The 141678-nt window shown below is 50.8% G+C and overlaps 1 protein-coding gene across 2 annotated transcripts; it reads left to right on the top strand.

Annotated features, from left to right (window-relative positions):
* The first annotated feature begins 46043 nt into the window (after positions 1-46043).
* Positions 46044-136524, top strand: AFAP1 (actin filament associated protein 1). 2 transcript variants are annotated; one of them, XM_068975457.1, is made up of 17 exons: positions 46044-46170; positions 50827-50924; positions 64197-64305; positions 73688-73899; positions 76542-76721; positions 92306-92401; positions 93789-93870; positions 100119-100268; positions 108941-109152; positions 113913-114058; positions 120716-120833; positions 123765-124031; positions 126612-126726; positions 131086-131250; positions 132871-133061; positions 134319-134483; positions 136498-136524. In XM_068975457.1, the coding sequence occupies exons 1-17, from the start codon at positions 46044-46046 to the stop codon at positions 136522-136524; spliced, it is 2460 nt and encodes an 819-aa protein (XP_068831558.1). The 2 variants fall into 2 exon arrangements, with proteins under 2 accessions (XP_068831558.1, XP_068831559.1); XM_068975458.1 differs by lacking the exon at positions 123765-124031.
* Positions 136525-141678: the final 5154 nt, after the last annotated feature.

Below are 141678 nucleotides of genomic sequence, written 5' to 3'. Positions count from 1 at the left end.
GCATGTTCAGCAGAAGCTTTCTAGGAAGTGACTTTTTTTGGAAAGCTTCTAAGGAGATGGCCACCCACTCCAATACTCTTGCCTGGAGAATCCCGTGGACGGAGGAGCTTGGCGGGTTTCAGCCCACGGGGTCGTGGAGCCGGACAGGACTGAGCGACTGACACACGTAATGGTGGGACGTTTTACTCTCGTGTCTGATGGACAGTTTGGCTGAGTGTAGAATCCTGGGTTAGAAATCATTTTCCTGCCGAGTTGGGAAGATGATGTTCAGTTGACTTTCAATGTCCAGGTGGCAGTTGATGTGCCCAGAGCCTTTCCTTTGATAGTGACCTGTGTCTTCCTCTGTGTGAATTCCACAGGGCCGTGCCGAGACGTGGACTTTGTGTTGTCCACTGTGCTGGGAACCAGGTGGACCTCTTCTGTCTGTGGACCCCTGTCCTCCAGCCTGAATCTCCTTCAGGACTTCTGTTTCCCCGTTCCTTTGTCTTTTTGTTTTCCCACTGGGGAGATTTCTCCAACTTCTCCAAAGCCTTCTTTGAATTTTGTGTTGCCATGATTATTTCAATTTCAAGAGCTCCTTCAAAGTCCCTGAAAAAAAAAAAAAAAATACCGTCTTTCCTTGTTTCAAGGATGGTGGTCAGAGGTTTTATTACACCCTGCATCCTGGAGGAAAGGTTTAGCTTTTCATGGCTTTTCAGCTTGATTGTCTAATGAAACCCAAAGGATCTGAGAGTAGTTTCATCACACTGCCGTAGTTTGAAGAGAGATTTTTCCGTTTGGCCCATTGTTTATTGTATAATATGGAGAAAAGACTTAGCTTTTGGTCCTTGGTGCTATTAGATTTTTTTTTTTTTTTGCCACACTCTGAGTCATATGGGATTACTTCCCCACCAGGGATCGAACTTACAGCTCCTTCAGTGGAATGCAAAATCCTAACCATTGGACCACCAGGGAAGTCCCTAGAAGATGGCTTTTGTGTCTTCAGATACCTCTGTTGAAAACATTTCTTTTCCACCAATGCCCAGGCTGTAGCTGACACTGCCATCTGCTTTGTGCACTTAAGCTTGTCCATTCTGTGTCCTGTGAGGAGCTGCCATCAGTGGGTTCAGAGTTTGGAATCCTGTTTCTTTTCTTTTTTTTTTTTTCAAATTTTTATTTTCACTTTATTTTACTTTACAATACTGTATTGGTTTTGCCATACATTGACATGAATCCAGCACGGGTGTATATGCGTTCCCAAACATGAACCCCCCTCCCACCTCCCTCCCCATAACATCTCTCTGGGTCATCCCCATGCACCAGCCCCAAGCATGCTGTATCCTGCATCGGACATAGACTGGTGATTCGATTCTTACATGATAGTATACATGTTACAATGCCATTCTCCCAAATCATCCCACCCTCTCCCTCTCCCTCAGAGTCCAAAAGTCCGTTATACACATCTGTGTCTTTTTTGCTGTCTTGCATACAAGGTCGTCATTGACATCTTTCTAAATTCCATATATATGTGTTAGTATACTGTATTGGTGTTTTTCTTTCTGGCTTACTTCACTCTGTATAATCGGCTCCAGTTTCATCCATCTCATCAGAACTGATTCAAATGTATTCTTTTTAACGGCTGAGTAATATTCCATTGTGTACATGTACCACAGCTTTCTTATCCATTCATCTGCTGATGGACATCTAGGTTGTTTCCATGTCCTGGCTATTATAAACAGTGCTGCGATGAACATTGGGGTACATGTGTCTCTTTCAATTCTGGTTTCCTCGGTGTGTATGCCCAGCAGTGGGATTGCTGGGTCATAAGGTAGTTCTATTTGCAATTTTTTAAGGAATCTCCACACTGTTCTCCAAAGTGGCTGTACTAGTTTGCATTCCCACCAACAGTGTAGGAGGGTTCCCTTTTCTCCACACCCTCTCCAGCATTTATTGCTTGCAGACTTTTGGATTGCAGACATTCTGACTGGTGTGAAGTGGTACCTCATTGTGGTTTTGATTTGCATTTCTCTAATAATGAGTGATGTTGAGCATCTTTTCATGTGTTTGTTAGCCATCCATATGTCTTCTTTGGAGAAATGTCTATTTAGTTCTTTGGCCCATTTTTTGATTGGGTCGTTTATTTTTCTGGAATTGAGCTGCATAAGTTGCTTGTATATTTTTGAGATTAGTTGTTTGTCAGTTGCTTCATTTGCTATTATTTTCTCCCATTCAGAAGGCTGCTTTTTCACCTTGCTCATATTTTCCTTTGTTGTGCAGAAGCTTTTAATTTTCATTAGATCCCATTTGTTTATTTTTGCTTTTATTTCCAGAATTCTGGGAGGTGGATCATAGAGGATCCTGCTGTGATTTATGTCGGAGAGTGTTTTGCCTATATTCTCCTCTAGGAGTTTTATAGTTTCTGGTCTTACATTTAGATCTTTAATCCATTTTGAGTTTATTTTTGTGTGTGGTGTTAGAAAGTGATCTAGTTTCATTCTTATACAAGTGGTTGACCAGTTTTCCCAGCACCACTTGTTAAAGAGATTGTCTTTACTCCATTGTATATTCTTGCCTCCTTTGTCAAAGATAAGGTGTCCATATGTGTGTGGATTTATCTCTGGGCTTTCTATTTTGTTCCATTGATCTATATGTCTGTCTTTGTGCCAGTACCATACTGTCTTGATGACTGTGGCTTTGTAGTAGAGCCTGAAGTCAGGCAAGTTGATTCCTCCAGTTCCATTCTTCTTTCTCAAGATTGCTTTGGCTATTCGAGGTTTTTTGTATTTCCATACAAATCTTGAAATTATTTGTTCTAGTTCTGTGAAAAATATGGCTGGTAGCTTGATAGGGATTGCATTGAATTTGTAAATTGCTTTGGGTAGTATACTCGTTTTCACTATATTGATCCTTCCAATCCATGAACATGGTATATTTCTCCATCTATTAGTGTCCTCTTTGATTTCTTTCATCAGTGTTTTATAATTTTCTATATATAGGTCTTTAGTTTCTTTAGGTAGATATATTCCTAAGTATTTTATTCTTTTCATTGCAATGGTGAATGGAATTGTTTCCTTAATTTCTTTTTCTACTTTCTCATTATTAGTGTATAGGAATGCAAGGGATTTCTGTGTGTTGATTTTATATCCTGCAACTTTACTATATTCATTGATTAGCTCTAGTAATTTTCTGGTGGAGTCTTCAGGGTTTTCTATGTAGAGGATCATGTCATCTGCAAACAGTGAGAGTTTTACTTCTTCCTTTCCAATTTGGTGGAATCCTGTTTCCTTTTACTTGACCCTAGTGCTCAAGGCATATGCAGTCTCTGTGGGCAGTGGCATTGAGGAGCTTCCTTTTTTGGGTTGTATTAATACTTTACTTATAAGTTTATCAAGAAAAGGAGTAAGAAGTAGTAATAATGGCAGATTCTTGCTTTGGACATTAAATTACGGTGTGACTGATGAGGGTTTTTTTGTTTTTTTCTTTTGGCCATGCTGTATGGTTTGTGGGATCTTATTTCCCCAGCAGCAGTGAAAGCTCAGAGTCCTAACCACTAAGCAGCCAGGGAATTCCCAAATGAGGGGAATTTTTAACCATGGTAGGTAGACTTCCCTGGTGGCTCAGATGGTAAAGCGTCTGCAATGACTCAGGAGACCCGGGTTCAATCCCTGGGTCGGGAAGATCTCCTGGAGAAGAAAATGGCAACTCACTCCAGTATTCTTGCCTGGACTATCCCATGGATGGAGGAGCCTGGTAGGCTACAGTCCATGGGATCACAAAGAGTTGGACACAACTGAGTGACCTCACTTTCATGTAGAGTTAGGTTTGGGGTTGTCATCTATTGTGGACCTTTCTGTCAGGAAGTTATAGAAGTGACTTCTTGGGAACAGGACAGGGTCCCTTCTAGGGGACGTTTGATGAACAGCTTTGTGGCAGATGTCCAAGAGAAAGACTACATCTGAAAGTCGTTTTGGAGCCCTACTTTTTGAATGACTTTTGAAATCCATAAAGGATTTGCCTAAACATTTGCAGCATGTGATTCTGAATTAATTTAACCATGAGTGGCAGGAGCAGTTCTTGGGGGCATGGGGCATGTTGCTTTCTTTTAAAATCCTGTCTTCCCAATGAATACAAATTTGTGTGTTGGGCGGTTGTAAATGACTTGAGTTTTTTTTCTCCAGATGGGTTAATCATTTGAGTTTTCCTGTGCTTAAAGTGTGACCCACTGTCTTAGTTTGTTCAGGTTGCCATAACAGAACACGTAGGCTGGGGGCTTTCTGAACAAGAGGAATTTCCTTCTCAGCATCTGGAGGCTTGGAGTCTGAGCTCAAGGTGCAGGCAGATTCTGTGTCCAGTGAGGACCCACGTCCTGGCTTGCAGACAGCATCTCTGGCTGTGTCCGCATATGCTGGAGGGACACGGGCGCTGACTGGGGTCTCTTTTCTAAGGGAACTAATCCCCTCCAGGGATACTCTACTCTCATGACCTGATCACCTCCCAGAGGCCCCACTCCTCTAATGCTGAGACATTGGGAGCTAGGTTTCAACATATCAAGTCTGTTGGACCCTCTGAGAAGCTCAGACATGCTGTGTCTTCGTGATGTGTGCTAAGTCACTTCAGTCGTGTCCGACTCTTTGCGACCCCATGGACTGTGGCCCTCCAGGCTCCTCTGTCCATGGGATTCTCCAGGCAGGAATACTGCAGTGGGTTGCCATGCCCTCCTCCAGGGGATCCTCCCGACCCGGGGATCAAACCGCAGTCTCCTGCAGCTCCTGCACTGCACATGGACTCTTTACCACTGGGCCACCGGGGAAGCACAAGCCTTCATAGTGAGCGAGACTAAGTGGTCCAGAAAGGCCAACATTGCCGTTTGGAGTCTGAGACACCACCCCCATCACGGCTGGCACTGTGTACTGAGAGCTTACTATGTCTGAGGCACAGGGCCAGACACTTTCCACCTGTATCGCTTTTAACCTTTTCAGCAGCTCTTGGGGAGGTAAAGTCCTCGTTTTGCAGTTGACAAAATGAGATGAAGACTCCCAGAGGCTAGAGGTAACAGTACTGTAGTGTACGTTTAAAAGTTGCTGAGAGAGTAGATCGTAAGCGTTTCCATCACAAGAAAAAAAATTGTAACTGTGCGAGGTGATTGATGCTCAGGAGACTTACTGTGGTCCTTTCGCAGCGCACGCACGTGTCAAGTAGTTAGGTTGTCAGCCTGAAATAACAGTGCTGGTAGTTACTTCGAGGTAAAACAATGAGGTGAAGAGACAGAGAGGAACTCTGAAGGTCACGAAGGAGGTGGGATTCCAATGCCAACGCCAGAGCCGTGATGAGCGTGCAGCCTGGCCTCTTCGTTTGTTACGACGTTCTGGTGGCCCACACCCAGGTGACCGGTGTGCCCAAGAGCTGCTCTTAGGCAGCCCCTCAGGACACAGCAGTGGGCAGAGCCAGCCCCGACGGGCAGCCCAGCCGCTGTTGCCGCTGTCAACCCACCCGGCCCGTCTTCGGTGTGTGTGCCCCTGCCTCCCTTCCCTCCCCTGTTCAGTGGCTCAGAGGGTCTGTGTGCAGGGGTCCCCACCCCGGCGGCTCCCGCAGCCACACACATCGGGAGGGGCCGTGTACAGAGATTGACTGTAGAGGCGAGACAGATGCCGTTAGGGAGGGCCGCACAAGATGCTGGGGTTTCGGAAAGTGGGCGAAGGGACCACCGTGGGGTGGTCCTGTGGGGGACCTTGCAGGGGGCATTGGCTTTCCACAGCGGAACTAAAGATTGCAGCCACCCCATCTCGCTCGGATGTCTCTTCCTGGAATCTCTGTTTCTTAGTGCAGGAAAAGGCATCGTCTTTGCACCACTTAGTTCTGCGAGTCCAGTTTCGGACGCTCAGCAGGTTGGAGGCGCCTGGGCTGGACAGAGGAGTCTGCATCTCCCACCTGTTGGGACAGCTGGCGGGTGTGGTGCAGAGGTGTGTCCACGCGGCCTGGGTCCAGTCCTCCAGCTGCACAAAGACGGCCGCCACCGGGGCCCAGAGACGGTTCCCTGGAAGAGACAAGGCACAGAGTAGTCAGCGTGTCCCCGGGACGACAGAGGGTGGACAGATGGCCTCCCGGACAGAAGGGCTGCTGTGACTGACTCCCACGCTGCCTGCTGTCTGGACTGAGCCATCCTCTGTACCACAGTGGAAGGCGCTTCCAAGGCCCCTGACGTCCTGGCGGTCTGTCCGCATCGCCTGAGCCTCAGGGAGGGCGGCCAGGTGTGACGGCCACACCGCAGGCCCCCAGACTGACTCTGAAGAGGATTTCAGAGTTAATCAAGTCTACTGGGAATACAAGCATAGGGTGGTGCAGAAAAACCACTTTTGTATCACGGCTCACATAGCATGAGTTAGAAGCGCCTCGTACCCAGGTGAAAAATGGAAACAAATCCTGTCTTTGGGTTGCGCTGGATACCACTGCGACTTGTATGAATAAAAGGTTTCAGGTGTGGGGACCACCAGCCTGCTGTTGGGGCATCTTGTGTTTCCCCCTGTGGGGGAAGGTGGCCCAGGAGGAGGGGCCCCACCCTTGCTGAGCACCCAGTACTCGCCAGCTGTCTTACAGAAGTGTCGCCTATAATATAATTTTAGAAGTAAGTATTTTTGATGAAGATGAAGATGGAGGCATAGAGATGTTAAAGTTGCTCAAGGTCACATAATTACAAGTGGAGAAAATGAAATGCTTGATGAACTCAGGGGTTTGACCTCAAAAGCCCTTGATCTTTCCCGGACATTTGGTTACTTCCCTGGATAGCAGGGTCGTGACTCAAAGCTCAGGAAAGTGAGGTTTTGTGGAAAGAGGGCCCCGGGGGCATGAGGTCTCTCTGGACTTGGAATCTGCCACACTGGGCTCCTAAATTAGGGACTGACCATCTGGAGCGAAGCCCCTGGTTTAAGACTTTCTTTGCGGAAGTAGACGGAGACCAACCACATGGAAGAGGCAAAGGCTATTTATTCAGAGCTGGCTTATACAAAGGGGTTGGCCTCCATCACTTGCGCTTGGCAGAGGCTCAGTGGAGGGGGCGAGGTTCCTAGTGGAGAAAAGGGGGCTCAGGGTGCCTGATGGAACTGGGGCACTGCAGGGTCTCTAGAGGAGTGTCCAGGTGACTGTTCAGGGGACAGGTAGGTTGGTCCTGAGTTGGAAGCAGGACAAAGATTAGGAAGGCCGTTAGATATTGGTCTGGTCCTGGCTGACTGTCATGGGGGTTGCTGTCTGGCTTCCTGGGTTGTCACTGGAGACAGCAGTCTGTCCTCCTGAAGGTCTGACTCAGAGCAGGCTGGCTGTCTGGGCTGGCAGCTGCAGGCTGAGGGTCAGAGCTCTGCTTTTGCACGGTCTGGCCATTGTCTTGTATACTGCCTTTCATCTTTCTCTTCTTGTTAGAAATATTAAGAAATTAGAGGACTTCCCCAGTCGTCCAGTGGTTAAGATCTGCCTGCCAAAGCAGGGGACACAGGTTCAATCCCTGGCCCAAGAAGACCCCACATGCTGCAGAGCAGGTAAGCCCATGGGCCGTGACTGCTGAGCCTGTGCTCAGTGAAACTGAAGCAGAGAACAGCTAAGTTGCTTGCTCAAGCTCTTGGCGTTATTTCTGAGAGAGATAGCACCCTGCTAGTTTCAGGAAGTGTTTATTGAGTATGTCCTCTGTAAGAGGTGCTGTCCTGAAATTGCATTTAGGGACGGAGTACAGGGCAAGAGTCCTGAGTTTGATCCCTGGATCGGGATGATCCCTGGAGGAGGGCATGGCAACCTACTCCAGTATTCTTGCCTGGAGAATGCCATGGACAGAGGAGCCTGGTGGGCTGCAGTCCACGGGGTCACCAAGGGTTGGACGTGACAGAGCAGCTGACACTCACTTTCACACAGGGGAGACAGTCCACGGCCACCTGACCTGCTCGTGGAAGGAGGGAGCGGTCCTGTGGGGAGCAGAGGGAGCGAGTCTCTGGACAAAGCACGCAACTCTGATTTTCCTGCAGCCTGGTCCGAGGCCCAGTTCTTGTAGAGACGCTTCCCAGAGACTTGATTTTGATTTTGGGTTACCTGAGACTGAAAGTGAGAGTCGCTCAGTCGTGTCCGACTCTTTGTGACCCCGTGGACTGTGCAGTCCGTGTAATTCTCCAGGCCAGAATTCTGGAATGGGTAGCCTTTCCCTTCTCCAGGAGATCTTCCCAACCCAGGGATCGAACCCAGGTCTCCCACATTGCAGGTGGGTTCTTTACCAGCTGAGCCACCAGGGAAGCCCAAGAAACCTGAGCCTGAGTGGCCTTTAGTGTAAACCAGCCTGAGTCCCGGCCTTGAAGGTTAGAGCTGCTGCCCCTCTAGCTGGCCTGCCGTCACCCCCTAACTCCTGTGGGGGGCATCACAGGGACTGGAGTGCTGTGCCTGCGAGCGGCTCAGTGGGCATCTCGTAGCGCATGGACTTGATGCTGGTGGTGAAGGATCAGACTCGCGCTCTTTCCCACCTTGACGGTTTTCCCGTGTGTTGGGTTTTGCTACGAGGCCACAGGGCAGGGCCTGGCACTTTGCTGGGTGACACATGTGTTGCGTGCTCAGTTGCTCAGCCACGTCCGACTCTGCGACCCCGTGGACTGCAGCCCGCCAGCCTCCTCTGTCCACGGGGTTCTCCAGGGAAGAATACTGGAGTGGGCAGCCATTTCCTCCTCCAGGGGATCTTCCGGACCAGGGGTTGAACCTGGGTCCCCCTTATTGCAGGCGGATTCTTTACTGCTGAGCCACCAGGGGAGCCCGGTTGCGTGCGTGTAAGCAGAGAGCTTTGTACAGTGCCGCGTGCCGTGGGGTCATTGGTTGTAAACATTCCTGCAATAGTGGCATCAGCCTGACAGAGCGGCGGGGCCTTCTGCTCTGTGCTTCCCCTGCTCTCTGGCAAGTTTTGTTTGGGTGTCTCCTGTATAGAAGGCGCGGCTTCAGCTTTTGTTACCAGGTAGTTACAGCAGCTGGTGCCTCCTCTGTGGGTCACTTTGTGTGCTTTGGTTTCTTTAAGGCAATTGTAACTCTCCTGCCCAAATCACCTGCCTGATTCAAGGCGTTCTGATTTCTGAGCCCCTCGGGAGGTGTGTTCTCGGTGGGGGGGAAGTACTCCTGTCTGTTTGCTGGTCTCTAGTGACAGTCCAGGTCGACAGGGTCTGTAATGTGTTGTCTGAAACCCCTGCCCACCCTCTGCCTCCCCTTCCTTCTCCTCCTCCTCCCTGCTTTCTTTTCTTTCTTTTTAAAAATATTTCTTATTAAAAATTGAGCAAGTATTTTGGTTTCCTTCATTTGCTCTTCTTTGCTAATTGCATGTTGAGTGAGCCTGAGGAAATGAGCAAGATTTTACTTCCATTCAATGATGATAACAGCTACTCTTAACTGAGTGCCGGCCATTGAGAAGTGGCTTTTAATCCTCACACTCAGCCAGCTGGGATAGATGGTGCTCATCCCCAGTTAATTGGGAGGGGAATTAGCTCAGAAAGCTTGAGGCACCCTCCCAAAGTCACACAGCCAGGAAGTGGCAAAGCAGAATCAAACACAGGTTGTCTGTGTCGACAGATAGTCTGATTCCAAAATGGGCTTATAACTCCTGGAGGCTATAGAGCTGAACTTGGATCAGAATGGCCCTGACGTAGCTGCCTTTGTGTATCTTTATTATTGACAGATATTTACTTAGAGTAAACTTCTTTGCCTTCAATAAATATGGAATATTTGAAAGCTTATATTTCAGTCTTGCATTTTACACTTTAGGTTTGCCATTGATATACATATTTATTATTCAGTCACAGGGCTTTTTAGTGATGACCTTTTCCCCGACATCTGCTAAGTCACTTCAGTCATGTCCAACTCTGAGCAATCCTATGGACTGTAGCCCACCAGGGTCCTCTGTCCATGGGATTCTCTAGGCAAGAATCCTGGAGTGGGTTGCCATTTCCTCCTCCAAGGGGTATTCCAGACCCAGAGATCAAACCCACATCTCATATCTCCTGCATTGGGAGGCAAGCTCTTTACCTCTGGCGTAGCACCACCTGCGAAGCCCAGTGGTAAATGAATCCCTAGTTAATAGACACACATGCTCATTGTTTTAATTGTTACACATTTTTAGCTGTTGCTTAGGCTTTGCTTGTGATACTCATGTCAACAGGATCTGCTGTCATAGGTAGAAATCAGAATATTAAGGAAAGAATACTTATGGTTTCCAAACTTTCAAACTGGACATTGTTCAGTATATAATTAGAATGAAAGCTTTACAAAACAGTACGTACTGTAATATAGATGATGAACCAGCATGATCTTTAATTTCATTTAACATGGAGCTGGTTGCCTGGAGCAATTAGACATCCACAGGCCAGAAAAAAAAAAATGAGCTTTGATCTTAGCCTCACGCCTTATACAAACATTAGCTCAAAATGGACCACAGACTTAAACGTAAAATGTAAAACTATTAAACTCTGAGGAAAAAAGAAACAAAATAAAATCTTTAAGGTCTGTGCTTGCTCGCTCAGTCGCGTCCGACTCTCTGTGACTCCATGGACTGTAGCCCACTAGGCTTCTCTGTCCATGGGATTTCCCAGGCAATAATCCTGAAGGAAATCAGCCTTGAATATTTGCTGGAAGGAGCTGAAGCTCCAATACATTAGCCACCTGATGTGAAGAACTGACTCATTGGAAAAGACACTGATGCTGGGAAAGATTGAAGGCAGGAGAAGGGGATGACAGAGGATGAGATGGTTGGATGGCACCACCAACTTGATGGACATGTGTTTGAGCAAGCTCTGGGAGACAGTGAAGGACAGGGAAGCCTGGCATGCTGCAGTCCATGGGGTTGAAAAGAGCTGGACACGACTGAGTGACTGAACTGAACTGAATATTGGAGTGGGTTGCCGTTTTCTCCTCCCGGGGATCTTGCCAGCCCAAGGATCGAACCCAAGTTTCCTGCGTCTCCTGCATTGGCAGGTGGGTTCTCTACCACTGTGCCACCTGGGAAGCCCTGTAAGGTTTAGGGCTAAGCAAAACATTCTTATCTGGACTTGACCCTGAAAGCACAACCCAGAAAAGGAAAACCTGATACATTGGACTTCATCAGGATTGAAACTTTTGCTCTGCTGAAGATTTTACCAGTGGGAAAAGAGAAGGGTATGGGGAGAGAAAAGGTTAAGAGTGGGAGCTGAGAGGTACACACTACTCTTAGATAAAAAAAGTTACAAGATAAGCTACAAGGATATATTTTATAGCACAGAGAATACAGCCAGTATTTTGTGATAGCTTTAAACAGAGCATAATTATAAAACATTGAATCACTATGTTGTATATCTGAAAACTAATTTAATACTGTAAATCAAGTATCCTTTAATAAAAATAAACCAGTTAATCAAACATGTCATCTTCCTGTGTAGAGGGAAAAACAAAAGACTGTGTTAAGAGGTTGAAAAGACAAGCTACAGACCAGGAGAAAATATTTACAAACCACGTATGTGATAAAGGACTAGTATTTAGAATATATATATTAAAAAAAGAACTCTCAAAGTTCAGCAGGAACATAAACAAGCTAAATAGAAAAGAAGTAAAAGACGTGAAGAGACATTTCATTAAAGGGGACGCATGGATGAGAAGGAAGCACCTGAAAATACCTTGAATATCCTTAACCATTGGGGAAAGGCTGGTTAAGACTGCAGTGAGGTGTTACTGCACACCTCCAGGAACTGGCTAAAATAAAAAATTGTGACCCCACCAAATGCTGGTGAGGATTCAGGAAAACTGGGTCATCCATGGCTGATAGGAATGTAAGATAGTGTAACCAGTCTGGAGAACAGTTGGGCAGTTTCTTTAAAAAAAAAAAAACACATGTCAGATAGTTAGGGAGTTTGGATGGACAGGTACACAGTGCTATATGTAACATGGATAACCAACAGGGACCTACTATATAATACAGGCAGCTCTGCTCAATATTGTGTAACAACGTAAATGGAAAAATAATTGGAGAAAGAAATTGGAAACGAGTAGACACATGTATGTGTAAGTGAATCGCTGTACTGTGTACCTGAAACCAACACAGCATTGTTAACCAACTATCCTCTAATACTGAAAAAAATACTAGAAACTAAACGTGTAACTACCACAGGACTCAGCACTTACACTTTGGGGCCAGTTTATCCAGAGAGACAAGGACTTAGGTTCACACAAAAACCTGAGCGTGAATGTTCACGGCAACTTTGTTCATAATACCCAGAAACTGGAGACAACCCAGATGTTTTCAGGGGCTGAGTAGGTTTAAGGGATATGGTACATCCAATCCCATGGAACATAACTCTGCAGTGAAAAGAAATGAATTAATATATTCAACAACCTGTGTGAATCTCCAGAGAATTATTTTTTGCTCAGTTGCTAAGTCGTGTCTGACTCTTTGCGACCCCATGGACGGTAGCACACCAGGCTCCTCTGTCCTCCACTGTCTTCTGGAGTTTGCTCAAACTCATGTCCATTCAGTCGGTAAGGCTATCCAACTATCTCAACCTCTGCCACCCGCTTCTTTTGCCTTCAGTCTTTCCCAGCATCGGGGTCTGTCCCGTGAGTCAGCTCTTCACATCAGGTGGCCAAAGTATTGGAGCTTCAGCTTTAGCAACAGTCCTTCCAGTGAATATTTAGGGTTGATTTCCTTTAGGATTGACTGGTTTGATCTCCTTGCTGTCCAGAGAATTATACTGAGTGAAAAAGAAAGTCAACTCCCAAAGTTTGCACAGTGTATGAGTCCATTTATATAGCATTCTTGAAATTACAGAATTGTATAAATGGTGAGCAAATTAGTGGGCTAGAGGTTAAAAGGGGGGAGGGGGCGGCAGGGGGGGGAGTGATTCTAAAAGGGTGATGTGAGGAATCTTGTGGCGCTGGAAGTGGCCTGTATTTTAACTGTTTTCATGCCTGCATCCTGGTGTGAGATTGTACTATGGTTTTGTAAGATGTTACCACTGGGAGAAATTAGGTAAAGCATATATGGAATTAGGGACTTCCCTGGTGGCTCAGATGGTAAAGAATCTGCCTGCAATGCAGGAGACCTAGGTTTGATTCCCTGGAGTAGGGAATGGCAACTCATTCCAGTATTCTTGCCGGGAGATTTCCATGGACAGAGGAGCCTGGCAGGCTACAGTCCACGGGGTTGCAAAAGTCAGACACGACTTAGCAACTAACACTTTATACGAGATTAGGGATTTCCCTATTGGTCCAGTGGTTAAGACTCTGTATTCCCAGTGTAGGGGGCCTGGGTTCGATCCCTGACTGGGGAGCTAGATCCCACAGGCCACAGCTCAGATCTCATGGGCCACAACTAGGACCCGATGCAGCCAAATAAATATTTTTTAAAGATCGTCTGGGATTATATATGTCTGTTTAACTGAATCGCTTTGCTGTACACATGAAACTGACACATGAATATTATGAGTCAACCGTGCTCCAATATAAAATAAAGATTAGAAAAGAGTGTATGGGATTTCTTCTTTCTTATAATTGCATGTAAGGCTACAGTTATTTCAAAGTAAGAAAGTTTAATAAAAATATGCTGGTTGCTAAGCATTCAGTTGATTATGTTATTTGCTGGAGAACTCTTCTAGAGGAATTTAAGACCTTCTGGCTTTTCGAGAATATTTATGGTTCTTCTGAGATTTTGCATGCCCATTGTAGAGAAGTCAAACAATGCAGAAAAGTGCACATGTGAATGTTTTTTTTTAAAAAAAACTCACCCTAATCCCATCCTCCGAAGATCACCATTGACTTGAAGGTGGAAGTCGCTCAGTCGTGTCCGACTCTTTAGGACCCCTGGACCATACAGTCCATGGAATTCTCCAGGCAGTATACTAAAGTGGATAGCTGTTCCCTTCTCCAGGGGATCTTCCCAACCCCGGAATTGAACCCAGGTTTCCCACACTGCAGGTGGATTCTTTACCAGCTGAGCCACAAGGGAAGCCCAAGAATTCTGGAGTGGGTAGCCTATCCCTTCTCCAGGGTATCTTTCCAACCCACTGCCATGACAGTCTTCAGGAGGAAACACTACAAGTATTTCCTTCACCACACATTCAGTTTGCTTTCCTTCTGAAGACTGCCGCGGCAGTGCATACCCTCATTTTGATGTCAGGAAGCCAAAGATCAGAGAATTTGGGTGACTTGATCACGGGCGCACACTGAGTTAAGGGCAGAGTTGGCTCCTCAGTGTTAAGATCCTTCCTAATACCATGCCTGCGCCAGCCCTGCCCTTTCTTCTCCTTGTCCCTTGGAGCAGCGGTTCTCCAAGAGTGGTGGTCCTCCAGCCAGCACACCTCTGTCACTTGGGAGCTTGTTACAAATGCAAATTATCATGCCCCCACCTCTGGAATCAGCGTTTTTCTTTTTTTGCCTTGCTGTGCGGCCTGTGGGATCTTAGTTCCCCGATGAGGGATCGAAGCTGCAGCCCCTGCATTGGAAGCTTGGCGTCTTAACCACTAGACCACCAGGGCAGTCCCTTGAAATCAGAATTTTTGTTTTGCTGAGGCCTCTGAATGGTTCTGAGGATACTCTGCAGGGCTGAAGGTGCTTTGCTTTGACGGTGGTGTTTGAACAGCAGATTGGTGCGCATTGAAAACCAGACGTGTGAATGGCCTCTCACCACGGCTTCTGCTGCCCCTTCACCACACTCCCTTCTGCTGTGATTCACGCATCGTCTGGCCATTTGTCTCCCCCATTCAGTTCTGAGCTCCCTGCTGTGTGAGCTCCCGGGCTCTGCAGGGCTCTCCAGCTCCTATGTCCAGGCACTCAGCGTCACTGACTAAATTAAAGAGCTGGTGAACTTGACATTGGGTTGATCGCTCAGTTTCTGTCCCAGCCCCTGGTGTCTGGATGGTCGCTTCTGCTGAGTTCACTCCTTGCTTTTCTTCCCTCGCTCCCTTCCACAGTTTCAGGGGTCTAGTCTGCTGTGTGATGGACTTTGCAAATGAAAAATGATCGAGTGGGTTGCTATATTTAAAATGCATAACCAACAAGGACCTACTGTACACCACACGGAACTCTGCTCAGTGTTACGTGGCAGCCTGGGTGGGCAGGGGATCTGGGGGAGAATGGACACGTATGCATATATGGCTGAGTCCCTTCGCTGTTCACCTGAACTGTCACAACATTTGTTTCTTAATTGGCTTACACCCCACCACAAGATTAAAAAAAAAGGTTGAATGTTAAAAAATGACCATGTCCCTCAACTGGAGTTGCTTCTGCAGCTCAAGTCCAACCTCTTCCCCCTCTCTCTTCCAGATCCAACTTCCCTGCCCAGTTTGTTTTTTCTGAGTTAATGCATCCTTACTCATTAGTCGCTCAGACTAGACCCCTCCATGGTTCTTACTCTCCTTTCACCTCTGGGTGTAATTAGACCTCATTGTATGTTTCTTGCACATGTATTTTTTTCCTCGCTCTAGTCTCCCCGTTTCAGCTCTGGGCTAGAACCTCGTGTTGCATTTGAATCATTGTAATAAACATTGACTACTTTCTGTACTGCATTTTCCACATCGCCCCTAGGATGATCTTTCCAAAACACAAATGAATTCTGTTCGCCTGTGCAACCAGCTCAGCAAGGGTGCACGTTTTGTTAGAAATGTTATTCCCTATCTTTGGGCATCCCAAGGACTCTACGGAGACACACCTGCTCATCTGTAAGACCAGGGGAGGATCCTGGGAGGGACCACGTGGGATGCTGGCAGCGCTGCTGATGCTAGCTAGCGTCAGGAGGCCTCTCGTCGCGGTTCTGATACTCGCTGGATGTCGCTGGAGAAGCTCCTCCTCCATGTCTGTGCATTTTCGTTTCATTCTCCCAAGAGAGGGTTGTGATGAAACGTCCTGGCTGATCACACACAAGGCTGCAGGGAGGAGCAGATGAGATGCGTGGAGGCAAAGCTCTGCAGTCTGTTAAGGCGTTTACATGCTGTGGGGGTGACGTGGTGTAAACAGTGTTTCTGTAATAATTTAAAGCCCGGTCGTAGGTCTGCCTTAGGGCACCAGCGGGTCCTTGTGTGTGGTGGTACCTGTGACACGGGGCACCCCCCACCGCCACCCAGCACAGCACTAGGGTCTCTTTATAGTGGAGTTACAGCTACCCGAGGACGCCCCTCCCCCACCCACAGCCTGGAAAGGAGACTCTTTCCTGCCTATATTTGTTGGCACCAGCTCAGCGCCTTAGGGACCGAAGGCGCAGGGAGAGCCGTGGAGAAGAGAGCTCACCGCCCACTCGCCAGTCCGCCTGCGGCCCACAGTGCAGGTGGGGGAAGGACCGGGGGAACCGGGTGGGCAGTCACTTCATGGGAACTTGCCAAAGCCTTTCTCAACCCATCTGCTCACAGAAGTGACCCGCATGAAAAGTAAAAGATCTGCTGGAGACAGATGGACTGGATTAGTCCGGTACGTTTATGGCTTTTGCGGCCTCAGAACAGCCCATGACAGAGCTGCCAGGATCGGATAGCTTTCTGGGGAATGCTGGGTCAGCCAAGGGGCTGGAGGCGGGGTGGGGGGTGTCCACGCCCTGCCGCTCTGGCCTGGCCCTGGTCCCTGGAAAACGACGCCTGGGAGGGGTCTCTCAAGTCCATTTCTTAACGTCCTTAGGCTGTGGTGACTTTCGTCTGTAACAGCCACCCACAGCAAAGGGCTCCTCTGAGGATTGGATGAGGCAGCGTGGTGACATGTGAACGTGGGGAAGGCCTGCAGGAGACGGGCTGGAGCTGGGGGCAGTGAGGAGCGTTAGGCATGTGGAAGGCGCGCCAGGTGTTTGAGGGACTGATGAATGACTGAGTGCATGGATAATAACCCCTCTGCTCTTGGGTCAGGACTCAGAGCACGTGCGTCCCGCTGACCCCGGCCACTAAGTAGCCTGGTTGCTTAGTTCTCTGCTTTCACTTGTGACGGCTTAAGAATGGGCAAAGTCCTTTGGTTATTTTTCTGGTCGGTGGCAGAAATTCCTTTTTATCACTCCTAGGCTCTGGAGGTGACACCTGCCTTTTCATACTTGACCCTCTCATTCTGCTGGTGGCCACCCTGAGACCAGAGAGGACAATGGACCTCCCTAAGGTGATGCTGCTTATTGGCCCCGGGGCCAGGACTAGGGCTTAGACATCCCCGATAGCTCAGCTGATGCTGGGGAATATTGAGGGCAGGAGGAGAAGGGGACAACGGAGGATGAGATGGTTGGATGGTATCACCGACTCGATGGGCGTGAGTATGAGCAAGCTCCGGGAGTTGGTGATGGACAGGGAGGCCTGGCGTGCTGCAGTCCATGGGGTCACAGAGTTGGATATGACTGAGCAACTGAACTGAACTGATAGCTCAGTTGGTAAAGAATCTGCCTGCAATGCAGGAGATTCTTGGGTTGGGAAGATCTGCTGGAGAAGGGATAGGCTATCTACTCCAGTATTCTTGGGCTTCCCTTGTAGCTCAGCTGGTAAAGGAAGACCTGGGTTCGATCCCTGGGTTGGGAAGATCCCCTGGAGAAGGGAAAGGCTACCCACTCCAGTATTCTGGTCTGGAGAAGTCCATGGACTGTATAGTCCATGGGGTCGCAAAGAGTTGGACACGACTGAGTGACTTTCACTCACTAGGACTGGAGTCCTCAGTTCCTTGAGCCCCAGCAGCTCTCTTTTCTATATTGTGTGAGTTTTCTGTTTCCATCCTTGACAGTGCGATAAATCTAAGATGCCCTGTGCTCTTTAGAGGGGAGGGTGCACTTCCAGGATGGAAAATGGCCCAGACTTGAATTTTTCTTTCATGCAGCTTTCTCGTGGCTCATAGTTGATCCCTGGCTACTGACGGGGAATGTAAAGGAAGTTGTTTTGTGTGTAAACTTTCACCAGAGTCTTTTTTCACCTGGGAGTTTATTTGGTTTGGACTGGAATAAATCTCTGGCATTGGTTTCTTTATTCCAGAGGCACAGAGAACTGTACACTCTTTTCTAGGGCATTGAGCCAGACTTGTCTCACTCTGCCTTGTTTCCTTGTGCCTAGAGTTTCAGTGAGTGTTGGTGAACTGGTGGAAGTGTGCGAGGGCTGGGCTGTGGGTTGCACCCCTTCTCCTCCACTGGAGGATGTGTGTTCTCTGCACACCTGCTGGAATAGAATCCCCGGGAATGGAGCTTTGGCGTCTAGAGGCCCTGCAAGAGGCCAGGTGATTATGGTAGACGGTAAGGTTGAGCGCCAGTGTCCGAGGTGAGGGGAGTCCCAGGTAACGCGAGCGCCTTCTGCTTTCAGCAGCATAGAAGGGTTTGCGGTGCTGTTGGGGTGACTAAGAACATTGTGCAAATGGATGTGGAAATTACATAAATGCTGCTTCCTGATGGCTCAGATGGCTCAGAATCCTCTTGCAGTGCGGAGACCCAGGTTTCATCCCCAGGTTGGGAAGATCCCATGGAGAAGGAAATGGCTGCCCACTCCAATATTTTTGACTGGAGAATCCCATGGATGGAGGAGCCTGGCGGGCTATAGCCCATGGGATCACAAAGAGTCGGACACGGCTGAGCAACTAACACTTTCCCTGTTTTCACTGTTCACATCCTGTTAGTATTTACCGTGAGTATGTCCGTCAGCCCCTCAGTTTATGCTGGGGGTCATCTACCGATTCTTCTTTCTGTTCGTGGAATAATGTGATGACAGCTGGTTATGCAGAGCCAGAGCAAGTCTAGTCTGATTGGCCTCGAAGGACTTGGGGTGTCTAGAGCCGTGTGGGTATTCGTTGCCCTCCTGTCTGCTCTAGCTCTGTGCCCAGCAGCTGATAAACGTTACCTCTGAGCAAGGCCTGTAGAGTCAGGCTGCCTGGCTCTTGCTGACGAGCCATGATATCTGGGGGAAGTTGTAAGACTTGTCTACAGCTCACTTCCAGACAGGGGCCACTGTCATCTGACAGGAGGGTTTGAGGTTCAAGTGCAAACACAGATATAAAGTGCACAGTTTATCGCCTCTGCCAGCATGCAGCAAGTGTTCAGGAACTTTGCCAGCAACTGATCGCATCATGGAGTTTTTCTTTCTTATTAGTTTTTTTTTTTGTAATCATTTAGATTTTCAGTGTACGTATTCAGAGCTAATACTTTTGTCAGAGATAGTTCATTCTTAGCCTTAGAACCAAAGGTTTCTTTAGCTTTAACTTGTGGAGGGTGCTTAGGTATCAGCCCCATGAGCACCTTGTTTCCAGTGAGTGTAGCCAAGGGATTTCACAACAGGAGCCCTCCTCTGAAAGCTGATTTTAATCTGCTTGAAGGGTCCTGGAGCTCCATTTGCTTCTTTGGTTTCTTCCTGGACACTCCTCTGCGGTGATTCCAGCACCCAGGGGTGGTTTCACTGCGGCCTCGTTAGTAGCCTTAGGGGATGTGAGCTTACGCCAGAGCGAGCGCTGAGGTGCTGTTATTCATGGGTTAGGTGCTTCCTGTGGCCCCCTGTGCCTTTCCTTCTTAGCTGTCTCACATCAAACGGATAATGTTTTCACCTGTTCTTCATCTGTGTTCAGTCACTCAGTCCTGTCTCACTCTTTGCAACCCCACGGACTGTAGCCCCCCGGCTCCTCTGTCCATGGGATTTTCTGTGCAAGAATACTGGAGCGGGCCGCCATTTCCTCCTTCAGGGGATCTTCCCCACCCAGGGATTCGTCTCCCGTGTTTCCTGCCTTGGCGGGCGGATTCTTTACCGCTGAGCCACCGGGGCGTCCCCACCCTGGCCCCATTAGACTCGAAGTTCTGTCTGAACCAGGACTCTGATTGTTGCTGTCAATGCCACATCCTCCTTGCTTAGCAATATCTAGCACCTCGGAAGTGCTCACTAAGTGTTTACGAATGATAATACAGCAGAGCGCAGGCTAAGTCCACACGGTGGCATTAAGCTACGTGGTATGAAATCTGCATCGACTCAATCCACTCCATCAGTCTTGTTGATGCCAGTGGAAAATGTTTTAGTAGCTGACGTAGTTAGTTCAGTGACCATTTATTGAGTGTTATATGGGCACTGGGGCTCGAAGGACAGTATCTGATCCCTGCTATCGTGGACAGCAGCCTGGTGGGGTGGATGGACACACGGCCTTGATAGAAGATGGTCAGTGTTAAATAATGGGGCGTACGCCGTGTGCCCTTGGAACAGAGGGTAGCTGCTGCTGCTGCTAAGTCGCTTCAGTCATGTCTGACTCTGTGCGACCCCATAGACGGCAGCCCACCAGGCTCCACTGTCTACAGGATTCTCCAGGCAAGAATACTGGAGTGGGTTGCCCTTTCCTTCTCCAAACAGAGGGTAGAGTTTGTGCTTTATTAACACAGGTTAAGAAGTCCAAAGTCGTTACATATTCGTGCTTGTGTATGTGATAGGAAGCGCCTCCCTGGAGTCTGTGCTAAATAAGCTCTCACATGGCTGTAGTATGGGTCGCATGGCCTTTGCCCAGGCCTCATTTTCCTTTCCTTCATTAGGGAGAAAAGCTCCACAGGCTGGCGTTGCTGCAGGAGCTTGGCCCAGAGGCTCGGCGAGGAGGTCTTGGTTCCGGCTCTGTCACTAACCCAGACTATTTGCTTGCTTTTCCTGGGTGCCACATCCCACAGCCGAACCAGGAGGGTCGGGCCAGGTGCTGTCGCGGGCTCTTTGAGTTCTGACTCAGGGGCTGACCATTTCAATCCGTCTTCCTCGGGAGCGGAGAAAGAACAAAGCAGTTTGGGAATCATTTGCCCGTGTCCCTGGGACTTTGCAGCCTGATTTTGGGGGAAGGCGGCTGGCGGTGAGCTCAGGGAGAGGCGTCAGCCAATCGTCTGCTCAGTGCTCTGCGAGGGGCCCGCAATGTGTGTTAACTTCCCCTGGCGTGAGTGGAGGCAGCTGCGAGGAGGGAGCACCCCGAGTGCCGAAGGTGGTGCTGAGCGCGGTGACGGGGAACCCCGGGCGTGTCTTCCGAGGGCCCGTCTTCAGGATCCCACCCTGCATGGCGACTCTGCTTTCAGCACAGGGGTGGAGGGTCGTCACTTGACATCCGGCCGCTCTCTCACCTTCGCTCCAGGAGTGAGCAGATGATAGCCGTCGAGTCTAGCGGCGGCAGTTTCCTTCCCTGCTCAGCCCTGCTCTAAGTTTGGGTGACTTGAGACCCTTGGAGGAGATGAAACTTGGTCTTGCATATCCGCTTGCTTCTCTCTTGGAGAACTCGGAGGGAATGACGCAGTGTGCGCTGTGGGCGTCCGGGCCCGAGCCCCCAGCTGTAGGCCGTGTTGCTTTCGGTCGGGGGCGAAGATGGGAGGAAAAGGCTGCTATCCTCTAACTCGATTTTACATGGTTGCTTTTAACGGTAATCATGGTTCCTTAAGTTTATGTTTTGCTTCATAGTTCACTAGGAATTTTTAAATCCATTAGCTCATTTTATCCCCTTGGCTGTTCTGTGAAAAAGGCAAGTTCGTGCCTTCTGTTTTCCGATGACTTCACTGTGGCTTGCGGAAGCTGAGCGCCTTGAGCAAGGTCATGGGTTGAACTAGCAGCTGGCTGGGAGTAGATCTCGGGCCTCTGGTGACCCGGTTCCTCCCTTGCTGACATGGTGGTGCTCGGGATACGTTCGGGGTAGCCTTCTCTGGACCCCTTACATCTGGGGAATTTCAGTTCATTTCGAAGCCGTGAGATGGCCTGTCCTCTGCCTCCTTTCTCCCTGAGGCGTGGGCATTCCTGAAACCCTAGGCTGACCTTGTGTGTGTGTTTGGGGTGGTTTTGAACCTTCTGAATGGACTGTCCTCCAGGAGGGACCCCTGTACCTGATCTCCCACTCGTTCAACCCGAAGGATGACCTGCCAAGAAACAGACTCAGAGCTTTTCGGCTCTGGGAACTGGGTTTGGGTTCCCGCTCTACTGCCCGAGGGAGAGAGTCACTTTTTGAGCTGAAAAATGACACGTGTCTTCATCCTGCTCCTTTCTCGTTGCTGTTTCACGTCCCTAGGTCGGCATCTGTTCTCGCTTTTAGGCGCTGAGTGCACTGTGTGCACAGTGAGGAGTCAGGTGTCCTGGGTAACCTGCCGCCGGAGCCTGTCTTCCCCCACCCAGCTCGTGGACTTTGGATAAGTCACCCGGAGTCTTGGGGCAACCTTCCTTTTCTGTTATGCTTCCCTCGAAGGGTTTTGCGAGAGCTGATGAGGTAACCCCTGTGAAAGTGCTTTGTCCTTTTTTTTAAAAAAAATTGAAGTATCGGATGATATATCAGTTTCAGATGTGCAGCGTCGTGATTCAGTCTGTTTATAGATGACACTTCACGAAAACTTATTACAAGATACTGGCTCCAATTCCCTGTGCTGTGTGCTTCTCCGTTTTGGAAGCTCTCAAGCCTGTGTGTTACTGAAGCAGATGGAGTTGGCTGGGCTCTGGGAACGTGGGTCTCAGGCCAGCCCTCCATCTGGCTGGCTGCAGTGCCCTCCTGGGCCCTGGCCGGGGTGCAGATGGCACGTGCTGTGTGCTGCGGTCAGTCGTGGCCGACTCTCTGCAACCCCATGGACTGTACCTGGCAGGCTCCTCTGTCCACGGGGCTCTCCAGGCAAGGATATGCAGTGGGCTGCTGTGCCCTCCTCCAGGGGATCTTCCCGACCCAGGGATCCAAGCCACATCTCCTGTGCTGGCAGGCGGATGCTTTACCACTGAGCCAGCAGGGAAGCCCTAAGCACCTGCTTTCCTTCTGGGGGCCCGGGTGTGATGTGCCAGGCAGAGCAGGCCTGTGTGTCAGCCCCCAGTCAGACCCCTGGCACTGGGTCTCCGCGGGCTTCCTGGGGTCGAGGGGCGAGCGTCACGTGTGTTGTTGCTGTGTGGCTCCATGAGGGGGTTGGCTCCTGGGAGCTCGCGCCTGGTCTCCCCTGGGTCTCGCCCTTTGCGCCCTGTGGCTTGCCCACGCTGCCTTGTACCTTCCTGCTGTGATAAACCACAGCTCTGGAGGACGCCCCTGGTGGAGCAGTGACTGATTCTCAACGCTTCCATGGGAAGGGGGCACCGGTTCGATCCCCGGTTGGAGAACTAAGGCCCCACATGCTGCACAGCGGGACCGATTTAAAAGAGAACAAAACAGAAACCCCCCAGCTCTTGAGTGTGTCTGTCTGCTGTCCTGTGAGTCCTCCTAGCTGGCCATCGGGCCTGGGGGTGTTTGTGGGGACCCCTGACAAGAGGTCCTTTTCTTTTCTGAGCTTTAGTAAGTAAAATGGATATTGTATATTTTTGAGATCTCTTTTATTCAACAAATACCAGTGAGCATTTTTATCATATCACTAAAACATTCTTTCAGGAGGTGATTTATAACTGTCTCAAATTGTGACTTAAAGGTTTATGCAACGTTAGAAATGTGAAGTTTACAATTCACAGTGCCGTTATAGGTCATGAAAATGCTTGTTTGTAGAACTGGGTGTGCATCTCTGATTATTTTCCTGGAACACGGTTCTGGGAGTGAGAAGATGACAGGACATGACCGCACGTGTGGTCTGATCACCAAGCCACACCGTTCATCGCAAAGGTGGTCTCTGCCCACATCCTCATGAGCAGCGCACAGGGGAGGCCCTCTTCCTGTGTCCTCACTGATACTGTCTGATCATTTGAAGCTGTGGCTTGTCGATCTGACACGTAAGACAGTGTGTTTTACTTTGTGTTTTTGAGCGGCAGCGAAGCTGAGTGGTTCGTCATGTGTTTGTGGCTCCTTTTTCTGACTTGTCTGTGTGGACCTTTTGGATGGAGAGTGGTGGGCTCTTCCACCTTCTGCTCAGATGTTTTCTGACTCTTAGTCTGGGCTGTGGCGGGGATCTCCGAGACGGAAGGCCCCGCACCCGCCCTCTACTGTGTCTGCTGCAGGCCTGCAGACCGCGGCTGGTGCTGAGAATGTGGGCTCTGGTTATGATAGAAGGCACGGCACCTTCAGCAACCGATGTGAGCGCCGTCCGAGCTGATGGAGCAAGGACACGCAGGAAGCAGGGTGTACCCCAGGACAAAGTGCAGGCTGTGGGTGCCTCGAGCCGCTGCCTCCTGTTCCCCACGTGTCCCGGAGAGATGGGGCCTTCTCATGCCGTCTGTCTGACAGCCCTCTGATTTGCCTGTTGGCGTTTGCTGTCATCACGGCAGCAGTGGCTAAAAGCACAGCTTGGCTTAATCTGCACGTTTGGGTGTTTGTGCTATTTATAAACAATTAGAACAGTCGTGGAAGCCTCTTTACCGCAAGCTGGCAAATGCAGCAAAACCCGGACCGTCTGTTAGCCCCGTCTGCGTGGTGCAGGCACAAAGCAGTCACACAAACAAACACATTTACCCATATTTACATGTTTCTCATTAGAAAAAAAAAGGCATTCAGCCATTGGCCATATGGCTTAGAGACTTTGCCTTGAAATGCACAGCTTGGGCTATAAGACACCTGAAATCCGAAGCCGTCTTACAACCTTGCCCTAATGTGATGGGTCCCGTCCCTGCTCAGCAGACACACACTTTTCCCACCGTTTTGAGGAGGGAAGGGTGGAGGGGAGGAGAGTGTCACCTTGCAGAGGCTTTGGTTTCAGTCCGTCTGTCCCTCCCCCGTGCCTGTTCCCTATGTACATTTCATGACGCGAGCCTTCCTGTGCGGTGGACACGTCCCTTCTCCTCTTTCCTGCTGCACTTCTTTTTCTAGAGAATTTCTCACTTTCTCAGGTGTCATTTGGTTTGTCTGTCTCCTCCTCCTCACCTCCCCCAAGGCTGAGATGGCTCCTCGCTCTGTTACCAGGGCCCAGCAGGTGGATTAATCAATACTTGTTGAATGGATGGGCTGAAAAACCTGTTCTTCTTCCTTCTGCCACATCGTGAAAAATGCTTTTGGGCAAATGTCTGAGGGAACGGGGAAGAGTGTCAGCAGTTCTGGTTGTGCGGGTGGCTGCCAATAGCTTTTCATCCCAGCTCTGTCACCTGGAGGAAGGTGTGGGGCTGGAGCGCAGTCGCGGAGATGGGCCCTGTAGGAAATCAGCCGCGTGCCCCAGCTTCTCACGGAGGGATGTGGCGCTGCCGTGTGTGTTATGTGAAGAGCTGCTGGAGCCTAGAATCCCAGGCTGAGAAATTCCTGGGCAGCTGAGAGCAAAGCTCAGGGCACAAGAATGTGATTTGCTCAAGGTCACTCAGGTAGCAACATCCGGGCCGTCCCATGTGGCGCAGCGGTAAAGAATCTGCCTGCCAATGCATGAGATGGCAGAGATGTGGGTTCCATCCCTGGGTCGGGAAGATTCCCCCGGAGAAGGAAATGGCAACCCACTCCAGTATTCTTGCCTGGAGAATCCCATGGACAGAGGAGCCTCGTGGGCTACAGTCCATGGGGTGCAGAGAGTCGGACACGACTGAGCACGCACGCACACACCCCCAGGTAGAGCTGGGATCAGTACTTCTGCCTGTCTTCCCAGAGCCTGTTTAACTGCTCACCACACACCCTGTTTGCTGCTGAAGCCATCTGCCTTGACTCTGAATATGTAACAGCAAGGGGGAGACCATTCTCTGGCGTCCCAGGCGCAGGGGAGAACAAATTACCCAGCAGATTAAAATGCTGTTCACAAGTCCTGTGTCCCAAGAGTGTGGCCATTTTCCACAGTGCTTGTATATTTCACAGTGCTTGCCATTTTCTCCTGAATTTTGTAAACCAAGTAAGGCCAGAGAAGACGTTGGAAGAACAGTAACTTTAGAAAAAGGAAAAAAAAAAAAAAAGTCAATCAAACCAGAGAGTTACAGTTTCTCTTTTGTATTCTCCATCCAGAACTTCAGGCTCCTGTGTCAGGTACGGCCCCCGGCTGGTGAGGAGCTGCTCTGTGTGGCCGGGCGTTATACAGCATTTTAGGATAACAGAGGCAGTGGCAGCCCTGCCCTCTAACAGCGGGCTTATTAGTTTTGAACTTGAATGACGGGGGAGCAGATGGTGAGGTGGGTGTGGATTTAGGCGTTTGGCCATCTACAGCGTTTACTTGCTCACATTGCACTGGGGGCTGAGACTGGCTGCACCCCCTCCCCCGCCAACAGCTGAGCTCTGTCTCGTCTTCTCCTGGGTCCAGAGGGCTTGCTCCTGTAGCAGTTGGTAAGGTCAGGTTGCTGATTGTTTTGGAAGCATCAGAGTTTATTTGCACCACCCAGATTCTGAAGCCGAGCTGTCGAAAGGCTGTCTTCTCTGTTGCCCTTCAAATCTGGGTGATGTTTTTGTTTAATTACAGAAGCAGACACAAGCGGTCTTTTGTCATCCATCGTGTCTATTGATGTGAATGAGAGGTGCATTCACCCTGCTGCAGAGGCCCTGGGACTTTGTTTACACGGAAGCGTGACACTTCCAGCATAGATTGGATTTTTCTAAATGATTACCCAGGCACGACCCTGCACACCAGAGACGATCATTTATTAAAGAGATCTCCTTCTGTTTCGTCTTGAGTTAAGCGTTTATTTCAGTGTGAACCGCAGCTACACCATTCAACCTGAAGGAGCGTGCACGTTCCCTGCCTCTCTCCCGAGGTTGGACGGCTGTCATTGGAGGCCCTCTCCTGCCTGCCCAGCTGTCCTGCCCGCCTTCCCTTCCCTCCGCCTTCCCCCTTTGCTCTCCCATCAGGGTGACGGCCCCGAGGCCCAGCAGGACTGCAGCCTGAGGTGTGTTGCTGGGGCTCCTGCTGACCCAGCAGAGGTCAGCTTTGCCGCTGCCACGGTGTGGCCCTCCTGTAGCCTGGGAATTGTATCATTCCGCAAAAGGAGAGATGAAGGTGGTGGAAACAGGGACCTCTTTGTCCCTTGTGCTGGGTATTTTAATCGTGGAGGAAAGCCTTGGAAAAGTCGGTGATGCCTGAAACTGGATGTCGGAAGGAAGTCAGGGATGTGCATGAGAACAGAGAAGGTTCCACTGTAACAGGTGCATCAGCTGCACTACCCGAGCCCCTCTTCCACCTCCCACGAGGCAGACTCGGACAGATGGCTCCCTCTCACATCTCGCCTGTGAATTTGCCTCGAAAGCATATAGCGTTGCATGGCTGTGTTTGTGCTTGTAGAGTAGGCATCAGACTGCATTTAACACAGACGTTTGCTCTTGCTACAAAGGAGATGCTTCTGTGGACCAGCTGGGAGGTGAGTACTGAAACCTGGGCCAGTAGCTGGGATGGTGGAGCTAGATAGCACAGAGGTCACCGCGTCCAGCCTCTCCCGTCTGGATGAGGCAGAGACAGCGCCAGAGGGGCGAGTTTGCCTTTGACCCTGATGCCTGCTCAGGGTAGCGCTGGAGCCAAGCTGCGTCTGGAGCCGTCGCTCTGCCCCGTGATGGGCGCCTCCTCCCATACCTGCATGCCGTTATCCCGCCATTCAGTCTTTTGTTCTGAGGAATTAGTGCGTCCTTGCCAGGTAACAGCAGGCCCGAGTTGAGTGTGGCAGTGTGTACACAGTTATGGAGGCTTGTGCAGTTTTAAAAGTTGTGCTTGCAGTTTCTTTCTTTTTTAAAAAGCACGTTTATTTATTTATTTGGCTGTGTTAGTTGTGGTGTGTGGGCCCCCTGCCTAGGGAGCGCAAAGTCTTAGCCGCTGGACCACCGGTGACGTCCTTGCCTACCGTTTCTTGCTGGCTGCCAGGCATTCTTTCAGAAGGGAGTTCTGTGTGGTATATTTATATTTCTTTTCAAAGGCAACTTTGGTTAGAACCTGCTCAGAGGGAGTGGGGGCGGGTGGCCCTTGGTGACAGCTGCCCGCCTCGTGGGCAGACGTGAAGTCATCGCTCCCTGGGGGGGATCTGTTTTCCCGTCCTCGTAGCACCCCGCACTTGACTCAGTCTGTGTTGGTTTCCTAGTCTCGGGCCATTTCTGGCCAAGTCTGGGTCTCCTTCCTTCCTTATTTTAGCACACGCTTTCAGGGGCCGGGAAACGATGGCCAGTTCGCCCAGACGTCCACGTGAAGGAGTTTGCTGAGAAAGCTGGAACGGAGGCGTTGATTCCGAGTGCCAGCGCTCTGATTCTCTGACAGGCAGGCTGGGAAGCGTTTGGACACGTGTTCTTTCACGGTTCCTCCTCCTTGCAGCGTTCCAGGTTTTTGGAGCCATCCTTGTAATTGTCACGAATGTCATTCTCGAAGGTCTAGGAAGTCAGGATTTATTCAGTGTTAACCTGATATTGAGAGCTCCTGCCTGGCCACATGTGTCAATTAGCTGTCCCCCTGGCAGCCTTGTGGGAGGTGTTTGCTATGGCTTAGACGTAAGGGAGTTTGAAGGCAATTTATGCCGTGAATAACTGAGACACAGCCAGGTACTTTTTGGCTGTGTCATTTACTAATCACTGTTAGGCTTCTTGATCAGGCCTGTTGAATTCTTGAGCCCTCCTGCACTCTAAACACACACACACACACACACACGCACGCACGCACGCACGCTGCACACTTTTTTTTAGAAGACCATAGCCCCTGTGGTGGCCACTGTCAGTCAGGCCCCTGTTTGCTGTCTTTGGTTCAGAAGCATCCCAAGCCCAGGGCTCCTTCTGTTTCTCTCTCCCTTCCCTGGCATCACCAGTCAGCCTGCCTCTGCCCTGGGGATGGGATGGGCGGAAGGGGGGATTCCATCAGAGCTTGGGGCTCATTCAGGGCATATTCGGTTTTTTAATGATGAGATTTATTCTGTGCCAGGAACTCACAAGTGTGCTGAGTAGAGTGGGGCATATTTCGACTTCTGCCCTTCTTAGGGAGGGGGTGCTTGTGAACCCTTGCTTCCAACAAGAAAAACACGGCTTGCGTATCTGCGCGTTTCGTATTCCCTCCCTGCACGTTGACTGACAGCCGTTCTTGCCCTCATTACTCGCTCAGCCACTGCTTCTTGAACCGCACACACGTTCCTGTCCTAGGTGGTCTGTGAGGCTCTAGGACCAACCCTTAGGAGACGGCTGGTCGGAACCGATCCGCATGCTGGTCGGAGCTTGGCGAGTGCTGTGCCGGGAGCGCCCTCAGGTGCAAGGCAGCTCGTGGGGCACTTCCAGGAGGCTCCGCGTCTGTCAGCCCGACTCCGGAGCTCTGCTCTCCCTGTAAGATGCTCATCACGTTGCTTAAAAATTCTCTGCTGGGTGTATCTCCTTTCCATTCAGTTGAGAACTGTGTAAGGATAGACTGTTGGCTATGAATACTTTTTTTTTTTTAATATTCCCACTCCCAAGCACAGAAAGAAAGTCAAGGGCTCACTAATGTTTCATGAAAAAATGGATGGACTTAATGGGGGTTGTCCCCAGGTTGGCTGGGGGGAGACCGGATGGGTCCACAGAGGGAGAGACTGGGTGTTGGTTTTTCTTTTATACCTCTTTTATTTGAAATAAGTCAGACTTACGGGAAAGTTGCAAAAACAGTGCAAAGAATTCTTGTATGCTCTTCGCCCAGATTCTCCAAACATTTTATGACATTTGCTCCTTCTCTGTGTTTTCGTCAAATGTTTGAGGGTGGAGGACAGATTACAGGGGTGGGGGGCAGAGCTGGAAGAGACGAGGTGAGCTGCGAGCCTTTCTGGGCTGAGAAGGGGGCCTGGTGGGAGTTCCGTGTCCTCAGGTCAGTTGTTTATCCTTCCTGAGAGTTTTCTGTGTATGAAATGACAGTGTCAATCATGCAGATTACGTTGTTGTTAATATTTCCGAATGACATGTTTGGAAGAGCAGTTCCCATTAGGTTTATTGGTGTTTCGCAGAGGATACGAGGGAGAATAGACTCAGTTTCTCTGGAGGAGGATCTGTGGTTTATTGAGAGCTTACTGTGTGCTGTGAATGCTCTGTACTGGAAAGTTCCCTGTTATCTTGGTTGAATTCTTACAACGCCCTTTAAGGTGGCTGCTGTTGCTGCTAAGTCGCTTCAGTCGTGTCCGACTCTGTACAACCCCATATACGGCAGCCCACCAGGCTCCGCTGTCCCTGGGATTCTCCAGGCAAGAACACTGGAGCGGGTTGCCGTTTCCTTCTCCAATGCATGAAAGTGAAAAGTGAAAGTGATGTCGCTCAGTCGTGTCCGACTCTTAGCGACCCCATGGACTGCAGCCTACCAGGCTCCTCTGCCCATGGGATTTTCCAGGCAAGAGCACTGGAGTGGGGTGCCATTGCCTTCTCCAGTTTCCTTGACTGATGGTCTGCAATTTCAGCACAGCTGGCCGGGGTCAAGGGAGAGGCTTAAGATGCGCTGTGGTTGCAGAGCTTTAGAAGGGCCGAGAAGGAAAGCCAGCATGCTGAGGCGTCACCGTCTGTCACTGGGACAGTTCTGGAGACAAGTAGGCTGTTGAGCTTGCCCACTGGGAAGGTCTAAAGTCTTAGAGGTTCTGTTAGCCTCCGGGAAGCCTCTGCCTCCGCCAGATCCAAGGGTCTATTTTCACATGACTTAATTAAGTCAAGCTTTTTAAATTCACATCAAATGGTGGCTGGAGAGGTGCAGCTAATCTAGTGGGAAGTGTGAGCCAGTGGCATCTCATGGGACATAGCTCTCGTCTCCGTTGTGGCAAGCATGGTGTCTTGCAGCTGGCAGCGTGGCCTGGTGACCCTGGGCCTCCCTACTCCGCCCCCTTCAGGGAGTGAGCGGCTTTCTCACCCTGGGCTCTTGCTGCTTCCTCCTCCTGGGGCCTGCTGTCCCCGCGGTCACTCTGGACATCTGCGGAGCCTTAGTGTTCCAACTGGGCAGCTCACGGCCGCAGCATGGGCTGGCAGGGAGGGCAGGCTTTCATTCCTCGTTGAGAGGCCTCCGTGTCTTTTGAGAAATGGAGTGTTCCTGCCTTAGCAGTAAACAAGGCTGTCACAGTCCTCAGCGATTCTGGCCCTCAGAATGTAAATTTCGGGGTCCTAAGGGTGCTCTGGTCCCATCACTTCATGGGAAATAGGTGGGGAAACAGTAGAAACAGTGTCAGACTTTATTTTGGGGGCTCCAAAATCACTGCAGATGGTGACTGAAGCCATGAAATTAAAAGACGCTTACTCCTTGGAAGAAAAGTTAGGACCAACCTAGATAGTATATTCAAAAGCAGAGACATTGCTTTGCCGACTAAGGTCCATCTAGTCAAGGCTATGGTTTTTCCTGTGGTCATGTATGGATGTGCGAGTTGGACTGTGAAGAAGGCTGAGCACCGTAGAATTGATGCTTTTGAACTGTGGTGTTAGAGAAGACTCCTGAGAGTCCCTTGGACTGCAAAGAGATCCAACCAGTCCATTCTGAAGGAGATCAGCCCTGGGATTTCTTTGGAAGGAATGATGCTAAAGCTGAAACTCCAGTACTTTGGCCACCTCATGCGAAGAGTTGACTCATTGGAAAAGACTTTGATGCTGGGAGGGATTGAGGGCAGGAGGAGAAGGGGACGACCGAGGATGAGATGGCTGGATGGCATCACGGACTTGATGGATGTGAGTCTGAGTGAACTCTGGGAGTTGGTGATGGACAGGGAGGCCTGGTGTGCTGCGATTCATGAGGTCGCAAAGAGTCGGACACGACTGAGCGACTGAACTGAACTGAACTGAACTGAAGGGCACTCAGGAAGGAGATGGATCCCTGCCATCAGGCAGCAGAGAGTACTGAGGATCGCAGGGTGTGAAAATCACAGGATACTGGCCCAGACTGCTGAGACATGGACATGGAAGGAGTGGCTTCAGTGAGCCCATACTCTTGCGTCGTCCCACACACAGAAAAACGCTAAATTCCTCAACTTGGGATACCTGGTTTTCTTTAATTAACCGTAATCTTTTGATGTCCAGACTACTTGCCCTTTGTTGTAAGACTTCTGTATAACCTGGCTCCTCCCCTCGCCTCCTCAGAGCAGTTCTCTCAGCATCACTTGAGAAGTGCTGTCTCCCGGACTTGAAGTCCTAAGAATTCCCACCGAATAAAACACATAACTCTCAGCTTTTAGGTTGTGACTGGTAAGTCAGCACTCTCTAGGTGATGCTTCCCCATTTGGGGATGGTGCCAGGACCCCTTTTGTGCCCAGTGGCCTGAATTGGCACCGTCTCCAAGGGCTTTAAGGCAGGGTGGTGTCACAGGAAGCACCCAGACATACGTGTGCCATCAGCTGGACTCGAGCCTGGAAGTCCCTGTTCGTTCCAGGGCTTCCAAGGCAACATCTGTGACCCCAGAGCTGTAGGGGAGAAGCACTTGGGTGAGAATTCCACCAGGAGGGTGACCGGCGTGTTCACGAACGCTTCAGCCCCTCTCTGCCTTGGTGTGACGCTGGCCTCAGAGGGATGCTGACGGAGGGTGCCGGCCTGGGGGCTGGGACTGGCTCCTCCCCTTCGCCCCCGGCCTGGTCTTCCTTCCTCAGCGGGGTCTTTGGGAGCCGGGGCAGCACGTGGCCTCCCCCCATGCCTGGTGGAGAGGGTCCGTGAACTCCTGTACCAGACGTCTCCCTCTGACCTTGCCCGCTGTAGGGGCTCTGCCACCTCTGGGAGGAGCCAGAGCTGGTTGGGGCGCTCCTTCCTCCCGGGCGTGCGGGCTGAGCTCATCCACCTCACCGGTGACATGCGGAGAAAGCCTGTGGTGGTTTCAGCGAGGCCACGCTGTCGGTTCAGTCTTCCTTTCTTCCCCCTTTGTTGTCATCCCCTCCTCTGGTTAGAAGGGAAGGTCGTTCAGGCATAAAGGCGCAGTGCAGCGTTACGGTCGGGAGGAGACCTGAGTTCCTTAGAGCTTTCCGAGTCTTTGCCTGAGACTGAACCTTGCTTTCATCCTTGCAGAAGCAGAGTTAGCTGTCTATGCTAGACCCGTCCAGTGTTCCCACTCCTGTCTCTTGCTGCTGGGTGGCAGAATCTTTTCTTAAAATTCCATTTACCTGGATTTTCTTAAAAGTTCACGTATCCAAGTGTGATCAGATAAAATACGCACAGCGTCTTCTCTCTAATTTTACTTCACCTTGACTAGTTAGGGATTTTTTTTTTTTTTCCTCTCTCTGATTCTTAATTCTCCACCTCTAACTCTTCAGCCCAGCGTCCCAGGCTATGAAGACAGGGTAACAGGTGCATCAGCTGCTCAGACCAAGGCAGCCGCTGCTTTCTGTTACCGCAGATTAGTTTTTCTGGTTCTAGAATTTCCTAAAAATGGGATCATGCGAGTCTGCCTACTTGTGTGTCACTTTGTTCACTTAGGCCCTTCTTTTAGATGGGACCGTGCAAGTCAGCCTCTGTGTCTAGCTCCGTTCTCTTACGTCCTTTGAGATTCGTCTGAGTTATGCAAGTGGGCAGTCCGTTTCTGTTTTTGCTAAGAAATACTCCATTGTCTGAGTCCTTTGTTATTTGTGACCCGTACGTTTGTTGCTGGCTGTTATTTGTTACCCACATGTTTCTTATTGGTTATTTAGCTTGTGTGCAGTTATTGGTTATTATGAGTAGAGCTGCTGTTTTTGTGTAGACACGTGTGCTAATTTCTTCTGGGTAGATACCTTCCAGGGGAATTCCTGGGTCAAACAGTAAATGTCTGTTCAGTTTTCTAAGAAACTGCCAGCTATTCTGTGACGTTGTACCACACGGACTCCCTGCAGGAAAGCTAGGGTTCCGTTGCCAAGGCTTGCTATGAGCCTTCTTCTGAATTCTGGTCATTCTGGTAGACATATAAGGGCATCTTGCTGTGATTTAAATTGCATTAACCCGACGATTAATGAGTGTATACGCAGATGCATATGAAATAAACGATTTCAGTGAGGATTTATGACCCTGTCTCTCTGATCTGCCCAGACCCAATACCGCACGGGCTGGTTATCGTAGGTTGAACTGAGCCTTGACACTAGGTGACCTGGGGTCTCCAAACTGCTTTTTTCTCTCCAGTGTTTGGATATTCTAATCTGTTTAATTTTCATGCATTTTACAGTCAGCCCTGCAATACAGTTTTTCTAAAAAAAAGCTGCTGGGATTGTGTTGAGTCTGTAGATTAATTTGGGGGAGAACCTCTCCGATGGATGATTATACTGTCTCTCCTTTTGCTTAGATCTTCACCGAGTTTTCTCAGCAGCACTTCACAGTTGTCAGTTTATAGGTTGCACCCATGTTTTGTTAAGTTCATCCTTAAGTATTTCTGGTATTTCACTGCTCTTTGAATAGTTCTGGTTTTTCTTTCAATTTTCAGTTGTTCCTTGCCTAGTGAGGAGTTTTCCTGTTTTATAGAGAAGCTGACAAATAAGTAGACAGGTGAGGGGCGTTCCCTCTCCACGGAGTCGGTTTGGGGAAGGCTTTGCGGTGGAGGTGACGTTTGGTTGCACCTACAGAAATCTCGGTTGGAGGAGAAGGTGAGTGCCAGGGACAAGAGTGTTTCAGAAAGCAGCGCTGCTGAGGGCGGGCAGGGGCACAGGGAAAGCTCTGAGAATGAGAGAGGGAGCTGGATCAGGCCACACCAAAGCGTGAGAGGTGGAGTGTGGCAGGTGATGAGCTTATAAGGACACTGGGGCCAGATTCACAGGGGTTTACTGCTGGACAAGCTTAGCACTTTATTCAGTGAGCACTTGGGAGTCCTTGTGTGTTTATGAGCTTGGAAAATGAGCTATTTTTTTTCATTTTTGTATTAAAAGTCGTGGTAAAATATATATAACATAGAAGGTGCCGTTCTAGCCATTTTGAAGTTTGTAGTTTGGGGGTGCTAACTGCATTCGCTTTGCTGTGCAGCCATCTCCGCCACCATCTCCAAGACTTTCCCGTTTTCTCAAACTGAAACTCCACATCCGTTGAACACTAACTTTCCACCCCCTTCCCCCAGCTCCTGGCAACCACCATCCTACTTATTGTCTCTAGGAGTTTGGCTCCTCTGGGGGCCTCATCTGAGTGGAATCCTAGGTGTTTGTCCTTTCGTGACTGGCTAATTAACTTAGCTTGGTGCCCTCAAGGTTCACCCCTGTGTAACATGTGTCAGAAGTCCCCCTTTTTTTTGAGGGCTGCATGGTGCATGGATTTTAGTTCCCGAACTAGGGATCGAACCTGTAACCCTTGCAGTGGTGCTCGGAATCTTAACAACTGGGCCACTGGGAAAGTCCAGAAACTCCTCCCTTTTAAAGGCGGAATCCTGTTTCATTGTGCGGATAGGTCGCTTTTCATTTCATCCATCGGTGGACGCTTGTGTTGTTTCCACCATTTTGCTGTTGTTAGAAAGCGGAGGACCCCAGAGAGCAGGGATTAGGAGCAAGAAACTGTGACCTAAAATTCTCTGTGGAAGCTTTCTTCATAGTACCCACCATAATTTCTGGCTGTTTTTATTTATTTGCATACTGTTTTTCTCTCCAACGTGAATGTTAAGATTGTGTTTGTTTCGCTTATCATTGCATACCCTATAATTAGGTCCTCAAGTATTTTGGTGAGTTGTTTTAGTAAATATTTTTTAAAAATCTTATAATAAGTAGAGCATTTTTTAGAATCTTTTAATTATAATCTTATGTAGAGCAAATTTAATAATTTGCATTTTTCTCATCCATCCTTTTGCTGTCGTTCTTCGTGTTCTCTTGGTTGACAACATCTCTCCCTGCCCCAGCCTCTCACTGTGCCATCTCATCCTCAGCGCCACTACCAGACGGGGAAGGCAATGGCACCCCACCCCAGTACTCTTGCCTGGAAAATCCAATGGACAGAGGAGCCTGGTGGGCTGCAGTCCACGGGGTCGCTAAGAGTCGGACACGACTGAGTGACTTCACTTTCACTTTCATGCATTGGAGAAGGAAATGGCAACCCACTCTAGTGTTCTTGCCTGGAGAATCCCAGGGATGGGGGAGCCCAGTGGGCTGCCGTCTGTGGGGTCGCACAGACTCGGACACGACTGAAGTGACTTAGCAGCAGCAGCAGCAGCCACTACCAGAACAGATTGCCTTTCCAAAGGTGGGGTTCAATCAGTGGCACTTTTCCTGACAACGCGGGACTCTCATGAGTCCAGGTGTTTATCTGCTGCTCTAGATCGCGGTCCCTTGGATGTCAGAGACTTGCCTTTGAAGACATCAAGTATTGTGTCTTAAACAAGGTCACGTTTAACAACTTATTACTGAATTAAATTGAACTGATTTAAGTGGAATGAAAATATACACTCTTGATATCGTGTTTAAAACTCTTCTCAGCAACCAGCTTATTTTTTGTCAAGTCTCATACCAACTTAGGAATCAGGCCTCACGAATCAGGAAATCTGGTTCCTACGATGTCATCAGGGTACACACATTATCATGATTAATAAAAAAAACAGATCTAGGGTTTGTCTTTCGCTTTCTTCAAATAATAGCAGGATATTTTTATTAGGGCTTTCATCATCCATCCCTGTATTAATCTGACCCTTAAGAATCATGCTAATTTCTGGAAAGAATGTATCCTGTGGATTTTTATACTGATTCCTTAGGGGGCTTCTTGCCAGCTGTGTATAATCCAGAAGGGAAGAGTCTTAGGACTCTTACATACACGCATACACGCGCATACTCTCATACATACACGTACCTCCTCCTTTAAAGACACAGACTTTGCTCTGGGATATTGATAAATCTTTTAAAGATTCAGAATCTGTGCTGAAACCAAGCCCTCGCTGCCCTGAGTCCAGTTCAGCCACTGTGACAAATAGAGTTAGGGACCTTATTTGTTGACTGTCTCTTTGCAGACTCAGATTAAACTAGTACCCTCGATTGGATGTCCCTGAACTCAGAGGCCTTCCTTTATTCACAGCAGCTTCTGGAATCTCCACTGTGGTCTTGCCAAACAGCCCAGGACTGTTATTATCCCCACGTTCTAGACGAGGGCACCGGGAGTCACAGAAGCTTAGTGGTCTATGCTCAGAGTCACCAGGTTACTCAAACAGCGGTCAGCTGGAGTTTGAGGGAATTTTAGACGTGGTCTGGCCGGGGGAAACTTTCCAGCCAGACAGCATCTGAAGCGGTGCTGCTTTTCTGAGGTTTCTCAGCTCAACCTTTGGGCAGCCCATTTAGATTATCTGCAGAGGCTGTGGAAATATTTGGAAGAGTCTGCATGAAGAGTCTCAACTGCAGCCCTATAAGGGAAAATATGCAAGTGCTTTGCTGAGCGCTGGCCCCGCGGCTGTGGTGGCACCCGTTCTGTCCCCGCCGAGTCCCCCGCCTGTTCTCCTGTGGTGTCAGTGCAGCCTCAGCAGAGCAGACCCTGACCAGGTGATGACGAGACTGCCTGGGAAGATCAATCGTCCTTGCCCTGCTCTCAATGTGCTTGTTCTAAGTCCATAGGAGGTGTCGTCACTGACTGCGAGAAGGCAATCCGTGGTATTTTTCTCTGCAACTTTCTCTTCAAATCTTAGGAGTTTTGTCTGTTATGGAGATCGCGAAATGAGCAAGTGAATTAATCCACCAAACACATATTGAGGGTCTTGCGTTGTTCTAGCTCCCATGTCAGGCGTGTGCTCAGCATTCTAGGTACAGAGAGAGGTAACACATGGTCCCTGACTTCAGCCTGCCTCGTGCCGGGTGAAGACAGAGACGGATTAACCGTGGTTATAGCGTCAGGTGGGGAGAGCTTGCAGTGCAGGTGGGCTGGGGTCTCCAAGGGTAGATAGGTAAGAGGTGGCTGGGAGAAGGGTGTGTAGGGGAGGAGACAGGGACACCCAGGGTTCAGGCGCAGCGCAGCAGTGTGAGCCGAGGTCCAGGGCAAAAGCAAGCCTGGTTTATGTGGGAAGTGAGTCATTCAGAAGAGCTGTGGGTGGGGAGTGGGGAGAGCTGAGTCTGGAAAAATCAGCAGGGGCTAGTTCAGATTCTGCTACAAGATCAGGAGGAGTCATTGAAAAGAAGAATGTAGGGGGGCGTTTTCCGAGGCGCCTCCGGTGTCGCCCAGTGGTCCTTAGTGAGAGGGGTGAGATGGGCCTTTGTGAAACCAGTGCTCCAGGGTCCTGACCGTGGACCCAGCCCCTGGAGACAGTCTCCATAAAGGGCAGGTGCACCGCTGGCCAGCAATTCTCAGCTGCACCCCCTCCCCACCCAGGAGTTTATGGGATGCACCGTCTGTCTGAGTTCTGTGCAGGGCAGGTAGAGATACGGTCCCTACCCTGGGGGCTCCGACTTTTATTTTCTTACAGGCTCATCAGTCGGTCTGTTTTTCTACATCTGATTTTGAGTCATAGTTAGAAAATTTTTTCCCACACCAAGGTTATAAAGGAATTCACTTGCCATTTTTTCTGGGACTTGAGTGGTTTCATTTTTCATAGTTAGATTCTGAAGTATCTTTAGCCTTTTTTCTTATGTCTGATGTAAGTATTTAATTTTATCTTTTTTTTTTTTTCCCCCAAATGGCTACTAGTTGTCCTGGCACCAATTTTTAAGAGGTCCGTCTTTCCCCACTGATTTGAGATACTGTCTTTATCACAGGCTGTATGTCTAAGTAGCCTGTGATACATGGGTTATCCTATGTTCCCCACTGACTTGAGATACTGTCTTTATCACAGGCTGTATGTCTAAGTAGCCTATGATACATGGGTTATCCTATGGGTCTGTTCCTGGACCTTCTGTTCCACACTATGGATCTTATTGGGAATTTGTGTATCAGTATAAAGTGAAAGTGAAGTCGCTCAGTCGTGTCCGACTCTTTGCGACCCCATGGGCTGTAGCCTACCAGGCTCCTCTGTCCATGGGATTTTCCAGGCAATAGTCCTGGAGTGGATTGCCATTTCCTTCTCCAGCGGATCTTCCCAACCCAGGGATCGAACCCGGGTCTCCCACATTGTAGACAGATGCTTTACCGTCTGAGCCACCAGGGAAGTCCGTGTATCAGTATAACACCATTTAAATGATAGCACTTTTCTGTTATGCTTTAGCAGAGGATATGGCTGGCCTCCTTCATTGTCTTAGACATCTCTTATTTTTCCCTATAAATCTTAGAATCGATTTGTCTAGTTTGAGACACAAAACAAAAGAACATTTGTTACGTGTGTATTGGGCTTGCATTAAATTTACCTGATAACTTGGAATGAATTGACATCTATCTGATGTTAAGTTTTCTGTCCAAAGGCAAGGGGCGCTTTCTGTTTGTTCAGGTTACTCCTTTGTCTTCCAGAAGTGCTTTGACATTTTCCTTGTGTCACTTTTACGTAAGGTAAATTAAGTATTTTATGTTTTAAGTCACCTTTTAAAGTGGAATTTTCTCTTCTATTTATATCTTATTGTTTGGTATAAAATACTAGTGTCGATCACTCAGTTGTGTCCGACTCTGCGACCCCATGGACGATAGCCACCAGGCTCCTCTGTCCGTGGGGATTCTCCAGGCAAGGATACTGGAGTGGATTGCCATTCCCTTCTCCAGAGGATCTTCCCGACCCAGAGACTGAACCCAGGTCTCCTGCATTGCAGGCGGAATGCTATGCAAATCAACAGTTTCTGTATATCCTACGTTATTAACATTTTCGGTCACAGTTTTACCGTTTATCATGGATTCTCTTCCGTTTTCTAGGTATACTTTCATATCCGCTGTACACAGAGATAATTTTATTCATTTCCATTCCTGAGTTTCTGATTGCATGGACTAATACTTCTAATGCAGTGTTAAAGCGGTGGAAGAAATGGGCTTCCCTGGCTTGTTTGTGACCTCACTGGGAACGCCCGGAGTGTCTCTTCTTTAGGGAAGATGGAATTTTTGTTGTGTGCTGATGCCTTAGTCTGTTTGAGCTGCTGGAACAAAATGCCACACACAGGGCGGCTTGCAGACAACAGAAGTGAGTTTCTCGTGGATCTGGAGGCTGGATGGCCAAGGTCAGGGAGCCTGCCTGGTGGGGTCCTGATGAAGGGCCTCGTCTCGGTTGCAAATGGCTGACTTTTCACTGTGACCTCATATGGCTTTCTTGAGTCACTTTTGTAAGGTCAGTCATCCTGTTTGTAGAGGCTCCAACCACATGACCTGATCACCTCCCAAAGGCCCCACCTCCTAATACCATCGCACTGGGGGTTAGGTTTCAACAGAATTGGAAAGGGGGACACAAGCATTCAGCCTAGGACAGTTAGTGCATATATTTTATCAAACTCAGGGAGTATGTGTCAATTCCCATTTTACTGACTTAAGTCAGGAATGGGCATTGAGTTTTCCTGAAGGCGTTGTCGTCCTCTGTGGGGAGGATCGTCTGGCCTTCTCATTGGCTCTGTTGGTGTGTGAGCGGCATCAGGAGCTCCTGTAGCGTGGAGCCGTCCTTGCTTTCCTGCAGCGGATTTCTTCCGGCCATGTGTGCTATTAAGGTGCCGTGTGGGCTTCTGGCTGCTAATATCTTATTTAGGAGTTTTGCATCGATATTTATAAGTAAGCTTGGCCTTTGGTTTTCTTTTTGGTGTTATCTGCATCAGGTTTAGGCATCATTTTTATACCTGGTCCTGAAAAAAAGAAAGGGTTGGAAAATTGTTTATCTGTTTCCATCCTTTGGAAAAATGTATGTAGTAATCTTGATAGTTAAGCTCTGGTACAATTCCCCTGTAAAACCATCTGGGTCTTATGCTTTTTTGTGAGGCTAGTTCTTTGTTAACTTTCTTTGCTTCCTCTATGGAAATTGGCCTGTAGAAAGTTTCTGGAACGGTTTGGTAAATTTCACTCTTTCCTGTGAAATCATCTATTTCACTTAGTTTCAGATGTATTTGCATATGTACATAGTAGTCTTTCAAGACTTTTCTTATACTGTGTGTAGGTATTTAAGGACTTCCTAGTTTTAGAAGATAACGAAGTTGTGGGTTGTGTCCTCTTGAAGTGTTCATGGATCCCAAGGCTTAAAGTGAAGTTTTAATAACATGAGCACATGCTATAATAACAGTAACAGCTACCATTTGTGAAATGCCTGCCTCTGTGTGGGTATCAGTTCATTTCATCCTCATTACAATCCTGGGATACATAATAATCATCTCATTTTAAGGCTGACATAATTTGGGGGAGTTACCCACTTTTCAAACACAGAAATAGACTCACAGACATAGAAAACAAACTTATGGTTACCAAAGGGGAAAGGGAGGGAGGAAGGATAAATTAGTAGTTTGGGATTAAAATGTGACACTACTTTATGTAAAATAGGTAACTAATAAGGACCTACCATGTAGCCCAGGGAACTATGTTCAGTATCCCGTAACACACCATAATGGAAAGTAATCCAAAAAAGGACACATGGACGTATATAACTGAACCAGGCTGCTGAGGCTCACAGCACTGTGAATCACCATTTCAGTAAAACCTTTTTCTTTTATTTCATGGCCATCGCTGCTCAGCAGGCCAGGGTCGTCTCAGAAGGTCATCCATGGCGTGACTATTGTGAAATAGTCGGAGCAGGGCCTTTGGAGTCAGAGCTGCGTTCAGACTTGTCCTGCTCCATTCCAGCTGTGTGGCTGTTAGCATATTGTTACCTGGAGGAGGGGCTCAGACACTTATTTGCTTCATAACCTTAGGCCACCTCTGAGCCTCAGTTTCTTCACCTATAAAATGGGGTGAGACCGGTTTCCACCTCCTGGGATTGTTGGGAGCCGGCACGAAGTCATGCATGTAAGGGGGCTAGAATGGTGCCCCGCGCCTGTGACTGCTGTGTCGGGGAACAAATGGGCCCTGACCTCTGGTCCCCCTGTCTGTGGGGCCGAGTGAGTCTTCACAGCATTATTATGAGAATTAAAGTGTCCCACGTAGATGCCGAGAACAACGCCTTTCATGCGACAGCTTCTCGGAAAGGGCTCCTTCCCCTACTTTGTCAGTCACTCGCCCGGCAACGATTCTTGCATGCTTTCTTCATGGCCTGTGCTGCTAGGCAGCTGTAAGATGCTGGGAGATGAGCAGAGTATAAAGCCTGCTCTTAACCAGCTGACTCGCTATTTTGAGGAAAAAACAAATCTTAAGGTCAGTCAGCGCCTGGTTATCGGTGCAGCTGGTAAGAGAGGAAAGAATTTAGTGACTTGGGAGGGTTTGAGTTGGGAGGAGCTTACTGGGGATGTTGAATTAGAGAAGGCTAGGGGAGAGGGGGTTTGAAAGGCCTGTTAAGGGTACATGTGGTTTGTTCAGTCTGTGGGAGATCCTAGATATGCGGAACTTTTCTAATGGTTTCGAGTCTCTGATCTGGGAATGTTTTGCATTCTGAGGTGCAGAAAAGAGCTTTGCTTCGAGAATCTTTTGGATGCGGTTTCAGGTGAAAAGAAAACCACACAGTAGCTTAGTAAACTATGAAATGAAAATTCATAAGGATGCAGGTACCTCAGGCGATTCACGTGCAGCCCATGCTCACAGGTAACTGAAAAATTCCAGGACGGTCTCAGGAATCCATCCTGCACCCTGTCTGCCTGGCGCATCCTCTCTCTTGCCTCTGAGTATCTGCATGTCCTCTTGAGGATGTAACTTCATTCTTTCTTCCTCTGTTAATGACTTTCACTCCCCGGCACGTATGTGCCTAAGCATGGCAGCTCCGTAGCTCCTGAGTTCACACATCTTCATTTCAAGAGATTGCAACTGGCTAAGCGTTCCTAGTCCCAGGCGAGATGTACAGAGGGAACACTGACCAGCTTGAGCTAGGTGGTCCAGCTATGATGACCTGGGCGCGGGGTTGGGGGCTGGTCTGCTGGTGTAGATGCTGTTCAGGGTCCAGCTTGTAGTTGAGGGCTCTGTTCTCTGCAGGGCATGGACTGGGCAGGATCCCAGTGGTGATTCCAGGAAATCCCCAGCCCTGCAATGGATCCCCGAGGGGAGCTCTGTGAAAGCAACCCAGGGAGATGGGTTAGGGCAGGCGCTGTCTTTAGTCCTCCAGATATGTTGATGCTGCTAGACGAAACCCCAGGGAAGAATTGTCGGATAAATATGATTTAGCAAATGCGAGAGAGGCATTTTTGATAAAGGAGTATACAGATGGTCATGAAGAGTGGGTACTGCAAGCATAACACAGATCCATAAACATTTTAAACATTTTTTGCTTATAGCTATTGGCAGCCCTTCACTTTCTGGGCAAGGCTGATTTTGTTTGTATTGTGGTAAAATAAACAGATACCTTGCCTAACTAATGCGAAGCGCTGACTCAACGGAAAAGAGCCCGATGCTGGGAAAGACTGAGGGCAGGAGGAGACGGGGACGACAGAGGATGGGATGGTTGGATGGCGTCACCGACTCACTGGACATGGGTTTGAGCAAGCTCCAGGAGATAGTGATGGACAGGGAAGCCTGGCGTGCTGCAGTCCATGGGGTCACAAAGAGCTGGACATGACTTAGTGATTGAACAACACATGTAACATACATTTTCCCATTTTAAACCTTTTTGCGTGTATAATTCAGTGTCATTACATGCATTCACAGTTGTGTGACCGTGAGCACCATCCGTCACCAGAATTTTCGTCTTGCCCAACTGCAACTCTGTCTCCATCAACACTGACCCTCCCTCCCCTTCCCCCAGCACCTGGTAGCCACTATTTTACTTTCTCTTTGAGTTCTGGGCTTCCCTGATGGCTCAGTGGTAAAGAATCCGCCTACAATGTAGGAGACACAGGAGACGCAGGTTCGATCCCTGGGTAGGGAAGATCCCCTGGAGGAGGGCGTGGCAACGCACTTCAGGATTCTTTCCTGGGAAATCCCATGGACAGAGGAGCCTGGCGGGCTACAGTCCATGGGGTCGCAAAAAAGTCGGACACGACTTAGCAACTAAACAACAACATGAGTTTGAGAGCTCTGGGGACCTTATCTGAGTGGGGTCACGCAGTGCTTGTCCTTTCGTGACTGGCGTATCTCACGTGGCATAATGTCCTCAGAGCTCCCCATGGCGTAGCATGTGTCAGACTTTCCTTTCTTTTTCAGGCTGAATCACTTAGCATTGTAAGAATGGACCGCATTTTATTTTTCCACTCACCCACTGATGGACACTGGAGTTGTTTCCACATATTTGGCTATTAGGATTAGTACTAGCAGCCGTTCGTTTCTGAAGTATAGATGAGATTGTTTTCTACTTAGAATCACCAGGAAATTGTCTTCCTGATGAAAAAGAGCTTAAAGACTGGTTTCTTCCAGCCTCTTCATTTCATGGAGGGGAAATCAGGAAAAGGGAACCACCGAGTACACACCTTGCCTACTCTGAACTCATTTGCCATTTCTCTGCCCACTTACCTAAAATTATGGGAACTTTGGTAGCTGTAAAAAGAGTGGCCTCAGTTAGGATCTTTTTTTCTGGAGGGTGTTGTAGACTTCAGTAGGTTTGGGAAGAATCCCATTGACCAGTGGTTCTTGAACTTTTTTGCTTAGGACTTTTTGGTTTCAAAATATTTGTCAAGAATCCCAAAGAGCTTTTTTTTATCTGTGTGGTTATATCTGTGGATATTTATCATACTAGAATTTAAGTCTGGAAGATTTTTGAGATATTTATTAATATATTTATGCAAAGTAGCTGCATTTACCAAAGTGATACAGTGTGTGAAAGCGGGGCACTGTTTGTGTTTATGCAGGTATCTTCAGGATCTGGCTTAATGGAGGAAAGCCGGGTTCTTGTGTCTGTCTCTGCATTTTGGTCGTTATGAACCATTGTTTTGGAGGAAGTACAGAAAGACAGTCTGGCCTCACGCAGATTTGTACTCGGAAAACTGCAGAATATTTTAGCACCTTTCCAGAAAATTGTGGATATTCTTTGACACTACACTGAAACTCAGCAAGTGGTAGTTTCTTAATGGTAGTGGCCATGCGGACTCTGACGCTGTATCAGAGAGCACTCACTCTCAGTTATTGCTGTTCAGTTGCTAAGTCGTGTCCGGCTCCTTGCGACCCCATGGGCTGCAGCCCGCCAGGCCTTCACCATCTCCCAGAGTTTGCTCAGACTAATGTCCATTGAGTCGGTGACGTTTTCTCTGTGACGTGAGGATATTTCAGCTTATTCTGCACCTTACTTCGGTCTTTACCCACATGTGATTTTATGACATGATGGTTTCCTGAGTTGTGTAGGTCTTCCGAATGTGGACACGCTGCATTATACACCAGGGGATCGTGTTCCTCGGTGTCATCCCTAATCTCACTGGAAAAGTCTCTGTTGAGAAGCCATTGTGCTCCTGGTGGTGGACGCCTGTGTTTGAAATTTTTATTTTCACCTGGAAGTGCAAATTGTATCCTTGGCAACAAATGCCGTCATTGTTTACCTGGACGTGATGAGGTTTGTTCATTTTTGAGGAAAAGTCGGTCACGTTCTCAGGTCTGGATAATTGCAGTCCGTCTCTTTCTTTTTCGGTGCTGCTTAACAACAGTGCCTCTGTGTAACTCACGGCTCAGACACTTGTCTTGCGTTCTTCCTGCTTCACCACACAGCATGTTAAAAAGGTTTCCTCCAGGGCTGAGATCTAATAAAAGCAATGATTTTTACTGCTTCATCGAAGGTGCTCTTAAGTGAAAGTAGCATTCTATAAATTTTGTTCATTTTCACTGCTAGTGTGTAAGTGAAGAATATAGTGGCCGAGAGTCCAGTTGGGGTCACTGCTTTGATTTGCACTAAGATGCCCACAGCTTACCCTCCCTTTCATTTGCACCGTTAGTGCAGGAAATGGTGAATGATGACACAGTGTCGTGAAAATTGAGCTCGCAGATGCCCTGAAAGAACGCTGGTGTCTCTTGGAGGTTCATATTGTGGGGTGAAGCTCGCTAATGTCAGCCCTATGGTCCAGTCCTGTGGGAGTCAGAGGGAGAATCTGCTTTAACCCTAGAAATGAAAGGCATGACGGAGGTCAGGACTCGAGCTGACATCGCGGTCCTCCCTGGCACCCTTGTCGCAACTGTAAATGCGCTCAGCCTTCCTGGGGAGGGAGCCAGCCCTTCAGAAGCACAGGGTTGGATGCTGAGTTTCTGAAACCACGTCCTAGTGGTTATCTGAAAACTATTTGGCATTTTAAACTCCCGTCTATCCTTCTGGACACTGAAATTTAATATCATGCAGTCAACACCAAATGATGGCGTCGGGCTCTCGAGCCGCGACTCCATCTGTTGGCAGTGTGGCGTTGGAGCTCCTCCCGGCCGAATACCGTCGCCTCAGAGCAGGGAGCACATCGGTCTAGAAGACGATGCGTGAGTCTCTGAGACGAGCTGCGCTCAGCTCGTTTGTTTTTCATGCTGGAAAACCAGAGTCATGCATCAGGCTAAACACGAAGTGCTTCGAGTGAAACTCTGCACTCGTATTTTGACATTTGCAAATCGACGGGGCTCACGGTGCTCTTCTCTCCTCTCCTTTATTTTCAGCAATGGAAGAGTTAATAGTTGAACTTCGTCTCTTTCTTGAACTCCTGGACCACGAGTATCTCACCTCAACTGTCAGGGAGAAAAAGGCAGTCATCACAGACATCCTGCTGAGGATACAGTCGTCCACAGGTGCGTCCTCTCAGACTTCCAGTCTCTCTGCTTCCCGTCTCCTTTGGCCTCAGGTGCTAAGTCGCTTCAGTCGTGACCGACTCTTGCAACCCCATGGACCGTTACCCACCAGGCTCCTCTCTCCGTGGGATTTCCTAGGCAAGGATACTGGAGTGGGTTGTCATTTACTTTTCCAGGGGGTCTTCCCAGCCTAGGGATCAAACCCTCATCTCTTATGTCTCCTGCATTGACAGGCGGGTTCTTTACCACTAGTAACACCTTTTTGCCTCTAAGCTATCTTTAATTCTCATCTTTCTAGAACACATTCATGAATGAATTTATTTACTCCTCAGGTTGTCATCAAAGGCCTTACTATGTGCCAGGGACAGTGTGAGTCTCTGGGTTTGGAAAGATAAAGCCTTTAAGGGGTTAATGGAATAGTGGATTCATTGGGGGGTGGTCCCTAAAATCACCCCACATTGGCAGGTTTGCTAGGACTCAGCATGGAGTTGTATTTTCTCATGGCTGGGATTCATCACAGAGGTTGTAAGGACACCCAGACAGGCTATAAAGGAAAAAGACTCCGGCCGAGCCTGGAGGGTTCCATGCACAGGCTTCCTCGTTTTCCTCCTCTCGTGAGGCTCACACAGGTCACACTGTCTCCTCAGCGACAAAATGCAGCTGCCGTGTGTCGTGCTTCTATTCCAGGAAGCTCACTGGAGACTCAGCACCCAAGGACTTTCCTGGGAGCTGGCCACATGGGCACCCTCTGCCTGGCACATACCCAGATCCCAGACTCGCAGGAGAGGAGGCTTGCTGGTCAGGGTTCCTTGGAGGAACAGAACCCACGGAGCTACAGAGTGGGACGGAAAGGAGATCTGTGATAGGGATTGGCTCGTGTGGCCTCAGAGGCTGAGCAGTGACACGACCTGCCCTCTGCAGGCTTGAGGCCCAGGAAAGCCGGTGGTGTAATTACCAGACTGTAATTCAGTCTGAGTCCGAAGGTCCAAGAAGGGGCGGTGGGGTCGGGGAGGGTTGCTGTTGGTCTGCGTCCTGATCCGAGAATCAGGAGCACCAGTGTCTGAAGGCAGGAGAAGACGGACGACTTGGCTCCAGCCCAGAGGATGTGTCCACCCTTCCTTGGCCTTTCTGTTGTGTTCAGATTCTCAGCACACTGGAGGATGTCCACTCATGTGGGGAGGACCATCCTCTTTGCTCAGTTCTCCAACTCAAATGCTCATCTCTCCCAGAAACATTCTCACAGAAGCATCCAGAGATAACGTTCTGCCAGCTCTCTGAGCATCCCTGAGCCCAGTTAGGTTGGCACACAAAATTAGCCGTCGCAGCTGGTGATTGGCGTCGATCGTGTTGTTTGCTCAGACAGTCTAGGCACCAACGTTAGACCAACCTTATCAGTTAAGCAGTGTTGGAAACGCTTCTGAAATTCACGTTCCCCAGTGCCAGCCAAGGGCACAGCCTTGGCCGCAGGCCCTGGTAAAGGCAGCAGACTCAGGCCTGCTGTGTCGCCCGCTTTGGTGCGTGGTGGGTAAGACAGAGTAGTGGGGAGAGAGCGTCAGTGTTAGGAGAGCACCCAAGAGGCGGATGCCCCCAGACCCACTTAGTGAGAGAGGGGGCAGTTAGGGGGGATGCGGGGTTAGAGTCTTGAAGGCAGGAGACACCTGGATGAGATGTAGAGGCTTACTGTAAACAGCTTCACTGAGATATAATTCCCATGCCATGCACTTCAGCCATCTAAATGTGCAGTTCTTTGCTCTTTAGTGTGCAAAGCCATGGTTTGACAAAGTTAGATCAGCATTCCAGAAGGTTCTGCTGGTCAGTCTGGGCGGTGGGTTCAAGGATCTGGTAGCAGATGGAATGAGAGCTGCCTGAGTCCCTGAGATAGAAGTGCAGGATGAGGACGGTGTTTTGGGGTCAGTCAGACTGAAAGAACCAGTAGGATGGAGAGAGAGCTCTATGCGCTCAGTTGTGCCCGACTCTTTGTGACCCCATGGACTATATAACCCGCCAGGCTCCTCTGTCCATGGGTTTGTCCAGGCAAGAACACTGGAGTGGATTGCCACTCCCTCCTGCGGGGGATCCTCCTGACGCAGGGACCCTGCATTTGCAGGTGGATTCTTTGCCACTAAGCCACTGTCTCTGAGACAGAGACAAAAATAGGGATGAAAGCTCGCTTTTAAGCGATTCTGCTGCTTCCCTGCCTGGGCCCTTTCACTACCTGTGATGGCCCGTGGATGAACCCCAGGCGCTTCAGGCTGCCTACAAGGCCCGTTATGACGTGGTATTCCTGGGTCGGGAAGGTCCACTGGAGAAGGGATGGGCTACCCACTCCAGTCTTCTTGGGCTTCCCTGGTGGCTCAGCTGCTAAAGAATCCGCCTGCAACTCGAGAGACCTGGGTTCGGTCCCTGGGTTGGGAAGATCCCCTGGAGAAGGGAAAGGCTACCCGCTCTAGTATTCTGGCCTGGATAATTCCATGGACTATATAGTCCATGGGGTCACAAAGAGTCAGACACGACTGAGTGACTTCCACTCACTTTCACACTTACCAAAATCCCAGACTGGCAGGAAAGCAGGTTAGTTAATCAGAGGTCCTCAGAGACACAGAATCGGTGGGATTGAGCTGGGAGAGCCTCCTGTGCGTTCATGTGGGCTTGGCTTTCTGTCTCTGCCCATCACCAGTCTGTGGCCTTGAGCAAGTTACTTAATCTGTCAATGACCAGTCTCCACCCCTGTGGAAGAAAGGGGTAGTAGCCTCTACCTCAGAAGGATGTTGTGCGGCTTGACAAGATGATATAAAACATTTCCAAAGAGAGCCTGACACGTGGCAGGTATGAGTAACTGTTGACTGTTATCTCCTGCTCTTGCTTTTGCTAGCAGAGGCAACATTTCTCGCAGTCTCATCTCTTCTGTGTACACCTGGGTCGGTCACCTGGGACCACTGGTCTGAACCGGCCGCAGTTTGGGCCTCCTGCCTCTGGAGTTGCTGTCTGCTCTCCCTGGTTTCCCTTCCTCTCTTCCTCTGCCCAGAGGGTTCCAACACCCTTTCCCTCCATGCTTTATTCTGGTGTAGAATGCCTTCCTCATACTTTGAATTCACTGATTTTCTCTTCAGCTCTTTATTCTGCTTAAAACTCATCCACTGATTGTTTTGGCAGTAGAATTTCCACTCATCTTTTATCTTTCTTTCTTTCTTTTCTTTTCTTTTTTTTACTGTTTCCAGTCCTCTGCCAAGATTCTGGTCTTTGTTGTAGCTTCCCCAGGTCAGGGACTTTGTCTTTTCCCAGCCTGTGACATCGTGCTCAACCCCTTATAGGTGATCATTGAGCAGTTATTTTTCTAAGTCTAGGAAGTTGAGCCCTTGCATGTAAAGTACACTGGGCCCAAATTAGTGCCTTCCTGTTCCCTGCTCCCCACATCTCCTGAGAGTCGAGTATACATATGTTTGTCTTCCCAACTTGACTATGCTGGCCTGAAGGTATTTGAGTCTATCAGTCTTGTCAGCAGCGAGCAAGTCTGTTAACAGCATGCAACCCCAGGAGGGTGCTCAGTGCAGTCTCACTGATTCCCAGGGAAGCGTCTGCCCCCTCGGTACGCGGGTAAGCACTAACCCGGGCAGAAGTTCAGGAGAGGCTGCCCTCCTTGAGAGACTCCGGCCTAGGGAAGGATGTCCGCGCTGGTGCCAGCTCCATCATTCATCCTGTCCGTGCTCTTATTTAAGGGCTGTAACCTTTTTTTTTTGGTCCAGCTGTAGACCTTTCACCTGTAGAACGAGGCAGAAGAATACTTACCTTGCAGGACTGTTGTAAAGGATTAGAGAAAGTAAATATTTGTGATGTGTTCAGTGTGGGGTCAAGGAGGTGGCAGCTGTTCACAGCCTGCTCCTCTTCCTCATCCAGTTCAGTTCAGTTCAGTTGCTCAGTCGTGTCCAACTCTTTATGACCCCATGGACTGCAGCATGCCAGGCTTCCCTGTCCATCACCAACTCCCAGAGCTCGCTTAAACTCATGTCCATTGAGTAACTGATGTCATCCAACCATCTCATCCTCTGTTGTCCCCTTCTGCCCCTGCCCTCAATCTTTCCCAGCATCAGGGTCTTTTCCAATGAGTCAGTTCTTAGAATCAGTGACCAAAGTGCTGGAGTTTCAGCGTCAGCATTAGTCCTTCCAATGAATATTCAGGACTGATGTCCTTTATATTGACTGGTTGGATCTCTAGCAGTCCAAGTGACTCTCAAGAGTCTTCTCCAACGCCACAGCTCACAGGCATCAATTCTTTGGCGCTCAGCCTTCTTTATGGTCCAACTCTCACATCCATAAGGGCTTCGTTTGTGACTCAGCTGGTAAAGAATCTGCCTGCAACGTGGGAGACCTGGGTTGGGAAGATTCCCTGGAGAAGGGAATGCCTACCCACTCCAGTATCCTGGGCTGGAGAATTCCATGGACTGTATAGTCCATGGGGTCACAAAGAGTTGGACACGACTGAGCGACTTTCACTTTCTTTCACATCCATACATGACTACTGGAAATACCACAGCTTTGACTAAACGGACTTTTGTTGGCAAAGTAGCGTCTGTGCTTTTTAATATGCTTTCTGGATTGGTCATAGGTTGTCTTCCAAGGAGCAAGCCTTCTTCATCCTCATTTGTGCTTTTGGTGCAGGTTTTGAAGTGAAGGATCATGCCACAAAGCCGGAGACCCCCAGCAGCCTGCCAGCCCCTCCCCAGATGCCTTTGCCCGAGATCCCACAGCCGTGGCTGGTGAGTGCAAGACCCACCATTAACTTTGTCAGAGTCCACATGTATGTGTTAATATATCGTATCTGTTTTCCTCTTTCCGACTTAGTCACAGACTCTGAGTTCATCCATGTCTCTGCAAATGACCCAATTTCATTTGTTTTTATGGCTGAGTATTATGCCGTGGTATCTACGTACCACATTGGTATAGATGGTGTGATACATGAAGCAGAGAGATGCAGTCTTGGAGAACAGGCGTATGGACAGCAAGGGGGAAGAGGGGTGGGTGAACTGGGAGGCTGGAATTGACATGTGCACACTGCTACGTCCTACTTTAGAAGTAGGTAACTGATGAGAAGCTGCTGCACAGCACGGGGAACTCCACCCAGTGCTCTCTGGTGACCTAAAGTGGGAAAGAAATCCAGAAAAAGAGCAGATATGTGCACACATATAGCTGGTTAACTTTGCTGTACAGTGGAAACTAACAGCATTATAAAGCAAGTGTACTTCAGTAAAAATGAAAAAAAAAAAAAAAAGTCCCAGTCAGTGGGACTGAAGAATCACCAGACACCTGGGTTATTTTTGGTTCTGATTCTGCAAGAAAAGAGGCCTTGGTTTGCCCAGGGCGTGCCTATGAGTATGTTTTGGGGAGCTAGTAATGATTAAGTGGGAGGCTGTAGGTGTGGCCTTTCCATAGGAGGCTGCTGGGCCTCTGAAAATTGCTGGAGCTACAGGTCCATGGAAATCTGTTCTTAAGTCAGATTAAAAAAAAAAAAATCGGATGATTTATCAGCAAAATAATGGCAGTAGAGCCTAGTGACATGCCCGTCCGTCTGCGTTAGCTCTGAGTTTGAATACCTGTAGTCTGAAACTTCAATATTCATTGTTATGCTTCTTTCTGGGATTACATATCCTTTTTTTTTCCACCAGAAGAAAAATATGTACATAGTTCAGGAATGTGTATTTTATTTGGTTTTCTGCATTCAAAATTTGTTTTGGAATTCTCTGGCTATTTTTGTGATCTGGGGATATTCATGTTTGCCATTTTTCATGGCCCACTCAGCTTTTTCTGCCTTTTGCTATTTTCTAATTTGCTTACTCAGGAAAATTAGGCTCTCATTCAAAATTAGAGCAGTATCAGTTACTTAGCAACTCTTTTGCTAATGTTTGCTTTCTGTATGATCATCGTATCATCTGTCCAGCCGGGGAAGAGCTGCAGGGAGACAGGGCCACAGCTTGTTTGCTTTGTCCCTGCCTGGGTCCCAGCACAGGGCTGGTGTCCTGTGGGTGCTCCGTGACGATCCCTGGAGAGGGGACGGAAGGAGCTCAGCACTAGCTGGGTCCCCACCACATGTCACAGGGCACGCTGGCTCCTTTTCCACTTATAATTTCATTGAATCCTCACAACCTGACCTCAGAGAAGCCTGCAACCCCTCTGAACACGTGAACAGTGTGATACCTACTTTACAGAAGAGGAACTGTGGCTCCACTGCCAAAGGGAGAACCCAAGGTTAGGAGGAAAGGCAAAAGCAAATTTTTATAACCCATTCTTTTGATTTTAAATCCAGCCTTTTCTCAACAGTACTGTCAGTATCTGTGGAAGTGAGGCAGCAAAACCAACGTGAGCACTCACAAGCATTCACAGACAGGAGAAGGTTTTGTCAGGAACCACGAGCCTGTTTCTGCACTGGGTGCTGAGGAGGCAGCAGGGTCTAGGGTGTAGACGGGAGCGTGGCTGCCTGCTTCCAGGCATCAGCTCTGACACTCGCTGTGTGGGTTCAGACTGTAGCTTTCACGTCTCTGTGTCTGAGAGGCCTCGTTCTAAAACAAGTGTGCTAATGGCATCACCAACTCGATGCACATGAGTTTGAGCAAGCTCCGGGAGTTGGTGTTGGACAGGGAAGGCTGCTGCGTTGCAGTCCATGGGGTTGCAAAGAGTCAGACACGACTGAGCGACTGAACTGAACTGAACTGAAGAGTACTTAGTGAGATTGTTGTGAAACTGAAAAGAGCTGGTGTGCCTCAAGTGCTTGGAATATCTGCCTTGCATCTATTAAGTCCTGCGCGAGAGTCGGCAGTTACTATGTAGGGCAGTGCTGCCTAAAATTCCAGGGAACTTGTTAACGTGAGCATTCTGGGCTTCCTTGGTGGCTCAATGGTGAAGAATCCACCTGCCCAGTGCAGGAGACGTGGGTTCAGTCCCTGGTCTGGGAAGATCCCACTTGCTGCAGAGCAACTAAGCCCGGGAGCCAAGACGACTAAGCTTGTGCTCCGGGACCCGGGAGCCGCGGCTGCTGAGCCCGTGCTCCGGGGCCCGGGAGCCGCGGCTGCTGAGCCCGTGCTCCGGGGCCCGGGAGCCGCGGCTGCTGAGCCCGTGCTCCGGGGCCCGGGAGCCGCGGCTGCTGAGCCCCTGCTCCGGGGCCCGGGAGCCGCGGCTGCTGAGCCCGTGCTCCGGGGCCCGGGAGCCGCGGCTGCTGAGCCCCTGCTCCGGGGCCCGGGAGCCGCGGCTGCTGAGCCCCTGCTCCGGGGCCCGGGAGACATGACTGCTGAGCCCCTGCTCCGGGGCCCGGGAGCCGCGGCTGCTGAGCCCCTGCTCCGGGGCCCGGGAGCCGCGGCTGCTGAGCCCCTGCTCCGGGGCCCGGGAGCCGCGGCTGCTGAGCCCCTGCTCCGGGGCCCGGGAGCCGCGGCTGCTGAGCCCCTGCTCCGGGGCCCGGGAGCCGCGGCTGCTGAGCCCGTGCTCCGGGGCCCGGGAGACATGACTGCTGAGCCCGTGCTCCGGGGCCCGGGAGCCGCGGCTGCTGAGCCCGTGCTCCGGGGCCCGGGAGACATGACTGCTGAGCCCATGCTCCGGGGCCCGGGAGACTCCGGAGCCCGGGAGCCGCGGCTGCTGAGCCCGTGCGCCCTAGAACTCGTGCTCCACAGCACAAGTATTTTCCTGGCGCTTCTTCAGGGCATTTGTTACTCAGCAAGTAAGCCCGTCATTCTGTAAACTGCCTTTGGGGAGTTGGCTTCTGTTCAGTTGGTCATGTGCTGTTGGCACGTTGACTTCCAGGAGATTTGGCTGGTGGTAGATCGGAGAAGGCAATGGCAATCCACTCCAGGACTCTTGCCTGGAAAATCCCATGGACGGAGGAGCCTGGTGGGCTGCAGTCCATGGGGTCGCTAAGAGTCAGACACGACTGAGCGACTTCACTTTCACTTTTCACTTTCATGCATTGGAGAAGGAAACGGCAACCCACTCCAGTGTTCTTGCCTGGAGAATCCCAGGGACGGGGGAGCCTGGTGGGCTGCCGTCCATGGGGTCACACAGAGTCGGACACGACTGGAGCAACTTGGCAGCAGCAGCAGCAGCAGCAGAGTAGAGATGTGGTGGGTAGGAGTCTATGCCTGGCAGAGAGCGTATCATAAATTAAAGCACAAGCCCGAGAAAGACCCCGAAGGACTGAAGCCTGCAGGCCCCTCTGTGTGGCTGAGTGATGGGGTTTGGGTGGCTTGTCCGCGGGTGAGGCTGGAACACACCACAGTGGGGGTTAAACCTCAAGGGGCCGTGGGCCTGCCTGCAGAGCAGATCAGACCATCCTTAGAGCAACTCTAAGTGACCGCGGGGGGGTTGTTTCTAATGTAAGACTTAGGATGCTCCAACCTGGTGTTTCATTCATTTGAGCCACAGTTGCATTTTCAGCTCTTTTAGAAATGGCAGGTATCAAAGGAATACTGCCTTTTATCACAGCTCTGTATGTTCCGATCTCTGAGAAATGAGTCCTTTTCTCTTTTTAGCCCTTTTAGTGTTGAACCTCGCTTTTTGCAATTGTTACTGAGTGTCTCTTGACGTCCTTTTCTCCTGGACACTCGAGAGGCTGGGCAGGCAGGCGGGGTCACATTGGCCACTTTTCCGAGTACACTCAGCATCCCGTCACCCTCCCATTTCAGGCCTGACGGGCCCCTCACTGAGGCCCTCACCGGGCTCTGTGAGGCCCTCTTGGGCCATCAGTGCTCCTCTTTGGTTGGCTGACACCTAAGTGCCACCACCCTCCCCAACAGGATGTGGCAGAGACCAGATGGGCCTCTATGCCCCGCAGCTGGTGAATGACGCTCAGGTGACAGAAGTGAAAAGGAGGGGAGGGCGGGATCCAGTGGGCCTCTAAAGTTTATCCATTTGGGGTAATTGCAGCTTTATGCCCATTGGTCAGCAGCACCTCCTTTTGGCATTCTCCTCATCGCACTAGATTTTAACCTTCTGAAGATGGCATGTGTTCCTCTCCTTTGTGTTCCTCACGTTGCAAAGCAGAAAACGCCTGGACAACCGCTCAAGGTCAGGGCCGCATCGAAAAGCCTGCCTTGTCACGCTAATGATCCTTCTGTAGAGGAAGGGAACAGTGGACATTTCTGTTTTGCCCTTAGAGTCAATGCGGCTACAGCCCAGGGTCCCTGGATGAGCCGGCGACCCCTTCAGTGTGGCCTGTAGGTCATGCGGTGGGAGTGTGGGCGTGTGCTCTTCGAATTCAGAACTGCTCTCAACCCTTGAGGTCACAGGGCGGGGTGCAGTGCTTTAGAGCCCCTCCAGCTCCCTTGCTCTCCGGGGGGACGACTGGAGCAAGCCAAAGCATGCATATGCATCGTGAAAACATTTCTGGGAAGGGCCACGCTTTTCAACAGATTCTTGGTTTTGTTTCACACTGAGAACTGTGCAGCTATCAAAGGCCTGGTCCTTAGTTAGCACGCAGCTGGTGCAGAGGGAGCATTTGTGAAGGCGGCTGGTTCATCCGGAAATGGGTCCCATCTGTGTTGACATTGGCCGCCTGGCCCTGCTGCCCAGCCCGCCAGCCGGGGCTGATACAGACCACTGGGGAGTGTGCTTCCTGCCCTCCCCTCCTCTGCTCCAGAGTAGCAGGGGGTCCTCGGACAGGGAGACCTCACACCTCCCTGCTGAGCGAGGTGAGCGAGGTGAGCGAGGAGAGCAGGGACGTTCCTCTGGGGGCTGCAGACGATTCGGATGATACCTCATCAAGGCATTTTCCAGAAATGTTTTTATTTGCTCACTTGAGTGGTCACCCCAGTGTTCCTGCCTGGAGAAGTCCACGGACAGGAGAGCCTGCTGGACTACAGCCCATGGGTCGCAAAGAGTCGGACGCAACTGAGTGACTACATGGCGCTTAGATGGGAGTGTGTGTGTGTGTGCTCCGTTGTGTCTGACTTGTTGTGACCCCGTGGACTGTAGCCCACCAGACTCCTCTGTCCATGGGATTTCCCAACCAAGAATACTGGAGTGAATTGAAAGAGACATGTGCCCCAGTGTCCACTGCAGCGCTGTTTACAATAGCTAGGACATGGAAGCTACCTAGATGTGCAGCGGCAGATGAATGGATGAGAAAGCTGTGGTACATATACACAATGGAATATTCAGTTCAGTTCAGTTCAGTTCAGTCGCTCAGTCCTGTCCGACTCTTTGCGGCCCCATGAATTGCAGCACGCCAGGCATCCCTGTCCATCACCAGCTCCCGGAGTTCACTCAGACTCACGTCCATCGAGTCCGTGATGCCATCCAGCCATCTCATCCTCGGTCGTCCCCTTCTCCTCCTGCCCGCAATCCCTCCCAGCATCACAGTCTTTTCCAATGAGTCAACTCTTCGCATGAGGTGGCCTAAGTACTGGAGTTTCAGCTTCAGCATCATTCCCTCCGAAGAAATCCCAGGGTTGATCTCCTTCAGAATGGACTGGTTGGATCTCCTTGCAGTCCAAGGGACTCTCATTACTCAGCTATAAAAAAAAAAAAGAATGCATTTGAGTCAGTTCTAGTGAGGTGGATGAAACTGGAGCCTATTATAGAGAGTGCAGTAAGCCAGAAAGAGAAACACAAATATAGTATGCTGCTGCTGCTGCTGCTGCTGCTAAGTCGCTTCAGTCATGTCCAACTCTGCGCGACCCCATAGACGGCAGCCCATCAGGCTCCCCCTTCCCTGCAATTCTCCAGGCAAGAACACTGGAGTGGGTTGCCATTGCCTTCTCCAATGCATGAAAGTGAAAAGTGAAAGTGAAGTCGCTCAGTCGTATCCAACTCTTTGCGACCCCATGGACTGCAGCCTACCAGGCTCCTCCATCCATGGGGTTTTCCAGGCAAGAGTACTGGAGTGGGGTGCCAATGCCTTCTCCCCAATACAATATATTAATGCATATATATGGAATTTAGAAATACGGTGATAACACCCCTATCTGCAAGACAGCAAAAGAGACACATATGTAAAGAACAGACTTTTGGACTCTGGGAGAAGGCGAGGGTGGGACAGTGTAGGGGAATATCATTGAAACATGTATATTACCATACGTAAAATAGGTGCGTGACGATGCATGACACAGGGCACCCAAGGCTGGTGCTCTCAGACAACCCAGAGGGATGGGGTGGAGAGGGAGGTGGGAAGGGGTATCGGGATGGGGGGACACGTGCACTCGTGGCTGATTCATGTCAATGTATGGCAAAACCCACAATATTGTAAAGTAGAGTCCATTAAAAAAAAAAAGACTATTGGAGTGAGTTGCCATTTCCTCCTCCAGGGGATCTTCTTGACCCAGGGATTGAACCTGCATTGACAGATGGATTCTTTACCACTGAGCCACTGGGAAAGCCCCATTTAGATTGGGTAGAAGATAATAATTTACTGTTTTGATGTTTTTAGGCCAGACCCTGTGTAAATATGATGACTTATTATGCCAACACGCAACAGGTCATTTGTTTTTTTATTATTGTAAAGCATATGTAACACAGACTTTATCATTTCAATCACTGGTCAGTGTCCCATTTAGTGGTGTGAGACTTTATTTTCTTGGGCTCCAAAATCACTGCAGATGGTGACTGCAGCCATGAAATTAAAAGATAGTTCCTCCTAGGAAGAAAAGCTATGACCAACCTAGACAGCATATTCAGAGACATTACTCTGTTGACAAAGGTCCATCTAGTCAAAGCTATGGTTTTTCCAGTAGTCATGTATGGATGTCCAGTCCCATCACTTCCTGGGAAATAGATGGGGAAACAGTGGAAACAGTGTCAGACTTTATATTTTTGGGCTCCAGAATCACTGCAGATGGTGACTGCAGCCATGAAATTAAAAGACGCTTACTCCTTGGAAGAAAAGTTATGAGCAATCTAGATAGCATATTCAAAAGCAGAGACATTACTTTGCCGACTAAGGTCCGCCTAGTCAAGGCTATGGTTTTTCCTGTGGTCATGTATGGATGTGAGAGATGGACTGTGAAGAAGGCTGAGTGCCAAGGAATTGATGCTTTAGAAGTGTGGTGTTGGAGAAGACTCTTGAGAGTCCCTTGGACTGCAAGGAGATCCAACCAGTCCATTCTGAAGGAGATCAGCCCTGGGATTTCTTTGGAAGGAATGATGCTAAAGCTGAAACTCTAGTACTTTGGCCACCTCATGAGAAGAGTTGACTCATTGGAGAAGACTCTGATGCTGGGAGGGATTGAGGGCAGGAGGAGAAGGGGACAACTGAGGATGAGATGGCTGGATGGCCATCATGGACTCGATGGACGTGAGTCTGAGTGAACTCCAAGAGTTGGTGATGGACAGGGAGGCCTGGTGTGCTGCGATTCATGGGGTCGCAAAGAGTTGGACACGACTGAGAGACTGAACTGATGTATGGATGTGAGAGTTGGGCTCTAAAGAAAGCTAAGTGCCAAAGAATTGATGCTTTTGAACTGTGGTGTTGGAGAAGACTCTTGAGAGTCCCTTGGACTGCAAGGAGAGCCAACTAGTCCATCCTAAAGGAAATCAGTCCTGAATATTCATTGGAAGGACTGATACTGAAGCTGAAACTCCAATACTTTGGCCACCTGATGTGAAGAACTGACTCATTGAAAAAGACCCTGATACTGGGAAAGATTGAAGGCAGGAGGAGAAGGGGGTGAAAGAGGATGAGATGGTTGAATGGCATCACTGACTTGATGGACATGAGTTTGAGCAAGCTCCGGGAGCTGGTGATGGACAGGGAGGCCTGGCGTGCTGCAGTCCGTGGGGTCACAAAGAGTTGAACACAGCTGAGTGACTGAACTAAGCTGAGTTTAGTTGCATAAAGTACATACATATTGTTGTGCAGCCCTTAACACGATCTATCTCCAGAACTTTCATCTTTCCAGACTGAAACCTTGTCCCCAGTGAACAGGGCTCCCCTCCGCCAGCCCTTGGAGCCAGCATTCTACTTCCTGTCTCTCGGAAACTGAGGTTTTGGTACCAGCCTCTAGCACCTGCCTGGATGGCATTTCGTCCTTCCTGAAGTACTTTCACAGCAGCTTCGTTTTCTGTGTTTGACAGATGGGATCATGAGATTCTTTGAGATTATATGACAAAATTAGTTATTTTACCAGGTGCCGAGTGGAGACTTGAGCCTGAGATTTAAAACAAAGTTATAGAATTCCTAGGGAAGTCAGATGTGATCCTTCTTGTGGATGTGACCCATCCCATTTCTCCTCTTCTTGTCTCTTGGAAACCTCGGAGTCTGGCGTTGCGGCTCCTCCCTGTGGCATCTTCATCATGGATCTATCCTGTGTCCTGTTGCCGTGGCCGTAGGACTCTTCCCCTTCCCTCCCTCCTGGCGGAGGAGGAATGGATGAGAAAGTGGCTTCATGGCCTCTCATTCTGAGTTGTGTATAAATAAAACTTGAGAAAATATGCGTGAATGATTTCCCAGTGTTTTCTCAAGTGCTGTTGGAATGCAAATGAAATAGTGATCAGAAGGGTTGTCATTTTGATTAAAAAAAAAAAAAAAAACTTTTACTTTACCAAGAAGAGTACCTGCTCAAAATTCTTTTTTTTTTTTTTTTAATTTAAAATTGTTTTGGCCCTGCTGCTGCACACAGGACCGTGGTTCCCTGAGCAGGGGTTGAACCCGTGCCTCCTGCAGCGGCAGCATGGAGTGTAACCGCTGGACAGCCAGGGAAGCCCCAGACTCGGAATTCTTGACGTAGGGGTTGAAACCACGTTTTGCAGTTTAGACCTTAAGCTTTTGTCCCCTATTGACAGTCAGGAAGCTTAGCTGATGCTGTGGGGTGCTGTCCTCGTGTGGAAGAGGGTTTGCCAATGCACGGCAGAGCTAGAGCCGGGCCCTCTTCTCTTCCGTCAGATCCTATGCTCCAGCTGCTGCTAGATTCCACCTGCCAGTACAAGAGATGCGGGAGACTCGCGTTCAGTTCCTGGGTTGGGAAGCCCCCCTGGAGAAGGAAGTGGCAACCTCCTCCAGCATTCTTGCCTGGGAAAGCCCACAGACAGAGGAGCCTGGGGGGCTACAGCCCATGCGGGGGTCACAAAGAGCCGGACACACTGCGCCCACATGAACTCGCACGCTTGGTTCTTCCTAACGCATGTGTGCTCGGCCCATCACACAACTTCACTGAAGATTTTAATCACCGTAACCAGAAAGGCAGAATCTGGATGTACCCCTGTGTATGTAGAATTAAAGTTGGAAAGAGAGTCCACTTTCTCGGCTGGGGTTTTTCTCTGCTAAAGTCAGGTCTTCTGGTTCACTGGCATATCTGGTGCAAGGGCTGGAGTGATAAATTGGGGCTGGCGGAGGGGAAGGTGGTGGGGCAGGAAAGTGCAGTAGGGGAGAGAGGAGAGTGGAGGAGCGGGAGTGGAGACAGAGCCAGTGCAGACATGCCTTCCTCCCAAAGGGAGGGCAGATCCCACGGAGCTGCAGGGGCCGGGAGCCTCGGGTTGCGCCCCGCAGCCTTGAAGGCCGGGAAGGTGCTTTCCCTGAATCTCACATGGCTCGGCCGCCACAGCGGCAGGTGCCCAGGCCTCGGTCCTGGCACAGGGATGCATTCTCACTGCTGCAGTGCCCACCCAGCTGGCTCCTCCTCCTCCACGAAGCAGCTCGGCCACACCAGGGGCGCTGGGTGCCGTCTATCATCCCCCGAGCCTCAGTTTCCTCATTTGCAAAATTATATTCAGAACACTAACCTCTCAGAGTTGTCGTCTGAACAAGAAAAAAGATACAGAAAGTCTTCCAGAACAGTGTGTGACACACGGAAGGCAGTCTGTGAATAGCAGTTAATATTGTTATTCTGCTGAAATAATAGCAAAATAATCATTGTATTTGTGCCGTCTTGTTGTTGTTTAGTCGCTCAGTCGTGTCGAACTCTTTGCGACCCCATGGACTGCGTGCAGCACACCAGTCTTCCCTGTCCTCCACTATCTCCTGGAGCTTGCTCAAACTCGTCTCCCTCGAGTTGATGATGCCACCCAGTTATCTCATCCTCTGTCACCCCCTCCTCCTGCTCTCAATCTTTTCCAGCATCAGGACTTTTTCCAGTGAGTTGGCTCTTCACACCAGGTGGCCAAAGTATTGTAGCTTCAGCTTCAGCTCAGTCCTTCCAGTGCATATTCAAGGTCGATTTCCTTTAGGATGGACTGGCTTCATGTCCTTGCTGTCCAAGGGCCTCTCAGGAGTCTCCTCCAGCAAGTCCAGTGACTTCTGACCTACTGGAAGGATCTGAAGGAAGCTTTCCCTTTGAAGGCAGTGGCGCTAAACCGTGGTCCTCGTATTCTTTTCTGTCTCTCCCTGCATCTGTGCTTTAACAAACCGTCACCTCTGCCCATGTCTGTAACCCCTGAGGCAGAAGTTCAAGAACGAGTGGCATTTGGGGGTGGAGTGAGAGATCCTCTTTGGAGAGGCAGGGTGCTTCTCTAGAAATATTATTTTTTGAGGCGTATGATTTCAAGACGAAAGTTTGTGTGTTTTTTTTTTTTTTTTTTTAAACTATATTATATAGAAAATTCAATGGACTTCCCTGGCCAGCCAGTGGTTATAAGACTGTGCACTTCCAATGCAGGGGTCAGGGGTTCAGTTCCCGGTCAGAGAACCACGATGCCACATGCCGCAGGTACTGCTTAAAAAACAAAGGCAAGCAAGCAAGCAAACAAAAATACCCAAGAAGAGAATTCAAGCTCTACAGATGTGCATGAAACAGCCGTAACCTCGTGTTAGCATTTTGGGGAGTGACCCGTCTTTGTGTAGAGGTCCGCATAAACATAGCTCCAATAGGCTAATAGGCACCTGTTTTCTTTCATGTAACAGCGTCTAGTAGAGACTTTTCAAGTAAATGACTGCAGGCGTGCACCGTCTTCCTTTTAAATGGCTGCGCGTGGATGTGTTGGAACACCTAAACAGTCTCATCTCAGGGAATATTTTGATTGCTTTTAAATTTGGAGGGAAAAACTTTTATTGAACATCCTTATATGTTTTTGCTCATGAGACCAGTTGACCTTCTTAGCATGTGTTTCTAGAACTAGAATTGTGGATTTAGGGGCATACGTGCGGAGAGCTTGTGTGGAGTGCACAGCAGCAGGGTCTGAGAGTCCGCTGAGAAGTCTCGTTAGCTGAGCGCCGGCTCCTGCCTGACGCACCTTAGCAGCCCTGGAAAGGAGTGTGCTGTGCTAATTGGCGAGTGTTTGTTTGATTCAGCCATTGGTAATGCTTTCCCAGAACGTGAATAATTCCACTGTTTCAATACACCAAGAGGAAGCTGAAGCATTCTCATTTCATTAATAAAAACACTCAGGGACTCAAAGAGCCATCTACCAAAAGCACCGAATGGAGATTTTTAACCCCGATGTGGACTTCTGTTCTCCTTCGCCCAGGGAGGATCGGGTATCAGGTTCTGCTGTCAGCACTGCCCCTCAGGGGGACCTAGATGTGGTCCAGCATGAGAGCCCAGGGTGACAGCCGGTGGGCAGCAGCCTGGGGAGGGAAGTGCAGGGGAACCAGGGCCGGGACGCTGCCTTCGAGGACGGGGCGGGGTGCTGCGCGGTTGACTTGGGGTGAATTATCTTTCTTCATCTCCGAGAGGAAGGAGTGGGTTGAGCCCGCAGTGGCGATTCGTCATTGCAAAGGACTTCTTGGCTTCAGGCTTGAGTTACAGGAAAAAAAAAAAAAAGGTAGAGTTTCATGTTCTATAGGTCATTGTTCTCCTTGGAAACTGAACTTGGTTGCTCTTCATTTGGGGGCCTCTGTTCTCTTCCATTCCCAGCGACATCTTTCCTGTTTGTTTATAGGAGATGGGTGGTGTGGACTAGTTAGGAAAGGGGAAGAGAGTGAATATGAGAGACTATGAATCGGAAAAAGGCCACTGCTGGGCAGACCTGGGCTTGAAGACCCCAGCTTGTCACGAAGCAGCGTCTGATTTTGAGCAGGCGGTTTTAGACGCTGAGCCTCCCTCTCGGTGTCTGTGAAATGTGAGATGAAGTAGTGTGGACTTTGCGGGGTCCCTGCATGGATGGCTGATGCAGCTTATAACCAGGGCGGCGGCTGCTCAGGGTGGTGCCAGCAGGCAGCAGGCGTTGCTGCGTGTTGGCTTTCCAGCCCTTCTGTCTCTGTTTTCCTGAGTTTCAGGAGGGAGGGATGGAGCCAGCAGATCCTACACGTGTTCATGGGAGGAAGACCTGGGTCTACTTTAGTGTCGCCGGGGACGTTTGAGAGACCGGTGCTTCAGCTGGTCTTGCTAGAATTTGGATGGACCTGAGCCTTCCAGCTTTCCACGTTGTGAAGTTACGGCTTCGAAACCAGCCGGCTTGTCTCAGAGTCTGTCAAGGATCTGCGATGGGACTGGGTTGAGTGGTGAGCAGAGACCTGGTCCAGAGAATAACGTGCAGGTTTTTTAGAGCTGGCTCGTGGGTGATTTCCTCTTCTCTTTCTTTGTAAGTTACCCTGACACAACACAGGAGGAGTTTGGTGAGACAGAGGGCACACACGCTCATCTCTTCAGTTGCCACGTAACGAGCACTGCTCTAAGGTGTGCTCAGGCGATCTGAACCGTCTCTGTGCCCCTCAGGGGTCTCCGGTGTGGGGTGTGGTCCTAGGAGGGGGAAGTCAGCCTGGGGACCTGGGAGGGTCGGTGGTGGAGGGTGAGCCGTTGGGTGGAGGGGAGGAGAGACACCCGTCTCTGCTCTGGGGCAGGGTCTGTGAGGGCCAGTGACTGCAGCCTCTGCGTGAGTTTGTGTCTGGTGATAGCTGGTGAGTGGCAGGGCCAGGCAGAAGGTGGTCGTGGGCAGGCAAGCAGTGGAGACCCCGCCAGGAGCCGAAGTTCAGAAGTTCTTTGTAGGCTGGCGTTATTTTTCGGTGGAGAAGCTCTTTGTAGGCTGGCATTATTTTTCGGTGGAGAAGCTCTTTGTAGGCTGGCGTTATTTTTCGGTGGAGACATCACAAAGGAGAGAGGACTGTGCCCGTGGACACTGTCAGGTGACACTCCAGAATTCTCTGCTAACGCTGGTGCTCTGCTCTTTTTCTTCCCTTCACTCAGCCACCCGACAACGGGCCGCCACCGCTCCCAACGTCCTCTCTCCCGGAAGGCTACTACGAGGAGGCCGTGCCCCTGAGTCCCGGGAAAGCTCCAGAGTACATCACCTCAAGTGAGTGGCCTCCTGTCCAGCCGGGCTGTTAGGGAGCCCCCCTTTCCTGGGGTAAAGGGGAGTTGAAGCATACTCAACAGCATGGAAGTTTAGAATCAGGAGATCCTGAACCCAAGGGAGGGAATATAGGAAGGGCTTTGAGAAGTCTAAGGTGTCCTCCACATACCTTGGGTAATTTCAGATGGTTGTCCTTTTTTGTGGCTCAAAATGAGTGAAATCCCGTTGCCATGGGAACATGTCTCAGCTAGTGAAATGTGTTCCTTTTGGTCAGAAGGGGATGACCTTTTGAGGCATGTGCCCATGGGGTCCCCGCCAGCTTGACCAGAGCACATCCCTTGGAGGCTGCATTCATGGTGCCGCCAGGAGGGCGTGTCTACAAGATACATGCAAAACAAGCAGACATATCATAGCTATTTGTTTTGTTTTTAAATTTATTTCTTATTCAAGTATGATCAAATTACAATGTTGTGTTAACTACTGCTATACAGCAAAGTGACTCCGCTATATCCTTTTTCATATTCTTTCCCATTATGGTTTATCACAGGATATTGAATAGAGTTCCCTGCACTGTGCAGTAGGACGTTGCTGTTTATCTTTTCTGTATATAACCAGTTTGCATCTGCTAACCCCAAACCCCCAATCCAACCCTCTACCACCCCCATCCCCTTGGCAACTACCAGCCTGTTCTCTGAGTCCCTGCTTCTGTTGCTGTTTCATCGAGATGTTCATTTGTGCCATATTCTACATTCCACACGTAAGTGATATTGTATGGTCTCCGTCTTTCTCTGTCTGACTTAGTTCACTTAGTAGGATAATCTCTGTGTCCACCCATGTTGCTGCAGACAGTGCTGTTTTGTTCTTTTTTATGGCTGAGCAGTGTTCCAGTGAATGTATGTGCCGCAGCTTCTTGTCCACTCACCTGTTGACCGACATTCAGGTTGTTTCCTGTGTCTTTTCTTTTCCTTCAGTAAGTGGAGAGTGAAAAAGTTGGCCTAAGCTCAACATTCAAAAAACGAAGATCATGGCATCCAGTCCCATCACTTCATGGGAAATAGATGGGGAAACAGTGGAAACAGTGTCAGACTTTATTTTTTGGGGCTCTAAAATCACTGCAGATGGTGACTGCAGCCATGAAATTAAAAGATGCTTACTCCTTGGAAGGAAAGTTATGACCAACCTAGATAGTATATTCAAAAGCAGAGACATTACTTTGCCGACTAAGGTCCGTCTAGTCAAGGCTATGGTTTTTCCGGTGGTCATGTATGGATGTGAGAGTTGGACTGTGAAGAAGGCCGAGCACCGAAGAATTGATGCTTTTGAGCTGTGGTGTTGGAGAAGACTCTTGAGAGTCCCTTAGACTGCAAGGAGATCCAACCAGTCCATTCTGAAGGAGATCAACCCTGGGATTTCTTTGGAAGGAATGATGCTAAAGCTGAAGCTCCAGTACTTTGGCCACCTCATGCGAAGAATTGACTCATTGGAAAAGACTCTGATGCTGGGGAGGGATTGGGGGCAGGAGGAGAAGGGGACAACCGAGGATGAGATGGCTGGATGGCATCACCGACTCGATGGATGTGAGTCTGAGTGAACTCTGGGAGTTGGTGATGGACAGGGAGGCCTGGTGTGCTGTGATTCATGGGGTCGCAAAGAGTTGGATGCGACTGAGAGACTGAACTGAACTCAACTGAACTGATATAGGTTTTACCAGAATGTTTTTGCCTAAGTTAGGAATATCATGACAGGGCTGTTGTCTTCCTGTTGGGGACTCAGAAATGCCCCGTTATTGGCAGCCAACTTTCACATTCACAGAAAGGATGACGTGCTGGCATTGAACACCTTTTTGTAGTGATGTCTAAAATTTGTTTCTAGAGCTTTGGCTTTATTTCTCCCCCTTATACTCTGGAGTCCGTATAGTCAAAGCTATGGTTTTTCTAGTGGTCATGTATGGATGTGAGAGTCAAACCATAAAGGAGACTGAGTGCCGAAGAACTGATGCTTTTGAACTGTGGTTGGAGAAGACTTTTGAGAGTCCCTTGGACAGCAAGGAGACCCGACCAGTCCATCCTAAAGGAAATCAGTCCTGGATATTCATCAGAAAAACTGATGCTGAAGTTCCAATACTTTGGCCACCTGATGTGAAGAAGTGACTCATTGGAAGAGACCCTGATGTTGGGAAAGATTGAACGCAGGAGAAGGGGACAACAGAGGATGAGATGGTTGGATGGCATCATCAACTTGATGGACATGAGTTTGAGTAAGCTCTGGGAGTTGGTGAAGGACAGGGAAGCCTGGTATGCTACAGTCCATGGGGTGCAAAGAGTCAGACACAACCGAGCAACTGCACAACAGCAGAAAGTACTCTGGTGGGCAGAATGCTCTGTCTCGTAATGAGGCAGACATGGCCTCTCCCAGTGTACTGACTTAGGGATCCCAACTTGCCTTTCCCATGCAACATGGATAAAATGGGGGTGAAAGAGCATTAGCTTGCGCCATAGAGAGACTCCCCGTGCCTGCCATGCCACTTGCTCTGTCTTCAGACACGTTCTCCTTCACCCTCGCCATCCGCCCGTCACCGGAAGTCTCTGCTTCACGCAGACTGGGGGCTTGCCATCTTTCTCTCCCCTGGCAGCATGCAAGCGGAGCTATTAGAGCAAAGCGGAATCTGACTTGCTCGTTAGCAGGAGATCCCCTTGGGATGTTTTGTGAACACGAACAGAGACACGCAGAAGCCAAGCGGGCTGGACTCCAGGGCCCAGGGCCTTTCCCGCTCACTCACGCCTGCTCTCTCTGGAAACTTCCTACAAAGGCTCAGCCCAGCATCAGTAGGCCCTCATTGTTCTGAATGAGGTCTGAGTGAGAGAAGGGATTGTTCTCATGAGAAGGCTGTGAAATCTCGGGCCAGGAGATAGTAAATTAAGCAGAAAACACGCAGAAGTTGAACAGCTTGCTCATTGGGTCCCTTTCTTTCTGAGAGCCGAGAATATAGAACAGGAACATCTCGATGAGGGCGTGTCCCAGCTCTGGGGACACTTGGTCCCAGCTGTCTCCTGCCTCCACTCCTCCTCCAACATGCTTTCAAGACTAGGAATTGATAGCCTTTTTGTTTTACCTGTGGGAGCCTGTGGTTATTTTGGGTCCAAGAAGCCCCACCTGACTGGTGTGTCCTGTCCTGAGTTGCTGATGGGCAGGCCCCTTGGGTTGAGCTAATTCCAAGGAAACAGTCATGGAAGGACTGCTGCTTGGGGAGGCAGCAGGTCAGGAGAGCTCACACGCTGGGCTTCTTAACCCAAGCGTCTGTGGCTGAACCTTGGCTGCAGGCGAGGACCCCTCCCAGTGGACCCCTGGCAGGGGGCTGAGTCCAGGTCTGGCCAGAGTCACACACCCCTCACTTATTGTGGACTTCGGGCAACTTTGTTGAGCTCTGTGTCATGTCTGTTTGTCAGAGAAGCAGGACCATATAAGTGTTGTAGAGTGAGGGGTGTGTGGTAGGCACGAGACCCTGTGCAGTTGTGGGAACCTGGGAAGACGAGTGTCATAGGGCCAGCTGTCATCAAGGAGAGCTGGGCGAAGCCTGGGGGCAAGAAGCTTGCTGGGCAGCTCCTCTGCCTCTCACCTCCCCACACGGGAGCCCTGCATGAGAGGCTGGACCACAGCTCCGCAGAGCTGCATGCCTAGCAGTCTCTTGACCTGCCCGTGTACTGGCAGCTGCTTCCTGTTTGCCTTCCAGGTCACCCGCAAACTTCCTGTGTGGCCAGTCCTAACCTAGAGGCATCCAGGGAAGGGAATTTAGGGGAATGCTGAGTTGATACAGTGTGAAAAGCACCAGTGTTGGTCTTGGCTTGGTTTGGTATCCATGCACCCCTCTTTACCACGGTGAATTTCCAAGTAAAGACAGGAGCCGAGTCACGGTTCAGTCTAACACCATTCAACTGTAGCCAGAAACTCCCCAGCTCCCCCAGAGGATACAGTGTCCTCTGTCCACTTTGGGTGACACTGTTCTCTCATAGCCAAGTTACACTCTCCCCCTTGAGTGACTGTAACTGTTAGGCCTGATGGAGCCTGATGGGGATGATGGAGCCCGATGGAGGTGATGGAGCCCGATGGGGATGATGGCACCTGATGGAGGTGATGGAGATGATGGAGCCCGATGGGAATGATGGAGCTGGATGGAGGTGATGGAGCCCGATGGGGATGATGGCACCTGATGGAGGTGATGGAGATGATGGAGCCCGATGGGAATGATGGAGCTGGATGGAGGTGATGGAGCCCGATGGGGATGATGGCACCTGATGGAGGTGATAGAGATGATGGAGCCTGATGGGGATAATGGGTGGAGGTGATGGAAACTGATGGAGGTGATGGACCAGAGATGATGGGGCCTGATAGAGATGATGGAGCCAGATGGGGATGATGGCACCTGATGGAGATGATGGAGCCCGATGGGGATGATGGCACCTGATGGAGGTGATGGAGATGATGGAGCCTGATGGGGATGATGGAGCTGAATGGGGATGATGGGTGGAGGTGATGGAACCTGGTGGAGGTGATGGACCAGAGATGACAGGGCCTGATAGAGATGATGGCACCTGATGAAGATGATGGAGCCCAATGGAGATGATGGCACCTGATGGAGATGACGGGGATGATGGAGCCTGATGGGGATGATGGGGCCCGATGGGGATGATGGCACCTGATGGAGCTGGATGGAGGTGATGGAGCCCGATGGAGATGATGGCACCTGATGGAGATGATGGAGCCTGATGGGGATGATGGGGCCCGATGGGGATGATGGGGATGATGGAGCCGGATAGGGATGATGGAGCCCAATAGAGAGGCGCCCGCTCTGGTGTGATGCTGCGTGCTCCTTGGTGGGTGGGATGGCCCAGAGCCCAAGTGGGGCAACTTGGGTTAGTGGGAACGTGATCAAACTTTTAGACTCTCTTGGGGGTATTGGAGAGACAAAGCCATTTCCTGAAAATGACCTAGTTCTCATCGAAGATTGTTGAAGCTGTGCTTCAAAATCACCCCTGGGAGAGCGTGCCAAAGGCTTCTGTGTCAGTGTCTGAAATGGTTGAGCTGTGAAGCAGAAGCACCTCAAGGTGGCGCAGGAGATTTACTCCAGGGCCTGGACCTCACATGATGTGGAGCTGCTGAAGGAGTCAGTGGGAGGCTGTCCCCCCGCGTGTGGAAGGAGAGCTGGACTCCGTGGCAGAGGTGTGGATGCACCATTGGTGACTCTCTGCCCTCCTGCCCAACTCGATGTCTTTCTTCACTTTGCACAGGGTCCTCATTACCTCCTCACCAGGCCATCAGTCCCAGCGCCAGCAGTGGACTTCTGGATGTCCCGTTTCAGCCTCCAGGAGGTGGCCCGGCTCTGCTGGGAGGCCGCCCGAGAGACTGGCGTGCTGTCCTGCGTGCTCAGACTCGTCCTCCCAGCCGCTTGGTTTGCGAAGTTGCTGACATTCTTCTAGCATGACTCTGTCGGTCCTGCTCTCTCAGCAGAAGGCGGGGCATGGGCTCACTGTCTTTTCAGTGAGTGGACCTCAACCCGTGGACTTCACCCCATCCTCCCCTTGATGCGAAGGGCGGCCAGGGCATGGTCTGCTCTTTGAGTTTAGAATCAGAATCAGCCCAAACCATCTTCCTTCGTCAGGATGTGGTCTTGGATGAGTCACCTGCTCTCCCGACATCATCCTTCCTTCCCTCTGACATAAGGACACAGCTGTGCACCCACCTCCGGGTGACTGAGAGGACCAGCGAGACAGGGCATGTGACTGCGGAGCCAGCCACCTCTTCTCACAGCTTTATCCCACAGCGTGCAAATATAAATATAAAAAGTGCTGCCTGGGGGCTTCCCTGGTGGCGCAGTGACAAAGAGTCCGCCTGCCAGTGCAGGAGACGCGGCTTTAATCTCTGATCCAGGAAGATCCCACATCCCGCGGAGCATCGAAGCCAGTGCTCCACAGCTGCTGAGCCTGGGAACCACAGCTCCTGAAGCCCACGCATCCAGCGCCCATGCTCCCCAACAGGAGAAGCCGCCGCAGCGAGAAGCCTGCTCACCACACCTAGAGAAAAGCGCGCACAGCATCGAAGACCCAACATGGCCTAAAATAAGTCAATAAAACTATTTAGAAAGAAGCACTGCCTGACACATAGGAAGTGCTCATTGAGTATTTCTTGCATGAATGAAATGAGATTTTCCCATCGCTGGCTGATTTGGTCATTCATTCTGTTGTTCATTTGTTCACTCAGTGTTTAGTGAATTTGATATTCTAGAAAGTGAGTTAAGCACTGAGGGGTTCATGGTCCCCCAAGCGGCTATGAGCATGGTCTTTTTAGGATAAAATAGGACTTGATCCGCTGCCTGACTGAAATCTGTCAGCAAACCTGGGGCCGCGGAGTAGCTCGTGGTCTTTCACAGGCTCATGCTTTCTTCCCTGGGCCCTATGTTCCAGCCACACTAAAATTAAAAAAAAAAAAAAAGCTTTTATTATAAAATACATTTGTCAAACAGTGCATAAAATATGAATTTATGCTTAATGACTTTCCATGAAATGGAGCACCGAAATGTCACCACCGGGTCAAGAGGAGAGCGCTGTCAGCCCCGGAAGCTCCCTCCTCCCTCTCGACAGCCTCCTCCCCGCAAGGGTCGCCCCTGACTTGGCTTCGGTGACAGTGACATAAATACTGTTGAAAAGCGCACGGCTCGCCACTGTTTGTGCAGTGTTTTATATTTTTCATTGCTTTTGCAAGTCGTGTCTCTTCTCCTAGCCTCTCCTGTCTGGCTGGCGCCGTTGCATAAGCAGTGGAGGCCGACGGCTTTGTCCAGCCTTCCCCGTGTGCCGTGTGCACGGCCCTCTGGTTGCCTACCTGTCTTGAGTACTCAAAGTGTGGATCTGGAGACCAGTTTTATTTAACTTGAGTTAGAATGTGAATTTAAATGGCCATGGTGGCTGCCATGTGAACAGGGGCTGTTGTGTAGACGTAGATGCTGGCGTATGGGGGACAGTGAGTGTGCGCTTGCCCATGCGTGTGTGTGTGTTACTGTGGGGGAAGGAGTGCAGAGGAGGAGGAGAAAGGCCTTGACTCAAGCAGCGCGGGAGGGGAGCTGGACTCTTCTCTCCACGGTGGTCTGTAACCCAGACCTTCAGGTGCTCAGATCCCCCAGCCCCACACGTCTCTTGGCACAGTGTCCTTCCCACCATCGCGGCAGACGCCTCTTAACTGTCACCCCAGCTTCAGCCCACTCTCTCTGCCACTGCCAGAGTTACCTCTAGGGTCAGTTACCCTAGTCTAGACTGGTCACCCTAGTCTCTTCCGTAAAATTCTCCCCTGACTTCTTTAGTAGGATTAAAAGTTAAACCATCGATCACTCTCTTCCCTGCCTCCCTTATTAAATAATTCTTTGCAAGGAAGTTGCCATACACATATGTCTCCTGATTGCATATTACAGTCCAGTTTCCGGCCAGTTCTGTTCTATAGAAGGTCGGCCAGTTCTCGTGCATCCAGTTGCTTCAGCCACAGATTCTCCTTATCTATCCTTCATTCCTCGTTGAGGTGTTCACTTCTCACATGTATTATGAAAAACAAATGTATTCCAGATGTGTCTGGGGTTGAGGGAATGCCGAGGTGAATCAGACACTGCCTCCAGGACCTCTCGACCCAGCAGGGCTGAAGCGATCAAGATCACTGGCAGTCACTCGTGTTGATTAATCATTTTTAAGATGCCAGCCATCCTTCTGAGGGCTTTGCATTTAAGTTGATCTAACAGTTCTCCAGATGACGATGGCAACATCGACTCAATGGACATGAGTTTGAGCCGCCTCTGGCAGATAATGAACGACAGGGGAGTCTGATGTGCCCCATTTCGTGGGGTTGCAAAGAGTTGGACTAAGCGACTGAACAACAAGCAACAGTTCTCCCTTCTACACACGTGTATCGCTTGCTCTGTGCCAGGCCCTTTGCGAAGCACTGGGACAGTCACATGCAGCAAGGGGGTCTCCCTTCCTGCAAGGGAGACAGCTTGATGTGGGACAGACGAGCGACAACACAGTGGCCGAGTTACGCGCTGAGCGGTGTGGAAGCCGAGGGGAGGGTCGTCTCGCCTGGCATCTGAGCTCAGGCTGCTGTAACACAGTGTCACCCACTGGGTGGCAAAACGATGCTTTTTATGTTCTCAGAGTTGTGTAGGCTTGAAGTCCAAGATCAGGGCTCCAGCGGGATCAGTGTGTGGCGAGCACTCTCTTCCCGGTGTACGGGTGCCGCCTTCTCCCCATGTCCTCACGTGGCAGGGAGAGAGAACTCAGGTCTCCCTCTTCCTCCTCTTCTCAGTGGGTTCGGACCCACTCACATAGCCTCGTTTAACCATAATTACCTCCTAAAAGTCCTGTCTCCAGATACAGTGACATTGGGGTTGGAGCTTCAGCACCTGAATGTGGGGGGCACCCAGTTCAGTGTACAGCCGTCAGGGCTGGTGATCCAGGGCGGGCTTCATGGAGTAGGTGCTCTGAGTTAAATCCTAAATGATGAGCATATATCCAGGCAAAGGTAGGAGATGGAGTGGGATAAACAGGGAGCCTGGATGAGAGCAGTGTGTGCACAGACCCTGAGGAAGGGAAACGGGCTCTGGTATGTAAGTGTTGATGTGCGGTAGAGTAGGAGGGGTGGACGTGGACATGGCAACCCGCAGGGTGGCCTGACTGAGCGGCATGGTCTGGGTCTGGATCTTGAACCTTAAGAAGGGTTGGTGCGTGTGGTGATGCCAGGAGGAAGGAGGGCATTGCAGACTTGAAAGAACTTTTAAAAATAAATTTACTTATTTGGTTTCCTTGAGTCTTTGGTCGCAGTGCATGGACCCCCAAGTAGCTAAAGGCTCCGGATCACACAGGCTCAGCAGCTGTGGTGCCTGGGCTTGCTGGCCTCTTGGCATGTGGGATCCTAGTTCCCCAACCAGGGATCACACTCAGGTCTCCTGCATTGGAAGGTGAATTCCAAATCACTGGACCACTGGGGAAGTCCTGAAAGAACTTTCACATCAAGGTGTGGGTGGGAGTTTCCTTTGGCAAAAACCATTGTTGAGTGGGGGTCATGGCACCCAGCAAGAATATGGCGAGGATTTAACAGTGTGGGGCCTGCAGGTGCCGAAGTGGTTTCTATAAATGCAGAATTCTTAGTCACTTCATTTGAAAACTCTTTGTTGAGTTTCTACTACCCAAGTCTGAGTTATTTCCCCCCTAGTTTTGCCAGTTGATGTTTTCCAAGCACCCTGAATGCAGAAACCCCCTCCTCACTTACAAATAAAATAATGGAGCCCACAGGTCGTCCTCAAGATAAGGTTTTTGCAACCAGGTTTTTGCTCACTTTCATTTCTCATCTTTGACAGATTATGACTCTGATGCGATGAGTAGCTCTTACGAATCATACGATGAGGAAGAGGAGGATGGGAAGGGGAAGAAGACGCGGCACCAGTGGCCTTCGGAGGAAGCCTCCATGGACCTGGTGAAGGACGCCAAGATCTGTGCCTTCCTCCTGCGGAAGAAGCGCTTCGGGCAGTGGACTAAGTTACTCTGCGTCATCAAAGACACCAAACTGCTGGTAAAGCCTCGCCACTCGGTTCTCTTGTGTAGAGTTGGTGAGACGCAGTGGGCCGTCTAACCAGGTTTAATCTACACCCAGCCAACATTCACCTTGGTGGACACAGAGGGAGCGCTGAAGCGCTGGCCCGTGACTGGCCGTCAGCAAGCCTGGCTGAGCTCCCGTGCCTTTAACGCCCTTTTCTGGCCAGCTCCCTAAGCACTCAGCGGGCAAAACCATCCCCTCCTCGGGCCAGCGTCTGCGGCTCGTGTCAGTGGAAATGCACGCTGCTGGAGCTTGCCAGACGTCCCAGGATGGATTTTCTCATTTGTAGTGAGTCAGTGAATTCCTCAAAGCCAGGTCATCGAAGGCGGACGGGCAGGCCAGGCGAGGTCTGGGGGACAGTGCCCAGGAAAGGAAATTCTTTTGGAGAGCTAAAAGCTGACTCTTTGCTCTTTTTGTAACTCAGGGAGGCAGAATAGAAAGAGAGGAGCGGGGGCAGGAGGACGCATACCCCCTGCTACAGGCGCCGTGGGGGAGCCTAGAGGGGAAGCGAGAGCCTTTGAGACTCATCCTCTGTCCCTCCTCCCTCCTTCCTTCCCAGCTTCAGAAATCACGGTTGGTTGTTGGCATTAAGAATGGTAGACTATGTTTTTGTATTTTGTTTTGCCTTCAGATGAAGCTTGGGGAACAAAAATCACTCAAAATCCCATCGTTAAAACAACACGTGAGGGTGTATGATTCTGTATCTCACTTTTCAGTGGAGCAGAGAACCTCCCTTTTAAAAAAAACAGTCTCATCTGTGAATTATGGGAATCTTATTTTACTAGATTCTTAGGACATATTATGTTTTTTGATTTATGGTTTTGTAAAAAAAAAAAAATAACACTTTTTAAGCAGTGAGAGTACATGTTTTTTCCCACATGTGTGGCCTGAATTTCTCCCAGATTTGGTCTATGCCAAAAAATGATGATGCCACGGGGGAATTTTAAAGTAAAGAACGAAAGAAAGAAAGATTAAAAAGATTAATATGGTCCGTATTTACAATCTGACATAATGACTACAAGATGTGGATATGTTATATAAACGTTTTAAAAATACACAGTTGGCTCTTGTGTAAAGGGCTTCCCTAGTGGCTTAGCTGGTAAACAATCTGTCTGCAATGCAGGAGACCTGGGTTCGATCTCTGGGTTGGGAAGATTCCCTGGAGAAGGGAAAGGCTACCCACTCCTGTATTCTGGCTGGGGAATTCCAGGGACTGTATGTATAGTCCATGGGGTTGCAAAGAGTCAGACACGACTGAGCAACTTTCACTTCACTTCTCATGTAAAAGAAGTTTTAGAGCATACTGTGGGAAGCCTGTGGTTGGGGTAGGGTCAGCAGTTGTCAGTCTTCCCCGGTGGCTCGTCAGTCTTCCCCGGTGGCTCAGAGGATAAAGCGTCTGCCTGCAATGCAGGAGACCCGGGTTCGATCCCTGGGTTGGGAAGATCCCCTGGAGAAGGAGATGGAAACCCACTCCAGTATCCTTGCCTGGAGAATCCCATGGACAGAGGAGCCTGGCGGGCTACAGTCCACGGGGTCACAGAGAGTTGGAAGAGACTGAGCGACTTCACTTTCACTTTTCACTTTCACTTTCAGCAGTTGCCAGAGGTGCCGAGTCCACCCTCTGCCCCAGCCCCTTCCCTTCCTGTCTCTTCCTTCCCTCACTCCTCAGCTGCTTCTTCCATCACTTACCAAGTTTCCCATCTTCCAAAACGGGATGATGATACCATTTAGAGTAGCTGTAAATATTTAAGAAGAGATGAATGGAAAGCCATGCAAAAGCACTGTCTTTGATGAAATGCAGAATCAAAGTTTTGTTATGAAACTTTTTTTCATTCAAAAATGACCTACGATCCAACTGCCCAGATTACTCCTGTTGACACTGAAAGAAAAAAACTAACAGTGAAAAAAGCAAGTACTCTCTAAGTCTCACAGAACAGAAAGCTGTAAACGGAAAACAAAACAGCAGCCTTTTCCCCTAAATGCCCGCAGTGTGTTTTCCCACGGGCGCCACCATGACTAGCTTCTTTGAATGTCCTTCCAGAACCCGTTTGTCTCTGTGCCCAGGCAGCTCTCTGGTGGGCACTGAGATGTGCCCAGACCCCTTCAGTGCCCTTCCGTGGACCCTGCAGTCAACTGGAAAGCACAGCTTGGCAGACGTTTCGGTCTATTATATGCTGATATGTGTACTCTTCATAAAATGATTCATCTGTGTTTCAGAGAGAGAGTAGGGATGAGATAGGTAGACATGAAATGACATAAATTGTGGGGTCTCCAAGGTGCTGTATGCCCAAATTAGAGAAAATCTAATACATTTCATGTCACCTGTAGCAGAAGCTGGAACATAAGATCCATCAGGACTTGACACCCCGCTGAGCCATGCTAGTTAACTCTGCTGAGTTACGAGCAGGTGTGTTTGCTCGCGCACAGAGGTGAGGTGTGGGTGTACAGCGGGGCTCTGTGTATGAGTCCCCGGATCTTCAGGGACTCCAGCCTCTGAGCATCTCTGCCCTTCAGCCGGACCTCCAGGTGCTTCTCCAGCGCTGTTTTCACTGTGTGTAGTTTCATCCGTGGTAAAGGACTTCCTTATACCCTTACTCGATCTCTCCTGTCCATCACAGTGCTACAAAAGTTCCAAGGACCAGCAACCCCAGATGGAACTGCCGCTCCAAGGTTGCAACATTACATATATCCCGAAAGACAGCAAAAAGAAGAAGCATGAGCTGAAAATCACCCAGCAGGGCACAGACCCACTTGTTCTTGCCGTCCAGAGTAAGGAGCAGGCTGAACAGTGGCTGAAGGTAACTTGCGTTGCTTTTGTTTCTGAGCCAGTTTCCTTCCCGAACCTCTTCCTGAGATCTGTTCTTTTGTTTAATGTGCGTTTTTTTATGGAAGCACAGGCAAACAGTGGATTAGCCTGCCTTTGATGTCTTGAGTATTCTGATTACTTTGAGGTTAATCATTTTAAATTTTGTCTTCAAAAGGGCATTCTGCCTCCTGTTTGCGATCTACTTCTAGAATTTTCTCTTTTGGCTTGATTTTTATCGTTTTGCTTGGTCATGTCTGAAGTGAAGTGTTAGTTGCTCAGTTGTATCCGACTCTTGCGACCCCATGGACTGTAGCCTGCCAGGCTCCTCTGTCCATGGAATTCTCCAGGCAAGAATACAGGAGTGGGTTTCCACTTCCTCCTCCAGGGGATTGAACCTGGGTCTCCTGCTTTGCAAGCAGATGAGCCTTTACCGTCTGAGCCACCAGGGAAGCCCATCGTGTCTGGATGTAGTTTTTTTTTTTTCAGTGCTCAGGTTTCCCTGGGCCTTTTAAATCTGTGGACTTAAGGTTTTTTTTAAGTTTTTTCTAAGTTTTGGGGAAAGTTTTCAGCCATTTCCCTTAAAATATTACTGCCCCATTCCCTTGGCTCTCCCAAATAATTTAAATATATGTTAGACTTTCCCACCGTTTTCTACTTTTGTCTTCTCCTTTCGTTTCTTATCCTTATTTTCTCCCTTTAGCCTTGTTAATTTTTTCCTGTTACTTTCCAGATCACAGTTTCTGTCTTCAGCTGTATCTAATCTGCTAATAAGTTTGCTGTTGTTCACTGGGTTCTTTATTTCGTCTCTGGTAGTTTTCAATTCTGGAATTTGTAGCTGCTTCCTTTTAGGAACTTTTCTTTGGCTTTTCTCTCCATGACAAGCACATACAGGCATGCTTCTTTTGACTGTGGTTTCTGTTGAGTTTGGATCTGGGTCCATAACCTACGGATCCTTTTCTTGTGTATGTCGTTTTGTCTTCTTGTCAGGGTATCTGATGATCATGCTGGTCATTATCTTCACATTTGGAAAAAAAATATTATAGTACATTTTGGTGTCAGCTCTACTGAGGTATAATTCAAATATCCTACAGCTCATCCCTTTAAAGTATGATTCATTGGTTTTCAGTTGATTCATAGAGTTGTGCAACTATCAACATAATCTGATTTCAGCACGTTTGCATCAGCTCAAAGAGAAACACTGTCCTTACTGTGACTTAGCAGTCACTTCCCCCAGTTCCAGCCCCAGCCAACCACTCATCCGCTCTCTGTCCCCATAGATTTGCCTGTTCTAGCATTTCCTGCAGACACACTCACACAGCATGTATCCTTTCGTGACTGTCTTCTCTCACTTAGCATGGTGCTTGTAGATTCGTCCACATTGTATCTGTGCCAGTCTGTCATTCCTTTTTACTGCTTTTTGTGTCTTTGCTAAGAAACCATTGTTTAGTCCAAGGCCTGGCAGATTTAGAGCTCTATTTCCCTCTAATAGTTTGGTGGTGTTAGCTTTTACATTTAGTCTGTGATCCGTTTTGATTTCACCTTCGGTTATAGTGTGAAGTAGGGGTTTAGTCCCATTCTTTTTCCTGTGACATCCAGTTATCCCTCTAGAAAATAATGTGATTCTTAGCACAGTGGCGTCATTTCTTGGAGAGCATTGTCATTTGCCTGTGGCACAAGCTTTGCTAGGCACTAGGTCTCCAAAATCAGTTTCATCTGATTTCCGAGCTTGAGATTTTTCAGAGCCCTCCAGATGGCCAGGCTGCAGTCCACTAAAGGGCAGGCTTATACTTATTTTAGTCTTATTCCAGCTCCTAATCCTGGGGTCCTGCTCTTAAAGGTAGGCCTTCCCAGGTGACTCAGTGGTAAAGAATTCACCTGCCAAGGCAAGGGACGCAGGTTTGACCCCTGGATTGGGAAGATCCACTGGAGAAGGAAATGGCAACCCACTCCAGTCTCCTTGCCTAAGAAATCCCAAGGACAGAGGAGCCTGGCAGTCCCTGGGGTCACAAGAGAGTCGGACATGGCTTAGCAACTAAACAACAACAAAAGTGTGGGGTTTTGCCAGGGACCTGTCTTTTCTGTCCCCTAGACCCAAGCTTTTGGTTCCCATTCCTCCCGAGCTGTCAGAGTACTAGCTGGCTTCTCAGCTACCTCCTCTGGGGAGCAGCAAAGGCAGACCTAGCTGCTGGCCTGCCTCTCGATATCTCCGTCTACCTCTGGGTCACGGCCGGGTAATTCCACACTATGCTCATAGCTGTTCTCTGCTTTTAGGAGGACGCTGTGTGTATTTCACCTTGCTTTCCTGATGGTCCTTATCAGGGGGATTGGTCCACACCTTCTAGTCTGTCATTGCCTGATAGTACTTGCTGTGAAGAAAAAGGCTGGGATGGGCTGGGAAAGCTTGAGGAGGCGTTTTATAACGCTGCTTTTATAATAAGATGCCAGCGCCCGTTAAACTCAGAGCCCCGCTTCCCTCTCCTCCCCTGGAAAAGCACAGGGCCAGACTCTGCAGTGACAACAGTGATCATTTCTGCTGGGGCAGGGCACACAGATGTGGCTTTCGCATGTCGGTAATTTGGGGATGGAGCAGAGCGTTTGTTTTTTTAATGGGAGTCCTGTGATCGAGAGTTCCGGCTGCTGAGTTTGCTTCTTCTTCCAGACACAGAACCTAATATGTCACATGTCAACCCCTGCTGTTACCGAAGTACTTTTCCATCGTCAACAAAGCTGCCCAAAAAAGTTGTAACTATTAGCCATTTCATTTTACAGGTGAGGTACTGAGTCCCAGATAGACACAATGGCGCACCAGTCAACCTGTGATGGAGCCAGGAGTGGGCTTCAGAATTTCTTGGCTTCATTTTCATCTTCATTCTGCTGGGCCATCTGACAATTTGCCGTTTTCTCTTTTTATTCCTGACTTCTGGGTTCTTAGCACCATTCCTTCATTAAGGAGGGAAAGAATGAGGAAACAGATGAAAAGCCTTATTTATGATTCTGCTTTCTCCACCTGGTCACCTGTGTCTGGCCTTCTGCATCTTTGTGTTTACCTGTTTCTTAGGGGAGAACCGAGAAAGGATGCTCTGAAACCTCAGCTTTCTTCTCTCTTCACTCCATTCTCACAGTTTGTTGACTCTTTAATGCGCACTGAGTCACAGCTCCCTTCTTAGTTCCACTGCTCTAATGCGAAATCATGTGGAGTTCACTGGGTTTCACTGCTTCGTCGGGAAATAATATTGAGCTGACCGTGCTGCTCACAGACACACAGCTAAAGACAAAACTTTTTCAAGAAGTCAGGTGCTAATGGAGTGAAACAGTCTCACGTCTATTTCAGCAAATGTGAAATACAGCTCAGGGCTACTTAGCCAATTTCAGAGTGATGACTCTGTCAGTGGACGTCGAATTGCAAGAACTTTTTAGCATTTGCTCATATTTCTTCAAAAAGAAGCAAATATGTGGTAAATTACCTTTTTCTGAAGGGTTTACCTTAATTACTCCATTTAACGTTTGTGCTTCACTCCCATTGCATATTATAATACAGGAACCTAGGAAGGCTTGATTAGAAAGGAAAGTCAGATGACAAAACTGGTTTTAATCAGATACAAAATTTTAATTTTTTAAAACCAGCAGAGCTCTGGGATGTTTCAGTTTAATTTCATCCAGATATTGTCTTTAGATTGGCTGCCTTTTCAGAATTATCTGGAATTTAAAACAGAGATTTCTAATGATTTGGTACCTAAGAATTTTTTTTTTTTTTTTTTTTTTGGTGTATGTCTTTTACCCTTTTTAAGATCCCCGAAGCCACAGGTGTACTTGAAGCATGCCTCCCCTATTAATTCTCTCTCCCTGTTCCAAGATAACTTTTATCTAGAGTTTGGTCTTTATTATTATTATCTAGGTATGCTTTAGAAAGACTTTTTACTTACACATGTATATACTCATAAACAAGGACAATATTACTTTTCATGTTTAAACTTTCTGCATAAATGGCTTCAGCCTGCGCATGTCTTGCTACCAGCTTTCTTCACTCAGCTATTTGCACACTCTCGCTATCTTGGGCCTTGTTCAGTGCGTGTTCTCACGCGTGTGCCCTGGTCTGGGTGTCCTGGTTTCTCCAGGATGGGGACCATCTATTGGAACTGCTGAGTTTGGCATGTGCTCATCTTCACCGTTACTGGAGCTTGGCAGATTGTTTTCCTGGCTCCTTTGTATAACTGAGCCTCCTCCAGCAGTGTGTGAGAGGAATCATTTTGTGTGTTCCTTTCAGAGTTTCTTTGTACATGTGCAAGCAAACAGACATGCGGATTTCAATTCCCATCCTCCCACCCTCATAAAAAGGGTGTATTCTGCACCTAGTCTTCCCCCGCACCCAAATAGAGTAATTTTGAGATTTTTTTCCAAATTAAAGAATACCACACTTCCTTTTTTCTCTCTTACACTACATAGCATTTCGCTTTATAAACAGAATATGCCTCCTATTTATGGATGTTGGATTGTTGTCATCTTTTGATGTGACGGTGTTCTGTATTATTTATCCTGTGTCCACAGCATCTCACACTTCTGCTAGTCTGTAGGCTAAATTTCCAAAGAGAGTAATTATTTGTATGAAGGTTACAAGCATTTGTTATTTTGAGATATAGATGAACCCCTCATGAAGAGTGGTTCAGCTTCCCATCAACAGTATGCATGTGCCTCTTTCTCCACTGTCTTGCCAGCAGAGAGAGCATGTTACCAGCCTTTGGATTTTTGCCAGCCTGGGAGGGGAGACTGATACCTCATCTAGTTTTAATCTGCATTTATCGCCTTATGAATGGCATGGGGCATCCTTTTAGAGTTTAAGAGCCTATGGCTGTGTTGCTGTTTCTGTGAGCTGTCTGTTTATATCCTCTTTGTAGATATCCTTACTCAGAAATCTCTGTTTAAGGAAACTCCCGATTCCGGAGGCTGAGCCAGGTTTGGTAGTCACAGCTCTAGCTCAGCCTGCTAATTTCCACTTGGATAGAAGTTCTCACGGAAGAAGCAGGGTTTGAGACCACAAGTAAGCTCTCAGTCAGGTAGGCTGCGAAGGTAAATAGCATTCCATAGCCATTTTCACTAAAGTTTTATTTGGGTCTTATAATTGCTTCCGAAATTCATCATAATCAATGTGAAAAAGGCAGGAGGTAGAAGGGGGTGAGCCAGTCCTGCGTAGAGAGCGTGTCACTAGAGGGCAGACTGGAGCCTGACCCGGAGTTGTGATCTCAGCTCCAGAAGCTTCTTGCTGAATGTCTCAGAAGAGCTACTTGACTTCTCAAAACATAGAGTTTTCTCATCTATGAAGTGAAAGGGGTGGAAAGGAGTATTTCCTTCTGGAGTTGTGGTGAGGATACAGCAATATGAAAATGAAAGTGTTAGTCTGACTCTGTGACCCCCATGGACTATAGCCTCTGTCCACAGAATTCTCCAAGCAAGAACACTGGAGTGGGTTGCCATTCCCTTCTCCAGGGGAATCTTCTTGACCCAGGGATTGAACCCCCAGGTCTCCTGCATTGCAGGCAGATTCTTTACTGTCTGAGCCACCAGCTTAAGACCTAAAGCATTTAGAAGAGCACCTCGCCAGTATGAGCACGTATGTACATGCGAGCTGCTGTTGGTGGTGGTGTTAATCAATTTACAAGCTCCTGCTGACGTCAGTTTGGAAGTCAGGATAACAGAGGATGTTTTCGGGGGCCAGAGTGGCAAGCATCCAGCTCCCTTCCTCCTGCCCTCCTCTGTCCAGACCTGCAGGGAGGCCGGGAAGCACTATCCTCCTGTGTACCCTCAGATGGGACACCGCGTGCCAATCTTCTGCCACATCCTCTATTGCAAAATAAACTAAGAAACATCCCAAACAACCCTCTAAACAGTTTACACCAAAGATAAGGTTTTAAAAACTTGCCTACTCTGGGTCTTGGTTGCAGCATGCAAGATCTTTTTTTAGCTGTGGCATATGAACTCTGAACTGTGGCATGTGGGGTCTAGTTCCCTGACCACGGATGGAACCCCAGGCCCCCTGTGTGGGGAGCATGAAGTCTTAGCCACCAGACCACAGGGAAGTCCCCAAAGAGAATGCTCAAAGGGAGTTGTCTGCACTGTAGACACCACTGACCTCTTCGGAGGAGAATCTGTGAGAGTTCTAGTGCTGACTTCGGTATGAATTTGGTATCAGTCTCATCCACCCTTTTCTTGCTCTTTTCCCCCACTCCCAGCTGGGTAGCGTCGTCCTGTTCTTACAGCATCTCCTGATCGCTCCTGCTTTGGAGAAACACAGTTGGGAAGAGTTCTCACCATGGTTTAATGTGCTGAGAGCATTGTGGTTTTGCCGGAGCTCTCAAGGGAATCACAGCATGGTTTATTGTATACGTCAGCTCAGAGAACACCATCCGGTTTGTCCTTTAATGAAGGTCTTTCAGGACTTCCTGGTGGTCCAGTGGATAAGACTTTACCTTCCAATGCAGTGGGTGTGGGTTCAATCCCTGGTCAGGAAGCTAAGATCCCATATACCTTTCAGTTAAAAATCCAAAACAAGCAACAGAAGCAATATTGTAAGAAATTAATTTGTTGTTGTCCAGTCTCTATGTCGTGTCCAACTCCTTGTGACCCCAGGGACTGCAGCACGTCATGCCTCCCTGACCCTCACAGTCTCCTGGACTTTGCCCAAGTTCGTGTCCATTGAATCGGTGACGCTATCCAACCATCTCATCCTCCGCTGCCCTCTTCTCCTTTTGCCTTCAGTCTTTCCCAGCATCAGCATCTTTTCCAATGAGTCAGCTCTTCACATCGATAGAGACGTAAAGAAATGAAAAGGAAAATAAGAAGTTGAAAAATGTCCCATTAAAAAAAATGAAAAAAAAGAAAAGTCTGTGTTCACCCAGGATCTCCCTTTCCTTCATTTCTTTTTGAAGTAGGGCCTCCGGCATCACTCTCACTCTAAAGATGTTACTAAAACACAATTGTTTCTAATAGAGCAGACCTTCTTGAAATAGCTCCTTTCAGCTTTGATGGCAAATGTCTTTATTTCACGTTAACTCTTTGTGGTAAGTCAGCCACCGCTTGTATCAGTTGCACCTTTGAGTGTGACGTGTCGTTTTTTTCCTGCGTCTTCTTTTGAGATTTGTGTAATCTTTGCTTTTTATCAGTTGACGATGATGTGTGCGGGTGTAGCTCTATAGGTTTTGATCTTTCTCAGGGTTTGAGCTTTGTTGTTGTTCTGTGGGTGGAGGTCTTTCAGCAGTGTTGCACCAGTTGGGGCCACATCTCTTCACATATTTTTCTGCCTCATTTTGTTCTCTCCTCTTCTTTATGTGTTAGGTCACTTGGAGTAGCCCAGGGGTTTTTGGATACTCTGTTCTCTTCTCTTCTTTCTCCCGTGCATTTCAGTTGGGGTGGATATTTAGCTTTGCCCCTCCTCAAGTTTCCTGGTCCTTCCCTCCTCTGTGTCTAGCGTGCCTTTAAGCCCATCTAATGAGTTATGTAACGTCCCATGTTTCATTTCTAGCATTTCTCTTTTTTAAAAAAGAAATCGTTTTTATCTCTCTTCTGAAATGCCCCGTCTCTTCACACGTGTTGTATATCTTTTTCATGATCTCTTCTGACTTCCTATCATGGTTATTCTAAAGTCTCTAGTAATTTTAATGTTTGATTCACCCCTAGGACTACTCGTATTGAATTTCTCTCTTGAGTCTACATGTGCTTGCTGTGAAAGAACAGAAGAGACAGAAGTAAAGACTGTTTCCTCCAGAAAGGGGAGTGTCCCTTCTCCTGTTTGCTGCTCGTAGGTGGGCTGCCTCGGTCTCCCCTGCAGTGGAGGCGGATCTGGACTCGGGGGGCTGCAGCTTCACTGTGCCTCACTTTGCATGTTGTCGCGTGTTTCCAGGGCTGGATCTGGAATTTTCCATCAGCGTGCCTCAGGTTCTGAGCTGTCGTGGGAGTCTGGAGCTCTCTGTGTGCTACAAACACACGGCAGTGTTCTGGACCACCTTGCTTTCCTTTTTTGGCCTGATGAAGGCTGGCTCTTTGGTTTGCTGGGGTCTCCACTCTGTTCTGCAGTTGTGCCTCTGGCCTCCCATGCCTTGGGAGAAATCTTTCTGTCCTGGTGTGTCTCTAGCTTTTGCAGGCTGGCTGCTTTGTACTCTGGGAAAGCCCAGGTCTCTCTGGAGGAGGGGATCGTCTTCACTGCTGCTGTGAAGCAGCTGCCTTGCACTTGGCCAAAGTCCCGTGTGTCTCAGGGGTCATCCGTGAGCTCAGCTTCTTTGTCTCTAGCCTTCCTGACTGTTCTTACACACTCAGGACAGAAGCAAGGGAAAGAAGCGGCAGGTGGGTATAGGCTCGTTCTGCCACTGCGTCTCCTTGACTTTTACACGGTTATGCCAGCCTTCATGTGGCTACTTGGCCTTTCCTGGTGGCTCAGCTGGTAAAGAATCCGCCTGCAGTGCAGGAGACCTGGGCTCGATCCCTGGGTTGGGAAGATCCCCTGGCGGAAGGCATGGCAACCCACTCCAGTGCTCTGGCCTGGAGAATCCCATGGACTGTATAGGCCATGAGGTCACAGAGTCAGACACAACGGAGCAACTGTCACTTCACTCAGTCGTGTGGCTGCTAGAAACTTTCTGGTCCCTCCTCCTCTCTGTGGCGGGTCCCCTCCTCCTGCTGTTCTGCCACGTGGGAGGCAGCTGGGGTCACTTCCTTCTTAAGAAGGACTCTTCACTTTTGAGAACTTACCTCACTGAGGCTTCTTTGTATCCTCAGTGCTTTAATGAGTTAAAAAAATGCTACAGGTTTTTTTAGAAAACATTATCCACACTGCTTTGTCAGAGAGTGATGGCCTGTGTGCCTGTTTTGTGGCAACAGAGCTTCCCTGTGCTGCGTTTTTATTCCTCAGTCTTGCCAGAAGTTTATCCATTTTATTAATTCTTTCAGAAAAACCCCCAATTTTTCCACTGTTGATGTTTCTCTGTGGTACTATTGCTTTCTATTTTATTAAGTTCTATTCTTTCACTTTGTTTTGGCTTGATTTTCTACAATTATCCCAGCTTCTTGAATAGTATACTTAGATAATTAATTGTTACACTTTTACATATATATATATATATATATATATTTTAAGCTATGCATTTCCCTCTAAGCACAATTTTAGCTAAAACCTCTATTTTGATTTTTTTAATCATTTAATTTAAAATATTTTCTAATTTCTGTTGTGAGTCCCCTTTTTAGTAATGGTTTATTTGGGAATATATTGCTGAGTTTCCAAGTGTTTAGTGACTTTTTAAAAAAAATTTACCTGATTGTTTTAAATTTCTAGTCTAATTCCACTCTAGTCACAGAACTTTACGTGGTTTCACAAAGTAGATGTTTTGTAGACTTGACTTACTGCTCGGCATGTGGACAGTTTCCGGTGTGCGTTCTGTGTCTACTCATGAGGGGTGTGTATTGTGCGTTTGCTGGGTGTCCTCTTCTATAGATGGCTATTCGAGCACAGTCATGAATTGTCATGTGAAGACCTTTTACATCTTTACTAATCTATTTATTTTATGCGTTACTCCAAGGGAGGGACGTGGGAGTATCTACCACTTTGATTATGAATTTATCTATTTGTCTTTATTATTTCCTTCAGTTTTTGCTTAATATTTTTGAGGCTGTGTTGTTTGTTACATATATAATTTAAATGGCTATATTTACTGGGAGTTAAAACCTGAAATGTTCCTCTTTCAGTGTTTCTTGCTTAAAGAATTACTCTCTGATTAATCTGTAGATTAATAATCTTCCCTAATGGTGCCTTTTTGATGAATAGAACTTGTGAAATCTGAAATCCACCACATGAAGTCTTTTACTTCTATTGATGTTTGTTGTTTATTTGCGAAGTCATGTCCGACTCTTTGTCCAACAGTAACGTGTCAGACTCCTCTGTCCGTGGGATTTCCCAGGCAAGAATACTGGAGTGGGTTGCCATTTCCCTCTCCAGGGGACCTTCCCTACCCAGGAATTGAACCCGCATCTCTTGTGTCTCCTGCGTTGGCAGGTGGATTCTTTACCACTGAGCCACCGGCTAAATCCTTTTTTTACTGGTATAGTCAGTGCATTTTGCATCCTGCCCCCCAAATTTTAGCATATCCCAAGTCATCACGATAGAGCCTGTATTTCCTTCCAGAAGTTTTCTGGCTCTGTCCGTATAGGCCTCTGATTCATCCGTTTTGGTTCTCAGGTACAGGATGAGATGTGGGAGTCGAGATCCATTTTCTTACGTATGTATGGTCAGTTGTCTTAGAACCGCTGAAACACCAGTTTCTGCAACGGGAAACGCACTGTTCATGCCGCGTGCGAGCCCTTCACTGGCCCCATGTCCCGGCTCCACAGGTCAGGCCACAGTGTCTTGCTTGCTGCATCTTTAGAGAGAGCCTTGAAATCAGCTGTCATGTGGGTTCCAGCACGGTTCTGTTTTTCTAAATGATTAAAAACTTTGAAATTGTGTTTTTATGTGTAAAAAGCCAGCACTGTCATCCTAGTTTTTAATGTCACCTTGTCAAGGCCACATCTTCATGCTCGAAGCAGATGTTTTTTCCTTAAAAGAACTGTCATGCAAGGAACGAGGCGTATTAATCTTGATGACAGCCTGTTAGAGTGACAGAAGAGTGAAAGGAAAGCCTGGAAATCTGGAGTGTGTTCTAAGAATGCCTTTAACTCATTATGATATTCTCGGTCACGCAATTTTCCCATTTATCTGTCAAGTGGAAGTAATACTGATCAGAATGATCAAAAAGCTGGCATGGAAAAGGTATATAAATGCCCCCTTAGAATTATAATAAACAGTTAAAATATATGATTTATTGGCATCACCTCTTAGGATTCCTTGCGTGAAAAGCTCTAAGAACTCTCTAACTTGAATTACTTTATAAAACAAATGCCAAGTTTCCTTATTAATATAAACTCCTATTCTCCCATCTTGTCCTAAACCTTTCATCCCAGGCCTTCAGTATTTTGAAACATGGCTTCAGTGCAGCAGTGAGATATCTCTTCAGCACGTCACACACACCCCTCTGTCAGGTATGAGAAGCCTGGGGCCTGTGTTTGGCCAGGACATGACTTGACAGAAACTTCTTCAAGGGCAGCTGCCGAATGTGTTTCTCTCCTTTCGGTCTGCAACTTCCATTAGCAACAACTCTTGCCAAAGTTAACTGTGTGTGTGTGTGTGTGTGTGTGTGTGTGCGTGTGTGCGCATGCAGGTGTGTGTGTGTGTGCGTGTGCAGATGTGTGTGTGTGTGTCTGCAGATGTTGCAAACATGAGCCATCTCGTAGAGGTCAGTCAGAAGACACGAGCCAATATTCCCAGAAATGGGGTGGTCAGGTTTCCTACAAAAATGTGCAGAGATTGTGTTTCTGAAGATGAGGGTTCAAGTTAAAAGCAAACAAAAAATACCACGGAACATATAACAATTTGTTTTTCTTTTTTTGAAGGATTTGTGATTCTGAACTTGGATCCAGTTCCCTTAAATACTTATTGAACTTCTCTCTAGACGTGGCTCTTTCCAAAAAAGTATATTAATATAAAAGCCTCCTTTGCAACTATTAAAAAAAATAGGTCAATAAACCCTTTATTTAGAACTTCTGAATTAACTCTGCAGGGGCAGCCTGGCAGTACATAGCAACCAGAGCAGAAAGTTCCATGAAAGTATAACCTGAAAGAATCCGACCGTTTGATGAAACCTGTGGAAAGAACGACCGGCTTCTGCCCGTGGATCTTTTCCACAGCGTCTTCCTCTGTGCCTGGGAGGGTAGTCACGGATAATTCCTATTGTTAAATCCTTTGGCGATGCTGAGAGGCCACGGGTAACCCCACCAGCCCCAGGTGTGCCGGGAGCCGCCTCCATCTGCTCCCTCCGCGGGGACAGTGTAGGTTCAGGAAGGGGGAACTGAGGCAGAAGAGGTGCAGCTGGTCTGCGCGCGATGTTGTGAGTGCGCAGATCCTGGCTTCATCAGCAGAGGCTGCTCAGTAACCGCCCCGGGCTGCAGGGGCCCAGAGACCCATCAGCTCCTCAAACCTCCATCTGATGGAGAAACAGGGCCTGGTAACAGGGACAGGGGTGAGTGCAGGGGACGGTCCAGGGACCAGGAGAGAGTGGTAGGGAGGCAGCGAGGCTGCGGCGTTGGTAATGCAGGCGTGGCTTCCAGTTGATGCACACGCTCTCTCTCTCTTGTTTTAAAGACTTCCCAGCTCCCTGAGGATCTCAGGACTCCGCGTGGAGGACCGGGAGAACTGTCACGAGGCTCTGCTTGCCTCCTGCGATGGTCTAGTCTCTTGCCTTCTGTTTTTTATTCACACCTTTTTTTTTTTTTCCTCACAGAGAATTTCAAGTCGTTTATCTCTTCATTCCCTTCTCTTATTTTTCCTCTCATCAAACTCTTTTTTTAGTTGCTGTTACACGCTAGGTTTTGGGAAAACCAGCCTGAGCGAGGCGGAGCCCCTTCTTTGAAAATGAGCCCAGCTTTAATAGAGGAAGCAGACCAGCGGGTTCAGGATGCCTTTGACCAGGCCCTGAGCACAGGGTGGGGCCGCCCGTGCCCGCCCGTGCCCGTGGAAGCACAGCTGCACCGCGTCCCAGGATGCCCAGCCCTGAGCACAGCGCAGGGCCGCCCGTGCCTGTGGAGGGACAGCTGCACCGTGTCCCAGGATGCCCGTGCCTGTGCCCTGAGCGCAGCGCGGGGCTGCCCGTGCCCGTGGAGGCACAGTTGCACCGTGTCTCACGCAGGAGGGTCTGAACAGGCTTCCTGGTCATGTGGAAACCAGGCCGCCCTGGAAGGGTGAGTCCTGTTCAGCCAAGAGGGGAGCACACCTCCCTGGGAGACCCCTGAGGTCTAACTGGAGCTGTGTCGATCCTCTACCTTTGGAAAAAAAAGGAAGAAAAAAGGAGAAAGAAAAAAAGACAGTTGTGTTCTGCATAGAAGCTTTTGCCAGAGATAGATTTCTACAGGTTATGCTTTGTGGAGTTTAGCCTTTTAGTGTGAACTGAGTCCCTCAAGACCCTCAGGGTGTGTGTACAAGTGGACACGCGTTCACGTCTGTACCGCTCGGATGGAGGAAGAGCGCACGGCAGCTGTGTCGCTGAGCTGCTGTGCTGGCCGTCGCTTTGCGCACATTCTAGGTGGGGGGTGAGGCTCACAGGGAGGCTCTGCCCTGCATCTGGAGCCCACTGGGGTTGGGGGATGGGCTGGGATTCAGCCCTAGCTCCTGTTGGACAGGCGCCCAGGAGTTTTCCATTGCTGCAGTGATGTCGGCATTGGTGACCACAGTCACGTCTTCAGTGGGTATGGATACACGTGCAGGTGGTGGCTGAGCACCCAGGGTCCCATTTTCTCTTAATCCAACCATAAGGACAAGACAGGTTGTCTTTCTCCAAAGGAAAGAAAAAGTCTCATCCTTAGATCAAGAGAGCTTGTTCCTTGTCAGCTGAAGGCGTGATAAGCACAAGGAAGTGGGGGACTAAAGACTCAGTGCAAAGACAGCAGCGAAATTAGCACGAAACAGCCAAACTGAGGGAACCTTCCCGCCGGAGACGTTCAGGAGGGGCAAGTCACCTGCTTGGTGCACCTTTGCTGGTTTTCACACGTGAGACTCAGCAGGGAAACAATGGCAGCGAGCTCTCTGGGTTTCTTCTCTTTCTTTTTGCCTGTTTTAGTCTCCAGTGTGGATTTCACCCCCGTTGCTTTTTCATAAAGCAGCTGAGCGGCGGGATGGCTGGAGACACCGTCCCAGCCTCCCCTCAGCTCCTGGCTCCAGTCCCAACCCAAGAGCAAGTCGAGGGGATGTTAGTGTGTCTGCTGGGATCCTGTTGCAGAGTTCCTATACAGATAGCTGGGAGTCTGGCATTGCTGCTTTTCTTTTTTCTTTTTTTGCTCAGAAGGCACTTAGGTTGAACTCAGGTTGCATCTTGGTTCCAAAAAGACTAGTAGACATTTTGAAAGCTGTGCCTGCTAGCTCCTCATTCACAGGAGTGTGAGCTGCACCAGGCCGGGAGCTTGTCTGTCTTGTTTCTTGCTGTCCTTGGTGATCAGAGCACCTTGTAGGAACTCAGGGAGGAGGGAAGGGATGGGGGTGGCTGCGGGGTGGCTGTGGTCGGCAGTAGGTGCCACACGGTGGTCCTCACACCTGAGGGTTTGAGCTGGGAGCACTTCCGGAGCTCTCAGCGTCAACAGTATGGGTGCTGGCAGTGATGGCGGCGTCGGTGACCGCAGCCACCGTGTCTTCCTTGTATTGGTACACACGTAGGTGCTGGCTGAGGCATTTTGCACACAGGGTCACATGTTCTCTTAATTCAACTGCAAATACAAGACAGGTCTTGTTGACCACACATTCCTTTGCTAGTAAGGACCCTGAGGTCAGAGAGCGTGTGACTCGGCTGCTCCTGATATGCTTGCCTCACAGATGGGTCTGCAGGCGCCTTCTCAGACTCTTAGTGCTTATCTTCCCTGCTTCTCCAGACCCCAGCCCCCTCCTGGCTCTGCAGAGCCCCTCCCCAGGGGTCCCCTCCAGCCATGCCCACCCCCCAGTCTCTCTGCCTCTCACACAGACACTCCTCCTCCAGGCATCCTTTGCTGGGCCGTCCCACTCAGCTTTCTCCCTCCCTCCCTCCTGCTCCCTGCTCCTGGGAAGTGTGCTTTCCTGCTTGGCTTCCGGCTTCCATGTCCACTGCAGCTGGACTCTTGTAGCCACTCCCCTCCTTTGGCTCCATCCTGTGTACTGACCATGTATCTTCCCCGAAGCTCTGCCCTACTTTGTCTCTTCCCTCCCCACCCCAGACGTACCCCCTCTAGAGCCGAGAGCACCAGCCTCAGCAATGGCTCCCGGGGTCCCGCTGGCCTCTCCTGGCCCGTCTCACCACACAGCACTCTGGGTTTCCCATAAACTCTTCACATCTACCCTTTGTACCTTGTTCCTGCTGCCTAGAGCCTTTTCTACTGGTTCTTCCCATGGCCACATCCTCTGGCCTTTTAGCTCAGCTTGCATCTCACATGTCATCCCAGGAAGGCCTCCCTTGATCTGAATCAGCCGCCCCTTCCTGTTAAAGACCCTTTTCTATTCTTTGTAGCGTTGGCAACTGTCTTACATCACCTTCATTTCTTGGGCAATACTCACAGTTTGCCGTGATATCTAACTTTTACTGGAGTGGAAGCCCCATGAGGGCAGGACTCTCACGTACATTATTCCCTTCTGTATCCCAGAACCTCTGTTGTTTTCAGGATGGTCTAGACATTTGGCAAATGGTGAGTGACCGCGTGGGGCTTCCCTGGTGACTCAGCCCATAAAGAATCTGCCTGCCAATGCAGGAGACCTGGGTTCCATCAACGGGTGGGGGGAAGATCCAAAGGAGAAGGAAATGGCAGCCCCCTCCAGTATTCTTGCCTGGAGAATCTCCAAGGACAGAATGAATGAGTGAGAGAATGAACAAATGAACGCCTGGCCTCCGAGGCTTAACTCCAGATGGCTCTAGCCTCAGGCTTTCCCGCCACACCTCTTGCCTCCCCTTCGGCCCTCGTGTGAGCGTCTCTGCCGTTCTGCACTTGCCACAGGTGGTCAGAGACATCTGCAGTGGCTGCAGCGGGCCTGCCGAGCCGGAGTGCCCTCCCCCGCCGAGCTCCCCGGTGCACAAGGTGGAGCTGGAGAAGGTAAGGGGCCTGCTTCTTTCCAGGAATTAACCTTGCAGCTGATTTAGGCCTTCCTGGAAGTTTTAACAGCACCTCTGAGAATTTCAGCATTTCCAGTTGAAAAACAAACAAACAAAAAAAGCGAGGCACCCCTGCTGCGCCTCTGCTTGCCTGGTAGGAAGCGCGGGTCAGCTGCTCCACTGACCACGTGGTCTTCGTCCTCTCCAGCTGTAGATGCAGGAAAGGGGTGTGACGGTGTCGCAGGGTTTAAGGTGCTCAAGGCCGCCGGCTGTAACAGCAGCGTGCGATCAGCAGGCAACTCTGTGTCCTTCTGGAATACGGCTTGTGCTTCCCGAGTGTCCCTTCCCAGAGGCTTACTCCCCACAGACAGGTTGCAGCCTGCCACGCCTGCTGTCTCTCCCCGATGGTGTTCTGACAACAGCCCCACCACCCACAATCCCAGCTCTTCCTCTCAGCCCATATAGTGCGAAGGAAACCGGAAGTCAGCCCACAGACTGGGTAAGATGTGTGCAAAAGACCTCTGCGAGAGGACTTGCATTCGGAACAGATAAAGAAGTCTCGGAAGTCAGTATGAACCAAAAATCCAATAAGAATACAGATAAAGGTTTTAATAGATGTTTCCCTAAGGATGATGACCCTTCAGGGTCCCTTGGACAGCAAGGAGACCAAACCAGTCAGTCCTAAAGGAAATCAACCCTGAATATTCATTGGAAGGACTGATGCGGGAGCGAAGTGCTAGTACTGTGGTCACCTGATGGCCACAGTTTGCCCGTTTGTGCAAAGATGCCGTTTCCGCGGCGAGCCCCGCTTCCCGCCTCGTGGTGTTCTGTTGGTGGCCTGTCTCCCAGGAGCGTCCTGAGCCCTCCCTGTTGACCCCTGCCCCGTGGACAGTTCCCTTCCGTCTACTCTTGTAGCCAGGGCTCTCTAGAGAAACAGAAGAGTCTGTGTGTGTATGTATACGTACACATATTTTATATGTATTATAACATATAATTTAAATATAAAATAAAATTCTACATGCAAATGAGAGACTCATTGTGAGCAGCTGGCTCAGATAATTATGGAGCCAGGTTAGGGTGATGTGGCTTGGTGAGGGAAATAGTTTATGTACTCCCAATATTTTTTCAAAATTATTTGCCAGAAAAAGTGATCGAGCACGTGTTACTGTAAGCTCAGTGAGCTTTTCCTTTGTTCTTTTGATGTTTTTAAAGCTTTTGTGGCAAACCGACCAGATAGTCTGTGTTCTAGCTGAGCCCCAACCACCTCCAGGTTATTGGAACGTGGCCCACATTTTCTTTCATTTCTGAGATAACATATGGCTGATCTATGATACATCACTTGGTCAGTGTGGCTGTGGTAAGGTAACTTAATCTTTTTATCCTCATAGAAACTGTCTTCAGAGAGACCAAGTTCAGATGGTGAGGGTGTTGCCGAAAATGGAATTGCTATGTGTAATGGAAAAGAACAAGGTGAGTTCTGTTCCTGCCAAAAATATATAAACCAAAAAAAAAAAACCAACTCCAAAACAGAAGCATGACGACCAGGTCTGTAAACCCTGATTATGTGGGAAACGCCCTCAGTAGTTTAGCGATGCAGGTGTCATCGTCCCGTGTTACACAGACAGAAATCCAGAGGTTAGCACTGTCTCTCCAGGTCTTCATTTTAATGCCGCCAAGCCTTGGTCTAGGCTTTCTCTTTTTGTCTGGGTATGTTCCCTGCATGAATTTATTATATTTGTGTGTGTGTGTGGGGTTGTGCCTCTTGGCTTATGGGCTCTTAGTTCCGATCTGAACCAAGATTGGCCCCTGGCAGTGAAGGCTCCCACGTTCTAACCACTGGGCAGCCAGGGAACTCCCTGGTCCTCGTGTTTTACTCACAGCAGCCTACTTCCTCACCTGATTTATCACCGGGACAGGTTTGCATCAGGGGTGGGGTGCCAGCATCTCGCTGGGAGATGTGGATCGGGGGGCGGGGAACCTCATGTAAGTGGAATAGTCTGGTGTTTGTCCTTCTGCGGCTGGCTAATTTCGCGTGGCATGGCGTCTTCAGGGCTCATCCCCGTTGCGGCAGGCGCAGGACTCCCTTGTTAAGGTTGGATAGAATTCCCTTGTGTGGGTGGACCACGTTTCCTTCTCTGTTCATTCACCGATGGACATTTGGGTGGCCTCCACCTTTTGGCTATTGTCAGTAATGCCACTGTGGGCATGGGGGTGCAAATACTGATTTTTATTTTTTCTCTAAAGTCAACTTTATAAAGGTGTAAGTCACACATTGTCATATTCAGCCTTTTTGGCATATGACAGACACATACATGTAACCTGCATCTCAATCAAGACGTAGAACACCGCTGTCGCCCCCAAGGTGTTCCCTGGCAACCGCTGATCTGTTTGCTGTCCTTGAAGCGGAATCACACAGGGTGCAGCCTTCCGGGTCTGGCTTCTCACTCCATGTATTACGATTGGGGCAGATCCACGTGCTGAGTCAGTCGTCCGTTCTTTTTCTAGGCTGAGAGGATTCCAGTGTGGACGGACCAGTTAGGTATCCACTTCCCGACTGGAGAATAGCTGGGTTGTTTCTGGGTTTGAGCGGTTTATGAGTGAGGCTGTTCCAGACGTCCATAGCAGGCTTTCGTGTGAGCATGTAACGTCTCCATTTCTTTGGGCTGATACCTCGGGGTGGGGCTCTGCAGCTGCTGGCACTCATGCCTCCTCACCAGCCTTCCATTGTCATCTCTGTTTTGTTCTTTTTACTTTGGCCATTTTAATAAGTGCTGTGTAATTGTGCCTTTAGAATGCATTTTCCTGTGACCAACAATGTTGAACATTTTAAAATATTTTTTTGCCAACTATGTATTGTCTTTAGTTGTTCAGTCGCTCAGTTGTGTCCAGCTCTTTGCGACCCCGTGGACTGCAGCACGCCAGGCTTCCCTGTCCGTCACTATCTCCTGGAGCTTGCTCAAACTTATGTCCATTGAGTCAGTGATATCATCCAACCCCCTTCTCTTCCTGCCCTCAGTCTTTCCCAGCATCGGGGTCTTTTCCTATAAGTCAGCTCTTCACATCAGGTAACCACAGTACTAGCGCTTCACTCCCGCATCAGTCCTTCCAGTGAATATTCAGGGTTGATTTCCTTTAGGAGTGACTGGTTTGGTCTCCTTGCTGTCCAAGGGACTCTGAAGAGTTATCATCCTTAGGGAAACATCTATTAAAACCTTTATCTGTATTCTTATTGGATTTTTGGTTCATACTGACTTCTGAGACTTCTTTATCTATTCTGAACACAAGTCCTCCCTCGGACGTCTTTTGCACATGTCTTACCCCAGTCTATGGACTGACTTCTGGGTTTCTTCGTGCTGCGTGAACTGAGAGGAAGAGCTGGGTTTGTGGGTGGGGGGAATGTTTTCCCTGTGCACGGCCAGCCCGGTCTCTGCTCCCCGTGAGCGGTTCTGCCCGCCTGGCTCTCCGTGCTCTGTCGCTGGGGCGGGGGACTGGTGCACAGACGTCTCCTGGTTCAGAAAGGAAGTTGCTGTAAACCGAGGAGCAGTCCACACCAGTAAGAATCCTGGAGCCCAGATCGTCTGGGCTGTTTTGATGCCATGGTCTACCCCGAAGGGTCATGACCTCTGCCTCGGCCCACGAGGTTCTCTAAGTCTGTTGTTTCTGTGTGTAATTTTAGTTCTTTGTGTCGGAAGTTGTTCGGTGGAAGGTATCATCTCTGGCTTCACAGGGCACATTATGTGTCATCAGAGCCAGGAAAGCTATCTTTAAGTTCTGCCCTGAAATGGGACAGCATACAATCTCAGCGTTCCTGTTCAGACGCCGAGGCTCAGTGGGCACTGCTGTGGCTGGTCTCTTTCCTTGTTTGCCATTTCCTCCCCTAGGGTCCCTGCCTGAAATTAGGTTCTGCAGAATTGTATTGTGTGTCTGGACATACAGGTCAGTGCCTGTGTCTGCATCTGACGATCTTGTTTCCTTTTAACAGGACCAGCCTTCTCTGCTCTGTCAAGGTGACCTTGGTTCAGACACTTCTGCCTGGCATGAAACTTTGCATACAGTCAGACCCCCAGTGGATAGCCACTGAAGGAAGCTAATGGCTTAAGGACATCCTGACCTGCTCCCGGAGCTTTTATTCTTACTGCACACTCTTGGCCAATTTGTTGAGAAATTCCAATAAAGCCCCTTTGATCCCAGCCATGTCTCAGCCCAGACAGATTTCTCTGCAGGCTGCGTGGAGGAAATCCCGAACTCCTGCAGCTTCCCCGGAATGTTAGACTCTCAGCTGAACACGGACACGAGCCAGACTCTGTGACCAGAGCCACAGGGATTGACTCTAAACTCTGGCTTCTTCTTTCCAGGTGTCAGGCCCCGGCATATAATGAACCAGTATGGTGTGATTTTGGGTAAATTAGTAGAGTTGCTACTGATACTCCAGCTGACGTAAGAAAAGAGAATTGAGTCCCCGGGGCTGATCTGTGTGGAAGCAACAGTTGTCCCTAACTAGCCCTGCACGCGTTTACCATTTAATCACGGGCTAACGAGTCTGTTGGTGGACTCAGCAAGTGCTAAGTCGCTTCAGTCATGTCCAACTCTCTGCGACCCCATGGACTGTAGCCCGCCAGGCTCTTCTTTCTGTCCATGGAATTCTCCAGGCAGGAATACTGGAGTGGATTGCCATGCCCTCCTTAGGGGATCTTCCCAACCCAGGGATCGAACCCACCGTCTCTTAAGTCTCCTGCACTAGGAGGTGGGTTCTTCACCACGAGCGCCACCTGGGGAGCCCCCAGGTGGCATTAGCGGCAAAGCAAGTGAATAGTCTGATGGTATTGCCCATGTCCCCACTCCTCCCACCTGACTAGACGTCAGAACACCTAGACTCTCACTGGTGTAGGGTAACCGAGAATTGCCCGGGTTTATGACGTTCGTGGCTTCAAAATGCTGACAGTGCTCACCGCCCCCTCCCTGCGCCCTTCCCCAGCTTCACAGTGACGCTGTCTGGACTCTGTCTCTCCTCCACGAGGTCAGTGTGTGCAGAGTTCTGCGTTGCTGGGTTTTTCTTCAGAGCTGCACTTACTGTGTGAATACCATCCGCACAGTCTTGTTCTATCAACATATTTTCCATTCCTACAGCTTTGGCTTTTTCTTCCAAGGATGGCCTCCCTTCTGCTTTTGCAAAAACAAAAACAAAAGATCAATCCATGGGCTTTCAGAGAATTAAAGGTCCTTGCTAACGTCTTTTCTTTGTAGTCGAGTCCAGCAAGAGCTTTCCCAACAGTAGCAAATCCTCATCAGATTGGAAGTCAGTCTGATGACTCAGCTTTCTCAGGCATCACCTAGCAGGGAATGACTGATTCACGCTCCTGAGCTTTGCAGGAGGCGCCTTCAGAGCACAGGGTGCCCTCGCTGAGAGGACCTTATCAAAGCTTAGCTTGAGTGGGACTCTGGTGAAAGATTGTCTCGACGCTCTTGAGAAACCACGAAGAAGGGTCACCCACCGCCGCTTTTCACTTTGGGTTTGGTAGAACTGAAATCAGTGGTTCTGGCATTCCAACCAGGGATTCCATGTCTGATGGCAGCTGGGGAGCGGCTGTGCCTTCAGATCAGGAGATGGAAGCAGGTTCCTGGTCCTTTATTTTACAGGCGGTTGTGTGCAGTGGGAGTGCGTAAGGGGGGGTCAGAGTGACCACCCCGTGTTCTGTGTTTCTAACATGACCTGGTCCGTGTGAGATGGCACAGATGTGCTTCTCTTGGTTCAGGCTGCCCGCCGTAACGAGATGCCACAGACCGTGCGGCTTAAACGACAGAGATGCGTTTCTCACCGTCCTGGAGGCCAGAAGCCCAGGATCCAGGTGCTGTCAGTGTTGGCTGCCAGTCATGGCCCCCTTGCTGGCTTGCAGATGGCCATCCCCTCACTGGGTCCTGAAGTGGCCTTGCCCCCCATCCCATGAGGACGCCAATCCTGTTGGACCAGGGCCCCACCCTTAGACCTCACCTAACCGTCAGTGCTTCCTGAGGGGCTCGTCTCCAAATACAGCTGCACGGAGGTTAGGGCTTACCCCTGTGTGAGACGTGGGGAGACGCAGGCATTGTCCATCGTGCCGTTTGCCCTGTAGTGTGGCTCCTTGCTCAACTGCACCGTAGCTCCTGCCCTCAGACGCTGTTCACTGTCCTTTCTTCTTGGAGAGGAAATCAGGGTTCAAGCACAGGGACTGACCTCAGGGACCTCCCTGAGTCGGGGCGGGGAGCGGGGAAACGGGGCATGGAGCCCAGAGGAGGCTGGGCCTGGCCGTTCCGCACGTGGGGTGGGTGGCAGAGTGGAACCTGTGAAGAGGGGGGCCCCTCTGCCCCGCTGAGCGGCCAGCGTGGGGGAAGGAAGTAGTGAGTGCCTCCGCTTGAGGAGGGCAGATGTAGCAATCAGGCCGACGGTTTATAAGCTCACCTCCGCGTCCTCTTTCTCTGCTGATCCTGTGTGACTGTGTGCTCCGTCTCTGGGCAGAGGGCCACTGAAGGAATTCTTGACTTTTGTTGCCTTTGCAAAGGGTCTGTGCCACCCTCTGGGTTGCAAATGGCGGGATGAGGGGTCCTCCTGGAGAGGCCTGGGAAGGGGCTGTTGGGAGGGGTCTCGGGAGTCAGTGATGGCGTCTGGCCTTGATGCCCTGGGGGCCTCTGGGGCCCTCCCAGCTTATCCACACCAAGCGAGGCTGTACCTGAGCCGCCTGGAGGCTCGGTGTCCTGCGAGGCCCTTGGCTCCAGGATCAGACATGGAATAGCCCCCGGTGACGGCTCACTTCCCAGCAGTGCTATCGGTCCTGGAGGATCCTCTGTGTCCACCCCGGTCTGCACCTGGTCCCCACCCTGTGACTCTGTCGGAGGTTGTGGACCAAGCCCGCAGGGGCTGGAGAGAGCAGATGGCCGGCGCGGGTCAGGCACGGGAGAGCAGCTGGCGGCCAGCGCTCAGTCTGCCGGGGGGCCCAGAGCTGTGGTCAGCCAGGCACGTCAGTCCTCACGCACGGCCACTGGGTCTTGGGCCCTGCCCCCACCCGCCATCACTTACCAAACTGTGGGTTCAGAGTGGCTAGATCTTCCAGTTTTCCAGGGAAAGCCAGAAGTGATCTTTGTGCAAAACAGTCATGAGTTTTATGCACACAACTGAGCTCTGCCGGCCAGACAGAACCCACGGGGCTGGGGCTGGGATGCGAGTCCGACAGGTCGACGAGGGCCTGGCGGAGGCTCCCTGAGGACCGCCCCCTCCACCTGCCGGACCGTGCCAGCCTGCCTTCCGTCCCTTCTGGCGCCACAGGCTCTGCGAGAGCTGGTGCTCTTCCCGCCCGGACGGCTCTGCCCCAGGGTTTCTGCACAGACGCTGCCGTTTAGCGCCTGTGCTTCCCGACCGCTCGGTCCCTCTGCCGCGCAACCCTGCCTCAGGTCTACAGAGGCCTTGCCGTCGTGAAGCCTCCCCCAGGGGTGCGTGAGGGTGTGTGCACGTGTGTGAGCTCGTATGTGCGTGTTCAGCCCCCTCTAGAACACAAACTTCCTGGGAGCTCCTGTTTGTGCTGTGTTCTCTAGACTCTAGAATCACAGACACAAAGCAGGTACTCGATGAGTGAAAATTCAGGGAAAGAAAGTTGGCCACGACGCATGCTTTATTTTGATGGGGTTTTTTTCCCATTAAAGTCTACCATTGAAACATGCCTTTTTGTCATCATCTTTTTTCTTCACAGTTAAGAGGAAAAAAAGTTCCAAATCAGAGGCCAAGGGAACCGTGTCTAAAGTCACTGGGAAAAAAATCACCAAGATCATCGGTTTGGGAAAGAAAAAGCCGTCGACGGACGAGCAGACCTCCTCGGCAGAGGAAGACGTGCCGACGTGCGGTGAGACGGGGGCGGGGCCTGCGTTACCAGATCCGCCCCTTCCCTGAGCACAGAGGCCCTCTGCGGACGGCCTCTGCATTGCGTTCGTCTGAGTCTCATTGGTTGGGATCGTGATCGGTTAAGCTGGGGGCTGCCGTCTGTGGCGTTGCACAGTCGGACACGACTGAAGCGACTTAGCAGCAGCAGCAGCAGCAGCAAGCTGGGGGAACGGATTACACTTTTACTGCTATTTAATTTTTTTTTTTTTTTTTACCGCTTATTAATGAAGCCCTTGCAAGGGTCTGAGATATCTCTGAGGTTCTCTCAAGATGAAAAACAGAGTCTCTGTTTGATTCCATGAGGCTCTCCCAAATTCCTTTTAAGCGACTTTAGAGGGAAATTTGTATGTGTCCGGTTGGCCAGCAGAGGCGTGTCAGGTGTGTAAGAACGTTTACACAATCCCCAGCGGCTCCCCACTTAGCCTGAAGCCCTGCAACTCAGCTTTCAAGGGGCGCTCTGCGCCTCAGACTCAGTCGGGCTGGCTGACCCCCTCTCCCCTCACCCGTCTTGGTCCAGTAAGAGGTCTCTAGGCAGCCCTTGTTGTCGAGGCCGGGGAAGCACCAGGGAGGTGGTGGCGCTGGCCGAGACTCCCCTACTGCCCCTGCTTGGCTGGGCCAGGGCACGGGAGAGGAATCTGCAGAGAAAACCACGTCCGGTCTAGTGGCAGAGAGACAAGTGTGTGACAACTGACTTGTGGTCACAAGCCCAAGGGGAAACCAGGTCAGCCACGGGAGAGTCTGGCGGGGACGTGGCCTAGACGGGGCGATGTCGGGGACCACCTCCCTGCAGAAGTGGGACTGTCCGTGCTCGCTGTTTCCTAGGCAACCATGCTCCCAAGTTAGGCGACTCTTCTAAGCGGAAAGTCTTTAGAGGCTGAAGGATGGGTACTCGCTCTTTAAGGAAACGGGGAGTGGGTCGTGCTTTCCAGTGGCCGCGGCTCGTGGGCTGCTGTCCGTCGGCGCCAGCGCTGCGACGCCTGTGTGCGTGCTCCCTGTTCCACCCCTCTCTCGCCCTCTGGCCGAGCCTCTCCTGTCCAGGTGTCGGGCTATGTGGGGATGCCAGAAAATAAACAGCTCTTAGATGCTGCCCATTGGTGCCCAAGTTGGGCCCCCCGCACACAAAGATGACTTTATTGAGCTGATATCCCATCCCAGGGCGTGGCTTGTGCTGAGAGGGCGGTGTGAGCCAGAGCCGCGTTGGTCGGGAGGAGGGGTCGATTGTGGAGTGCGGGGCAGGTAGGCTTGGGGTGGGGGTGCCTCTCGAGGGGAGGGCAGGGTGGGTTCACAGCTTGCCCCTGGCTTTCACAGGCATGGTCCTGAGAAGTCGTGGTACACAGGAAGCCCCTGGGCCGCTGTGCAGAGTGCGTGTCGAGCGGAAGACAGCAGGCATGCAGTGGTGGGGCCTCGCCTGGTGGAGGCATCACCTTGGGGAGGCCCCTGTGAAGCGGCCGTTCGTGGGTTGAGCTGGGAGGGGAGCCACTCCTTTTGTGACCCCCAAAAGGAGACCAGGGGTCTGGGAGCGCCTTGCACACAGAGGTCCTGAGCTTGGCTCTTGTCAGACAGTCGAGTCACAGAAGCGAGTGCACTGCCCCACATTCTTTGCATGGAGCACACCTGCCCTGCAGAAGCTAAGCTGGCGGGCAGAGCTCTCGTGGGAGGATGCGGGGAGGGAGCATTGTTGATGCCAGGGCCGTGCCCTCTGCCTTCCTGGAGCAGCTCACAGCCCTGGCGGCTGGGCTGGTTTCCTCTTACATTGCCTCTGGAACCACGATGGGAGTTCGGGGTTAAGGTGGGAAATGGGAATTCTCCAACAAAAGGGGATTACTGTTTTAGCTTTGTTTTTTTTTTTTGTTGTTCTCAAAACTGCTCTAGGCCAGTGGAGGAAAGAGAGGTTCTTTCCTGAGAAAGGTTGGTATGGAAGGCGACTTGGCCACTTGAGCTCCAGGCCGCTCGCTGTGCGCGAGGACGCTGAGCTGAGGAAGGCTGTGGGGGTCGCCTTGAGCCACCCAGGGAGCTGGGGGCAGGACAGGGCTGGCCCGCGGGCCTGTCTGGCAGCCCAGGTCTGCTGTGCCCCCTCCTGTCCCTCCCAGGGCTTGCCACCTTCGTGACTTCTGTTAGCTGCTGGGGGGCGCGTGCTGGACCGCGCAGTCGCGTTGAGGCAGAGTCATGGGGGTCTGTAGCTCCGTGTGGGTTTCCACCAGGCTCTGAGTGGACACCTGTCACCTATACTAAGGGAACACCCTCTGTCCACATGGTCTCAAAATGATCATCCAGTTCTTGGCTGGCACGGGAGAGGACTCTGCACAGAAACCCAGGGGCAGGGTGACTGTTCCATGATGTTAGAACTGCTGCAAGGCCTCAGGCAGGAGAAGCCGCTGGATGAAGGCTCCCCGCCCATCCTGCCCTTGGAGACTCCACAGCTGCTCTCCTTGCCAGCAGGAAGGGTGGGGCCGCTCTGGGGACAGGGGACTCTCCCGGGGAGGAGGCGAGAATTGAGATCTCTTCCCTGGCCTCCGGGTGCACCAGAGGAATGCCTGCAGGTAGGAGAGGGTTCTCTGCAGGTCCACACAGCCTGGCTGGCCGCACCCCCACCCCGCACTGGTTCTGCCCGACCCGCCCAGCTCTCCCTCCCCTTCAGTCGGTGGGCGCTATGCCAGCATCAGCCAGGTTTGCTCTACAAACAGTCACTCAGCTGAGCTGGTCCGAGACAGGCACGTGGGCCCCTAAGCAAAGACGGCCGTGTCCTTTGTTTGCCCGTCTCCAGTGCTCAGGGTCCCAGCGTTGTCCTCACTGTGTAAGCTCAGCTGTGGTTCCCAGGAGATGTGCATTTCACCTCTTTCTTTCTTCTCCACTCCGTTACTGTCTGTCTGGGCCAGCCCCCAAGCCTCTCAGCTGCCCACCTTCTCCTCCTCTGGACCCTTGGACTAATGACACTAATCGTGTCATCCTGTGCTGAGTCAGCTGAGGGCCTCTGACAGTCTTGTCTCAGTTGGATTTTCCACCTTTTCCCTCTGAGTTACTAGATGAAGATGCAGGTTGGATTCACCCCGCTGCCCCCACTTTTATCCCCAGTGTCAAGCAAAGAGCCTGGGATACAGCACCTCAGTAAACACTTGTAGAGTGAATGATTACCGTAAGCAAATTCCAGCTTCTCTGAGCCTCAGGTTCCCTTCCTGTGAAATGGGCTCACACTTAAAATTACTTTGTTTTCCTTAAAATTGAAGGTAAAATTATGAAACATTAGGCACATTGCCTACTTCACAATTTACGCTCAGTAAATGGTCTCTATTATTCATTTGTTTGCCTGAGAAAAACCTAAGCATGCCGACACAGCCAGATGGAAGACTGACACAGATAATGTCTACACTAGGAAGAGAGAAACTGATGAAAGGGAAGTTCCCTAGGTGCCAGGATGGAGGGCTTCCTGGAGGCAGTGTAACCTGGACAAGTTGGAAGGACTTCCTGGTTATTTCTCAGGCCCCTCCCAACTCTAATGTTTGGTGACTCTGATGTTTTCAGCAACAGAGTTGTCGGTGAATGTGCATGAAGGTTATATGTCTCACTTTTTATCGTAATCCAGGCACAAAAGATCAGGCGACATTCAGTGGCGGGGGAGGGGGGCGGGAGGCATTCTTGGCATCTGTCACCATGTCAGGGGCGTCTGGAGCTCTTGGGCCCGTGCGCCCACTGGAGGGCATGCACTTGGGGCGGAGGGAGGGTTCTGGCGTCAGTGTCTGTGGGGCCAGGGTCAGCTGTCGGCAGCGTTTGGACGTCTGGTCTCCCCTCCCGCCCTCCCACTGGCAGCCCTTGTCGCTCCTCGACTGCCCTGTTCCCCTCCGCCAGTTACAGATGGAGGCCTGCAGAGATGAGAGGAGCAGTGGAAGTCCCCACAGACGTGTGCCCATAGCACAGAGATCCCCTGGGCAGCGCCGCCCTTCCCCGTCCAAGAGAAGGAGGCAGTGGATACTGGGTCCCCTTCAGCCAGGCCTCCCTGCCCGCCCTTCTGCAGCAGCTGGGACTCGGGAGCCACCTGGTCCACACACAGCAGGATGCGCGGGCGCCTGCAGCTGCCCCCTCCTCCTGAGCCCAAAGCTGTGCCTGTCGGGTCGGCCTCAGGCCATCATGGAACCACATGCTCGCACATGCTCGCCACCAGGCTCTTGTAAGAAGCCTTAAAGAGTTCTTTCTTTAGGATTCAGAGCAAAGATAGTCTCAAAACATCAAACGGAACTTAGTGAATTGTTCAGATACAGTAACTTCTCACCGTGACATGATAAGTGGGAACAAACAAGCAAGAAAAATCAAAGGATTCTGGCATTGCCTTACTGGCAGGGCATTGAAGTGACCAAGGCCAGCCTGTGCCCAGCCCTGGCTGCCCCTTGGTGCCCCCTGGTGGCGGGTGTCTGCTCGGGCTGACTGTCTTGGGGTGGATGGGTCCTATGTTGGCAGCGATCCCATCACAGACTGGCCGTGTGTGTGTGCATGTGCTGTGTGTGTGTGGTGGTGGAGTGGGGGGTGGCAGCAATCCCATCACAGACTGGCCGTGTGTGTGTGTGTGTGTGTGTGTGTGTGTGTCTGCCTGTCTGTGTGTATGGGGTGTGTGTGTCTGTCTTCCTGTGTGTGTGTGTGTATCTGTCTGCCTGTCTGTGTGTGTGTGGGGGAGGTGGGTGGGTGTGTTTGTCTGTATGCCCGTGTGTGTGTGTGTGTATGTGTGTGTGTGTGTATCTGTCTGCCTGTCTGTGTGTGTGTGGGGGTGGGTGGGTGTGTATATCTATGTGTGTGTGTGTGTCTGCCTCTGTGTGTGTGTGTGTATCTGTCTGCCTGTCTGTGTGTGGGGGGGTGGGGGGGTGTGTGTATCTATGTGTGTATGTCTGTCTGCCTCTGTGTGTGTGTGTGTATCTGTCTGCCTGTCTGTGGGTGTGTGTGTCTATGTGTGTGTGTCTGTCTGCCTCTCTGTGTGTGTGTGTGTATCTGTCTGCCTGTCTGTGTGTGGGGGGTGTGTGTGGGTGTGTGTGTCTATGTGTGTGTGTCTATCTGCGTCTGTATGTGTGTGTGTGTGTATCTGTCTGCCTGTCTGTGTGTGTGGGGTGTGTGTGGGTGTGTGTGTCTATGTGTGTGTGTCTGTCTGCCTCTGTGTGTGTGTGTGTGAGGGGGGAGTGGGAAGAAGACTCCTAGGGGATACAAGGGCCTGCCCTCTGGCTCCAGAGGCCTCAGATGGGCCGCCTGCCGTGTCCCTGCGTGGCCTCTCCCCGCCCAGGAAGTAGAAATGTGGGCTGCCTCTTGTGAGCGGCTGAGCCAGATGTGGGCTCGTTTCCGTGGCTCTTGCTGTTTACAGAGACAGGCCTCTTACCCACTTTGGTTCTCATTTCGCTTTTGCCTTTTGGGCACTGTAACTAAAGATGAGGCAGGCGTTAAAATATGGTAATTGCCTGTGAAGTCACCCTCTAAGTAAAGTGTGAATCTGTCCAGCGTAATCATTCCTCCTGTGACTCGCATGTTGAGAAATTCATAGCATTTGGTGACTCGGTCAGGGAAGGCGGGCCCCTTCCCCGCTCCAGGCTTTGGGTCATTCTCTTGGCAGGCCGGGCGTGCTCAGAAGCTGCGACACACCCCGAGTGCACACACACACACCCTTCCCCAGCCCTGCGGCAGGGACAGGTGTGCCCGCGCGGCGATTCTAAACTCCGGAAGCCCTGCGGAAGGCCAGAGGAGTCTTGTCACTGCTCCTGACAAGGCAGACGTGTTTAAAGTCTTCCAGACACCTTTTAGCGCCTCCTCTCTCCCCGCCGTCTTCTGCGTCAAGGCCAGGTCCCTGCAGTAGCATCTGAGGTTCCCTGTGACCAGGTTCCTAGACGTCCCAAGTCTTAGTTTGCCGTTCTCCCCACTTCTCTAGGCCTGAAGAGCTCCCCACACCTCTCAAGGCCCAGGTGAGGACATGCCCTGGGTACGCGTGAGCCTGCACTCTGCGGGCCCTGGGGTGGCGGGGTGGTCACGCCCGCCAGTGCCCTGTGCCCCAGAGCCCTTGCAAAGGTGTGCCCAAGCAGGCTCAGATAGCTGAGGCCGCCCCAGGCTTCAGCTTATTTCTTCTTAATCACACACACTGTCTGCTGTCCACCAGCCATCCTGTGTGTCCATTCACACCTGGCCGCACACACGGTGGCTCCGGTTGGCAGCTGTTTCCATACAAGTCCAAAGACAGGCCTTCAGTGTGACTGATGACTTACAGGTGATATCAGAGAGACAGTAAATAGCTGTAATAGCCACCCCTTGGATGTCCAGGTATTATATTTGACTGTATGTTTTAAGGAGAGCTTACAAAAGAATGTGTGTCAGAACTGGGCCACTTACAAATACTGCTTCCCAAATGAAAACCGCAGCTCTTTCTCTGCCATCTTTGGCTCCCTGAAGAACTTCAGGTGGGTCTTTGCTGGGAGGCCGTGAACAGGATCAGGCATGACCTCCCTCCTCCCCTTTGTGAGCTCGGCTTCCCCAGCCTGTCTTCACGCCCCTTCAGTGTGTAAAATACAGGGGGCTTTGAGTCCCAGGCCCTTGAGCTGGGACTTGCTTCTCCATTTTCTCTGTAATTTTACAGATATGGCAGCTCGTGTCGCAAAACAGTTCCAGGTGCCCTTTAGGGTAATATGTTGGGAGGACTGACATCACATTCAGGAATGGGGACGTTTAAGTACTGTTAAGTGTCTCCCTAGTAAACTCTGAGCAATTATTTATAGTAATATTTATACGGAAAATAGGAAGCACCATTCTGGGCCCTGAAAATACGTTTGTTTTTTTATTTTCCTTTGGTTTTTGCCTTTATAGTGTTGATCCGTTGCTAATAAAGTGTGTAAGGTGTCGAAGAGAAAAGAAGCAAAAAGCATGGTCCAAATTGCCTTTTTGGGGAAGACATTTAAAAGTAACGGGGGTCAGAAAGGATGCATTTATTTAAAATCTACTCATTTATCTTTTGGCTGCGCTGGGTCTTTGTTGCTTTGTGCAGGCTTTCTCTAGCTGCGGCAAGCAGGGACTGCCCTTCGTGGCAGTCACGGGCTCCTCGTGGAGGTGGCTTCTCGTGGCAGTGTTGCATGAGGACACCTTCTCTTGTTGCAGAGCATGGGCTCCAGGCGCTCAGATCTCAGCAGCTGCAGCACGTGGTCTCAGTGCTTGCGGTTCGCAGGCTCTAGAGCACAGGGCCAGTCGTTAATGGCCGCGGGCTCAGCCGCTCTGGGGCACGTGGAGTCTTCCCAGACCAGGGAATGAACCTGTGTCCCCTGCACCGGCTGGCAGATTCTTAACCACTGCACCACCAAGGAAGGACCCTCTTTGTTGAGCTGCGCGCATGTGTGATTGTGCATGTGTGTTTACATATGTGTGTACACATGTGTATGTGTGTGTACGTGTGTGTAAGAGTTGAGAGAGCAGCTGGATAACCTAAGGAACCCTTGGTTCTCTTCTTCCTCCTTGACCTGCCTTCTGCACGCTGCTCCCCTCACTGCCTCCCTCTCGCAGGCACAGCCCTGTGGACGGGCTAGAAGTCGCTGGCACCCGGTGATATCTGTTATTTCGTTCCTTGTTACTTGTAGAAAAATGCATTGTATGTTTGTGGCAAATGAAAATGATCGGTTACTAGTATTTGAGGAGATTAAAACATGATGACAGCTCTTCTTGTAATTCCACCCCATTCCATCTGTACTGCGCTGATACAGGGCAGCCCCAGAGACGTGGATGGCGGGTTTCCACGTGCGTCAGACCCAGACCCTCAGACCTCAGCAGATCCTCCCGTCAGAGGGCCGAGGAAGGGCGTGTCTGTTCTCTGGGCAGGAGTCTCGTGCTGAAGACCTGCCGTCATCTGCTGGAATCCTTCCAGCGGTGGGAGCTCCCCACCTCCCCAGGCCGCCTGTTCCCTTCCCTTTGCAGATAGTTTCATTCCTCCTGGGAAGCCAGAATCTGCCACCCGGGGGCTTTTGCCCTAGCTGTGTCATCTGCAGCTGCTTGGAATGAACCCGGACGCTTTCCTGGGTGAGGCCCCTTCTGCTTTTTGAGGACAGCTGTGTGGCCTCATCCCTGCTCTCCTTCCACCCACTGATGCCTCAGCGAGCTGTCACACACCTGGTCGGGCTCCGGGGTCCCGAAGGCGTCTGGGAGCTGGTGCTCGGCGTGCAGAGTGTCGGGCTCCGGGGAGGCCTGAGCATCCCGGCCCCCAGAGCTGATGGGGGCAGTCGTCTCCTGCTGGTGGCTCCTCTCATCCCCAGCAGCCTGCGCTCGCAGGTGTGCTGTGTGCAGGGTGTGTTCCCTCCTCGCGGCCGCCTCGGGGGCCTCCCTCCCAGGGACTGACGGCCGCTGTCCTTGCAGGCTCCCTGGTTCCTTTCCTCCTCGGGCGCCTCCCTCCCAGGGACTGACAGCCACTTTCCTTGCAGGCTCCCTGGTTCCTTCCCTCCTCGGGCGCCTCCCTCCCCGGGGGGTCTGATGCCCGCTATCCTTGCAGGCTCCCTGGTTCCTTCCCTCCTCGGGCACCTCCGTCCTGTCATCCTGTCGGGCTGATGGCCGCTGTGCTTACAGGCTGCCTGGTTCCTTCCCTCCTTGGGCGCCTCCGTCCTGTCGTCCTGTCGGGCTGACAGCCGCTCTCCCTGGTTGCAGGCTACCTGAACGTGCTCTCCAACAGCCGCTGGCGGGAGCGCTGGTGCCGCGTCAAGGACAACAAGCTCATCCTGCACAAGGACAGGGCCGACCTGAAGATGCACATTGCCTCCATCCCGCTGCGCGGCTGCGAGGTCATCCCGGGCCTGGACTCCAAGCACCCCCTGACCTTCCGGCTGCTTCGCAACGGCCAGGAGGTGGCCGTGCTGGAGGTAGGGGCCAGTTGCAGGGAAAGGCAATTAAAACTAATTTCTTCTTTACACACTGAAAGCTTTCATTTTTAAATTTAAAATTTTTGTTTCTGGTCTATTATTATTTTCTGCTTCTCTATTAATTCAGACCTTTTTTTCCTTGGTTTTTTTTTTTCACTTAGCATTGACATGAGTAAGCTACAAAGATACACACAAATTTGTATACATATGTATACATACATATGTGTACCCACATATATGTATACATAAATAGAGTGTGGAGTTTTCAGTATATGTGTAAGTATATTTATGTTGTACAGTCAATAGAAATAAGGATGTTTTGGATTTGGTAAAATGGCCAATGTGTGTTCGAAATTAATCAGTGTGTGTGTTAGTCGCTCAGTCGTGTCCAACTATTTGCGACCCCATGGACCATTGTCCGCCAGGTTCCTGTGTCCAGGCTCCTCTGCCAGTGGAATTCTCCAGGCAAGAATACTGGAATGGGTTGCCAGTCCCTTCTCCAGGGCATCTTCCCAACCAAGGAATCGAGCGCAGGTCTCCTGCATGGCACACAGATTCTTTACCCTCTGAGCCCCCAGGGAAGCCCAATCAGATGCAGAGCCAGGTTCTAAATGACCGCAGTGATGCTGACCATCGGAGGAAACGGCCAGTGAGCCAACCTAGAAGGTCTTGGTAGGAGATCGGAGTTTGTTTCAGAGGCTGTTTTTTTTTTTTTTTGGTGAGGGCAAAAAATGATTAACATCATAGTTCTTCCTCCCACGAGCTCCTCGCCCGATGGTTTGGATGGTTTGAGGTCACAGGTCAAAGGTCCGAGCCCGCCATGGTGGCTGACCTCACAGAAGGGAAGCAGGCCTGGCTGAGGCTGGGGTGTTTGGGCCCCAGTCTTGGTTCTGTTGCAGACTTTGATCACAACCCAATCTGCTTTTCTCTCTCGGCTTCTTTCTTTGTCTGTGAAACAGCACCAGGCTGCGGTCGGTGTGCTTGGTTAGCATTTATACGGGCTGAACGCTGCAGGGCGGATGGCAGCAGAGAAAAGCTGAAAGCGTAAATGAGGAAGCTGTGCTCTTGGTGCGGAGCAACACAGGTGTCGCATGAGAGGCCGGCAGTGGGTCTGACAGGAGTGCGAGGGCAGGGAGGCGTGGGCTGGCGCACGCTGGGTTCAGGGTGGAAAGGGAGTCTCTGGCCTGGCTGCCGTGTGGAGGCTGGAGGCCCCGGGGACGGGGCAGGGAGGGGCTGGGTGAGCAGGGCCCTACCTGTCTCTGCTCCCCGCCCTGCAGGTGCAGCCTCAGGTCCCCGAAAGACGGTGGCTGTGTCTCACTGTTTTTCCCTGTTCTAGCTGTGGGAGCAAACACACACACTCAGAAAAGTAACCGCGCTCAGCGTTCCAGCACAAGCAGAGTCTGCCTGAATCAGTTAAGGAAACGCAGTGACGCGGGCAGTAAAATCGTGTTCTGCACACTTTCCAAGATCTTTTTATCTGAACTTTTGAGAGAAGAGCTGTGAACACGGCACACAGACTTCCGTATACCCCTTACCCTCACCCCCAGTACTCACATGGTGCCACGCTTGGTGTCTCTTGCGTGGTCTCTCCCGCCTCGCCTTTTCTCTCTGTATGTTTTTTCAGGACCTTTGACAGACATCTTGTCCCACTTTCCCTAAACACTTCAGGGTGAATTTGCTAAAAAACGAGAGCATTCCTTTACCAAAACCACTCCATAATCATCAAAACCAGGGAATTCACCCTCACGCAATACAATTATCTGACTCACAGATTTTAATCAGATTCCCCCAGTTGTCCCAGTAATGTCCCTTGTAAGCAGATGGAAACGCCAGGTGGTATACTGCCTTGGGCTGCAGTCTCCTTGGCCTTCCCTGTCTGGTTTCGTGACATTGATTCTGGGCATGGTGCAGAGCAGTTATCATGGAGAAGATCCCTCAGTCTGGGGATATCTGCTGTTTTCCTGGAAATTCGCATCTGGGGTCAGCGTGCTTGGCAGGGCCCATGGAAGCAGTGATGTGGTGTGCAGCACAGCCGTCAGTCTGCCCCACGACTGGTGCTGACTCTGACCCTGTGGGTGGGGCGTCTGCACGGCTTCCCTCCTGCAGAGATACTGTGTTTCCCATTTGTCTTTAATGAGCTCCACGTGGGAAGATTCTTTGAGCTGTCCTACCACTCACAGTTTTACTGACTTTTAGCATTCGTGAATGAGTCTTGCCCGAAACAGCTGCTGATGACGACTTCCTAATTCCATTCTTCCCTGCACATTTGTTGGTTAGTATCTACTGCCAGGGAGATTTCCCTTCCCCTCCTGTAGTTAGTCATTCATTCATTCATGTGTGTTTACATATCAGCAAGGGTACAGAGATTATCGTTGGACTCAATGAGTAGAATCCTTTATTGTCAGGATTTATCCTGGTCAGATTAACAGAATTGGTCGGTGGAAAGCCCTTCAAGCTATGTGACCTCTGCTATGTCCCTGAAATAGACACTGAAGTTCCCATCGTTCCGTGAGCTCTTTCCTCATATTATGCTGCACCAAGATATTCCAGGCTTATCTTGACTTTTCCCTGCCCCAGGCCTGTTGGAATCAGCCATGGTCCAGAGAGCTCTAGAGGACTCCTCCTGGTGGATGGTGGTGCTTAGAAGCCAGGATCTGGGTGGCGGGTGTGCTCAGTTTCTGGGCTGTCATAGGCAATTGTGTGTATGTTCATACATACATACGTTCAGGCGTGTTTGTTATATGTATCACACACGCATATGCACATGTACACACTTAGCAGTAGTAACAGTGTCAGTTGCTCAGTCGTGTTCGACTCTTTGTGACCCCTGTGGACTGTAGCCCGCCAGGCTCCTCTGTCCATGGAACTCTCCAGGCAAGAATACTAGACTGGGTTGCCATTTCCTTCTCTAGGGGATCTTCCTGACCCTGGGATCAAACCCGGGCCTCCTGCACTGCAGGCAAAGTCTTTACCATCTGAGCCACCAGGGAAACCCATATATGTATGTATACACACGCATCTCTACCTGAAAGTGAAAGTGCAAGTCGGTCCGTCGTCTCCGACTCTGCGACCCCACGGACTACACAGTCCATGGAATTTTCCAGGCCAGAATACTGGAGTGGGTAGCCTTTCCCTTCTCCAGGATATCTTCCCAACTCAGGGATTGAACCCAGGTCTCCTGCATTGCAGGCAGATTCTTTTCCAGCTGAGCCACCAGGGAAGCCCAATCTCTACCTATTTATCCACTAAAAGCCACAAGATCATAACTAATATTTAAATTCAGTATAACACCACTGAGATAGTTGTTAAAAGTCTGAGGAAATTTCTGCAAATGAACAGTGAGGAAAATAGTTAAGAGTGTAATAGTGTCCACGGCATCTTAGATATGGTGTTAAAATGCTTTTGAGAATGCTTAGATGAAATAGTTACGGACGCATGGCCGGAGGATCAGTCACAGACACATTCTTGGCATAGATTTTGTTTGGGGAAAGGCAGAAGACCAGTGAAGAGAACCTGTTTGTGGTTTTTTCTAGTATCCAGGTGTTCGTTTCAGCTCAGCAGTCGTTGGTCACATCCCGGCTCTCTGTGAGGCACACAGTTGGGACCCCTGCACTCGGTCCAGTGGCCCCATACGGCACTGGCCAGGCATGGTCTGGCGCTTGTACAGTGTCGCTGACCAGCTCCGTCAGCACACAGAAAACAGCTCCTCCCTCCTCAGCCGCTCTTCCTCCGAGAGGTTTTGTGCCTACCACGAGGCATATGTGCTTAGCTGTACTCTGATCCATGTTCAACTCGTCCAGGGTACAGTGTTGAAAACCCACTTTTCTTTAAGGGTTTAGGCTCAACTCACACATCTTTCTTTATATAAAGATTTTGCAACTTTTACAAAAACTTAAAAAAATTATTTGGTTTTCACATTCAGGTACCTCATAACTCTCTTTCCCATAAACTGTAAACATTGCTCACATATTTGATTAACGAAAGTATTTAGACATTTGAAATGCTATTGTGAATGTAACGTAATTGACCTTCTGAATCACATAACAGGGGCGGCTTAGAATTTTAATGCACTGAAAGATCTATTTCTGACTTGTAAATCAGGCAGATGACATTTGGGGAGCGTTTGAAATATCCTAAAAAAAATAGCATGCACAAAGCGGCCCAATGCTTGTCTATACAACTACACCTGTCTCCACACAACTACTATGAAAACGGAAGTGGGTTGATTTTCTGTGCTGTCTAGTCAGAGTGATAAAATTGCTATCGCAGGCCCACGTCAGAGACCACAGCAACGGCTCCTGCTCAGCAGAGGTGATGCCCACGGTGGCCGAGGCCTGACACGCTGTCCAGGTTAGACGCCTGTGGTTGGAGAGGCTCCTCCTGCTGCCCGGATTTTATTGCCAAACTAAGGAGGCTTTCTAAACAGCTTTCTGTGGCTGAGATTTAAATAATCCTGTTAGCTTCTACATCTTGCACCCTCGTGCCTTTCCCCAAAGTAACTGGGAGGCATTTAGTGCCTCTGGTTTTCATTTCCCAGGGCGTAATCGTTGCGCAGCTTCTGCACCAGGACTTAGCGTGAAGGCGGTGTTGATCCCGTGACGCGGGCAGCAACCGCACCCTCGGCGTCGTCTACGTCTGCACACGCCCCGTGTTACAGTGCCTTTCCTGTTGCGGTGTCTCTTTACCGACCCTTGTATGAAAATGTGAAAACCGCACTGTTACTTACATAAAATGCTCTTTCCGCCTCTTCACCTCACCAGGCATCTTCTTCTGAAGACATGGGCAGATGGATTGGGATTTTGCTGGCTGAGACGGGGTCCTCGACAGACCCCGGGGCCCTGCACTATGACTATATAGACGTGGAGATGTCCGCGAACGTCATTCAGACGGCCAAGCAAACCTTCTGGTAAGATCCTCTGCCGTGAGAAACGGCACTGGAGTTAAACAACTTTATTTTTTCCCTAATTTTTTCCCTTTTATGTAAGTATATAGCCTTAAAGGGGGAAAAAAGAAAAACAACTGAAGACTCTCCTTTTTTGTACTAATGCAGATTTTGGTGAAATGTTTGTCATTTCAACCATCTGTGTTTTCTATTAGAACAGGGTTTGGCAAGCTTTTTGAGCAAAAGGCATGACAGTAATAATTTTGGCTTTGCAGACCAAGTGTTCCCTGTAAAACTGCTCAGCTCTGCCACTACAGTCACACACATGAATGAACAGGCATGGCTGTGTGCCAATAAACCTTTATTTGCACACACAGGCAGTGGGCCATATCTGTCCCATGGACTGTAGTCTGCTGACCCCTGTATTAGGGAAACAGTTCTGTAAAGCAGAAATAATTCTCCTTATTGTATAAGTGAGGACTGCATTTTCAAAACCGTCAATCATATACTTTTAAAACTTCAATGTGATCCTTTTTTTTAAGGGCTGTTATGTATAAAAACGTTTAAAGAATGAGTATTTCTTTCACATAATCATGGCCAGGATAATTAATGCAGCAGTTCTCCAAGTATGGTCCATAGACCCCTGTGGGTGTTCAAAACCCTTTTCAGGCAGTCCCAAAGGTCAAAACTGTTCCCATAATGACGCTAAGAAATTATTGTTCTTCTTTGTTTCTGCATCAGCGATGCAGAAGGAACCAGGGGCAGGGGGGTAAGTTGGCAGGTGCCTTGGTACCATCTTAAGTGGTCGCTTAACAAGGTGCCATGACCATGGTCACCACCACGCCTTTATAGCAAAAGAAGGCGCTGGGTTCACATGAGACGTCCGTGGTCAAGCACTGAAATTGTTCCTGTTTCTGTGAAGGGCCAGAGAGTAGATATTTTTTATTAACTCTCTTGGGTCCACGTCTTTTTGACATCTATGAGACGTGGCAGGCAGGACACACAAAGCGCTTTATTGACTGAACTCTCTGTTGTCTTGAGGAAACGCTGTTATGCGACTGAGTTACTAACTCAACTAGCTCCTCCCCATCCCACCACCATTTTTTTTTCATTTTTACCGGAAAGAACAATTCACAGATGAACTATTGTTATTCAGATGTAGGCATTTGCAGACACTTTTTCAAAAATGGACCAAGCGAGCCTCTCATCTCAAGGGACGATGGCTTGGCAGTGTTTGTTGCCTGCAATGGAGTTGAACTTTCACTGAGAATTGAGAACTCTCGGAGCGCTCCATCTTCCACTCCGAGCCGACGCCTTCCCAGTACTCAGACTTTTGTGATAACATTGGTGATGATGTTAAGTGTGATTTTTGATATTGTGTAATGAAGTGTGTGCATTTCGAAGGTCTGCGTCAGTCATGCGCAGGTCAAAGATCCCTCCCACAAGCAAGATAAATGAATGAGTATCCATGCCAAAGCAGACAAGCAAGTTCATGGATACAGTTTCAGATTCTACATGGCAACTAATCATTAAGAAATTACCACTCGTTGAGTTTTGGTGTAGCATCAAGGAATATCTTCCATGACCTGGAAAAGCTGTTAAAAATACACCTCACTTTTCCAACTAAATATCTGTAGGAGGCTGGATTTTCTTCGCCTACTTCAACCAAAACAACATATTGCAACTGACTGAACGCAGAAACAAGTTTGATAATCCATTGTCTTCCACCGAGCCAGACATGGGATAGATTTACAAGCATATCAAAGAGTACCATTTTTCTCATTTTAAAAAAATTTTAAAAAGGTATCGTTAACATTCATAAAAATATGTAGAAATACAGTGGATTTACTCCTGTTACTTTTGAACGAATAAAGGCGAACACATTCCTGAGTTTCGGTTGCAAGTGTCGTCAGCCTCAATAGAGAGCACCCACGTAAACCACCTCGATAGTGAGTGCCCAGGTAAACAGCCTTGATAGTGAGCGCCCACGTAAACAGCCTCGATAGTGAGCACCCACGTAAACAGCCTTGATAGTGAGCACCCGCGTAAACCGAAGCCCTTCAGTCTTCAGTTGGGTGGAACATGGTGTAGAGACTTAGGACGCAGGAGGACTGCTCGTCTGCCGGAACACGTCTGCGAAAGGAAAACACAGCTGGTTCCTGTTTTGTGCCGTGCAGAGCAGGGGTTGGGCACCCTTTTCTGTGAAGGGCAAGTCAGCGGGCCCTTTCAGCTTTGCAGAAAGTGTTCCCCAGTACGACCACCCCGCTTTGTTACCATGCTCAGCTCCCCACAGTCGGGCAAAAGCAGCAGGGCGATCCTGGAACCAGTGCACGTGGTTGCGCGCAGCAGGAGTTTGCTGGGTCCTTTATGTAAAGTGATGCCCTGTGAGGTTACACCGGAAGGAGTACCGGGCCAGGAGGAAGGGACCTGGGTTCTGACCTGCTGCAGCAGGTACTAAACGGAAAGGTTTGAGACATGTCCTTCCTAACCTGTCAGCGTCCAGCTTCTTTTTGTAGAACACAGAGTTTAGGTAACATGATATCTGAAACTTGAGGCTCTCGTAGCTCTCATCCCCAAGTTCCTGCTTCCGTCTCTCTCATCCTCGGAGAATCTGGACTGGGGCTCGAGGGAGGTGGATTGAAACAGAGCAGGTGATGGAGTTGTATGATCAACAGGTGACAATAAACATACCAACAACACTTGACAAGCCCACCCGGTCCCTCGAAGACTCTGCAGTCCTTTGAGTAGGAAGAAGGTAAACGCAGATGTTTGCACTATTTGTCACTTTAACATCAACACCGCCATCTAACTTTTCCACACGAGTGGTGTTTGTGGGGGACTGGAGCAGTCTTGAATGGGGTTGTGGGATGAACATTAACTTAATGCTTGGCTAGTACGTGAACCGTGAACTTCCAGATGTTCAAGGTGGTTTTAGAAAAGGCAGAGGAACCAGAGATCAAATTGCCAACATCCGCTGGATCATGGAAAAAGCAAGAGAGTTCCAGAAAAACATCTATTTCTGTTTTATTGACTATGCCAAAGCCTTTGACTGTGTGGATCACAAGAAACTCTGGAAAATTCTGAAAGAGATGGAAATACCAGACCACCTGACCTGCCTCTTGAGAAATCTATATGCAGGTCAGGAAGCAACAGTTAGAACTGGACATGGAACAGAGACTGGTTCCAAATAGGAAAAGGAGTGTGTCAAGGCTGTATATTGTCACCCTGCTTATTTAACTTCTATGCAGAGTACATCATGAGAAAGGCTGGGCTGGAAGAAGCACAAGCTGGAATCAAGATTGCTGGGAGAAATATTAATAACCTCAGATATGCAGATGACACCACCCTTATGGCAGAAAGTGAAGAGGAGCTAAAGAGCCTCTTGATGAAAGTGAAAGAGGAGAGTGAAAAAGTTGGCTTCAAGCTCAACATTCAGAAAACAAAGATCATGGCATCTGGTCCCATCACTTCCTGGCAAATAGATGGGGAAACAGTGGAAACAGTGTCAGACTTTATTTTTTGGGCTCCAAAATCACTGCAGATGGTGATTGCAGCCATGAAATTAAAAGACGCTTACTCCTTGGAAGGAAAGTTATGACCAACCTAGATAGCATATTCGAAAGCAGAGACATTACTTTGCCGACTAAGGTCCGTTTAGTCAAGGCTGTGGTTTTTCCTGTGGTCATGTATGGATGTGAGAGTTGGACTGTGAAGAAAGCTGAGTGCTGAAGAATTGATGCTTTTGAACTGTGGTGTTGGAGAAGACTCTTGAGAGTCCCTTGGCCTGCAAGGAGATCCAACCAGTCCATTCTGAAGGAGATCAACCCTGGGATTTCTTTGGAAGGAATGATGTTGAAGCTGAAACTCCAGTACTTTGGCCACCTCATGCGAAGAGTTGACTCATTGGAAAAGACTGATGCTGGGAGGGATCGGGGGCAGGAGGAGAAGGGGACGACTGAGGATGAGATGGCTGGATGGCATCACGGACTCGATGGACGTGAGTCTGAGTGAACTCTGGGAGTTGGTGATGGACAGGGAGGCCTGGCGTGCTGCGATTCATGGGGTCGCGAAGAGTCGGACACGACTGAGCGACTGAACTGAACTGAACTGAAACAATAAATGTCTCTCCCGGGTGGCCCTAGTGGTAAAGAACCGGCCTGCAAATGCAGGAGACGTGGGTTCCGTCCCTGGGTCAGGAAGATCCCCTGGAGGAGGGCATGGCAGCCCCCTCCAGGATTCTTGCCTGCAGAATCCCCATGGCAGAGGATCCTGGCGGGCTCCAGTCCACGGAGTCACAAAGATGTGGACACAGCTGAAGCGCCTGAGCAGGCACATGTATTTCTGTGTCTTAGGTTTTGGGTTAACAGGTGGCATGTGGCCTCGTGTCTCATTTTTGTTTCTATGTAGCCAACAATGGATTGCAGGAACAGTGTCTGGTCCAAAGGTGAGGGACCTCGTATTTGGTCTTGGATCCCAGAGACCTAGCTGGGGGGCCCAGGTCCCTGTCTGAGAGATAATGGGCAGCCTGGCTGGTGGCCGAGATCTCTTCCAGCTGGGACAGGACATCCTGTGTGTCTGTGACCTCCAGTTAGGTCCTGTGGTTCAGAAGTGACCTGCTGGTGTCTGTTCCTAGTGAGCGAGCTTCTGCCCCACCCCTTGTGGTCCATGCTCCCTCCTGGCATCTGTGCCCAGTGCCAGAGCACGGAGACACAGACCAGGCAGGAGACAGCCCCTGGGTAGGGCGTCTGTCTCAGAGCAAGGAACAGCCCTGTAGTGCTCACGGGCATTGGATCATGTCGGGCCACAGGCAGCCAGTGGGGCTGGGGTGGTGATCCTATGGCGTGCCTCTCATCACCAATCCTTCACCCCCAAAATACCCTCTAATGGGGTATTTAAACCAGAAAACGTTAAATGTGTATCTGAAAGCAAATCAAACCTGTCTTTCTTGTATTCTGTCTTTCCTGTACATTGTTGTTATTTTGTCGCTAAGTTCCGTCCGCCCCTTTGGCAACCGCATGGACTGTAGCCCGCCAGGTTCCTCTGTCCACGGGATTTCCAGAATACTGGGGTGGGTTGCCACTTCCTTCTCCAGGGGATCTTTCTGACCCAGGGCTTGAACCCATGTCTCATGCACCTTTTCCTAAATATATGTTAAAGTATTTTAATACAGAACAATCATATGCATTTTTGTATCAGGAAAAGAGTCACTTTGTGAGATGGCTGTGTGTCCCGGGTGGGACTCGCGGTGCGTTCTGTGTTCTCCCAGCAGAGGGCAGCACTGGACCCAAGCCACCTTCCCGTGGGGAATGCAGGTTTACCCCCAGGGCGGATCCTGTACAGCCCCTTCCTCTCATTCTCTCAGGAGCCAGGAATCCCAGGGCAGCTTTATCTCAAATGTCTGAGAGGCAGGTCTCCCCTTCCCACTTACTGCCCCCAGCTTTGCTCATTTGCCTGTTTTTTAAATTCATCTAGTTACCGTAGAAATGTAAGATCTCAAGAAAAAGCAAAATTCGAAAAGACAGATTTTGTTTTGTTTTGTTTTAAATTTCAGGCTGTCTTAGTTTTTCGAGTTGGGAAAATCGGAAAATCTCTAGGGTAATTCCTCCCTAGGCACTGAGGTTTTTCACTTGTACCACGAGCAGACCGTTCACACGTGCCTGCCTTCCCTGCTCCCTTCCTTCATATTTGTTGAGCAGCTTTTATCTGCTGGCTGCCACCCCGGCCCATGAGGGACAGAGCTGGGAGAGGCCGTGTCCTCCTGAAGCTGAGGTTCCGGTGGGGAAGGCAGACATCACTGTGTCACGTGTCAGGGGATGATTAGTGGTAGGAAGGAGCAGGGACAGCAGAGAGGTGCAGAGGGGGAAGGGGACGCTGTTTACTTGGGCTGATCGGGAAAGAGGGGTCTCAGAGCTGCAGGCAGAGAGCCGCTGGGAGCCTGGGGTGAAGAGCAGGAGGGGTGGGGGGCGTGGGGAGTGGGCTTGGCGCTTGGAGCCTCGCAGGTCACCAGCACTCATGTGGGCCTCGGAGCCACCGTGGTGACATGGCCTGCCCTGCCCCCCGAGGGCTGGGGGTGGCCACCCTCAGGCTCCCAGAAGTTCAGGGTGGGGAGGGCAGAGGGGAGGGAACGAACACTCAAGGAGGAAGCAAAGCTCAAGAAAGGCCGTGGGATGGACGCTCTAAGCTACTTCTAGAGCAAGGTCCATGAACTTGCCCTGAGAAGAGCCGGAGAAGAGATACTTCGGTTTTGCAGGCCAGATGGTCTCTGCCTTCCAGAATTACCAGGCTCATGAAAAAGGCATGTGGGAAAAAAAGAGACACTGACAGCTTATCAGTGAACGGTCCCGGTAAATAAAGGTGTTCTGGTCAAGCTTTATGGGCAGAAGCAGGCTGAGCCCCTGCTATAAACTGCTGAACGCCGGGTTATTTGTGGCACACCAGGCGTGTGCAGGGCCGCTTTCCGAGTCCCCGGCAGGCTCGTCCCCGATCTGTGCTGCAGTCCCAGGTACAGGTGACGTCCCGTCCTGCAGGTGAGGGTCCGCCTTGATGGCTGTAGAGCCCCTGGTCCTGCCTGGGTCCTGACGTTTCTCCACCCGCAGCCCCGGACAGAGCCCAGGCACCGGTCAGCGCTCCCGGAGGCTCGGTCATCCCCCGGAGGGCTGTGACCCGCTTCCTCTCTTTCAGCTTCATGAACCGGCGTGTTCTGTCCACTAACCCCTACGTGGGGAGCTCCTCCAACGGCTACGCGCACCCCAGCGGGACGGCGCTTCACTACGATGACGTTCCCTGCATCAGCAGCTCGGTGAGTGTGGCGGGCAGAGCTGGGGGTCGGCTGTGCTGGAAGGCGGGCGCCACAGGTCCCTGTGACTTCCCCTCCTTTCGGCCTAAACGAGACAGGCAGGATGAAAATGACACCCCATCTCTCTTGTGTTTGACACCCTGTTTGCCTTAATCCACGTGTGAACACGAGGGTCATTGGCATCAGAAGCCAGTTTACCATCTGCGTCAACGCTGTTAGCCGAACACCATCAGAAATCTCCATCAGAAGGGAGACGTTGCCACAGGGGAATGACTGAATCGCTGGCTCCGGACACCTTCCTGCATCCTCAGGGTAGCTGGCCTCCGAGTAGCTGGGACTCCCATTGGTGGAGGAGAAGCCAGCCGGCTGGCCTGGCCTGCAAGGCCATGTTCGAGTGTGGATTGAGATGAAAGGGGCCCCTTGTTAGGTCAGGGGTGTCAGGGTACGGGCAGGCTTGGAGATCCCGTCCCAGCTGCAGAGCCCAAAATTAGGGAGTCCAGCCTGAGTCCAGGGCGGCTGGGACACAAGTGCTGTCCCACCCATCAGCCCAGGCCATTCGCCCCCTTGCCCCGCATCCCCACTCCACCTTCAGCTGGGGTCTCCAGGACTGGAGGGGCTCTGGTGCACGCTGTGCCTGTAGCCACCTGCCCTGCAGAGCGGGACCCAGGAGCTCGGGGACAGCCCCACAGGAGCAGGTCCCAGGCCAGGCACTAGGCCCTTCCCCAGGCGGCTCGGCTCTCAGGGTCCACTTGCTAGTCTTGGGGGAGCCTCCCCCACCGTCGTAGAACCAACCACATGGGACAGTCTGCTCCTCTGAGCCTTTGGCCTCAGCCCCAGATGTTTTGAGAACACGCAACCCTGCCTCTGTCTCACTGCCTGAAGGCCCCTTTGTGAACCTTGCCCCCAGAGGGGTTTCTCCCAGGGCGCGTGGTGGGCGGAGCAGTGTAGAGAAAGCCAGGACCTCCATAGATGCCCGCCTGGGCCCCCTCGTTCCAGTTAATGCCACGCAGGTTCGGGCACCCCAGGAATGAGCACAGCTCCCGCTGGCCCAGAGCTGAGAAGCTGCCGGCTCCAAGACTGTACCGAGGAGGCATTCCTGCATGCGCGTCACTGGGCGGGCGGTGTGAGCGAAGGAGCGTCGCGCTTGCAGGCATCTGACTCCCTTGCTTAAGGACTTCCTTGGAATTCAGGCCTCTCTTTAGACTGCCGCTCCCCTTCCTGGGCGCTGTGACCAGGCCCTGTTTTGGAGGCGCCCTCACTCCTCAGTTTGACAAAGTTCACGCTTTGGAGCCACAACACCTGGCGTTTTAGCAGCGTGTCAGTTTCAGTAATTCTTTCCCTTCACGCTCTCCCCGAGGCCTGGATGAAAGTGCATCTCGAAAAGGATCTCCTGACAGGCGCGCGCGCACTTTTAACCTGCAGGTGCTGTGGAGTTTGCTTTCCATGTGACCTAATCCTTTGGTATTTTAGGAAGAGGATGGTCCCGTCTAGACCATTTTAATAACCCGGGACAAATATATGCTAGGTTGTCATTACGAAACACTCACATCCGCGTTTATCTGCGTGTATTGTTATTTTTAGATTATAGATGGGTCCCCAGCACACAAAAATAGACGCACTGAAGTGACTGGAGCGGAACGAAAACATTCCTACAGTGAAATTTTAAGCCTTTTCTATTTTTATAACAAAAGACCGTAATTGCATTCTGGCAGAAAGGAGCTCTGCCAGGGTATAAAAATAGACTAAAATAAGTATAGCACATGAATTAATATTTTCTCTCTTTTAAAATGCAAAGCAATTTATAAAGACCTTTAAAACTTAAAAGAATCTGGCCGTGGTTGTAGGTTTGGGTTTTAATTTATACTTTAATGTCCATGTTCTAAAGTGGCTTGTAGCTATTTTAATCCTTTGTATAAAGGTTTTCCACTGAAGTAATGCCATTGTATCAATTAATAGTTTGAAGCATCCTATTTTCTATGATGATCTGACTTCTTTCTTGTAACAGCTTGTGATTTTGGCCGTCGCACTTTCTTCAGGCCTAATCAAGTATGGGATGCCGGTGATGCTGGCAGTCATGTGACCCACAGAGCCTACATCCCGAAGCCCGCCTGGCAAGCTTGGAAGGGTCCGCGGGTGTTCTGTGCCCAGCCCTTCCTGGCCTGGGGGGAGCCTGAGGTGCAGACACTGAGGGCCGGGTAGTTACGGGCACGGCTCTTCGCTCCGGCTCTGCCTCCTACAGCGCCTCCTGAGCTCCGTGCCTTAGTTTCCCTTACTTTGTAAAATTCCTGGCAGAATTCCATGCATCATGCATCAGTTTTACTGTGAAATAAGATAAAGTGCTTTTCTGGGATCTTAAACTCACTATTGACCAGGGGACTTTTCTCAGAAACCAACGCCTATCACCGGTAATCTGTTGTGTCAGTGAATATTGCTACGTCTCCCGTCAGCAATGCTCAGGTGATGAAGGACGTATTAACACGTCTCTGATCAAGAAGTTAACACATTTTCTCAGGAGAACCAGAGCCCCTGATCTCCGGATGGACCCCAGTTCAGCATCCTTTTCCTTAAATCACGTTGTTTCTGCTTCCTAGATCAGGACTTCCAAAACCCGGTTCTTTAAAGACGTGTCAGTTTTGTTTTTTCATTTCCCCCCGAGCTTTAACAAACAAGACAAAACGAAAATATCATTAGCCAATAACCCTGGGAACAATTTAAGGAAAAAAAATATCTTACGTCCCCAAAGGTAGAAAAGCTCTTCTGAATCGGTTCACCTAGTTGTGTGTGTGCGTGTGTCTGTGTGTCTCTGTGTCTCTGTGTTACTGACAACAATGTGGGGCATGCATACGTGTTCTGGGATGCTTGCTAATAACATCTCAATGTGCTCTGCTTCCTGCGGCCGGGGAGCCAACTAACGACGCACTGTGTGTGTTCCAGTGGGGCCCCGAGGACGACGTTCCCGCTCCCCGCGGCCGAGGCCTGGGAGAAGAGGTGCTCTATGATAACGCCGTCCTGTACGATAACTTGCCGTCTCCGAAAATCTTTGCTCGCTACCCTCCCGCTGACAGGAAGGCTGCTAGGCCGTCTCCTGACAGGCTGTCCTGTAACCACTACAAACACCCTGCCTCCTCCGGGCTGCCCTCCTCCCCGTCTGTCACTAACACCTCTTCCGTGGGGAGGGCGTCTCTCGGGCTCAGCTCACAGGTACAGCACCCCCATTCTGTCGTCTCCTAGAATCTCTCAGTCACGCTTCTCCTGCAGGGCCTGGCAGCGACAGAGCATCCGCCAGCTCGCGGTCAGTGAGCCCCATCGGGGTAGAGCGCAGTCTTCCCCTCAACTAGAGTACGACCTGCAAGTGCCCTCGGCGTCCGGCCACCCAGGGACGGGTCATAAGAAACGCAGAGCTTTAACCATGTTATGTACCAGCCTGACTAGTTCAGGGGGCTGCCCTGGCGACTCAGAGGTCAAGAACCTGCCTGCAATGCAGGAGACCTGGATTCAATCCCTGGGTGGGGAAGATCCCCTTGGAGAAGGAAATGGCCACCCACTCTAGTATTCTTGCCTGGAGAATCCCACGGACAGAGGAGCCTGGTGGGCTACAGTCCGTGCGGTCGCAAAGAGTCGGACACAACTTACTGACTCAGCAGCAACTGCTAGCCCGCGGTTGCGCTCTGCTTGTCTTTTGCCTGTGCCTGCCTCTCTCTCCATTCAAAGTTCCCCAGGGAATTCTGTGAGTTATGGTGATTAAAGGCAAAGAATTAGAGAGGATGGGGTGGTAAGTTTTCAGATTTTTGAGCTGCGGGTTCCTTTCCTGTGTTTTTGTTGCATGTACTTGGGTGGGCTCCACTGGCAACTGCTTTCAGACCTTTAAGCAGGATTAATCCCAGGATTACAGTAGGCGCCCATCATGAGGATAGGAGTATACTCCCTAAAATGGAGTAGGCAATAAGGCTCTTGGATTATCACTGAATGGTCAGGAATCTTGATATTGAGCGATTGTCCATCCCACACCTGATATTTGTGGCAAACCGTGATGTTTCAGTGTAAATACTAATTTTGTGTTTGCATGCATTTAAACTAAGATCACGTGGTGCCTGGAAGAATACTCTATAAACATAAAGCACAGGACCACGTTTTAAATTATTTTGTTTTCCCTCCAGTTTTGGGGGTAATCTTGAGAAAATGGTGAATGCCAAGTAAGATCCTAGAATTTCAGAGTGTGATAGTGCACAGTGGTTCTTCCAAACCCACTCTTTTCATCAAAGTTACGTAGGAAGATTTTTGTGTTTTATTTCTAACAATAGCTGGAGATGCTGATTGAGCGAGCCTGAGGGCCCAGGCCAGTGCATCTTCAAACATAAGTACTTTATGAGTGAAAGCGATGTGAAAGTCACTCAGCTGTTTCCGACTCTTTGCGACCCCGTGGGCTGTACAGTCCATGGAATTCTCCGGGCCAGAATACTGGAGTGGCTAGCCTTTCCCTTCTCCAGGGGATCTTCCCAACCCTGGGATCGAACCCAGGTCTTCCACATTGCAGGTGGATTCTTTAGCAGCTGAGCTACCAGGGAAGCCCCTGATACTTATTTATGAGCACTTACTTAGGTGAAAAGTCTCACAGGTCACATGCTTCACTTACTAGGTGAAGGTATTGACCTGTCTTTGTATTGGTATTGGAGTTCACTTTGGTAAAAACGATGGGACAAAATATCATATCATATCAGTGTCCCCTGATTCGTTTGGAATCGCTTGACACGTGGCTTGTTTGTGTTTCGTTTTTGTTCACGTTACTTTCAAGTGGGCAGCACGTTTGCTAGTCGCTTTCCTTCAGTCTCCATGCCCCCATTTGGCCGTTCAGTGGGCCCGCTACACTCAACACACACCTGCTGTACGGGCACTCTAGGTGTGGGCGCTGTGTCATCTAAGCTTTTTAGGAGCCCTGTGGGTGGCATCTGTGTCTTTACGTTTTCAAATGAGCACGCGGGCTCAGCAAGCGTTCATGAAGTGCTCAACACCTCCTAAATGATGGAGTGGGAATTTGAAGCCCCCACCCTGACCTCCCGCAAACCCAGGCTCCCAGCAGTAAGAAACGTGCGTATGGAGGAGCCTGGGCCGGACGTGTACTGCCAGCCTTGGCTGTCTAACTGGATCCGTGGCCCAGCTAAGGTGCGCACACATCACTTGAGCGGAATGCAGCCATCAAAGAAGTAGGGGGACATTGAATTGCTCTAAAGTCCTGCAGTGAGTTAAAATGCAGTTCATACTGTTCCTGTATTTAGCTTCTGCTTCCTTCCTCAGACCCCGTGGGTGAATCAAACGGTAGTTGTTTATCCAGTTAGGACGTCAGTAGAAAGGCCTGGGAGCTGGAGACTTAAGTGCACACGCTCTGCTCCTGCCCCAGAGACCATTCCTGCACAGTAACAGCTGGTTATCCCTGGAAGCAGACTGTCAGTAACCTCGGCCCAGTGCCCTCAGAAACCCACAGTCTGTGCCAGTGTCTTGATCGGCGTGTGCCACCTCCCAGTAGAAACTGGTGACTTTGGCGCACTCCAACTGAGGATATCCTAGGGTTCCATTTGCTCTGAACCTCGGTGCTAGAACCTTCTTAGGTGCTCTGGGAAGTTCACAGCCTTCCAGGGTTGGGAAGCCAGACCGGTGTCTACCAAACACCTGTACTTTTTTTCTGTGTGTGCCACATTCAAAAGAGTCAGAGACTGAAACAGCTGACTGCAAAAAACCCAGAGGTGTTCCCTTGTTTCTCACTCTCCCATGTGTTTATTTCCACAGTCGAAGGGTAAGAAGCCCCCCATGGCCTCCAATGGCGTCATGGGCAAAGGCAAGGCTCCGAGCGGGCAGCAGAAAAAGCCTGACTCGGCGGCTGGCGTGAAGCGGACGCCTTCAAGTAAGTCGACCTTCCGTCTCCCATGTTCTGGCTTTGGGTGCGGCGTGCAGAGCTGGGGCTTCGTGGCCATCTCCCTTCCCACCTGGGGAGGTGGAGGGTGCGAGGTCTTGGGGGGGGCGGGGTGGGCGGTTGGAGAGAGAGATTCGTTCACACCTGGACCCTTCCTTGTCTGCTGGGTTGTGGAATGGCCGTGACTTTTAACCTGGCTCTTAGGTTGCTGCATACAGGAGCAGACACAGCTGGTTCAAATGCAGACTTGCTCATGCGTGTTTGCCCTTGAGGTAGTTCTGGGTTCGGGAGGTGGTGCTGCTGTGAGGGACCCTGGTCAGTGGGTTGGGCTCCTCTGTCTGTGTCCCCGGTCTACCGAGTGAGCCGCTTGGGTTGAGTCTCATAAGCTGTCTGAGCTCACTGTCTGTGTGTGGGAGGCATAGACGCGGTCAGCTGGGGCCTCTGGCTGAAACAGCTGGGGTAGTGCGTGTCCCTCAGACCGTGGGATTCTTTCAGGGTCTGTGAGGAGTCCTGCTCCCCCCACCCCACCGTGCTCTCTGTCCTGCCGTGTCGTCCCCCCGGCCCCCACCCCGGATCGGGGAGGTGGCATGGTCCATCCCACTGTGCGAGGGTAGACGCAGGCTCAGGGAGTTGATGAGGCTCACTGAGGTCTCCCCGAACCCGTGCATGGACCGGGTTTCCAGGCTGCAGATCCGGCAGGGGCCAGACTGAGCAGAAGAGCCCGCCTGCGCCCAGCGTCCGTCGTGATCCGCAGACACATGCCTCCGGGGGCTCGGTCAGCGGAGGCATTTGTATTTGCTTCAGCCTCGGCTGTATTGGATCGCTCTTCAGCCAGCCAGTCGGGCAGGGGCTGCAGATGGAAGGCCAGGCAGTGGGTACCCGGGATTCTGTCCCCGAGGGTCCTGCAGGCAGACGCTGCTCCAGACGGGCCTCAGAGCGCGGGCTCTCAGCGGGCCCGGGAGTGCCTCGCTGAGTGTGGGCCTGTCGGGGAAGTTTCCCCGGGAGGAAGGTGGGAGTTAGGAGCTCAGTCTGACACGACCACCTGGGAAGCTGGGCTGACACATTCTGAGCTGGGCTCGGCGTAGCTGCCCCCAGGTAAGTAGCCCCAACTCGGGTGACTCGGCACCTGGCTGCCGACCACGCTGAGTGCCGGCAGCTTGATTTCAGACTCAGCACGCGGCAGTGAGATGGCGCTTCGTCCATGGCCTCGGGTGTACACAGGCCCGCTGTCGTTCCGGGGCGCTCGTGGTGCCTGCCCTGGGGAAGCACGGGCCTCCTGTACGTCAGCTCCCCGGCTCTGCCCTTCTCAGACACGGTCTCACTCCCCCTTGGGCCTCGTTGTCGTCCCTTGTTTAAAGTGCTCTTTCTAACCTCGTTTTTTCGGGCAGACCTTATTTCCCTCACGAAGTCAGGTGTACTTACGCTTTTCGGCCCACCTGGGGAGAGGCAGGTGGGGGACAGAGTAGCGTGTCTGTAGTCCCCTGTGCTGTAGAGCCCGGGCCGCAGGAAATCTGCCTCCTCCACCTCTCAGCACCAGCTCCTGTTCTGTTTCCCAGACAGTTGCTCTCCTTGTCTCATGAGGCCTTCGGTGGGGAGCCCTTGCTACCTTTGGCGGCAACCAGTGATGAAAGAGGAGAAATTGCGGTGTGTTTTTGTGTTTGTCAGTTGCTCAGGCTGTTGCGTTGCATCCCGGGTGGCGTTTATTTCACGGGGACTGAATGATGGCAAGGGGCGGTCTGCGACTGCACACAGCTTTGTCAGGAAGCAGCTTAGATCGGAGCAAGCGGCCGCATTTGGACTGCGCGCTGTTTGTAGAATACGCGGTATCCACCCCTCCCACCCCCCCACCCCCCCCCCGAGAGCAGTGCTTTTCTTTCAAGCCTTTTTAGGATTTTCCTTTTTGACATGGGCCATTTTAAAAGTCTATGTTGAGTTTCTTAGAATATTGCGTCTGTTTTATGTTGTAGTTTTCTGATCCTGAGACACGTGGGATCTTTGCTCCCCAAACAGGGATTGAAGGGCCCGCCTACACTGGAAGGGGAAGCCTTGACCCCTGGGCCGCCAGGGGAGTCCCTTACGTTTCAGGTGGTTGATTTGGTCATTCTCATGCTGCGATCCTTTTAATATCATCCTTTGGGGCGGGAGGGTGTTGGTGGGTTTTTAGTGAGGGGAAGATTGAGCCAAGATGGATGGCTGTGCACCTGCTTCCGTAAATGCAGTTTCACACGGTCACCGTGGTTTTCCTTGCAAGAACTGGTGAATGCTGGGTTTAGGAGAGGCGCTGGCAGTGGCTGGAAAGGGCTCACAGTTGCCTGGGAGGGTGGACAGTGCTCTGGGGGCTCCCTTACCGCTGACTGGGATGAGAGCTGCCTGGGGGTGTCCACCACGGCCCGGGCGTCACGTTGTCCTGTCAGAGGGAGGGGTTTAGCACAGGCGTCGATTTTTTTTTTTTTTTTTTTAATGCACAAGGTAGGCTTTAGCACTTCTGCTTTATGGGGGCTGAAGCTGAGGCTCCGGGAGGTCAGTTGCTGGCCCACAGTCGTGGCCTCTTCCCCGGCCCACTGCCGTTATTACTGACCGTGGCACCCCTTCCTCCCCGACGGCTTCTCCCCAGAAGTCATTTCCAGTCTAGTGCCAGTGTCAGGCATGCAAATAAACCACTGTGGTATCTCGTGGGATGTGAGCTCCCAAGGCCGGGGGTGCGGGAGGCCTTGAGTCATGTCAGGTGTGAGCGGTCAGCTGCGGGGGCGTCGGGAGACCGTGGGAGCTACAGAATTGTTCCATTGCTCAGTCATGTTCCACTCTGTGACCCCATGGACTGCAGCACGCCAGGCTTCCCTGTCCTTCACTGTCTCCCGGAGCCTGCTTAAACCCATGTCCATCGAGTCAGTGATGCCATCCAACCATCTCATCATCTGCCGTCCCCTTCTCCTCCTGCCCTCAGTCTTTCCCAGCATCGGGGTCTTTTCCAGTGCGTCAGCTCTTCGTACCAGGTGGCCAAAGTATTGGAGTTTCAGCTTCAACATCAGTCCTTCCAATGAATATTCAGGACTGATCTCCTTTAGGATGGACTGGTTTGATTTCCTTGCTGTGCAAGGGACTCTCAAGTGTCTTCTCACAGAATTGTGAGCCTTGATTATTCTGGTAAGGCCAGCATAAATTAGAGGATAGAGCACAGGCTCGGGCTTTAGCACGATATTAGCTAGTGGTGTGATGTTGGCCAAGCCTGTCCACTGTCCTTAAGGCTAGTTTCCTCTCTGCTCAGTTATCTGCTCTCGGTGTTTAATGACCGTTTACCTAGCGCTCGTTCTGTGCTTGCTCAGAGTTCTGATGAGTGTTAATTTACCCTCATAACAGCCCTGTGAGGGCGCCCCTGGTAGCTCAGCGGTGAAGAAGCCACCTTACAAGGCAGGAGACACGGGAGGCTCGGATTCCATCCCTGGGTCGGGAAGATCCCCGGAGGAGGAAATGGCACCCTACTCCAGTATTCTTGCCTGGAAATTCCCACGGATGCAAGGAGCCTGGTGGGGTCCAGTCCACGGGGTCGCAGAGTCAGACATGACTGAGGGACTATAAACAGCAACCACCACCCTGTGAACTGCCCGCTCTCACTCTCCCCGTCGCGCAGGTGAGGAAACGGAGGCACAGGGCAAGGCAGGGCCTTGTTGGAGGCCACACAGCACGGGTGGCAAGTTGGGGCCCCCACCCAGGCAGTCGGGCTCCAGACGCGGCTCTGCGTGCCCCTTCACCTTCTCACGTGCCCACGTACCCAGCAAATTCCTGTTACGATCTCTGTCCACACCAGGGGCCAGCCCTGCCACCCCAGAGGGGGCATAGGTGCCATCAGAGTCAGTAGAAGAGTCAACAGCACCGTTGTAAGGGTCAGACGTGACGGCGCGAGGCCTGCGTGCATTAGGAGATTATCTCTGGCGCCGATAGACCCCTCTTCTCAGATTGCAGAACGTTTTGTTCACTCTCGACCTTATTGAAGAGTATACGTGGAATCCTGTCTCGATGGGAGGAGTTAAAGAAAATTTCTAATATCCTTTTATATTTTTTTGCCTTTTCATACTGTCCCTGGGGTCGCAAAAAGTCGGACATGACTGAGCGATTTTGAACTGAACATTCTGTTTTCATCTCTGAAATTTGTTTCAAAGAATATCGGATCATCGGAACCAGTCACTTTTCTGTTTGGTTCAAACTTGTCCTGTTTTTTTTCCTTGTTGGATTAGCAAAATGACTCGCTTTGAATTTATTGTATGGAGCTGGAGGACTAAACGGGCTTTATGAATTGGCCCGTCATCTGCTTGGTTAAACCTTATTTCCTACCGATGCTTTCTATTTTGAAAGATGCCGACCAGTACAAATATGGCAAGAACCGGGTGGAAGCAGATGCCAAACGGCTGCAGGCCAAAGAGGAGGAGCTGCTGAAGAGGCGGGAGGGCCTGCGAGACAGGCTGGCCCAGCTGCGCAAGGAGAGGAAGGGGCTGAGGGCAGCCATCGAAGTGAACACAGGTATGTGGGGGCCCCCTTCCGTGGAGCCAGCGCCTCCGCCCAGGGTCTGACCCTCACCAGGCTCTCATCCTTCCACGCGGTGCTTCTCGCAGTTTGGAAGCCTTGCTGGAAGCCTGGGCAGGGGCCACAGTGTGGCGTAAGGACCAGGCCTCTACTGGGGCCTGGGTGGGTGCCGGGAGCTGTCCCATCCTCGGGTGCTGACGGCCGAGTTGTCGGGGGCATGAGCCCCAGGGCTCCAGAGCTCTGGTCCCTGGCTGTGACGGGGCTCTCAGCGGGAGGACACGTCGTCCGCAGAAGCCCAGGTGGGAGGCTCCCCCGTGGGGCTGGAAGGAGCCCCCTGTTCCCTGCAGAGGGATCAGCAAGAGCGGGGTGGTGGTGGACTCGTGGATGGGATCTGGGAAGAGCCCAGGGGGACAGGAGCAACCCCGAGGGGTCAGGGGGGAGGAGGGCACCCCGGTGCGGACTGCAGCCCGTCTGTCTCTAGGTCAGGCCTGTCGTCAGGCCTCCTCCCCCGGGAAGCTGGGCGAGCAGTGCCAGGCTCTGGGGTGGGCACTGCAAAAACGTCAGTCTGCTCTGCTCAGGGCTGAGTCTGATCCTGGTGCGAGGATGACGCTGTCGACTGTGATCCTTTGGCCTCGGGCCGGGGGTGGGGGTGAGGGGGAGGGACGCAGAGACCAGGGCGGTTTGGAAGGGAAGCCCCTGCTTTCCATCGGCGTCTGTGCCAGAGGAGCTCCAGCCATCCCTGACTTTGTGCCTACGTGATTTTTTAAGAAGGAAAGCACTTTCAGAGCTTAAAGGATGGGAGGCCGGTGTGTGCCAGTCTGAGACAGCCTGTAGGAGGGGCAGGAGGTGGTATCTCCTGTGAGACACCCCCACCCCGACCCCGGGACAGGAAAAGGGATCAGAGGCTCAGGCAGAGACCTGAACAAGAGCCCCCAGGTCAGCAGGATGGGAAGAGAGTCCTTCCCTCTGTGTTTCCAGTTTGCAGGTTAGTGAAGATGCAGACAGATTAGACCAGCTTCAGGCCTGGAAGAAGAGAACCCTTGTGTGCTGCCAGGCACCAGGCTGGGGCCATGCCCATCAGTCAGTTAATCCTTGGGATCAGTTTCCTTATCTGTGCAATGGGCACATTTATCTGCCCTCCTGTGTCACCATGACACATTTCAAATAAGATAAATAAAGCGAATGTGCTATATTCTATGGAGATGTGAGCTGTATTAGCAAATAAGGTGACTCAAGAGTAGAAAAAAATGAGAACAGAAAAATATTCAGATGTTTCAAGTCAGTGGCACCTTTGGGAGCCACCTGGTCCAAATTTCTCAGTTTTAAAATGAGGGTATTGAGGTCCAGGCCCCAAATTCCTGCCATTTGTGAGAATCAGGGTCTTCTGCTTCCCAGTCCATATTCTCCCAGCTACACAAAGGAGGGCATTTGGGAAGGGACCCTGCTCCTTTCAGGAACTGCTGGATTGGAGTTTGGTGGGAAAAACTCTAGTTGGGTGGGGAGCAAGACCCCCAGGGTTGGGCCGAGCGCCTCGCAGGGGGTCCCCAAATGTCCGTCCTCGAATGCTTGGAAGTGTTTGCCTTCAGCTGGAGCAGTAGTGTTCCTCTGGGATTCCAGGCAGGAAGACCCAGGTGGTCCTGGAAGAGAAGCTGAAGAAGCTGGAGGAGGAGTGTAAGCAGAAGGAGACGGAGCGCGTCAACCTGGAGCTGGAGCTGACAGAGGTCAAGGAGAGCCTCAAGAAGGCGCTGGCCGGTGGCATCACCCTCGGGCTGGCCATCGAGCCCCGCTCAGGGACGTCCAGCCCGCAGGTACAGCCCGCCTGCTCCCCGGGAGAGGGGCCGGGCACGCTCTCCCAGGTCGCGACCCATCCCCATCCCCCAGCACCAGCCTCGCCAAGACACAGCTCACGTGTCCACCTGAAACGCGCTCTTGGCCGTGTTTCAAGGTCACGGACCCTGAATTTTTTCTTCTCTGTCTCACTGAACTTTTTTTCAAAGGTGGTGGAAACCCCAAGTTGTTTCCTTCCTGTTGGCAAAATCTGGGTATAATATTAGGTTGGTCAGGTTCTTTCCGTCTGATGTCGTGTCTCTGGGCGCCGATCGCTGCTCTCGGTGTCTGGAGTGACACCACGTTCTGGGACCCTCCCTTCCTCTCGAGGGTCTCCCACTCAGCCCCCTCTTGCCAGCTCTCCTTCCCTGTGCCCTACCTCGGGTCTGCTCCTGTCTCTGGAGTCCCCTCCTGGGACCCCAGAGCTGCCATCTGCCCGTGTGCGGCTCTCAGCCTCATCCCCACCCTGACCACAGCCTGGGAACAGTGGCTGCCAAGAGGCACACCTGTCCTGGGGGAGGGCACGGGCTGCCCCTGTCAGGGTCCAGCTCGGCTTCCCGGGGGGGTAGACGGAGCAGCTCCCTCCTCCCCACCCCCACCCCACCCCTACCCCTCAGCCAGAGTGGCCTTTGAAGGCATTTCCAAGTGAAGCAAAATGTGGAGAAGCTGGCTGCAGCCTCTAGGGGGGTTCTCAGCCACCCCTAGGAATGGTCACTGAAGCACTGTTCTCCTAAAACGACATTCTGTGCGCTCTAACCAGTGTCTTCCATCACGCATTACGCAGTGAGCACAGGGCAGTCAGTCCTCGAGACCTCGTTTGGGAAAGGACAGCAAATTACAGGAGCAGCTTGCGATCTCACGGGGGACCGGGCGACTGCAGGTTCGCTCCGCTCCATCTCAGGACTTGCTCTGACCCACGGAGACCGGGCTGTAAGCGGTCAGGCATCCTCCGGATTGGTCTGTGGCCACTACCAGGAGCCACACCCCACGGCTCCAGCATCCGTCCTTCTAATACATGTTCAGGGGTGGTTTCCTTTAGGATTGACTGCACTGAGCTCCTCGCAGTCCCCAGAGACTCTCGAGTCTTCTCCAGCACCACCGCACAGAAGCACCAATTCTTCGGTTGTCATTTCTGCCTATTTCCCAAGCCCGCTTTCTTCATTAAACATTTCCCTCATGGAAAATACTGCTGACCTGGAACCCACGCCTCACCCAGCGCCTCCTCTTTCTGTTAACAGTCTCCAGTTTTCAGGCATCGGACTCTGGAGAACTCACCCATGTCCAGCTGTGAGACCAGCGATGCAGAGGGCCCGCTGCCCGTGAACAGTGCGGCCGTCCTGAAGAAGAGCCGGCCGGCCCCTGGCAACTCGCCCTGCCGCGGCCACGTGCTGCGGAAAGCCAAGGTGAGTGCCTTCCCCGCCCGCTGGGGGAGTGGCGGCGCTGAAGGGGTGCAGGTATCCTGGGGGGGCGGCGACCCCAGCGCTGCTGCAGGCAGGAGGGGGGCACTTCAGCGCCGAGTCTGTTGGGGATGGTGGGGGGCTGAGGAGCCAGCATGGCCTCCTGATTCGGTTCTGCCGCTGCTGTTTGTTAGATACTGTACCACGAGTATCTTCTCAGTTCTCTTCTAAGTCAGACCCTCCTTCAGGAAGCCGTCCTTTCAGAGTCAGAAACGGCCAAGGCCTGGTCTCTAGGCCCGCACCATCTGTTGTCAGGAAAGCCTGCAGCTCTGGTTTTGCCTCCTGGCTTCTTCTGACTTGTGTCTTCACTGATGAAGCAGAGATTGGCCAGGTGACCAATGGGATCCTTAAGACAAAAAAAAAAAGTCGAGGCATGCTCTTCTCCAACCCCTCCCCGGCCTCCCCCCACCTCACCCCATAAACCTGTGCCCGAGGGGCCATCCCGTCATGCCTTTCAGCCGTTCGCTGGCACTGCCCACTGAAAAGTTTTGATGCCAAACTTAGAATCTCAGAAAATTAAACAACAACAAAAAAGCTATAGATTATCAAAGTACGCAGTTCTGGGTGGCGTAGCTGACAGTGTGTGCTGCGGAAAGATCCTACTTGGTCCAGTCGCCCTACTTCGTCCGGGTGAGTTTCATTTGTCCTGAGGAACGTGGAGGCCGGCCGCCCTCCCCTCTCTCCCTCCTGTTGTCAGGAAAGCCTGCAGCTCTGGTTCTGCCTCTCTGTGCTGCCGTCGCCTTTGTTCTCTGGCGGTTTTGGAGCCCCGTGCAGATCGGCTGGGGAGATACAGTTTTCTGGAAAGTGGGTCTGGTGTTTGATGAGAGCCAGTGTTGAGCACTGGCCGCAGGCTGCCCTGTTCATGGGCGGGTCCGTGATGGTGGCGGTTATAAATAGCACCTGCACTGTCTGCCTTCGTAGCACGCGTGTTTGACCGAGCCTGTGTGTGTTGGTAAATTTGGAGAAAAGAACGATTGTGCGCCATTTGTTACTTTGCTTCAGTTCAGTTCAGTTCGGTTCAGTCGCTCAGTCATGTCCAACTCTGCAACCCCATGGACTGCAGCACGCCAGGCTTCCCTGTCCATCACCAACTCCCAGAGCTCACTCAAGCTCATGTCCATCGAGTCGGTGATGCCATCCAACCATCTCATCCTCTGTCATCCCTTCTCCTCCTGCCTTCCACCTTTCTTTAGCATCCGTTAAGTATTCTTAGTTTGCATAGGAATATGTTTTGCCTGAGAGATATTTAGAATCGAGCTGTCCCATAAAGTCCCCCTAATTATTTGCAGAAGGGAAATACGATAAAAATATTCCCTTTTTTCCTTTACTGCCAAAGAAACCAGCGTATTAACCCCTGGAAGGCCCCATCTCGCAGGCCTGCCCTTGCCATGCAGAGGCGCATGCTCTGTGCGTTCCCCTCATGATAAATGTAAACTGTGGTTTTGGCTGCAGCAGACTCACAGCTGGCCACTCAGACCAGCCCAGGGCCTCCCTGACGGAATGGGGTTGAGCGGAGTTTTCCCGGGACTCCCGAGCATAGTGGCAGGGGAGCCGTGGCTGGAGGAAAGGGGTGGTGGCCCGGCCCGGCCTCCGGGAGCGTCCATCCACCTGTGAGTGCGTCGCACATGTGGCCTCTGCTCCCACGGTTGCCTTTCTTTCTGGGACATCCTGGGTCCTCATCGAGAGCCGTCATCCCAGGCAGTGTTCCTAGGGTAATACCCGACTCCCGAAGAGGGCTGCTCTGAGTGTGAGAGGGTGTGCCCCTGAAAGCCGGGGAGTGGCAGGTCGCCTGTCACGGGGCTTCCCAGTGTGAGGAGGGCTGACGGGCCCCGACGTCCAGCTCTGGGCAGCTGCGTCCTCCCCGTCTGGGCACCAGCGCGTGCGGGAGGCAGCCTGGCCTGCCCCGGCCCCGGGCGTGCCCTGTGGACCTGTACATGCCCCCTCTCCCCTCGCTTGGCAGGAGTGGGAGCTGAAGAACGGGACATAGAGCCAGAGGACACCCGGCCCTCGCAGCGTCGAGTGACCGCCCTGCGACTGCGCTCGGGCGCCAGGACCCAGGCCCCAGGCCTGCCGCGCATATCCTCTCTACTGTATAATGGTTCCCTTTAAAGAGATTTACTTGTAATGCTTTGGCTTCCAACTTCATTTGTGAAAAGACAGCAAAGGGCAGAAGGTGGGGAGCCTCCCCGCTCCGGCAGATGAAGAAGCCACAGCTTCCCGCCCAGGTAGATGGCGGCTTCCACTCGTCCCCGCCCCTCCAGACCGAAGCCCCGCAGGGACCTCGACGCGGACACGCTCTGCACGCTGGGCACAGCGTGGGCCTCCGGCTGCCCGCTGCTCGGTCGGGCGCCCTGGGGACACCCCCCACCCCCCCACTGCCCCACGAGTCTCACCAGCGCCTCCCACATGCCTGGTAAAGTCACCACGGAGCTATGCTGTGAAGCAGTTTGTCTGTTTTTACACACCTTTTATGAACAGATGACTTTGTCACCAGGACGCTTTTTAGACCTTAAGGAAACGTCCTTTCTGCGTCCTGGGTTGCACCTAGCGCCCAGGGCTTGCCAGAGCCTCTGGGTCACATTTTATGAATGGTCTGTCCCGCTTTGGAAGGGCGGCAGAGGGTTTTGGTGCTTCACGTCGTGTGTGTCCTTTCCTGCTTTTTCTAGCATCCACGCCCCCTGCGACCCCCTCAGAGCTGGCGGGTGGTCTCAGAGTCCTGGGCGGCCTTGGGGTGACGGACACACTCGTTCCCCAGGGGCCTGGCTGCCAGGCAGGGCCTCTTGCAGCATCACTGTCTGCCTCCTGTGGGATGTTTCTGGAGCCTGAGATGTGATAGGGACAGGCCCATCCACAGGCTGAGGTCATCGGGGTCTGAGGACCAGGCCAGCCCTCCTGTTTGCAGAGGGACCTCTCAGGAATACTCCTTGTGGGAAGCGTGGCCACTGCCCAGGACAGCCATCAGTCACCCCGGAGGCCCCTGCACGCTGACTGAAGGACCAGTCACACGTGTGCACGGGCTCTCTGCCCCCTGCCGCCGGAGCGGGCCTGGCATCCACTGCCCCGCGGGTGTTTGTCGTCAGATACAGGAGCAGGAGGCCAGCAGGCAGCGTCCTGAGGCCATGTCCTGGTGCTCACGTTTTCTGCAGGCCACGCTGGTCAATGTTGCTGTCGGCAGCAGGGTCAGGGTGGCCCCCGAGGCCGGCACGGGCCCTGGCTGGCTTTACCGACCAGAGCAGGGCAATGGTTTTGGTGCCTAGGAATTTCGCAGCAGAACCGGAAGCTGTTTACCTGGACCATGTGAAGTCTCTCAGTCGTGTCTGAGTCTTTGCGATCCCTTGGACTGTAACCTACCAGGCTTCTCTATCCATGGGATTTTACAGGCAAGAGTACTGGAGTGGGTTGTCATTTCCTTCTCCAGGGGATCTTCCCGACCCAGGATTTGAACCCGGGTCTCTCGCCTTGCAGGCAGACTCTTTACCATCTGAGCCATCAGGGAAGCCTGTTTACCCGGAGCCCACCTGAAAAGCCTGGATTTCTCGCAAAGCCGGCTGTCTGGTCTGCGAGCTGCCACCTGGCTCCCAACGCTCAGGTTCATCCTCCGTAGTTGATACAGCTGGTGGGGCGCGTCTTGCCCATACCTGTGGCCCCGACCCCAGGAAATCCAGGCAGGAAGTGTGGAGCCCATCTCCCCAGCGCTGCTCCCCCTGTTCTCCCATCCACACAGGAGGCTGGACCACATGGCGACATATGAAGCTGAGTTCCCATAAACTGTGAGCCACTATAGATTCCCGCTGCCTTGCGGTCAAGTGAGCGTTCTCCATCATGGCTGTCCGGCTCCTCTGATTGGTAGCCGGCTTTGTCCAAGAGGACGGTCAGGCTCCGATCGTTACTGAGAAGGGAGAAGGTGATCTTATCCTGGCGCAGGTGGGCGGAGTCAACCAGCCGTGGGCCAGTTGGCAGCAGTCGCCGCGACCATCTCTGTGGGTGGCACCCGAGGACAGCGATTGGTACCAGAGGCAGGATTTGGGCCCTGGTCTTCAGACTCCTGGTGTATGTATTTCCTGCCTAAAAAAACCCACGTTTTTAAATTCACTTTCACAACCATAAGCCTTTTAAAGAGAACGGAGGATTTAACCCTGTCTCGTTCCCCGCAGCCACGTAAAACGGGCTCAAAGCCACCAGTGGGGGTCAAAGCCACCAGTGTCAGGCTGTGTGATGTCATGCGTTTCCCTCGACATCTTAGATTCGATCAGAAAGTTAAGGCATTTGCTTCAAAATAAGTTATTTATTTGTATATGTTCAGTAAGTATAGTTTTTAATTTATATCTGTACATATTAGACACACCGTGGACATCCTGTCAGAATCCTGGCAGTGACAGCGATCTCTGTAGCCCACCCGAAACGCGCCCCAGGGGGCTGCCCCCTCACCCCGGGGGAGACCAGGAGGCAGCGGTGACCGAGCCAGCTCGGGGGAGAGGCAGCCGGCCTGGACCCTTGCTCCGGGGTGCAGGCCCCCATCCCCTGGGAGCAGCGGATCCTTGGGCCACGTCCCCATCCCTCCGACAGACGGTCGTGATCACAGGGTGCTGGCCAAATAGGATCCTGACCGAAATGAGATGAACGTGGTGACCGGACCAGAGCCCTGGCGTGAGACGGTCGCCTCCCTGGGGTCTCGAGGTCCTTCCCTTAGGACGGGGCGACCGTCAGCCTCTCAGGCTTGTGTTCCTGGCTCTGTTTTGGCAAGGGTTCATCCACCTTGAAAATCCCCTCATTTTCACATTTTTATGAAGTGAAGTGAAAGTCGCTCAGTCGTGTCTGACTCTTTGCGACCCCATGGACTATACAGTCCATAGCATTCTCCAGGCCAGAATCCTGGAGTGGGGCAGCCTTTCCCTTCTCCAGGGGATCTTAACCCAGGGATGGAGCCCAGGTCTCCCGTATTGCAGGCGGATTCTTTACCAGCTGCGCCACCAGGGAAGCCCAAGCATACTGGAGTGGGGCAGCCTTTCCCTTCTCCAGGGGATCTTAACCCAGGGATGGAGCCCAGGTCTCCCGTATTGCAGGCGGATTCTTTACCAGCTGCGCCACCAGGGAAGCCCAAGGATACTGGAGTGGGGCAGCCTTTCCCTTCTCCAGGGGATCTTAACCCAGGGATGGAGCCCAGGTCTCCCGTATTGCAGGCGGATTCTTTACCAGCTGCGCCACCAGGGAAGCCCAAGCGTACTGGAGTGGGGCAGCCTGCACTACATTTTTATAGTGCTTTTCATCCATTCACCAACCTTTTGCACAGACATAGAGGGCACGCCACGTCACCCTTGACGTGGGCTCAGGAAGGGGAGAGGACTGCCCCTCCCAGGCCACCGAGAGCTGAGCAGGGCCAGTCTGGGGGTCCGAGGAGCCAGCAGCGCCCCCGCCTCCCGACAGCTGTCTGTGGGAGCCTGCCGGGGCCGGGTGCCTGCATGCGCGTCTCCCCAGGCTCTTCTCCCAGGGACTGTGTAGAACCAGTCGCGGCCCTTGGTCCACACACCTTGGCTTTGTCCAGCTGGACCGTCCCCTTGTCCACCTCCCTGGTCCCTCAGCTAGTTAGGGGTGTTTTCGTGAAAACCCAGGATGACCCTGATGGGCTGGAGACGTGCCAACTTGGAAAAATCTGTCACAGAAAGTGAAAGGCGTGTGTCCTGGCCCTGGAGGCCGGCCTCCAGCGAGGGGTTCAGGCTGCTGTTCACTGAGACAGACTGCTGGGTTTGCATTTCCCAGGGGAGAGCACAGGGCTGAAGCTGGGCTGGGCCTGAGGGTTGTGGGCAGAACGCTGTTGTTTGCAGCCCCAGCCTTTCTTTCCCAAAGAATAAGTGTCAGCGCCCTTTTTGGAAGGAAATGTAAACTTTGCCCATGGGCAGCCTTCTCTGATTATTCACCAGCGTCTGTCCTGGGACTGGAGCCTTCGCGGCCTGGCCCAGGGGCGGGCACTCGGGCAGGGCCTTCCCTGCGTGTCTGTGTCCCAGCTGGGCCGCTCCGCCCAGCGACGCCTCCTCTAGGAGCCAGCAGGACGCCCGGGCGTCTCCACCTCCACTCAGCAACACTTCAGTATTAAACTGTTGCCTTCCTCTTTTTTTTTCTTTTCCTAAATTGAGGTTTTTAATGGAAAAATAATAATTTCAGACCATGGCATAGTTTTAAAGAGAGTATTTTGTTGTTCTTGTCCTTACTGTCTTACTATTATCCCCATGATGGACTGGGTTGATACTGTGAAATAAACTAGAAATAAATTAACATTTTCATGCCCCTCCCCAACACACACACACACATACATACTACACACGGTTCAGCATCCCAGAAAAAGAAGCAGCCTCTTGGTGGGCCCTGAGCCCTAGCAGGACTGTCTGTCCTGTGTCCTTGGTGAAGATGAGAGAGCTTCACGCACAGGGAATGTTGGCCTCGTGCACCCCATCTTTTGTGAAATAACCCAGTTATGTCCTTCCAGATAAACCCAGCTTGACAGCAGACAAGCATCACCAGGTGTTTCTATTTGTTGCCACGGAAGAAACTCTCCAGATGGAATCATCAGATCATAGTTCTTAGGGACCAGAGGTGTTTTTAATAAGATAATCTTTGATTTTTTTTTTTCTAAAAAGAAAGGAAACACTAACTTTAAACTTTAACATCAACTTTTAAATTATACGTGTTCAGCGTTAATTGACCATGGCTGTGAGTTGTAAAATGTTTTCATATTAAGAATGTAATTATTTCCTTATTGTATTTTTTAAAAGCTAAAGTCATATTTAAAATTCTCTTTGAAACAGGCAAGAAATGGGAAAGGTTTTTTTAATTAAATATGTTGGCAATGTCCATTTTAAATAACTGTAAATATATTTTCACTGTTTCACCATGTATTTAATTCATAAAGTAAAAAAAGAAAAATTTATCAGAAGAGACTCGCATTGGAAATACTCATTTTCAGTCCATTTGCCCGATTTTGTAATAGCTTCACTTGACTTTTCTGCTTTGCTATGGATTTTCTACAGTTTTACACGGTGTAGCCCACAGACTGGCGCCCTCGGGCGTGCCATCTTTGTGTATTGCTAATAAACTCGACTCTCCCAATCCAGCCTCTGTGTCTTGACTGACTTGGTTTGTGGGCGGA

The sequence above is a fragment of the Capricornis sumatraensis genome, chromosome 7 (genome assembly GCF_032405125.1).
Source record: "Capricornis sumatraensis isolate serow.1 chromosome 7, serow.2, whole genome shotgun sequence".
Lineage (NCBI taxonomy): Eukaryota > Metazoa > Chordata > Mammalia > Artiodactyla > Bovidae > Capricornis > Capricornis sumatraensis.
Note: the sequence above shows the minus strand (reverse complement) of the source record. Positions and strands in the feature narration are given on the sequence as shown.

Coding starts and splice junctions, on each gene's coding strand:
- AFAP1 (XM_068975457.1), top strand. CDS start 46,044: ATGGAAGAGTTAATAGTTGAACTTCGTCTCTTTCTTGAACTCCTGGAC. Junction 93,871..100,118: donor GTGTAATGGAAAAGAACAAG/GTGAGTTCTGTT, acceptor TTTTCTTCACAG/TTAAGAGGAAAAAAAGTTCC. Junction 124,032..126,611: donor CTCTCGGGCTCAGCTCACAG/GTACAGCACCCC, acceptor TTATTTCCACAG/TCGAAGGGTAAGAAGCCCCC.